This window comes from Netta rufina, assembly GCF_964035555.1.
Source record: "Netta rufina genome assembly, chromosome: 1".
Lineage (NCBI taxonomy): Eukaryota > Metazoa > Chordata > Aves > Anseriformes > Anatidae > Netta > Netta rufina.
Window position 1 is genome coordinate 174556698 of NC_140123.1, and position 136829 is coordinate 174693526.

The following is a 136829-nucleotide window of genomic DNA, read 5'->3' on the forward strand; positions in this document are numbered from 1 at the left end:
GCCCTGGCCCTCTGATTTACCAGTCTGGAGAAAACAAAGTGACTGCCTAGAGTAAAGGTTTAGACTTTTTTTTTTTTTTTTTTCTCCATTTGTCAGCCTGTGTTCATGGAACACATGCTGTGAGAGAGGGTTGCTTTGAGAAGTTGTATCAAAGAGGAATTTTTACCGTTTGTCATTGGATTCAATTTCAGTGCTAAATCACATCAGCTGCAGAAAGATGTCAGGAAAAAAATGGAAAATGTGTCACTGCTGTCATCCCAAGTTTTGTTTACATTTCTTTACATTAAAGCTCTCATTTCTGTAGGAGTTCTGAGGCTGATCTTGTTCTTGTCTCTTCTAGGTTTCAGGGATATATTGTTAGGTACTAAATCAAGTCTTGGTGTTGCCAATATTACATTTACATACTGCAAAATCATATGGTCTGAGTGATGCTCCCAGGAAAGAATATCAGCATTTAAAGCCATAAGTTTATAATTTTCAGTTTAGCTGTCCTGCATTTTGTTATTTATTTATATATATATTTTTGTTATTATTATTTGCATGTGTTAACATCATGTATTAAAAGAAACATTAAGAAGATGCAAAGCTTTGGAATTCAAGCAGGAAACCATAATTCTGGTGTTTTTTGGCTTTAATCTGTGCGATTTTAACTTGCTTCCTTTGGGTTTGTGCTTTATAATCAGTCTTTAATTAAGAGAATACATACTATGTTTTTATCCTTGCTGATGGGCCTCTTCTGCTGAAACTCTTTTAAGTTAGACACCTGGCATGGAAACATGCTTCATGTAGATGGCCCATTAATGAGCTCAGTATTTGATTTTATCCTTGTGTTCATTGAGTGTCCAATGCCTTATTAATTTCACATTGTGCAAACTTGCTCTAATACTGCATTATTTGTTTCCTGATGACCGTTTCTTTTATGGTCATCATTAGAGTATCCAGCTGTTTCACAAGCAGTAATGAACTTACTGTCAAACTACTTTGCTTCAATGAAGAGTATTATTAGAATGATTTTGCAGATAATAAGCTGAAGTAGAGGACTATGAATAATGACTTTAACTACAAAATTTGGACACTGAGTAAGAAAACAATAGATAACTATTCACCAGACTCTGGGGCACTTTGTTTTTGTGTGCAGTGCAACCCTCACTCATGTCAGGTGTGAGGATGAAGTGCTACTGCAGGACAAATGCAGGGTCTTGATTCAAGAACCTAGAAAATGAAGAAAGTGTAAGTGATGCAAATCCGTGAAGCTTTAAGTGCCTTGCCCCACGCAGCCTCACGCAACAGCTCTGTGAGTCAGTGGCAGATTTCAGGTCTCCAGGGCAGCGTTTGGCTGTCTTAACTATGAAATCAATTTTTATTTCCCTGCAGTTCATTTTCTTGAGCATTATGTGCATTCCACTTAGAGTTAGGTAGGAAATTGCTTTCCAGTTCCTTGAACATTTTCAGGATTTTGGTACCAGCCCAGCCCCACAATGGGACACTTGCTGAAACCTTTAAAGGATGTTCTGGGAGAACCAGAGCTGCTCAGCAGAACTTGGGGAGGAAGCACAGGGTTGTTGGGCTTCTGGAGCTCAACTTCTCATCTACCGCTGCCTTTGACAACCTACTTTTACTTCATCTGGCCTACTGGAGCATCTCTGTTTTGTGTGAATAAGACATTAAGGCATTCTTTGTGCTCAGGTTTGTCTTGTGCCCCTGCCATGGGGCAATGAGAAATGCTCATCAAAGCAGTGCTGCCATGCGTGTGCCTCTAGTAAAGGAGACTGACGCCTCCCTCCCCACTTTTCTGCCACGGGGAGGGGTCAAACCCACGCAGCTTCAGCCTCGGTTTTATGTCCAGCTCCAGAGTCAGAGCATCTGGGACCAGCAGTTGTAGGGAAAGTCTCCTTTTATCCTCCTTTATCCCGGGGTCAGGAAGAAAATCAGCTTAGCGCGGACAGAATCCTTGGAAATGCTGTTTATCAGCTGCTATTAAGCATATGCAATCAGATTTTTTTTTTCAATTATTTGTAACTTGGCTACATCTGAGCATTATACCCCTCCACAGACATAGATGCACAACAAAAGGCTTATCCATCACACACAGATTATTCAGTGCCAAATTTCACTTCCTTGCCTCAAGTCAACATACTGCCAGAAATTATTGACAAAACTGCTGTAGTAATCACTGGTAAATAGTATGATTGGCAAATAATATATTTTCTGCTGACTTTATTATTGGAAACAAGTGGACAATTTATGCTGACACTCTTTTGGAAACCAGACATGAAAAATGTTAGGCCCAGTAGTTAAATTTTGGAAGAGTTATGAACGATTGAAATGAAGGGTTTGTAAAGGGAAGAGTTTGGCAGCATTCACGGAAAAGAGCCTTGGCCATTTGATTAATAATTGCTTTTCTCAAATTGTGAGCTGCAAATCACCTCTTCCCCTCACTCTCTTGCAAGAGTCACTATCCCTGGTGTGACACCCATTTTTTGAAAAGAAACATGGGAGTAAAAATTTTGAGTAGCTCTTGTTTATGGTAGTGGTATGAAGACAACACTGCTAAAAACACATATTAAAGTATGTAATGAAAAAAAATATATATTTTGTAAACTTGTTATTCTGATAGAATTTGCTAAAAAAGCCAACGAGCCCAGTGTTTGGAAGTGTTTCTTTATCTTCAGGAAAAGACAATACTTGGTAGAATCAGTGCAGGAACTCTTTTACCAGCCTGGGGTTAAAATGTGCGTATTTTTACATCTTTGGGGATTGTCAGTCATTTTGTACCTGTTTATTTCACAGTCAGATTCCAATTACAACCTGCTGCTAGGAAACCTGGCAATAGAAGTTGGAAAATACAGCATGGAAGGCGTTATTACATACCGGGGTATCATCAGAAGAGTTGACATGCCTTTGGGAGGGGGCAGGGGAGAGCAGCACAAACAGGACATTTTTCATTTCACTTTCTAGGCATGACCCAGTGAACTTCTCATGACTGCAAAGATTACGCCTGTGCATTGCAGAAAGCAGATTTGCACTCTGAGCACATTCATGCCCGGACTGTGGGTGTCATGGTGAAAAGAAAAAAAAGAAAAAAAGAAAAAAAAAAAAAAAAAAGGCCAGATTGTTATGATAATACAAAATTGATTGGATGTGACCGAACTAGAAGGGCCAGCACCCTGAGGCGCATTTTACCAACTTGCCCAAATTAGATCGTAACAAGGTTCTTGCGATAGGATAACAAGGACGTAACTTGCATATTAAAATAAAATCTCAGTTTTCCCTTTTCTTTTTCTTTGTGTTTTAAGCCTTTTAGAGACGTTTTTGCACTGTATTTCAGTCATCTTGAGGAATTCAAACAGGTTTTTTAGCCCAAAGGAACAACTTTTAAGATATCTATTTTTCATAGCAAGACCACAGCCACACTGAAGAGAAATGTATTACCTGGAATTTATAATATGATATTGTTTCTCTGAGTCATCATAACGAATCCACATTAGTTTAGTATCACTTATGCCCCAACACATTATCTAAATGACGTTTGGTATCTTGTCTGTCTGAATGCTGAAATCTTATAAACGCTAGCCTCTGCTCCGATTTAGAACGGTCATGTCCTTTATTGCTTAAGATAATAATAGTGGCTGTTAGAGGACTGTTGCTATTGTGGCTATATCTGTAAGTACATTATTGGGGTCTGCTGTGTAATGTCATATACTCAGGGCAATATATATATTGGATATACTACAGATTTGTGGATATTATCACACATGATTAAAAGACTTTTCCATACTTGAGGTACAACACATAAACATCAGATTTAGTGTTTATGCTTACCAACATAAAAAGAGCCATTCTTTTTGCTTTAAATTTGAAGTTTTAATTTAAAATTAATACATTTGCCTTTAAAAATACTATTTAAATTCATGGCAGTAACAGCCTGTTCTAAGGCCTAAATTTTCTCTGATTATGTAAGTAAATAAAAATGTGCCACAGAAATGAACTTTCCTCAGATGTTAACAAATTCAGAAGTGCTTTTTTATTCAATATGAAAAGTATCTCCTGCATCACTATGATCAACCTGAGTTAAATCATTTTGCTCTAATATTATATATTACATTGTATACATCTTTACATTGGAGAACGATTCTTTTATTATTATTATTATTACATAGATTTTTCAGTTCCTGCTATATGAAAGAAGTTTTCCTGAATTCCTTTTAGTTGAGTTTTTAGCTGTGGGATGCAAACAGAATATTTTCTTCATTTGTGTTATTTTATCTGAAAAAAAAATAAAAAGTAGAAAAAGTTTCTGTCTTCTGGCTTACAAACACACCCCCAAACGGACAAGAAAAACTTCATCTGAATCTGAAAAATTAAGGAATATCTGGATGTGTTTACAAATACATTTTCACACACATTGCTGCAGATAAGTGCTTTTCAGAAGTGCCTCAGCATCCTGCTCACACTGATTTCAGTGGAGGTAAAACAGCCTTTCTGAAATCCCAGAAGGTAATGAACTGCTTTGTTAGGCACCAAACACCTTTGGAAATCAAGCCCGTGAAGACCAGAAACAATCTGTCAGTTCACTAACTAGAATTGATATCTCTTTCACATAATAAATTAATTTTAAATTCAAAGCATAGTTTAAAAACTCGTGAGTTTGTGCATGTGTAAACAGCAGATAAAAGGTCACTGATGTTACCTGCAGAAACTATTTTAACAAGCTCTTTTTGTGCATTCCTAAAATTTTAGTCCTAACTTTCACCTGAGCATTGCTCGTAAAAAATTCACGACAACAATTATCACAAAAAATGTGCCTGTCACTATTATATGCCACAAATACACACAGGAATAAACAGCAGCCCAGAGGAGGCTGCAGTGGGGAAGGGTTTCTCTAGACCTGCACACATCCACGTTTGTCTGAGTGAGGTTTGGGAAGGGGTAACGGGGGTAACACTGGGATCTGCTGGCAGTGGAAGCACCACCAACATGCTGATGGTGATCTGCAGTGATACTTGTTGCTTATCTGACCTGCAAAGTGCCTAAAAGGCTGGAGAAGGGTAGCAGGCCTTGAGAGAAGGGCAGAGCCTATGGCACACGCTGGGACATGGTATTTAGGACCACTAGGTATTTTCTAACCGAGTCTGCTCTTTTAGCACGTCCCATAAACACCTGAGAAACCTGGCTGGTGTGGGACTGGAGGGGCTGGGATGTGCTGGTGGGGCCAGGCCCAAGTCCTGCAGAGGGGGAGGAAAACCAGCAGTGGGGGCAGTGAGAGGCTTGTGGGGTCCTTGTGGGACCTGGGAAGGGAGGGAACTGATTGCACAACACGGGAACTGCCCTTACTGCTGCAGGACTGACAAACACCAGAGATACGGACTTCAAGAGCCTTTTGGTTCCCCAAATGTATCTCTAATTTCATCTTTTATCCTGCACCATTTTTTTAAACAACCACAGTGGAAGGGACTCTGCATTTTGCATGAAAACCCAAAATACTGTGAAGAACTGACCTCTTCACCAGGCCATGCCCTGCTTTCACTCAGTGACTTTTAACCAGCCTTTCCCACACTTCTATATCAACTCTGCTTGGAGAAAAAAAAAAAGATGACTTGCTTCCCTGGCATAGCAGAGGCTGTTTTCCCCATACACAAAAATATTTCCATGAGTGTATCATGATTTGTACACACACAGTCTGTAGTATATACAAGCATGTTGAACATCAGGCCAATTTTCAATTTTTAGCTTCAAGAGGGACGTTTTGGGTGTGTGGGGGAGAATCACATGAGATTTTTTTTAGTAATTTATTCCTAATGACATATTTTGGGGGGCACAGAAAGACAAGTCAGTTTGGTAAAAATCAAGAGACATTTACTATTTATACAAACACTCCCCGCTTATTGCTCATAAGGAGCAATTTCAGAAGACAAATCACCATTCTATAAGTCAGTTACAGACAGACAACTCACTGGACTCCTTCCAAGATACACTGAGACATGCACCAAAATATCAGAGTGTAATTACTTTCATTATGTATTCCAATTAATCTGAAAACAACTGAGAGAGTAAAGATCTCATTCTGCTAATTTTTACTGACATAAAACCCAATATTATTTTTAGAATTGGTTGTCCTCTGTTTACCTGATTAAACTATAGGCTAATCAGACACTGCTTTTCTGGAAATAGATCTGGAATATGTTAATTTGCCATCTTCCATAATTTGCTTTATTTACTCCAAATACAAGTGCATATTTTAATTCATGGCAATATTTTAAGCTTATGTCTGTTTTAGAATGAATGTCTTAACTAATAAAAAATCCTAAACCAGAAGACCATTTTTTTATTGTCTATCTAAAAGGCACAGTCTCTTGTGTGAACCCCAGCTCTACTTCTGAAATGCCCCAGGTGTCTTGTTGTTTGGCCACAGCCCTTTTCCAATAAACATAAACAATTATTTTAAATTGAGGAATATTTTAAAAATTGATTTGTTTTACCTTTGGTACTGCTTCAGTGGGGGAAAAGATGTATGGCACTTGTGGGCGTGTGACAAGTTCTGACTGTGTTGTCAACTGAGTTAGACACCTGTCTTTGTCTCAGAATACCCTGACTTATCCGCCTTTATTATTTCTTTCAAAAAGTGCTTCTTCCTTCCTTTAAGAAGGAGATTAGGTTTTGCATATCCGGAGGTGCCCATACAGGGGAAAGAAACAGAATGAATTTGAAAGTATAGTGAGACATTAAAAACAGAGCAGGACCAGCCCTACTGTAGTTAACTAAATACTATCATGTAGGATGTTTTAAAAATCCTTTATCTCACAAAAGATGAGGAAGTTAAAAGTCTTGATCACTACTTCCTGGAAGGGCAGCCCATTTTGTGAGTGGCTGGGGGAGAAATCTGTTGCAAATATGAGCCGTGGGATAGGGACCCTCTGGGGCAGGGGGTGGCCTTTCCTCCCTGGGGCAATGAGAAGTATTTGTGGATTAATGACAAAGACAGCAAGCTGTCCATGAAGGGGATGAGCATATCGTGAATCTACAGCTCAGGCTTTCCTCCCAGCTCCTGCTGCCTTATTGGTCTGAATGTTCCCCAGCTGAGAGGGCAAGTTAGAGAAAGAATCAAGATTCCTGCCCTGAGGCCTGCCTGGGGCAAATGAGATGTCCTGTGGGACCAGGACTCTTTGCCCTCCAGGCAGCTCCATGGATGCAGGCTTGCATGGAAGTTGGGCACAGGGCACAGGCTCCTGGCAGCCCTGAGCTTGTTGCTTGGTTCCTCCTGGACAAGAAATGCCTGCACAGAAAAGACCTCTGGAGACAAGGAGGGTTTGCTGTGGTGGGCAGCTTGCAGCAGACCCCAGGCCTCATGTGAAAAGAGAAAGGATATTGCTTGTGCCTACTCCTAATCCCACAGCTTCCCAAACAATTAATTAATTATGTTTGTAATCCTCTCTTCTCTATCAGTCTAAGTTTTCTCTTCTCACCTCTTTCCTCCCTCCTGCCCCTCTCTCATTGGCACCATGCTCTGTTCAGGGTGTAATTACTCAGCTGCACTCTGTGTTCCCTAGTTTGAAGCCACTAGTTTTTGTTTTGTCATTTTCTGGTAATGCAAATAATCCTCTTCTCTTGGAGGTATTTATGTTCTGTGATCTTGTCTCCCCTGAGCCTTCTCTTTGGCAGACGGTAGGAACTGAGTTTGTTCTGTCTAACCTAACTCACTGGATACCTTTTAGCATTGTTTTCTCTGTGTGTGTTTTCTGTTCCTTCACCGCTCTTTCAAGCTTCGGGGAGCAGAGTGGATTCAGACGGACGTCCCGGTGTGCTTACCCATATAGCACACCCTATAGCCCATCTCACCATTACAAAATAACAGCACACAATCAGTCCTTCCTCCTGAACTTTTCCTCCAACTCTTAACGTGAAGAAAAGTATCAGGAAAATAGGATATCCATTAACCTATCAGCAATCTGACAATCTAAAATCTGTGCTCCATCTAAAGCCAATAAGGCTATGATTCATCATGCAATGCCACACTGAGACCTGATTACAGAGTCGTTTGGGCTCAGCCTTATCTAAACTGCGCTGGCTGAAGACATTGATTCTAATCGAATTATTCATGGCTTACATTGACTGATTTAAAGCCTTTGTCTTTCATACGTAAATGTATTGTTGCGGATGTAAGGTAGATGGGAAGTCTTGTGATTAGTTGCTGGTTACAGAAGGAAACACCCAGAAGCTTTTCAGCTCCCTGATGGGCTGGATCCTTCCCATTAAGGGACTGCGTAATACTTTGCAGGATGACTTAATTGAAGAAGGGGAGTGGTGATCAGAAAATTTACAGCAGTTTCTGATGTACTGTCAAGCAGCACTAATGCCTCAGCTGTTCTTTCCTCTAGCATTTTGTCTGTGCTATTTATTTTTAGACCCTGATGGTTCAATCAGTGCTGGGTGGGCTGAGGGCTCCATGTACCTGTAGGGCTACACCTGCAGGCTGCTAGAGCCCAGTGGCACTGAATGCCACTCATCTCTGCACATTACTGAGCATTAGCTGCTTTTACTGCAAGTTATCCATTAAAGGCAGATATCTTGAATCATTCGACATTTTAAATCCATCCCTCTTGGTCTGACACAACTAATATTTGCAGATCATATCTCCAAAATAAATACATAAATAAATACCATGCAGAATAAAAACCTCACATTGTTTAGTGAGTATCTGTTTCTGGAAAAATAAAAGAAAATTTAAAGCAATCCATTTCTCTAGAATCATTGTTTGTCTCAGGATATTTTCAGTGCAACACCTTCTCGTTTTGCTTTAATACAGCAAGTCATAATTGCACCCCTTGGGTACATCTTGGCTGTTACCTAAAATGCATCTAAAGCTGTTTTCATATTATTATGAAAAACTGTTTGAAATGAGAGGATACAAGCACTCTAATACCAGAAGCACACAATAAGCCATCAGCAAACCTCCTCTATCATTTAAAAAAAGCTACATGGTGCTGAGATTATTAAATACTGAATACAATTGGATTGGTGTCCAAAATACCATAGCTCCATTTTACTGCTTTGAAAACAAAGGAGAAAATAGCAAGTTTCATGCATGCAGAAATCTCATGCAGCACAGATCATAACTCTGGTCTTGACTTGGCAGTACACAGAAGGCCTACCCTGTGCCACAGAAAAGAAATCTTTAAGGAGTTTCCCAGAAAGTTGCTGGCACTAATAATGCTTTATGGCTTCAGTGGAAGTAGAAGTTCTCCCTAAGAAAGTTACTTTCTCCTGACATCAAGGAAGACCAGAGCTAATGATAAAATTAAAATTGCGTTGTTTTCTAGCACAAATGACTCTATGTTTGGTTAACTTCTCCGCACAAGGCAAGTAGTGTGGATGAGAGACGTGCCAGGAATCCCACAGGGCAGAGTAGGCGTAGTACAAGAGGTCGTGGCTACACTTGACAAGCAGGAAGCCACAGGATACAAATAAACTGGAAAACACCATTTGGCTGTAACATGGGACCTCGGGCGACAGGTGGGGAAAATGTGAAGGGAGAACACCAGGTAAATTCCTGTTCCTAGAGCGAATATCCTCCAAGTCTGGATCCCATTTCAGAAACCCACACTGCAGTTCAGGCTGTCCACCAGCACCCCATGGGCTCTGCACAGTCACAGTTCTGCACTGGGGTGTGTTCAGCATGAGGAAGGTGTAGTCAGCAATAATCCTTCTCAGTCTCTCTCTTCTGAAATTATAGATATTTCTAACTGAACGGAGTTGCAATATTCTTTATATGCTAGCCTAAATAAATTCAGACTTACTATGGAGAAATGTACGGTAGCTTTTCCTTACTTACAAGACCCCCATGGATTCCAAGACAATGGCATTAATTTCCACAGCACTGATCTTTTAATTTCAAGACAACATTAATTTATTTAAACATCTTGCAATAATCTTCCTTCCCATCCTCCTTCTGGCCCAAGTTTGCAGTTTAATGTCATGTGTCGACATGACATTTGTTAATGATTTTTCCATCATCCATAACTTTGAAGAGAGCTTACTGTTAAGATGTCTGCACTGCCTGGCTGTACTTCCTAATCTGTGGCTTTCTGGTGTCCAGGAGACCCACTTCCCACCTGGCACCTTGGAAAAATGCAGAACCATGAGGTTCGTGGGGTTGTTGGGCTGCAGTGGAGGATGGTGCTTGTAGCTCTGCAGACCACATCTCCATGCAGTCTGGAGACAAAACATGTTTGTGCTGTGCATGGAGGAGGGGGACAGGGATCCTTGTGCTTTGTCTCTGCCTGGGCAGAATTCCTTGCAGAAGATGGCAGGGCCGAGATGCTGCTTGAGATGTGGAAGCCATAGGCTGCATTTTCCCTGTAGGACTGAGCCTGGGGCTTGCACACTGCCAGGCAGCTGGGCACAGGGCCTGCAGGGAGAAAGCAGCTCAGCTTCTTGAAGCCAGCTTGTACTCCTCCTATGCAAGAAAATGGAAACTTACATGTAGCTGAAGTCAGCCATCAACAGGTTGCTTAGTGCAACAGGAAAACATCATTGGCAGTGTCCCCAGTCACAAATCTCAAGAATTTGGAAACAAAGCTAGCATCCCGCATCCATGATGCAACAACCCATTGTCTTCCTGCCAAGCAATTGCATGTTTTAGAAGCTAATCCCATGCACACAGCTCTAAGAGTGTGAAAGGAAAGAAACGAACCAGGTACAGTATGAAATGTGTGCTACACAGCCTTCTGAGATACGGAGAAATGCAAAGGGACAATACATTTTTGTGTTCTTTGAATTCCAGTTCTTCAAAGCTGTCTGAGCAAAATATCTACTGTTAGCTGCCCTATAAAGAAGAATGGGAAATGGGCAGCTGAAACAAATGAAAGGAACAATAGTCAGAAAGCTAATTGCTCTTATTTCTATAGAATTCACAGAGATAAAATTGCCTGAGCAATATGACAGAAGTAATTAACTCTGTGAATAACACAAGGCTTACATGTTTCCCTACTTGAGAAAAACTTGCGTAGGGAAGTCGAAACAGTAAGCTCATGTGCGTGTTTCTTTCCAGGCTGAGGTCTGAAAGATGGTATGCAGCTCTTGAGCCTGAGCACCCAGACAAGCATCCTTTCCCTGCTGTCCCTAAAAGCCTCCTGGAAAGGGTCTTTGAGGTGCACAGTGCCTGACTGTATGTTGTAGCTCTCCCCATGGGACTGGAGAAGTCAAGGGGGAATGGGGTGTCTGAGTGGCAGAAGGTGGTGCTGAGTGCTGGCCCTGCAGCCTGAATTGCTGTATCTCTGCCCTGTCTTACTAAAGCAGAGGTCAGTGCCTCCTTCTGCCTCAGCAGCAGCCTCCAGTGATAGGGGACACTGCTGTAACTGGAGGGAGCAGGGGAACTTGATATTAGCAGTACTGCTTAGTAAGGCCTCAAGTTTTATGGCTCAAAAGTTAGGACAGTTAGAGTAATCGTCATTCAGACAAAAGTATGCAGCAAGATGTATTGCCTTGAGAAACTAAGGTAATTAATCCAAAATCACCAGGATAGAAAAAGTAATGAAATCTGAAGGAAGGGAAGTTGTGGCACCATTATCACAGCATCGTAGGCTCATAATGATTTAATTGTTATGAGTTAAATCATAGTAGTTTATGATTTGGGATGGAAGGGACCTCAGGGTTTGAGTACAAGGAAGAAGACCACTTAAAGATGCTCTTGTCTGGAACACCATCTGGTACCTTAGGACACAGCTTCAGCAATCATTGATTTGGGGCTGGTAGGGCTGCAAACTGCACCTACACCATAGTGCTGAATGGTCCTGGTAATGCTATCTTTTCCAAACCCACCTATTTTCCTTTAGACTTAATTTATAACTTTGGTAATGATAAAGTACACAAATAGAATGGGTTATGTGGGAAAAAACCCTCCTTTTGTTTGTTTTAAAAGTAGTCTAGACTGTCCCCTCGCTCCTGTGCAACTGGACACGAAAGAGAAAACAGACAGTGATTCCCCATTCACCCTCTTTCCACCATTTGCAGTTCTCATAGGCCTCCATCAAAGCAGCTCTTGAGCATTTTCTTTCCTGGTGAACTTCCCTTGCAATACATTTCATATGTCCATCTGTCTCTTATCCCCTCCCCATGTGTCTCTCCCACAAACACCAGTTTGGAAGTGTTTACAAAACAGTCCACAGATCTCCTGGCAGACTCTTAAGCAAAACACAGTCCCTAGCCAAAGTCTGTGTTTTGGAAACTGTGTTTCTTTGGTAAGTATAGCTTCATTTTTATTTGATTATCTCCATTTGCTAAATGTGGTTAGCCAGCATTTTACAACAGCTATATTTCATCAGATGGAAAGAAAGGAGGGACTCTGATGCTGCCTTTGGAAATGGGAGTGGGAGAAATGTCAGGAATGGCCTTCACCACAAACTTTTAAACTCATAAAACTTTTAAGTTTTAAGTTTTTTAAGTTTTATGAGTTTATGTATGCAAAGGGCTCCCTGCATCTCATGTCAAGGCGAAAACCCTGTGGAGAACTCAGGCAGGATGCTTGGGAGGAGGAATTGGAGATTGAGAGTGAGAGGCAGGATGAGGATGCTGGAGCGAAGCATGCCAAACACCCACTGCCCTCACAACACTCTGCTCTGATACGTGAGGCTAAGACACTACACTAAATATAGCTGGGATGGAACAACGTTTTTATTTCCTTTGTATTGGCCAACAATGGTGATCAAGATTAAAAGAGAAAACAAAACAAGGCTATTGATTCTTTTCTTGGTCAAGCTTGGTTTTAATTTAGGCTTTGGAAGATCTAGAGAAGTTTTGGCATGTTTATCGTATAGATCTCTAATTACCTTTCTTCTCAGTTTTGAACTTCATCAGAAGTTTTGGCTGCCAGACATGCATTTGTGCTTTGTAGGTAGAAGGAACTAATGGAGAACTTACAGCCTCTGAATTTCCAGTTAAAAAAATAATAATCATGCATTGTTTAACCTTTCTTTTAAGGAATTTAGTAAAGTAAAACAACACTCATGCCTCATGCTTTTGCTTCCATGAGTAAAGTATTTTGTTTTCTACCAGCTTATCTGCTATAGCACACCACGCAGATGGACAGTTCTTTTTCTAACTATATTCACTTCACAGTAAAATGAGTAGCCCGGAGGTAATTGTTGAAGTTGATGGGCATTTCCTCTGGCAGTAGTGTTCATATTCTGAAGACTGTTCACTTTCTTTGGTTTAAGTATTTACCACACTTATTTTAGTTTTGTTTAGTACCATTATGCACTACTAGGCCTTTTCTTCTTATCTGCCCAGAGTTCTTTGCTAATAGCTGCAAACCTTAATCGTATAAAGTTAAAAGGAGAAAAACATAAAGCATTAGTTTTGCCAGAGCAGATAACGTACAGGAGATAATAACAGCATTTACCTATGACTTTCTTCAGCATAATCTCTTACAGAGCATACTGAAAATATGCAGACATGCAATCTGTGCAAGGTTTGTGTGGGTGCTCTGGACAATATTTCTGACTCCATCCTCAACTGATTTAAGTTGGCATTAGTGCATAGGCTACACTTTTAAATGGTCTCAGTTCTGTGCACTGGACTTGTGTTTATCTCAAATTTAAACAAAGATGGCCAAAGATCACAAGCTCTCCTAACCAAGAGTCCATTTATTCCTACGTGAGTGATATAAATGTGAAAGCTGGTTAAAACAGTTACGCAGCCAGATGCTTTTCACTGGGCAAGCTGAAAATCTTGGCTCAGAAAGGCTTCCAGAATATGTTAGGTCTTTTTGATACTCTATAGAAAGAGTACCAAAGATAGTATAGAAAAGATACAGAATTTTCCAGGACAAAAATATTTTTCCCTATTTATTCCAGGGAGCTCTATGGAAAAAAAAAAAAGATATAAAACATTTTATTTTTGAAACACTGAATTACAAACTTAGCAGTGAAATACATTTTAGAGAAGTATTTAAAATGTGCTTTCTATAGACAACATTTCAGATGATGATACTTTATTTGCTGTAGCGAGGTGGGGGTTGGCCTGTTCTCCCACGTGCCTGGTGACAGGACGAGGGGGGAATGGGCTTAAGTTGAGCCAGGGGAGTTTTAGGTTAGATGTTAGGAAGAACTTCTTCACTGAAAGGGTTGTGAGGCACTGGAACAGGCTGCCCAGGGAAGTGGTGGAGTCACCATCCCTGGAAGTCTTCAAAAGACGTTTAGATGTAGAGCTTAGGGAAATGGTTTAATGAAGGACTGGTTAGTGTTAGGTCAGAGGTTGGACTCGATGATCTTGAGGTCTCTTCCAACCTAGAAAATTCTGTGATTCTGTGAAATTCTGTGATATTTCAGAACTTATCAGTATGGAGTTACAACTCCTATGTATCATCAGCAAGATGTAATGTTATTCCTTAACACAATTCTGTTTTAATATAATTTTAATATTAAAATATTCTATTTTAATATAATGAACGCTTGTAGGAATACCATGTGTATTTTTTTAAAAAAAGTCTTTTCAGTGTCCTTTCCCCATATTTTATAAAATTAGGTCTTCAGTTAAATTCTGTTTCAGAACACTACAGATACTCTTTTTTTTTTTTTTTTCATTTATGATTTAAAAAATTTATTGTTTCTGTTTTCAAAATTTTTATTTTAGAGATAAATTGAATTTGCATACCTCAGCTTGTAGTACATCTTCATCTCTAACTTTATAAATCATTAATTAGAAGTAAATAATGTACACATCTCTTTTATATATTATTTAATTCCACTTCCTTTCTACTATCCAAATCCATTGGATACCATTGGATACCATTTTTTTCCCACCATACCATTTTTTTCCCACTTTGTTTAGTCTCCGTTAGCAAGTAACTATTACAGATCTTATTGCTTTACCTCTGTGCTTTTTTGTGAGGGTATTTTCCTGTCAGATACCCACTCAGACATTTTTCCACGTGCAGCTGGCAATGGACCTCAACCTCTGGAGAAATCGGAAATGTCGTGATGTTCTCCTTCATCACCTATCTTGGTGGGCATACTTTATTTTTATAGGACTGGCAGGAAATGTGGGCATAATTAATAGGAAACATTCAGTTTAGGACTTAGACTTTCAGTTGGACCTTGGAAAGAGTTTAAGAAAACTACAGTACTTCATCAAAGTGCTTGAAGATCTTATTTCCTAAAGCATGAGAAAAAAAAAAATCAATGTTTTATTAAATAAGCTGTTAGCCACAAAGGTTTAGATCATCCAGCATGAGTTTTTTAACAAGGGAGAGACCAAATGAGAAGGTGTAGAGGCCTTGTACTGTACCTCCTGAGGAGGGGCTGGGCAGGCTCCCACTGACATGCTGCATGTTTTGGTAGCAGCACTGGCACGGTGGGATCTGGGGGGGGCGTGGAGTTGTCCCACCACTGCTGTCCCTGCCCTGAGCACAAGCACTGCCACATGAGAGGGGGCTATAAGGAAAATTGAGTTTGTGCCTCTTTCCAACAAAAAGTTGACCTCTGCTTTTCTCCAAACTCTGTAAAGCTTATGGTTTAAATGCTCTGTTTAACTCCAAATTAGTGCAAGTCTGTTGATTATTGAATTGGTTCTCTTATTTATTTATTTATTTATTTATTCAGGCAGGACAGAGGATAATTTCATACATTTCTAAGGGGTTGCTACTCCTGGAAACAAATCTACTCTCCTTCCTGCGTAGCGCTGTTGTATACCCACTGTGAAAGACATGGATGAAGATTTCTATTTTTTTTTTTCATTTGTCTTCTGTCATTTTTCATAGTCTTATCTCTGGGTTTGGAAGTTCTCCAAGACTGAAACTGCTAATTCACAATTTTTGTTGCACGTTATTGGATTTGCAGTTTTGGCAGTTCTTAAGAATCAATCTTCAATCAGCAGCTTAGATGTTTTTCCAAGTGCCTATATGCAGACTTTTAAAAATATTATATATTTATATAACGTGTGTTATGTATCAAATATAAAGACATACAGATCAGTTTTTGCAGGATTTTTCCGAGGTACCTTGCTGAAGTCCCTGACCAATCTAACAGATCCACCTGGTCTTCAGTGTGTCCTACCCTCTGCCACTGTTCCCTGGTTCATTGTGCCTTGTTAGAACCCTTTTAAACTTTGTCCATGAAATGGAAACTTGGCAGATCACCCACCAGCCTTGTGCTAGACAGAAGCAGCTCTGAATAATCTACCTAAAGCAAGGGAACATCTTCCCTGCGATTCACAGATGACAGAATAGCAAATATGCCATCTTGTTACTTAGACAATATGCTGCTAGAGGATTAAGAAAGGTTTAAGGAAACACACATTTATTTGACTTATCTTCCATTATTCAGAGGGGTTCTCCTAGCTTTATGTGTCTCTGGATCCTTTACTCTCTGCAGCCTCTCTCTGCAGTCCCCTGCCTCTCCAGCTGCTTGTAGCACGGCATGTGCCGACCTTTCTTTTTGCTGTTTATTTGTTCTTTCATCCACACCTTCCCCTAAAGGGCTGCCCTTGCAGATCTTCCTTCTGCTGTTCCCACCCCACATGGCCCCTGGGAGCGGATGGTAGCACGGTATGGCATGGCGTCTCATTGCTTTCTCTGCCTTAAGTTCAGACTGATGCGCTTGTCAATGTGCCTGTTACAACAAGCCAGTTCTGAGACTGTTTTTCTTCCTTCCATTTATGTCAGTAGAATTGCAACAAAGAGTGAATAAGCACTCCCTGTTCCTTGTCTCCACACCGCCCATGATTTTATTGACCCTGGATGTCTCTTTTCCACACAACGAGCCCTGCTGGTTTAACTTTTCCCCATTCAGAAGGTGTTCCAACCTTTGGACCATCCCTCCTGCCTTTCTCCTATACCTGGACCATTTCCACCACAGTTTTTGAAATGATGGGACCCAAACTGTCCTCAGTGAGACATGGTAAATACACACCATCTTCACAGTGCCACTACTTAATTTCTGGTTTGTTTTTACTCCTTTCCTAGTAACTTGGCAAAGCCATGTGTCTTTCTGACCATTGTTAACAGTGAATGGAGAGCTTTCCATGTAGACCGATCAACAGTGACTCCTAGCTCTCTTTTCTAAATGGTAATAGCCAATTTAAAATCCATTAAATTATATATGTCTAGTTAAGGTTGTTTCCCTCCATGTTCATTGCTTTATATTTATTGACATTGAATTTTGCCTGCTATTTTACTGCCTGCATACTCAGAGTGGGTTCATCAGGCTAAATGTAGATGAATAGCATCTGAGCCAGTAACTGCGTGCTCTCTTTATAGTCAGTGAGAGACAGAGACATTTCTAGGGTTGTGATTCCTCAAATTCTTATATATATATATACAACAGATCAGAGGAGTCAAGCCTTAAAAGTGCCCGTTTCTCTCCACTGAGTATGAAAGGAGCCTCAGGTGATTCTCAGTTTCTCTAACAGCTGTGTTGTAGATGTCCATGGTTAGATAAGATCAATCCTGTGTGTTATATTGCAAGCTGTTTCTGTGACACTCGGCAGTCAGCTTTAGTTTATATTGCCCTAAACTATTTTGTATCATCAGCAAACTCTGCTATGCTGCTATTCACTTTTCTCAGGTGATTTATTGGTAAATGGAGCACACAGCTTCGTAGATGCTGGTGGGACTCCCCTGGAAATCTCCCTTTATTTTCTCTTTTTATGACTCTTTATTCCTACCCTTTCTTTTTGACTCACTATGAGATCTTTATTTATTCATCCTCTCGGGATGGACCTTGTCAAAACCTTTTTGGAAGCACAAGTATTCTGTATCACCCGCACCACCACAACCTGTGCTCTCATTGACTCCTTCAGAGGAGCTCAATGGATTTATGAGGTAAGATTTTCTCCCCACAGAAGCCATAGTATTTTTTTCTTTGGTTCTCTATTATTATTATTATTATTATTATTATTATTATTATTATTATTATTATTATTATTATTATTTATTTATTTATCTATTTATTTATTTATTTATTTATTTATTTTACTATCTTTTAGTTCATCATACATTTCCCAGGCTAGTGTTCCCAAGTCGCAGTTACAGGTCTGTAGATTTCTGGACCTTTTCTGATTTTCCTCTGCAAAGCAGGGATCACTTTTGCCTCCTTTTATTCCCTGTTAAGTGGTAGGTTGTGCACTGCAGTTAGCAGGTCTTTTACAACCCTGGGGAAATACAGTATGCTCCTGCTGATTCATTATTACTTATTTTATTGGTTTGTCCTAAATCTTCCTCTACTAAATTTGAGTCACTCCTATTTTTATTTTATTTTTTTCTCACCAGGAAAGCCCACGCTATGGGAATCTCCCCGAGATGCTCTTTAGTGGTTAGAGTCCACTTAGCTTTTCTCTTTCTGAAAGCCCCATGGGCCTTATCGATCAGCCGGCAGGCGGCTGGCTTCCAGCGGCTTTGGGAAAGGTTTGACGACTTCTTTTGATTCCTTCAGCCAGCTGCCTCTCAAAACGTTTTTCTGACCCGTCTCCTCATGGTTTTACTTTTTTCTTACCAGAACTTACTCTCTGCAGGTCTCCCAGTGATTTATCCTGTATGTTTTTTATATCGATCAAATATTTATCTTTCTTTTTGTGTCATAAAAGAACAATATTCTGTTCACAGTGGATTAGAGTAAGTGAACCGATGACCCAGGTTCAGCACACAGAAAGAGAATAATTTCCATGAGTCTGAAATGGTTGAATATAGGCAGAAGTACAGGTATTTGTGCTCTGGCAGCCTTGCTTTCTATGTCATTTTTAGACTGTTCTCTGCTCTGTTGAAGAAAAAAAAGAAAAAAGAAAACCACCTTCCATTTTTAAATTAATTGAGTTAATACTGTTCTCTCAAGAGAGGAACTTCCTCAGAGGAAGGTCAATAACATAATTAGCAAAACATAATTAAGAAAGTGCTGCTGAAGAATCAAGTTACTGTCCAGATGCTTCCCTCAGTACCACTGGTGGGACTTGGGGGGTATGGGTGAGGTGGGTGCACTGCTAACCCCAAAAGCCAAAATCTGCCCCTAGTGGGCAGAGTGCTGTGGGGTGAGAGACAGGGTTTGTCCATCCATTTGGTATGTGAAAAAGACAGAATTTGGCTAAAAAAAGCTCTCAGGGTTGAATTACTCACATTTGAAATTCAACACATCCTACATCTGTTTTTTTAAGCATTTGATCTTTGCAACTTTGCGTGACAAGTGTGCACAAAAGGCATAATTTATGTTCTTTGCTTCAAAAGTTAGTTTTTCATTATATATTCATTTGTTATATTCAATGTTTTCAATTTGTACTTTGATATTTATTGGCAGATATGAGCCTGTCTGAAGCCTGAAATAACATATAGCCTACTAATTCAGTGTACACTCTCAATTATTATTATTATTATTTTTCAATCTTCATGAATGCTCTTATCTCTGGGAGGTTTTTATAGAGGCAATCACAGCTAATTTGGAATAATAGCCATTTTTGAAAGTTTAGATCTCTGCCTATGACAGTTCATAAAGAGAAAAATCAACAGTTATCAAGTGAATTATTGGTGATGACTTGTTATCCTTGCTCTATTAAGTACCACAGGAACAAAAGAATTGTGATATTTTAACAGACCACTAGACTAATAAGTCCATTACCATTTCATGCACAGTGGCTGGTACACCATATGTTTCAAAGAAAGGTTCAACAAAACCTGTGAAAAATATTATGTAGTAACCCACCCACAGGAGCGGTTCTTAACTTCAGGCAGCGGATGCCTGATTTATGCCCTCAATCACAGCACTGAAAACCCCAAGTGGTTTCACGTCTTCTCCCAGAATGACCTTTGAGTACCTGACAGACTGCAGACCAGCATCTGGGTTCCACCTGCACATTGTGCTTTTAGTTTTGGTCTTGTTTTTTAAAGAAGAGCTAATGGTATTTCACGTATTTACTTGGTAGCTTCAGAAAAAGGACATTTGTATTTATCTCTGTAACAGGTACTGGAAAGGCAGTGAAAAGGGAATTTCCCCACTCTGTTCTGTAGGTACAGTTTAGCTGTGGCATTAACAGAGGGAATGAAGTCCATTTTACCTCTTCATTTTGGTTTCTCAGATTTCAATCCTTATTCCATGAGCACAATGGTGTTTAATAATACAACTACCTCCTTGCTATTACTAACCAGATTAAGACCAACAAGTAATTTTACGTACAGGAATGTCATCTGCTATTGCTAAGCGCTATTATCTTTCAGCCACTACCATCAAAATTGCTTCCATTAACAAGTTAAAATCTTAAGGGATTTTTAATTGCCTGTGACTCTTTTCCCTCACATGATTTGGTTTGCACTTGGGTATTTAATACCAGTATGTCTATAAACTCTAATACTTTGGTCTTGCAGAACACATCTTTAAGTGCTTGAAAGCTGTAAGCAAGGTTTTCCTGATGTTCACTAACATGTGGTACCAGATTTTATTTAGTGGCCCATGGTTATTTCTGTAAATACATTTTTGGGCATGGATTAAATTTATTTGGCAACACTACTTAAGCATGGATGACTGATGGACCATTACAAGTCATTGCCTATGGAGAAGGTTAATCAGACAAATGTTCTCATTAACCTGAATCTGATTCTCTTCTGCATTATTGAAAGCCAGATCATTTTCACTATGAAGTTAAGGAATAAGTTATCCTATTATGAAAAATGTTTATATATGTGTTAAATGTGTGTGTGGAGTTTCTATGAGAGCTTTACAAAATAAATAATCCATTGCGCAAGAGCATTTTATATTGCTCTGCAAACAGAAAAAAAACACACTACATGTAAATGAACAGAATACTATTCATTTCCAGCACACAAATACATGAAAATGCTTTTCAGAAGCTTCTTTTGTTAGTTGATGGCCTCGATGGTTCTCCTTTTCTACAGTTTTTCTGTTTTCTGAGTTCTTGTATCGTTTTTCTTTTCCCCTTTTTATTTTTTTTTTCCCTGACCGTTTTTAAAAATTCAATGTTTTATGTTGATGTTTCATTTTCCTTGGGCTGTTTCCTTGTTTAAAATATGTCATTTTCCATTCCCTTGGATGCTGGTCCTCATATTATTTTGTCTAGCTTCTACCCAGTCTTTCACAAAACCTTAGTTTTTTAAACGAATCCACGCTATTCTCTTTATTTGCAGTCACTGGACTTTCCCATAGGATTCATATGGTAGAGAGCTGAAAGTAGTAACAAATTATCTGGAGAAATGTTGAGAGCATCACCCAGTTTTAGTCTGTTGGCCACAACAAGATTGAAGTTAAAATTGCCTTGAGAGGGGAAGAGAGTGGAGGCAAGGCTCTCACAGATCCAGATGGGTGTCCTCGTGGCTCCTGGGAAGGAAGGAAAGCAAGAAGGTACCATCAGCAGCCTCCTGGGGCTGGGAAGAGGCTTTCATCCCCAGCCCCTCAGTGCCGGCTAGGTGAGAGGGTTCCTCATTCCTTCTGATGGCTTTCCTATATCCCATCCAGAGGCATGTGGGTGTCTCCAGGTATTCAATGGGGAGCCCAGATACATACCCAGGGCTGGGTATTTCAGCAGGCGCCAAGATCTTGGGTTCATCCTGTGTAACAGTCAGCCAGAAACTGTTCTCGGGAGTTCTCCACTGACTGCAGAGGAGCATAGCAAGATTACATTCCTGGCTCAGGTTCTCAAAGTTAGTGGGATGGAGCTGGCTACAAGTGCTAAAAGTTCAGAATTGCAACACTCAGTGTTGCAACATCTAAAGCCTTTTGTGGCCTGATCTGCTGGGGAAATTCTGGTTAGGTAAACGCAGTGGTGTTTTACAATTGACTCTAATGGCCCTGGAAGTCATTTAAAGAATTCTGTACAAAAGCAAATGCTGCTACTCTAGAAGCAGGTATTAACTGGCTTTGCTCGGATAATATTGAGAGATCAAAGCCATTCCTCCTAGGTCTTGCTGTAATGAAAGATAGGTTTTAACCATTCTTTAAAAGCAGTGAATCTTTTCAATTCTTTTTCTCCTAAAAGCTCTTTCTATCAGATGTATTTCGATAGAGTTAAAACCATGTCCCTGTTTTCTTACTAAATGCTCCTATTTGTACGTTAAAAAACCTGGCAGGTTTGCAGGTACTGAAAAAAAAATCTCAAGGGGACAGCATTATTGAAATGGAATGGGATTTAAAGCGAGAATTCATGAATATCCTTTTCACTGGACATGACTGCAAACCTTGTAGAGATCTGTGGCATGCTCTTATTCAGCCCAGTCCAGCTGGGGACAGGCAGGTTGTGTCTGCACAGCCTTTTGCTCTCTGCCTCACTGGAGAAGGAAGGCAGAACTCAAAGCAGTGGCCCTGAGCCCAGCCCAGCCCAGCTCGGTGGTGGGGAAGATGAGGCTGCTCCAGCAGGAACAATGCAGGTAGAGGGGGCCAGGGAAGTCTTGGACTGTGGCTGGGGAGCAGGATGTCTGCAGGAGTTCCTAAAATCTGGACCCGTTCCATGAAACTGGACAACTCTCAGCCTTTTGGCTTGGCTTTTGATGAAGAAACTCAAGACATCGGAAACCTCTCTGAGCTCAGCACTAACACACATATCACCAGCCATCTGCTTTGCCTTTTGCTGGTTACTTCGCTATTAATGTTGACTCTGCAGGTGTCTTCAGAATGCAAATCACTGCGTTGCACCATGTAACCCTAACACAAATGCAATTACAGTCACTGCCGAGTTGAAAACATCTGCCTGAGGGAAGACCTTGCAGGCCCAGGGTATGAAAGTATAGCTGTGAGATAGACCAGTGATGAGTTATTCCAACATGCCCTGCTACGTAGCCTGTCTCAGTTCACTTCACCTGATTGTGGCTCCATCCTACTCTTTTTGCACAGTGCCCTTAGACTGATGCATGAAAGGGGTCACTGGAGCTGAGAAGAAGTGGGAACAGCCACTGTCAGCTGCTCTGGGTTCAGATCGAGCACAGCAAGGACTATGGGGTGGTAGGAAGGATGACACCACCAAAGATACTGCTCTACATTTGTCTCTCTGGTTGAAAGTCACTAAGGCCCAAGAACTTACACAAAGATAACTCATTGTTATACTTAATGGGAGGTTGGCTGTATTGCACTGGGGTTCCTTTATGTTACTCAGTAGCTGGACAAAGCAGAGTCTTGCCACACCAAGGTACGTCAGCTAAAAGCCTGGAAATACTTCTGTTAGAGATGGAGGGACCACAGCTGCTTGATTCAGAAAGCATATGAAAAAGTAAATGTATGAATAGAGTCTATATGGAGTGGAAGAGGCACAAAATAATAAATGTTACAGAAAATCAAGGTCTCTTATTTATTCTTCCACATAATGCCAAAGCAAGACAATATTAAATGGAAGTGAAAAGCAGCACATCCTGAGTAGTGCATTATTAATTTATGGTATTGATTAATGCATCAAAATGAAGGATTTAGTAAAAGTAAAAGCAAGGAAATGTCTTTGTATGGAGAATGAGAAGATCTAAACTGTTTTAGACAACACTGTGTGACACAAACCATGGGAATAAAAGGCATGTCCCTAATTAATTTGTAGTAGATTACTTGTCCCTTCTTTTTTGATCTGAGCAGGAGTCTGAGATGGCCATATCATTCCTCTGGTCAGGCATTGCAATTCTGTATGGAGAGGTTTAGACATGATTTTGCTAAAATGCTCAGTCCAGCTCATGCGTATCCACGTTTCCAGATAAAATGTATTTGACAAAACTTCAGCGGCATGCAGTATGGACAACCTGTTGTCAGTAACTCTTGTTTTTCACAGCCTGAGCAATACTAAGGAAACTGAACTTGGCTAGAAACTGAACTGAAGAGGAGTACATTCATTCCTGAGGTGACTCTGCTGACCTCGCTAGAGCTGCTCCAGAGTTCAGCCTAGCCTTGACCTGTTTTTCTGCAGTTCGTAAGTTGTGCGGCTGGAGAACTGCTTCTGCTGTTCCATCCATCTTTGTTCAAAGTAATAACAAGAGAATTAAAAAGGGTTCAGGGAAGGGTGACAAACATGACTGGAGCAGAGGAAAGCTCTCATATCAAGGGAGATTGATAAGGTTGGAGTTGTTTCCCTTAGGAATGAGACAAATAAAAATGAGACATAGAGAAGGAGACAAAATAATAAATAGTCTAGAAGGACTCATCCACACACCCCTCGTGATCTGCTAAAGGACCTTTGGAGGTCCATGGCAATCTAATCAAATTAAGGCCCTACTACCTACCTGCCTCTCTTCTCTGTCTGGCTGCACAGTTGGGCTCTCTGCCTTGCGTCTCTTTACTTGTTGGGGTACAAAAACTGGAAAGCAGGATTAACAGGAAGGTAGGGCAGGAGCAGCTATTGCCGACATTTCCTACCTGTGAAGACAGGGATAGTCACAGCAAGTAGAGAGTCACATATTCCAAGCTAGAGGAAAGGGAGATGTTAAAGCAGGGGATCTTACTACGTCTAATAGTTTGGGATGGACAGGATGGGATGCAGTGGTACTTTCCCTGGGCTCTGTTGAACTGATGTGCAGTCAAAACCCTAACATGATGATATTGAAGGTCTTTTCCAACCTAGATGATTCTATGATATAGACAAAAACAAAAAAAAAAACAAACCAAACCAAACCAAAACAAACCAAAACAAACAAACAAACAAAAAAAACCCACACAGGAATAGCCATCTGCTAGGATGGTGACCTGAATTGTCTGACTGCAGCTGGAACAAGTGATGACTGTGTGCTACTTTTAGATGCAACACACACAGCTTTTTCCTTTCCTTTCCTTTCCTTTCCTTTCCTTTCCTTTCCTTTCCTTTCCTTTCCTTTCCTTTCCTTTCCTTTCCTTTCCTTTCCTTTCCTTTCCTTTCCTTTCCTTTCCTTTCCTTTCCTTTCCTTTCCTTTCCTTTCCTTTCCTTTCCTTTCCTTTCCTTTCCTTTCCTTTCCTTTCCTTTCCTTTCCTTTCCTTTCCTTTCCTTTCCTTTCCTTTCCTTTCCTTTCCTTTCCTTTCCTCTCCTCTCCTCTCCTCTCCTCTCTTCTCCTCTCCTCTCCTCTCCTCTCCTCTCCTCTCCTCTCCTCTCCTCTCCTCTCCTCTCCTCTCCTCTCCTCTCCTCTCCTCTCCTCTCCTCTCCTCTCCTCTCCTCTCCTCTCCTCTCCTCTCCTCTCCTCTCCTCTCCTCTCCTCTCCTCTCCTCTCCTCTCCTCTCCTCTCCTCTCCTCTCCTCTCCTCTCCTCTCCTCTCCTCTCCTCTCCTCTCCTCTCCTCTCCATTTCTGAAGTGTTCACTTCCCTTCATTGCTTCTCATTTACCAGGAATGTGTGCAGCAATATGCTGGAGGCTGCGCGCCACATGGGAACTGCCTTGTTGCTCCTGTGGGACAGGCAGTACCGTGGGCAGGAAAGGAAAAGCACAAGGAGAAAGGGCTAATGTGTCCCCCTGGGAAAGGCCAGGGTTGGGTATCCAGGCTTCAGCCACATCAGGAAGTCAGCTGCATGAGTTGAGCCCTTACTGTGTATCATCTGAGCCAAGACAATCAGCCCAGAGTGTGTTCAACCCAGTGGTCAGTGTGAAAAACAATATCTTGCGAGGTGGTGAAAGTGGGTCAGAGCGAACACGTGTTATCACAAATTTGCAGAGACTAGAGACACACCTGTATAATCTATGGCCATGGTTCAGTCAGTATTTGATAACTCTGTGGGTGGAGATGAGATACCATGAGACTGCATCCTAAAAGCAAGTCACCTCCTGCCCCTGTGTTTCATAGGAAACAACCATCCGAGCAGTCTCTGAGGACTCACTCAAACAAGTTACCTGACTGGTAGATTGCAGTGCCGTACTTTTTCAATAAATTCAATTTCATGTCAGTGTACTCCATTCTATGAATTTTTCATTTTTTGCTGCACAGCTTCAGCAGCAGGAGGGAAGGAGAGTGCCATGTCCTCGCCTTCCGCTTAGCAGTTTGCTCACAGTGCTTGGGGATCTGTAGCCTGGAAAAGCTCATAAAGTGGCAAAAATGCTGCTCTCGGTGCCCAGAAATCCCCCACAGGGATGCAGGGAGATACAGGGGCATTTGGGACATGAGAAGGGCCCGAGGCAGGTGCTGGGCATCAGGACCCACTGGCAGAGGCTGAGCCCTGGAGATGAGCAATTGTGCTGGGGGGTCTGCATCTGTGGGGCTTTTCTTTTTAACTCCTCTTTCTTCCTTGGAGTCTTTGAATTTCAGAAGTTTGTTCTTGCCTTAATATGAAGGGATTTGCCCTGATAATTCCTGCTAACAGCTGCTAATGGGAACTTTATTCTTAAATCTCCTGTGTTTTGAAGTACCATTTAGTTTTCAAAGCAAACTCAAACTTGTAAGCACTGACAGGAAGAAAAAACTACCGGACTAGCTTCCGCACTGCCTAGCTGGTGTTATACAGCCTTCCCTGATTAGCTTTTTAAAATTATTTTTAGTTTAAGTGTGTAGCTGTGGAGCCCTAGCCACAGAGCTTTACGATGCTTATCACTTCAAACAAGACATCAACAACCTTCCCCAAAATAGAACAGACTGTAGGTGTGTGAGGGACTCCCTTTTTTCCTCCTGCAGAGAGTCGTTACTTTTCATATCAAAAGGCTCAGCTGCAGCCATTCCCTGGCTGCTTCCTCCTGAATCCAGCGGTGGCAGAGGCCCCGCAAAAACTGGGGCACCCCCAAGTTCAAAGGGAAGCAGCTGGAGCTGGATGGGACGCGCTCCGCAAACACGATTCCTTTCATTTGTTCTTAAATTCCCTTTGCTATACTTGTTGCTGTGTTATTTTAATTCTACTTTTCTTCCCATTTTTCTCACCCAATTAACGTCGTCGTTTCACTTGAAAGGGTTTGTACAGCTGTTAGAGGAGATCTGGGGTGAGAGATACCCGCCGCAAAGTAGGTGTTGGGATGGTTTTATCTGATAGCCCTCTGTGACTGCTCCTCTTTGTCTTCTCAGAGGCCTTTGCATGTGCTAACCTGACTCAGTTGAGTTCATCTAAGGAATTTAGACAGTCATATATATCTCAGCTGATGGGGGGTTGGGTGCGTTTCGGGATGCTTGTGTGAAAATCGAGTACATAAGCGGGCAAAAATAATAGTAGAATAGCAGACTGTGTAAAGGAATCAGCTTTCTAACTTCCAGACAAAAATAGCAGGTCTGTGTAACCTAAAGCACATAGAGTGATCTCTGTGGTGAATGAGTGTAGGAATGCTTATTTAGACCCCAAATATCAGGTTGCCAGCTTTTTCAATTTCAGTGTACATGTGGAAGTGAAAGATCATTTGCAGTCAAATGCAAAAGTAATAGTGTCGTGTAAGAGCTGTAAGATTTTTCCAAGTGAACTACTGAAATTTAGTGTTTGCATATTTATATATAATACTAAAAATATTAAAAATATGTATTATATTTAGAAATTTATTTACTTTATGTTCCCTTTATGATTTCGATCCTAACGTCCAGCTTACATCTATTGAGCTGATGACTTCCATGCTTTTATTTTCCAGAAAAAAAATGTAACCTGCTTTCAGACTGAGCAAAATTGTCTTGAGTGGGCTTCAATAAGAAAAAGACAGAACCCACAGCATTATCCTTTTTGTATCTTGTGAGATTTCCCCAGTTGAAATACTCCTAAACTGCTCTTCAGCATATGGATTCAATGGTTAATCTATAAAGGTATCTGGCAAATTAGGTTTATAATGCCATTAGAAAATGGCCCTGCATTGCTGAAACTGCAGAGGGACAGCTATGCTACCCTCCTGTGATACCAGCCAATCTCTAGAAATGTGTTTGGCCCAAACAAAAGAAAGAAAGACTAGTGTAACCGTATGCATTTTTATTTTATTAACATTCAGAGTGGTTTGCTTTTTCATGTTAATAGGGCATTAATGATTTTGCATGGGAGAATGTCCTGTTTAAAGGCAGAGGGAAGAGCTGATAAATTAAAATATAGGCAAAATAATTAAATGTAACTTGTGTAGCCTGGTATTGAAATTTATAACGTAACTTGTGCTGTCTCAGCTGTGAAACGTTCTCCTCCTTATTGCCTTCTGTACAGTTTAGCACTCAGCTGAAAGGCGCTGCTAATAACTGTTTCCCTTCAACATGCTTGCTAACAGCATTATTTTGCAGCCCGTTTTCAGCACAATTCAGAAATGGACCTTGCATTAGATTACATCACAGCTGCGAGCATCCCAGGGGGCAGGACCGTGTTGCTTCAATAACTTTGCTATTGCCTCGGTGAGCACCTGTCCGTGCAGCTCCAGCACTGCCTTCTCCCAGGTTTGGGGTCTCTGTTGCCCGCAGCTTTCCTCGCTGCCCCGTGCAGGTGCCAGCAGGATCCGTGCCGCTGCTGCCAGCGCTGTGTCGTTCGGGCAGGCGCCGGTGGCTGCCAGCTGGTTTGCCTCTGACGTACAGGCAGTCCTGAACTTTATTAAGGCTGGCTTTCACCGAAGCTGCAGGGACAAGGAAATGGGAGAAGTGTGCGTGTGTGCGTGCATGCTAACTTCCCCATAGCACCAGCAAAAACAAAACACCAAAAAGCAGGAGTGCAACACGTAAATAAATGAATACAGAAAAGCAAAACATAGCAAGGCAATTCTGTTGTTGCCTTATTCCCATTCACCCCACCCTTTGAAAATGCAGCAAAACTCTGTATTGCACCTTTAAGGGAAGAGCAGAGGTATGGGACTTATGGGCTTCACTTCATGCCCGGAGCAATTGCTCTCCTGATCCATCAGACAGGTAAATTGTATTGCATTTAACCAGCACAAGCTGGATATTGGAGGAAACAGCCCATTAAATTACCATTTGCTAGTCTAAGAGAGACATTCCCAAAGAAACAGATCAGAAAAGTGTGAGGAAAAAGGCAAGCCTTTTATCAACTCCCAATTTTCAGTTTGTAAGGAAGACAAAAGCGCCCGACTCTGGGTGAGTCATGAAGCTTAGAAAAGTCTCTTTAAAATCTTCTCATTCATTGCTACACAGGTGTGATGCACATGTGCCATGTGCTGCGTACCAGTGGCATTGTGGATGCCGTAGGAGACTTTTTCTCAGCTGAACCTCAAAAATGTATCCTGGTAGGTGGGGTTAGTCCCAGGGACATAGAATTAGACAGTCATCCACCCTTTTTTACCGGCCTTGGACATAAAGCAGTGTTGTCCATCCTTTATCCTACTTTTTTTTTTTTTTTTGAAAGTGTTTGAAATCCTAGCAGAGGCTTGGTGGCCACTTCAAAGCTCACTGAAGACCTTGGGGCCACTTCAAAGCTCACTGAAGACCTTAGGCCAGTTGTGGTGGTGGGGCTGGAGATGGGCTGGCAGCTCCGGGCTGTCTTTGCAGGGAGAGGCAACCCCAGCCCTGCTGCCGCTCTGCAAGGGTCCCTCGTGGTGGTTGCAACCTCCTCGTATTCCCAAATGGCCTTTGCAGAGAGAGTTTGCAGGCTGGTGGCATCAGTTTTACAAGAACAGCTGCGATGGTATGATTTTGTAGCTCCAAAATGTCTTCAAAACCTCTTACTGAAAATGAGCTCTTGGAAACAGCTAGTTTTCCCCAGGATAGTTACTTCCAATATATAAATACAAGAGAAACTGTGGAACAAGGACAAATCTCGCAGCATTGCAGGGCTCTTTCACCAGCAGAATCCATGCATATCTGGGGAAACAGCAGCCCTGAGACTAGTGGTGCGGCAGGCCATTGTAGCAGCATTGCCTTCTTCTCTGGCTGTAGGAAAAAAAGACCTCATTTGGATTCTGTGAGGTAGGGGAGCGCTACCCCAGGCTGAGTCTGTTAGATGAGCTGCACAGCTGTGGAGGTGAAGGTTATTGCAGGTGAGGGTGCTGCTCCCAGGGTCCAGGGCTCTCAGTCTCCTTGGACTTTGGCAGAAATTCCATCTTCTCGAGAGAAAAGAAGGTGGTGTTTTTGCCGTTGTTGTTTTTATTTGTTTTTCCATTTTTCCCATTCTGCTTTCAACAGAGTTCTTCTCAAAGTTCCCCTTTTGACGAACCGGCATTTTTTCCAAAGAAAAATACGCATTGTTGAAAAATTCCCAGTCAGCTGGAGATTCTCAGTACCCAGGATGATTTAAAAACTTCCCAAAGAGACGGTTGTGGTAGCAGCACAGCATGGGGTTAGAAAATCAGCCTGCAATGGTGTCCCTCCAGGACTGGAAGATGCCTTCAGAGGCAGTGCAGTGTGGGTGCTGCAGCGCTGGAGGGTTCCCACTGTGCTGGGAGTGGGCAGCTCAGAGCTTTTCCCTGCAGCAGGAGCACACTTCTCCCTGGGGCTTGTGAAGGCACTGCGAGCACTTGTGCTAGAGCAATTAAAACCGGTCTGGTTTTACAATGAGGAAAGGAGCGTTGAGAATAAATCCAAAACAATGCGAGATAGTGCTTCACCTCATATTGCATACCTTGTAAGCAAAGTAAGTATCTGAGCTGTTTGCTTGTTTGTTTGCTTTTTAAGACAAGATTATTTTTGCATTGTGATTTTATCTATTTATTTATTTATTTTAAATTTACAATCTTGAAAATTTGTTCAATCACTTTTTTTTTTTTTTTTTTTTTTGATCCAGAGCCAAACATACTCAGTTGTTTTAACTACAAGTCCTTCTAAACAGTTATGTTTAAAAGCATGAATCTCAAAAAACACCTAGTATCTATGTAGCTTTTTTACTGCTTGGTACAAAAGTGATGTATCTTTTTCCACCCTTTTATAAGTTACAAAAAAAAGTATAAAGCATAGATCAGGTTTTCCTCAAACCTCCCAGAAAAAAAAAAAAAAAAAAAAAGACACATCCCTGACAGATACAGAGCACCAAAAAACAGCCTAAAAGGATAATGTCACTAATGGGAAAGGCTTACATAACATCTGTATTTTTACTATTTTACTATTTTCTTTCAGTCAAATTACATGACAAAGCTATTAAAAGTCAGGATTTTGGTGTTACCTGCTGTGTGTGACTTAGACATACTTTAGCAGCAGTATTTCAGTATTAGGGTTTTCTAGAATTATGTTAATGTGAAAATCCATTGAGCAATATGAACATATGCATGTATTTGTTCATACATTTCCATGGAAGAGATTATCTTACCTATTTGGATTCTTTTCATTCTTATTTGTCATAAACTGAGTAATTTAAATTGAATCTGTTCATGCAAATATATATACATATACATATATATATATAGGTATTTCCTCACACAAATCCTTTCAGAAAGATTCTACACTAGAGTACAGAATTTCTGGTCCAAGCTGGAAGGAAAGATGAAGAGGAGTGAGGAAAAGAGGAGCAGGGAGGAACATCCCTCCTTGTCCTCCTGTAGCGGGTGAAAATCCGCTACCCATCTTGAGATGATGAAGATCTTGACTCAAACCAGACATTCCTGTCATCAAACTTGTCAGGAGTGCACCCAAATACTGGATGTTAGCTGGGAAGGACTCTGAATTTCTTCTAATGAAATCATTCTATACTGTCATTTGAAATAGTTGTGCATTGGCATTGGGACCTCACTCTGCTTTCCCTGAGTCCCAGGTGAAAACGCTTTCCTTCAGCTTTTTCCAGGCTTTTAAATCTGTTCATGGGAACATTCCCATGGTCTTGTGTGTGCCTGATTGTAGAATATTAAACATTTGGACTCTTAAAAACTCTCTGGGGAGGCAAAATATTTCTCATCCAGCCCTAATATTTATTTATTTATTTACTCTTACTTTCATTTTAAAGGTAGCTAAGAGATTGATTGTTAATTCCTGAAAGTTGTATTTTCATGGAGGAATTGATGTGCAAATGTTAGCAGATTAAACAAAGTGGTCTTGCTGTATTGGAAAGTGCTGCAGATAACAGGCCTGTACATAGACTGGAAAGGAAAAAAAAGACTATGGGAAATACCTGCCATAAAATTAAATGTGTTTAAGTGCTTAAATAGGAGGAACTGATTTCTGTAAAACCAAGAATGTTTTTTAGTCTTCCAGAGTAGTTTGGAGTCCTCAAATGGAAGAAGTCCTAGAGGGCAGCTCTAATGTGTCAGTAAGCAAAGCACAAGGATTAAGAAGGTAATATCTGTTTTACAAATATATAGAGACAGATTTATGTCTGTAATGTATTCATCATGCAGCAGTACAGCACTCATACAGAAGCACTTTGGCCCCCTGTCATGAAGAATATTCAAGTTTTTACTGTTATTGCTGTATGTTGTGTGTCCTGCTTTGTGTTACTGCACACTCAAAATATCTTCTGGACTTGTAATTGGTATGTACTGGGGTGTTTCTTTGCACTTCAATAAGCATGGGGCAGATTTTCAAGGGGTGTCAATGTGTGGTTGGCTGCATACAAGTCGATGGGACCAAACTACTTTATACAAGCTAAGGATCTTTTCTTGCGTGTTTAAAAATAGATTAATGAGGAAAGGACCAATCTACGTATTGAGAGGTTTCGTGACCTACTTCTGCAGATCTCCTCCTTGTTCAGGAAGGCTCTGCTGGGCTTTTGCTTTTTAATCTCCTTGGTCTCCCCCAAGTTGCTCACAAAAGCAAAATCCACCAGAGAGAGAGACAGCTGTTTCTGCATATATTAATAATATGCAGCTCTATAAATGATTAATAAAATACACCACCGCCTTTGAGTTATGGTATAGTAATTCACACTTAGCTGTTTAGTTGGCTCTCAGCCTTCATCCTGGCATTGCATTATGCACCCAGGATGAATGATTACACTGGAATTCAGATTGTTGTTTCTAGTTCCTTAAATTTAGCACCGCACATATTGGACTGGATCACAGAGCTGATTATGGCATGCCAGAGACTTTGCACACTGCATGGATGGACAAAATCAAAATGATTGATTTTTCAAATTGGTCAATGTGACACTGCTATGGAAATGCTGTTGGCCATGCACTGAAAGAGCTTAGTATTTTGGCAGGCTAGCCATCTAGAGCTGGTCCAAAGAGGTGTTTAAAATATATTAAAAAACACATGTGGACATTTTGGAGGACCCTATGAAGTGCCTAGTGCAGAGTGAGATCCTGATGCTTCTCTTGGGACAGATGTGGCCACATTATCTTTTTCCAGCTGTTGGCTCCATCGGGAAGTCACGTCACTTTCTACTGTACCTCTCAGCTGTTTTGGTGACATTGTGTTTGTGTGAGCTCCAGCCATGAGAAGGATAGAGTTTAAGAATAATCTAATTCCAATCCTCCTGCCATGGGCAGGGACACTTCCCACCAGACCAGGTTGCCCAAGGCCCCATCCAATTTGGCCTTCAACACTTCCAGGGATGGGGCATCCACAGCTTCTGGGCAACCCGTGCCAGTGCCTCACCACCTTCATAGTAAATAATTTCTTCCAAATATCTAATCTAAATCTACCCTCTTTTAATTTGAAGCCATTATTGCTTGTCTTATCCCTACACTCCCTGAGAGAGTCCCTCTCCACCTTTTCTGTAGGCTCCCTTTAGGTATTGGAAGGCTGCTATAAGGTCTCCCTAAAGCTTTCTCTTCTCCAGGCTGAACAAATCCAACTCCCTCAGCTTGTCTTTGCAGGAGAGGTGCTCCATCTCCTTGATAATCTTTGTGGCCCTCCTCTAGAATTGTTCTAATACTTACACATCCTTTTTGTGCTGGGGGCCCCAAAACTGAACACAGTACTTCAGGTGCTATCCAGTACTATCATGTATGATGAGACTTTGTTAAAAAAGAAAGAAGAAGAAGAAGAAGAAGAAGAAGAAGAAGAAGAAGAAGAAGAAAGAAAAAGAAATAGAAAAAAGAAGGAAAGAAGGAAAGAAAAAGAAAGAATGAAAGAAAGAAAAAGAAGGAAAGAAAAGGAAGGAAAGAAAAAGAAAGAATGAAAGAAGGAAGGAAGGAAGGAAGAAGGAAGGAAGGAAGGAAGAAGGAAAGAAGGAAAGAAGGAAAGAAGGAAAGAAGGAAAGAAGGAAAGAAAGAAAGAAAGAAAGAAAGAAAGAAAGAAAGAAAGAAAGAAAGAAAGAAAGAAAGAAAGAAAGAAAGAAAGAAAGAATCTGGCCGCTCAGTAAATTAAATTGTTTGTGTGATTGACAGAACTGAAACAGAAATACAACCTTGCATGGTCACCTACAGACAACTGAGCCTGTGCCTGTTTACCTTCAGGTGATTCACCACATACTGATGTCAATCAAAACGGATCAGATGGATCACACCTGAAAGGTGCCCATTCGTCTCTGTTAATTACACAGGAATCCCAGGGTAACTTTTTCAGATACTGATGTCTATGCTCCAGACCTCTAAAACACGGGGAGGCGAGGCATAGGTTTTCAGTCCGTGATATTCCTGGTCTCTAACACATGGTGTTGGGGGGACGTTTTACATGCTCTGTCTTCAGGTAAGTGAAAGGCCGGAGTCATCACTAACTTCCCGTTCATCAGCAAATATGCAGTGTTAAACGCTGTCGTTAAAAAGTGACTCTGTCGTGTTGATGTGCCACTCATAGGTGAGCAAAACTCCACAGAAACCTTGTCCTAGATGCAAATGCGAGGTGGAGAGCCTGGTTGCGCTGGCTCAGATGGAAGGGTACACTCCCTATTATTCAGGTCTGTGATTGCTGCGAGAACCAAGCCTTGCTCTTCTTCGGAGGAGAAAACGGGGCCTCAGGAAAGGGTTTGGTGACTTTGTGCTGGTTTCTGAAAGCCGGAGTGAAACAAACCTTTCAGGGGAAACAATGCTAATAGAGTCATCTCTTTGGCACATGAGCCCTGCTGGAAAGAAAGTCTGCTAATCCCCTCTATAGTCTCTCTATTTATACCCTTAGGCAGCACACAAACTGGCCAAGTACAAGAACAAAAGCTGACTAGAAATATCTCCTGTGACTGTTGTTCTCATGAGCTATTATCCCCTTTATTAAGGATCTGGCTAAGAACAACCTCTGTTAAGGACAATGTTCTGCAAAGCAATGTGATTATCATGCTGATTTAGGTGAAACTTGGCCCTGTGGCTTGCCTCTCCTGCCCTCGCTAAGCCCTGGGACCCAGCCGTCTGGGCTTGCTCAGGGGCCAGTGTGGCTCCTGCTTACACGGTGATGAGCTTCAGGCTGGAAGTCATCTTAGCCATTATTTTAAGACATTCAGAAGCATATAGGTTACAATAAAAAGGAAAAAAAAGTATCTTAGACTACTCATTTAAGTGTCACCTTAGAGACAAGGCCATGTAGAGAAGGGCAAGGCCCAGGACTATATTCCAGATCACTGCTGTCCTGAGGTATTTCTTTATTTATGAGCATTTTGAAAATTAAATATAATTGATATTTCATTTTTATATTATATATATATATGCAAATCATTAATAGTTGTGGTGATCTTCCTTATTTAGAAGGGTTGAGTGCAGTTTTTATGTCATGAAAATAAAAATCCACTCCAATGTCCTTTTTCACCATGGCTGAATAAAGGTGTGCCTTCCTGACCTGGAACAGCCCTGGTTCCTTTGTGTCAATAAAATCCAAAAAGGAAAAGAAACCAAAGTTGGATTTTCTGATCTTTCAGAACGAAACAAAACCAACCAACCAACCAAAATATTTCCAGAGACTTTGGAAATACAGAGTGCAAACAAGTCTGGTGGTTTAATTGAAGCAAAAGGGACGTGGGGGGTGGTTCATCATGCTTGGTTGTGCAGAGCATGAAACATTTCCTCTTTGGAATAGAGAATAGATGGGATGTACTTTAGGATTCTGAAGTTAGAATTGTTGAAAAGATTTGATTAAATTTATATTACCTGGAACCGTTTTACAAACTGACCAAATGTAATGTTTTCATTTACATATTAAAAGTGTGACTGGGGATAAGTAATGAAGTAACCTGGATGTAAGGTGTCTGTCAGCTGAATGATGGAGAATCTTGCAAAATGCTTTTTCAGACTATGTGGTTGCAACTTTCAAATCCTTCCAATAATGGACGATCAAAAAGTTTATCTGTATGATACCATCACCTTTCAAGTTACAATCCCACTGATGGGGTGGTGCGGTATTCTTATAAGTTTGCTGCTGCTGTAGGATGTCAGGCTTGAGAGATGCCACCAGAGTGGGGCAGTGAAGAACTGCCATGATGCTATTGTGACCATTAACTACAAAGTACAAGTTCAGTCAGTCTCTTTGCAAGACCAAGTGAAAACCAGAAGCAATAGAGAAAGCAGAGGTTTGGTTATTTTTTCCAAACTGTCTCACTGAGGGATTTAGAAGTGGGTGAAGCAGGTGGTTCATGAGGTGTGCTCATGTGCACAAATCATGCAATCCTGAGGCTGGAGGAGGAAAAAGCAATCCACCTCAAAGCTGAGGCACACTTGTATCCCCTTTCTGAATGAAGATATTGGAAGTTGGAAAGCCTGTTGTACCTCATGTTGAATTTTGTCTCTTTGGGTCTATCTGTCTGATCCAACTTGTCTGTTGATCATTAGAAGAATGATCTCCTAGGAGTACATTGTGCAGAGCCTCTAACACCTCTGTAGGAGCTACAGCAGCAAACAGGGGAAGAGAAACACTATTTAGCAATTTTTTCTTACCCTAAGAATTCAGCATTCATCAAAGTGGGATATTGGATAATGGAAGTGGTCTTCCCAAGTCAGCTGTTTGCCGGTGTTGTTAACATTTCTGTGTAAAGCCATTTCTGAAAATGAGCCTCGCTCCTTAGCAAGCCCTCCAGTGTCTTCCTGGAGCTTCCTCAGGAGGTTTGAATTCGGCCCCCTTCCACTTTGCTTCTGACTCTGGCTCTGCATTTTGAAGATGCATACTCACAAGTTAAGACATCACATATTGCTCACTCCTTCTCTCCTGCAAAGGCAGGATTTAATATTAATCTTTGTTTGCTCAACAGTAAGAGTTGTATTTAATCTAAGATCTTTTAAATTTAACACTGATAAATTGAGCGCTTCCTTAATGTATGTTCACATTCTTTCTCAGTCTGTTATATACGCGTTGTACAAATGTGATGCATTGGCTTTGTAAACACACAAATAAACAAAAGGAATTAACTTCCCACTAGAGAGAAAAAAAAAAAAAAAGCATTTGCAAAATGGGTTACTTCTCTGTGAAGTAATGTAGCTGTGAGAGCTGCAGTTCATCCTGTGCCAGGCTCAGGGAGGCTGAGCTGATCTGACTCTGCTTTACCCCTGAACAGGAAGGTCCGACCCCAACTTTCTGGCTGCATGTTCCCTTGCACCGGCACTGATGCTGTTGCTGGCTGGTTCTGTAATAAGCCAGTTTGATTCACTATTCAAGCTGAATAGGTGAAAAATTAGGTAATTTTCTGCTGGGTTCATCTTCACTTTGCAACATCTTCAAAACAGGCTTGATAAAGTCACATGTGTACAATGGATGTAATTTGGATACTTGGTTTGCAAAATTCTCCTGTTACCCACAGGATGCTGATGCTGAAAGGAGCTTGCAAGAAAGAGACACTACCTAAAGAACAAAGGTACATTAATAATTTTAATAAGATCTTACACAGTCATGAAAAACAAAAACCCAAATCACCATCTTAGTTCAGTCCTCAAAAATGTCTGTAGCTGCCCCAATTAATTTGTTGAGGTACAAAAATTATCAAATAACTTACAAACTTGTTTAAGACTAAAACAAGTTGTAGGAAACCATACATCATGTGCAGTTGTGAGGAAAAGTTTCATCGCTGCTCCCATGTGTGCTGTAGCTTATCCTTTAACTGCCTGCTACTCTGGGCATCCTTCTCGCAGCAAGGTCTCTGTACTTGATTGAATTTGTAGTGTGGGTGATACCCCGGTGAGCTATACACACCTCCTGTGTGTCTGGGAGCGCTAAAGGCCACTGGAGAACTAGAGCAGTCATTGTCTTTGATTTAGTAGCAAAACCTGTTTTCATTACTTTGTCTCAAGTCCTGAGGACAGCCCAAATCCTCCAGCACTGAAGCTTTCAATAAGACATTGTTTGCTCTGCTGTGCTGTCAATAAGATGTCATTACTTTGGCTGCAAGATAAGAAAAGATTTGTTAATGGCGCCTCTTGGGGATGGCAACATGTTTCCCCCCCCTTATAGATCATTGGGGAAAAAATATGGGAGCAGAGTGACAAGGAAAGAAAATAGATTAATTTTTTTTACATGTATGCCTTCCAGTTAAAGTCTGAAGCTATGAAAAGCACAAATGCAGACTTTTTTCTCTTTATTATTAATTTGCAGTAGGGTGTGAAAACAGTGATATAATACACAATGTGCTTTAGCATGTGTACTTCTTAAAGAGAAGAAAATGGAGTCTCTCTGCAGGTAAGCACTGAGTTGCAACAGGTCTCTCTGTTGCTAATCTGGAGGCACCACACTGCAGGAGAGGCAGGCCAGTGTTTGCCTTTCCCAGATTTAAATGAGCAGTTACTAATTAACAGCAGATATGGAAAGAATTTCTCAGCTGTTGCTCCGGAGCCTCTGTCAGCACCAAACAGGGCTCCCTGTCCCTCACCCTGCAGCCTCAGCCTCACCCAAACCTCCTGCACGTCTCCCGTCTGATGTTCGTGCCCCCAGCTGCACGGCAGGCTTCTGCCGTCCCCACACGTCCCGGTCTCCCTGCTGTTTTCAGATGCAAGGTCACAGTTTGTGTTGGCAAGCCAAGAAACAACAGTGACGTATTCTGTTCAAGACCATACTTAGGACAATAGTGAAGGGCCTGATTCTGCCAATTTTTAGCTGCCGGTATAACGTCCTATGCAGTCAAAGTTAAGAACAACCAGAGGGCATGTCTGAACTTGAAAACTCCTTTGGATTAAGGTGAAACACAAATTCAAGGCACAATGGCTCTCCCTGAATAGCGATATTCAGAAGACTAAGCCCAGGTGCCAAGACCAGCCCTGTGTGTTTGCAGTCGTGCAGAGGACTCTTAAAGGCACAGCATGGCCCAATCTCTCCACCCCCCCCCCCTTCCTCCCTTATTATTATATATATATATATATATTTTAAAGAAAAAGTCATTACAATAATTGTGGGATAAGGAGCAGATTTATCACAGGACAAATAACCTTAACCCCAGCTCGCCTCTTGGTGAGCTTTCAGCTCAGTAAAACCCAAGAACCTGACAAACCCCCCAAAGTCAGGGACCCGTGGTGGAGTGGATGGACTTTGGGGCCTGAGCACCGCGTCCCACTCCAGCAGGGAGCAGACCAAAGCAAAGATCCTGCAGTGCCCTGGTCACAGAGGCTTAAATGTAATTGTGCTCGACCAGAGCAGCCAGACTGGTTTAGAAAATGACTGCATGAATGAGCACAATGCGGTTGTAAGAGGAGACTCCGTACTCGGGTCCAAAGAGGATCTCAGAAGAATGGGGAGGTAAGACAATAGCTGGCAGGTGCCTGTGGCTGGGAGCGCAACTTATTTATCCACTCACTGTGTGACCTCCACTCAGGAGCAGAGAAATGATGCGAGAGGACATGGACACTAAATGAGTATCTAAAAAAATAAAATCCCTGATAGTGTGTTAATGCTATCAGAGGTGACTGTAATTTCCTGAGTCTTGTAAAATTTAAGAATTTCATTTATTTATTTATTTATTTATTTTTATTTTATTTTATTTTTCCTTTGTAAGCTCTCTCTTCATATGCTAGAAGTGGATTTGTGGTGTACTGGCTTGTACTTGCTGAAAGAAGGAACTCAGTGAGATTTTCTGCATTGTCTGTGTTGCATGCCTTTTATTCCTCTTCAGCACTTAGGGGTTACTTTATCTTACGTATTTAAAGAGAATGGTATATCTTGATACAACTGGATGGAAGACGTTTTTCATTACTGGAAAAGAGCATCTTGCATCATGTGGCAGGTCATGAGTTGTAGTCTTCATAGCTGGCAGAACAGCCATCAGTGTATGCACGTATGTGTGTTCTGCAAAGAGGACAGAGGGTATGTGTTCACACATGCACTTCTGTAACCCTGTAGTGCTGGGGCTGCTGGAAATAATTAGAGAATTGATTACTATGTTCTAAAAGCAAGAGAAGTGATTTAATTTCTTTGCATCATTGCTAACTGACAAAATAGCTTTAATCCCAGTGATTAGCATTGCTTTTACAGGATAACTGTATCAGAGAATGTAATAGGCATGGCAGAGAAAAAAGAAACCCTCAACTTTTAAAGGCTCTTCTTTTGATGCACATCCAGGTTGTAAATAAAAACCACTTTTGTCAACTTTCCTGGAAAGTTTGTTACTGTTATAAGGCTATTAAGATACATTATTTTCTTATGACGAAAATACTGCTCCAAGCCATGTGGAGGTTATTTAGGACTAACTACATACACATCTTTTCAAACAGGGAGACCGAGTGAGAAAAGGAGAGCGATCTGAAGCTTGCACTCTGCTGCTCTCCTGTATCTGAGTCAAAATGAAGCTGCTGCCTCTCTTGTACCCACTGCCTGCTGCTTGGGCTGCATGAGCCCTAAAGAGGAACACAAAAGCTGGACTGCCTGGAGGTGGGAGCACCTTCCAGACTTGATTCAGATTAAGAAATAAACGATGACTCGGAAACAAAACACGGGGCTTATCATGACAGGAGTGAAAAGGTATAAAGACCTAAACTGTTTATTTGTAGGAGAACATAATGGTCCTTGTCATTGATGTGATGTTGAAAGGAATGACTTCCATCTAGAGGATGCAGGAAAAACAGGAGATAAATTTCAGTAGCAGTAACAGCTTAATGGCAAAAGATTGAAAAAGAGGAGGAATATGGAAATTAGACAGTGGTGACGTTCTAAGAATTTAAATGTGGCATTTGGCAGCAGCAGTATATTGTTCATGTAAAAACAAACAAAGCTAATCAACAACAAATGTATTATCCTTTTAAAATAGACTTTATTTAATAACAATAAATATAAAGAAATCTTAATGTTCAGAAACTAATAGCAAACATTCTTAGAAAAATACAAAAAATACATTCTTACATTCTGAATTTTTTCAACATACAAAGAATCTAAAACAGTGGCGGTGGTCTGCAATTTGTGGTGCTCACATCTTTCTTAAGGCAATGAAATGGTCACTGACACGGATTCATCTGTACAAGGTAAGAGTCTGGCCTACTTACAAAGTGTAAAAAGAGTAAAATTGATTAATACGTTAAAAGTAATGTTAATTTTCCCTTCAAATAGATCTTCAAACATTATTAAAGTGACCCAGTCTTGAAAAAAAGTTACAAATACAATTAAGTTGGCAGCTGACCCCACCCCCTGAAGGATTTTTAATTCCTATGTCTCGCTGTGTACTGGCAGTGCACGTTTCAGCAGATGGAGGTAGAGGCTATGTACATTGCACAGCTTTAGAGGTTTGGGCACTGTGCTGAGATTAACACTGCACATGGCAAAATAAACTGAATTCCTGATATAATGCTTTCTGAAAGTGAATATTATGGCTATGTTAGCAAGTAGCATGGCACTTGGGAAGCAAAACACAGAGCAAAAAGCTGACACTGACATCAGCTGAAGCTGATGCCCACAAAGTACTCACAGTTCTCTTCAGACTAGCTCTGGTTTCAGAGCTGTGGACTAAAATGCTTACCAGAGACCATGATGGGCATATCTAAGACCTGTCTTCTGGTTTGGTCTAAGACAAAAGGAATCCGGTTCATGAGCTCCAAGACCAGATGTGAATCACCACCCAGAAAGTGGGGACAAGTGGAAGACGAGTTTCAAAGCACACTCCTGAGCTGAACAAAATGGTAATGTAGAAACCCACCCAAGGATACCCATGTCATGGCACAGAGCCTGCTGGAGTTAAAGAAGTGTTTGGACAATGCTGTCAGAAATATGGTCTGATTTTTGGTTGTGGCCAGGGGTTGGATTTGATGATCCTCGAGGGTCCCTTCCAACTCAGGATATTCTCTCATTCTGTAATTCTAGGTGGTTAGGAATTTATTACAAGAGGAGCACATACTTTGCTGGGGTAGCATGCTATTTGTTTATTTATTTTTCAATAATGATTTTAAAGGCTGGAATATAAACTCTCAGTGATGTTGAGGACCAACTCCCCCTTCAGAAAATGTGTGATGAAAAGTGACAATTGAGAGAGGCCTCAAGGACAAGAAAAGGACCAGAAAACCAGTCTTAAACTCTGCCACTGTTCAGTGTGACCCCAGGCAAGGCACTTAATTCTTTTGTCTCCCTGTCCCTTCAGCTGTCAAAGCAGGCAATCAAAGTTTCCTTAAGATCAAACAATTATCTGAAATGGCCCATTTCATGACATTTTATTTTTATTTTTTTTCCTTTATCATGGGATACCTCCTTGCTTGCCCTTGTCCTCCAACACTGCACCTGAGAGGGTGTTTAAGGCACTTTGAAACTGTGATCCCCGATGGGGAGATGAAAATGGCATCTCTCAGCTGAACACTACTGTTGACAGGGAGATGCCAGCCCAAAGCCAAAATCAGAAGCTCCAAGCTTGCACAGAGCTCACTGGCCTTTCTAAAAAAAACTCATATAGCACAAGAAAACCCTGAGTATTTCATTATACTGCCCAGCGACAGGACAAGAGGCAAGAGGCACATGCTGAAACACAAGAAATGCAATTTGAACATAAGAAAAAACTGTTTTACTGTGCCGGTGCCTGAGCCCTGGCACAGGCTGCCCAGAGAGGCTGTGGGGTCTCCTGCTGGGGGATCTCCAAAAGCCACCTGGACATGGCCCTGGGCAGCCTGCTCTGGGTGTCTCTGCTTGGGCAGGGGCTGGGGCAGGTGGGCTCCTGAGGGCCTGCCAGCCTCAGCTGTTCTGGGGTTCTGGGAAAAGGTCAAATCAGTATTGGGGTGATACATTTTGATAAAATATTTTGTCTTGTTTAGAAGCTTCTGAGTGCATGCCTATCCATTTGCCAAATTTCTGTTTGATTCCTTGTAAGTTTAAAGATGTTTTATGATTCTGACTGGAAACAAAAAGAGATGGCAAGAGTAGAATTTCCTGTTGAAAGAAGCACTAGTTCTATCACTGCTCTGGTACACAGTCACTTATAGTTATGGTCTATCTTATTGTTGTGTCCTGAGTCTTTTTCATCTTCAGGTGTCTTCAGGTGATGTCTACAACAAGTTTTCTGGGCATTATAATAAGCAAGCTCCAGTTCTTCAATGCCAGAAATGTGTTCTCTGGAACCTCCAAGCTTTTGTCTTCCATCTTCCAACCTTATCGCAATTTTTGAACCAAGCTTTCCTCTCATGTTCCTCTCTCCTATGCAATCATTCTGCATAGTCATACTAAGTGAAAGCTTGTGTATCACAACTGCTGAAAGAACTCCCCTATGTACTGCCTCTTCTGGTTTAAATGTTGCCATTCCAAAGGATAGGCTTGAGGTACACAGAGTAGTATTTTGAAGTTTTTCTACAAAATTCAAATGATTCCTTCTGATTATTATGAGGATAAAATATATCTTATCAATGCTACTTAGTTTCTGCAAACAAACTTCTTTATATTGAAAAAGCCATACAAATAATCTTCCTAAGAATTGCACATATGAATTACATTTAAGAGTATAAAATTACAAACCCAACAGTAATCATGTGGTTTAGGGAGTGCAGGCATACTTTTGCCTTTTTAACAAGATTTTGGTTTTCAGATTTCATAGGAATTGGTCCACTAGAACCATTAAAAGAGAAAGCAATTTAATAAACTGGAACATCGCTGCTGCAGACACAAAGTGGAGCCCTACATACATGCTTACCCTGTAGTTTCGTAACTCCCAGGTTACAACTGGAGCCAAAATTGCCAAGCAGATCTGCAGCCTAATTTCAAGATGACTGATAGCTCCAACAAATTCGTCCACACTTGTAACATCTTCCTAGTTGTTTATAGTTTCATAACGTGGTTAAGGCATATTAAATTGTTTATTCCGATCTTCAGTTTCAATAGATTCATGGTCTAGTCCAAATTCAATTTATCATGCAGTGTTGTACCACAACAGGTCCAGCTGTGCATTCTTCCTATATCAAAATCTATCAGGGAAAAGAATGGTGCCTCTGGTGTGGAAGAAATGCAAAATACAGCCCTCAGCAAATATTGATTTAGTATGTGAAAAGAATTTTAACGCTCATTACTGTTACAGGTGGGAGACCTTCAAGGCTGTGTTCATTCAGAACAGAATGGCCAAGTGAGCTAATGAAAGTACATTGACCAGGGAAAGATAAAATGTCTGAGTTTTCCTCTCGCTCCGAGTGCTGTAAAGTCAGTTTGTATGCATTGATTGCAAAGGCAGTTCTCCTGTTTACACAGAGATTGATGAACAAGATGGGCTTACAGTCCTGCTGCTCCTTGTGATCCAAGCCCATGATTAATTGAAATATCTTGTTATCCATTTAAGTCTCAGTATGTACATCTAATTCAGTGTAGCACACAACAGTGCTTAGTACGTCAATTGCAACAGCTTAACAACATGATTTTGTGTTATCTTTTCCTTCTCTTGCCTTCATGTTTTGGCTTTTCCATTTCATTTTATAGCTGGGGTCTGCATTATCAAGTCATCAAAACTCCTTCAGAGGAAGTGGTGGTGTTCTTACAACAAATTATTCTTGTTCATAAGGTTTTATTCAAGTTGAACAACAGATTTAATAGCCTACGCCTAAATAAAGTGGAAAGCATTCTATGTATTTGAGAATTAATCTGCATTGTTTTAAGATTATAAATATTTTTTACCTTCATGTGTTAAAAAATATATCTTACTAAAGCTGTTTTAAAAAATTGGTAACTGTAAACCAAGTCTCAGTGGTTGCTTTTGCCAAAGGGAAACAGATAAGGAGCATGTGACAGTTGCAAGAAACAACGTTTAGTAAAGGGAATTAATCCAAAGTGTTTGGTTAACTATTGGTAACATCTGGACAGGTGTTAGCTGGCTAAATACTGTTACTCCATATAAAAAAAAAAATTATTCAGACTTAGGCCGGAAAGTGCTGTCTACTCCTTTGATAATTTTGTCAGCAATTTTCCCCATGGTTTTTTTCACAACTTTAAGATCGTTCTCATGCAAGAGTTTCTGTGTTAGATATTTCTCTCGCTTGACCTTGCTCTTGGTCTTCTGTGATACATCCGGGATTATGTATGAAATAATAAACTTCACAAAGTATATGACATGCTAGGGAAGGTGAAAATGGAAAAAAAAAAGTCAGTTGGGTTGAACAGGATATTATTATTATTATAATTATTATTATTATTATTGAAATGTCCCACTCTCTCTTACAGATTTAAACAGGCTTTGCACCAGTATCTATCACAGTGGAACAGTATCTTAAAAACAGAGATTAATAGATTGACTGATAAAGAAGAATTTCTGATTTTCTAATTCTGATGTTACTAATGACTCCTCTGCTCGCTTTCAGGGAACCCCAGTGCCCAATCCCTCCCCTTGCCTCCCCTGACTGTGGAAATATTGGTTACAGATTCTTCTGAAATTGTTTCAGGTTTGTCCAAATGCCTCTGGGGCTATCGACATTCCTCTGCTATGGGATCTCTGCTCTAGCCAGTTGAATGTTTCTGGTGACTTCAGTAGTCCCTGGATCAGGCCTTAAGTACATTTTATAATGAAAGAATACCTAGTATTCCTCTCCCTTGATCTTGGACGGACTTCTATATTTTCTAAGCCCAGAGAGTTTCTGCACATGAGGGAGTGATTGTTTTTTTACCAAAGGGGCTGATCTAAAAACTCACCTCTTATGTGAATGTCTTTACTCAGGTTAGTGTGTGTTAGTGCACATGTAGTATGGACATGTATATATGAGGCTTTGTACAAACCTCATCTAAGATCATTTATAAGTATTTTTGGTGCAACTGTCCCTTCTATTTCTGATACTAGAAATCACTTTAAAAATTCTAGAGAAAAGAAACTGCGAACACATGGGACGATCCTTAGCAGATGTCATGACTTCAGAAACTTCTTTTTCTAATGGTGCTACACCTAATTACATCTCCCAAGCTCTTGCCCATGCCAGCACATGCTGCACACCAAAACCTCTGGTGCCTGGACAGAATGGCTTTGAAGGATTTTCTGCATGGAGAGAAGAGGATGCTCACAATAACTGCTGCTTGAAACCCCACACGCTTACCTCCATGACAATGATGAAAGCCAGCTTGGCTGCGATGACGTGCCAGTAGTATATATTATGCTCATACTGATGCTGGTGACCAGGAGGGTAGCGGAAATCACGGTATCTGAAGGCAATGCAGGAAAGTCAGGGACTAGTCTCGGGAATCTCTGCAGTAAGGCGCTGTGGCCAGAGGATGGAGCAAGACATGTCCCTGCATAGTGCATCCCGGAACAGTCTGCTGAATGGAGCTACAGCAATGGGTAAACTTCATGTCTGCAGAATAAGCTGTATTTGGCTTAAATGTCCCTTTTTTTTGCCACTGTGTTGATAATTTCTTAATTTATTTTAAAATCTTTTTTCTCCTTTTTTGAGACTCTATCAGTTATGAGAAAAATGAAAATGAAGGAAGTATTTTTTGAGTTTCTGAGTAGGACAGACATATAGGTGAATAATTTCACTCAGTTCTGCCATTCAAAGTACGCTGACTTTAATGGTGTTTTAACATTTCTTCCTGGATATTTTAAATTGAGTTATATTAGTTAGATGTTAAAAAAAAAAAAAAAAATTGTCATTTGAAAAGAAAAAAAAGGTTATTTGACACTTGCCTGCATGTCGTTTGGTTCCCAAACCAAGGGGAAGATGGCTTGCTTGCATTCCTGAAGTCTGATATATTGAAGACAGAGAGTGTGTTGTTTATATATCCTTTCATAGTGTGACTGCTGTGACTCCCATAAGGAGGGACTGAGAAGGACCAGTAATAAACCAGGCGAGGAATCATGTCAGATGTAAAAGCAATTATCATGGCCTGCATTTCAGAAAGAGAAGACAAAAAAAGCAGAGTGACATGTAACTAATAAGCCATAATATATGGTGAAGCCTAAATAAGCTTTTCCATATACTGAGTATCTAAAAATTTACATTACAAGATAAAAAAAATTAAAAAAAAAAAAAAAAATAAACATGTGCATTTCCAGTCAGTGGTTCCCTCTGTTAGGGAGCATGTAGACATTCACAGGCATAAAACAATCTCCTTCTGCAGTGTGCACTCTGTATAGTTTTTAAATTACGCTGGCTCTGCTGGATGCCTCAGAAAAGTTGTACTATGATACATGTTTATCCTCATCAGCATGCGAGGGAGTTCAGCAACCAAACTCACCTTACACTGCTCTAAGGTAACCTCCAGCAAACATGCTTGCTGCAGAGCTGCTTGTGATATGCTTCAAGAAATTGTGTCTGGTGAAACTTATGTAAACCACAGCAGAGTCCTTCAGCACTACAAAATTAAATTTCCCCAGAAAGCCTGAGGACCGAGTAAAAGAATGAACTAAATTGCATATATAGCTGATCCATCTCTGACCCTAGAAACATCCCGCTCTTTTCGAGGTGACAGCCAGTCCAAATTTGTCTTGGCAGTTGCCTCATAAGTTTCAGTGTCATGTCAGTACATGTGGAAACTGCTCTTGGTGCCAAGATCATTTTTTTAGTAGCAGCTGCACAGTGCTGTTTTACATATGACGTGACCATTTGTTTTTATCTTGCTCCCAAGAGAGTCCCTGTCCTACTCAGTCTGCTAGGTACAAACCGGGTAGGAAATGGGATCTGTGGGTTTGTTGTGGGAAGTCTTTTCTAAACTCACGAAGTTCCCAAAACATCCTATTCTGGAGGGCAGGTTAACTATCTTTAATCCAACATCCTCCTCCGCTATTGCAGGTTGAAAAGGCTTCCCTGTGAGGAAGACTTTCCACTGGCAAGGCCGGCAGCTGAGCATGAGGCTGCCCAGCCAAGCCAGCATGAGAGGCGCCTGTCGTGCCCAGTGCCTAGAGCTAGTGATGTTTGCATGCCGTGGCTGGGGGAGCAGTCTTCAATCCTATGGCAGGGGCAAAAATACCTCACAATGTGAACAGCAAGAATCAGTGCGGGGTGGGGAGAGGATGAAGGGTGAAAATACCTGCAAACACAGTTCCTTAGACAGCGCTCTGGTGGCAGTGCTAGCTAGAGCCACTGCCACCCCTCCTGCCTCTGCCCCTAGCAGGTTGCTCATGCCCCGTGTTTGGGCAGCTGTGAAGTGTGGCACAGGCTGGCCGGGGAACCCAGATGGATCCACCCCTTTATCTGCTTCACCATGCGTTTGTGGCAGCACCAGGAGACAGCAACAAGGGGAAAAGAAGAGGTAGGGCAAGGAGTTGGACCTGCCTCACCTCCTGCAGCCCCACAACCAAATGCTTAGGGCTGTCCTAGTGCCTTACCTTTCCAGCTGGCTCACTGTGAGGCACCTGCCAAGCAAAACTGCAGTTAAGGCAAAAGTTGCAGAAACAAGACTTAAGCATGAGACTGTGGTCCAAAATCTCCCTTTTCATCTCCAGAATATTGTTGCAATTTAGTTCAGTTGAGAGAAAGTTAATTTGGCTGATGAGGAAGAAAAGAGAGGCATCCTAAGAGTGTTTAAGTTCTCAAGGATCAGTACTTAAAAAAGATTTTTTGTACCGTGTTCTAGCTTGAATCAAATGTAGGTGGCATACACTTTTAAAAACTGTTTTTAAGCAATACATGCCAGTGTGCAATGAAGTGAAAATTATGTGTTGTTTATATTTACATGCAGTGTAGGTGGTTTTGGCTGACAAGGAATATATATTACTGTGTCTTGCAGTTTCAGGAAGAAGACCTCACACCTAAATTACATTGTTTTTAACTGAAGTATAAGCACAGAAAGTTTTAGTTAAATACAATTTCTTATTGTTCATTATCCTGTAAGATTTACATCCATTCATATCATAAAAGAACTAAAAGCAACTGAACAATACGACAAAACCCATCCTTTTCTGTTTGTACTGAATGGGTTCAATGCAGCTTCTATGTATCATTCAACAAGATTCTGGAACACAGTATTTATACAACTTAATGTTTGCTCTTACTGATTTTTTTTTCAAGGCCCCAGGTCTCTCATCACCATAAATCTGAGCCCTGTCTCATTCTCCTCCCTCTCTCAGAATGGTCTCCAGATGTGTTGCAGAGTGCTACATGGACAGAAATACGAAAGCTAATCCTACGGCATCCTCTCAAAGGAAAAGCTTTTTTCCTCCTGAATTATGGGCTGCATTGTAGTGTATTGTACTGGAGAACTACAAACAAATAGCACATTCTCTACTTCCCAAGCTATATCATGCACAGTTTTCCATTTATACCATAGCTAATTAAAATCAGTCTACAAATCAAGAACAGATGCTTTGATACCATGCAATAGCAAGTCCAGTGCCTGAGTGGCAAGTCTCAAAACAGACAGTTTTGTGCAAAAGTTTCCTGCAAGCTACTCACAGGTGTTAAAAAGGCAATGCATGAAGGAGAGGATGATACAATACCCAAGTCTAATAATCTGTAACAGTCACGTAGAAAAGAAACAGTACTAAGAGAAAATGGGGATGGCAATGAGATGGCACAGGCAAGACTGATGGCCTGTACTACATCCCAGGTGTCAAACAAGAAAAAAACATACTTAAAGGCAGAAAACTGCTTCTAGTATTTGGCTTTATAGCCCACACTTTTCTCAGAAGAAATACTGATCTGTTTGAGCTCCTTACAGCACCTGTAACAGGCACTTCTGAGCATGCCACCTCTGGTGCTGTGCCCTTGCACGCTACCAACCTGCCTGATGTCAGTGGCGGGGGCACTACGCTCCTACTAAGATTAACTTCATCTGACCATGAGATCTCCAAACAGGGTTACGAAAAGAGGCATGCATACTGTTAGCAGCCACATACGCAGTGGGACTGAGTGCCGGGCAAGGAGCACAGAGGGCAAAACTGAGCTGTGAATGCACTTCTGTACTTCGAGAACTTTGAGTTTTCAGTTATGTCTCTTGAGTGGCATAGCACATCAGGAGGAATTTGGAGTGAAAATGTTGTAAAGCTCCAATTAGCCTCAGACAGGCCATGAATGGGTAATGACAGACACATAGGAGTATTGTTGGGCCACTTTTCTGCAGAAGGTACAGCAGGGGCATGTGTACATTCCTAGCAGATGTCTACACACCTGAGTCACCATAAGGCCACCAAGGCAACTTTAACTCTACCCTGAATATCATAGGGACTGTGACTAAGGTACACATTACAATATTTTAGAATAATTTTAAGATGTATACCCAACTTTTTAATTCATAGTGGTATTACAAGCCCCAGGTGGATTGATGAGGAAAGACAGTTGGCTTATCCAATAGCATAACATACTTGTTTTTCTTCTAGGGCACCAGAGACATCTTTCATCTTTTATTTTACAAGTTTTGTAGCAGCATAGTTCAAAAGAGGACATTAATGCACCACTAATTTTGCCTCTATATTGCTACAGCTATGCTTCATCTGGGAATTTACACAGTCTCCCTGATTTGCCAGGAAAGCTGTCATTTACAATTTTTTTACACAAGCACTAAAACAAAAGAGCCCCAAAGTATCTCTGGTATAACCTGACATTTCTATCAATCTGAACATGTGTTACCAAAGATGCACCATTTTTATTTTAAATTTTAACGTCACATTTACTGATACACCTTGGATGTTTCACATGCCTACACAACATCTGGATTTATGTTTGATTTGCCTCAGTAGATCTGTGTGAAACCGCTGGAGCATATACTCTGGTTTGTTCTCTGTCTCCTGGATTCTCTTGTAAATTTTCCATCCTCATGGAAATCCTCCATTTTCCCTTCCTTTCTTTTTTACTTCCAATACTTCTCCATGTTCATTTCTCTGCTTCTATGTTGTCTTGAGCCTCCACTCTATATCCTATCTATGTTTATCATACCTGCTAAATTTCTGTAGTGTGAGATAAAATTCTAGAAAGGAATTATAGCCATTTTGAGAAGCCTTCAAATAACCGAATACCTGCTCTTTTATGTGAAATGAATCCCCTAACTATCTATGGTAGAGTGTTCATTTCCATCTCCTTCCTCTTACCCAAATTCCACCTTCCTCAAAACAGGCAGAGACTCCTGTGGCAGCTTAGGCGGAGGTGAACTCCATCTTCAGACTTTACTGGTTTCTCCAGAAACTCCTAGTGAGTGCAATAAGGTGCAAGGAGAAGGTTCTGGGGGAAGTGGCCATGTCTGGGTGTGTCAGAATGAATCCCTAATCTCAGTGGCAAGATTAGAAAATGTTGGTCTTTCTGAAAAAGTCTGCTAACTACAGACAATTACTGGCAGAGGAAAAGAGTGGTCACTGCTCTTTTGAGGGTAACAGTGGAAATTTAGGGCAACAGTGGAAATTTAGAAACATAATACATATTAGCTAATTAGCTACTGTTTAATAATAAATAATTAAACAACTCAACGTGGTAAAATCCAATGGATTATTGGATCACAATAATCAGGCTGCTCACAATGCAGCCTCCTGTACAAGATCTTGGTGAATTAGCAATATAGGAACTTTGAAATGTCTGAATTTCATTCTTAATAGCATATTCATGAGGAAAAAAATCTAAATATTTTAAAGAAATCCTTATCAAAATTAATTTGAACTGCAAATGAAAAATGGATTCATTTGCCAATTCTTGGAAAATGCATCCCCATCTCAAAAAGTAAGTGCTGCAATTTTGAACATACATCATATTTTTAAATACATCAAGAAGAAACTGAATTGCTGCTTTACGTGCAAAATTTCTCAAAGCCAAACTCAACTATGATGGCATGACCATAAGAATTGTAACAGATGGAAACAACAATCAGTCATAACTTAGCTAAACTCCAACATTTTGTTGTAGATTCTCCAAAAGTACTTTTATGTGGTATAATTTTAGGAAAGATGTGCATCTTCAAATGTAATAGTTTTTTTTTTTTTTTTTTTTTTTTTTAAATGGATCTTCTAGAAACTCTAAATATTTCTTTTATTGAGGCCTAATACTTTATACAGTAGCTATTTTTCCAAAACATCTGAAAAATAACTAAAAGGCTAATTCACAGGAGCTAAAGTCTGAAGCTTGTAATTCATTTGGGATCATTGATGTACTTCACCTGTGGTCACTTTGGCATGACACACAGCATTCCCACATCTGGGTGTAACACTTGCAGTGAAGGCGTTTTACCTTTGGTAACTGCTGGCCCAGTACTTACATTGGTCACCACGGCCAGGATGGCTATGCCTTGCATGATGGGCTGCCACGCGCCGATGTCTTGTGCCTTCTGTGGCACCATGCGTCTGAACTGGGTCGTCAGCTTCCATGCATCCAGCCGGATTTCCAACATGTTGTTAAAAAGAGCCAGAAGGGGAGCCAAGGGGAATGATGCCACAAACAGGGTGACAAAGCCAAACTGTATGACTGCCAAAGGGAGAGGTCACAAACACAGATGCTTTCATTTACAGGAGATAAACATATACGAGTATATACAGTTCATTTACTCAAACTGTGAGAAAGAGTAGTAGAGTTCCTAACAAATCTTATGTTCAGCCAGTGTGTGCATGAGAATATATGAGCACAACAGTACTGGAAAACCTGCTAGGTAGAGGGGACAGGAAAATGTTAAATCTCACAACACATCAGGAGGAACTGTTAGGGGAATTTAAACAGCCATTACTTTCCCATGTCTTCACCGTGTAGACTTGGAAATCTAATGATCAGGTGTCTCAGTGCAATGTTGCACAGCCTGTGCTAACAAATGATGTTATGGGTGTCTGGGTGCTGTGACAAACGTGCTGCAATTCTGTTGCAGGACGGATGGTGGCAAACAAACCAGAGTACTGCCAGCAACCAAGAAACCAGCAACGTGTAAGTGACTGCAGACCCAGCATGCCGATACAGGAATCTGCTGCTACGATGTTAGAAGGTGGCAGTGTTCTGGCTTCTGGAAATGTTTCTTGGACAATGGGGCAAAGAAGCAGCAGTGCACCTCCTCATGCAATCACTTGCTCTGTTTCTTAGCTATAAGTCAAATTGAGCCATAGCTGTTTAATAAAAACTTGCAAAGTTATAATGACAAATCAAAACTTGTCTTTGCTCTCTAAAAACTTCATACCTCCTCTGTCTTTAAATGTATTAAGCGTTGCTTGTATGAAAATTTTCTTCAGAGCATATTTGGGTCCAGAACAGATAAGAAATTGGAACTGAATACTTACCCATTTCAAGATACTCATAAAATAATCCAAGTTTTCCAATGGGCTGCAGGTGGTAGTCGTGTTCCCAGCGTGGAACAATCTTTTCTGATCTAGCATCTGCACAGTATCTTCCAATTAAATTCTTAACCCAACTGCCAGTCAGAGGGAAAAAGACAACTAAAATTGGTAAAATAGCCTACAAAGTTCAGTAAATGAAAAAAAAAAATAAAAAAAGAGAGAGAGAGAGAAAAAAAGGCTTTTGTGCTGTTATAGCTTTGAACAGTGATTTTCATTTATTCTTGCATTACTGAAAACTTCCTTCAAACATGAGTATAATTTTCTGTTCTCTTATCCTGGATGTAGTTATATGTAACCACAATGTATGAGGGTGACAAATTAGAATTGTAGTGGTTTATACTTATGTTGTACAAGTGAATGACCACGTAAAATTCAGGGTAGCAGAAAGTGAAGTTAAATGTAGACCTCTGGTTAGACTTCCCCTACCTCACTGTCTGCTCATCCCATACATCAACAGTTTGTCTGTGTGGATTTTATGGATGACAGTGTTAAAGGCTACACACAATGACTTTCTTGTGCCTGGATTATCTGCTGTTACTTTTCCTGGGACTGAAATTTGTGTCTAAAAGGCTTACATGCAAATTTAAGAAAGCTGGTGAACTGCATGTAAGCATTTTCAATAATCAATAGACTACATTCAAAAAAATATAAGCATATATGGAGCATTTGGGTATGGAGAAACTGTAACTCAGCAAAGCACCCTAGTCTCAACCCTACACAGTATTTATGATATGCTTTGAAGTCCCTTTGCCGTGCAGCAAAAGGGCTTGGAAGAACTGCAACCAGAGGGTATACGATGTTGTGGTCTGGTGTTTATGGCATTCAGGAGGGCATAAACAAACTGGGAGTTCCCTACTCCAAGTGATATAAATAGTCACTGATCAGCATAAAATAAACAAGTCCTGGGACCTGGATAGTATTTTCATCTAGAGAAGATCTTTGTATCTTTGCTTCTTGTTTACATTAAACATGACCTTCCAAAGATCTGCGACTCTAGGAGAGAATATATATGGACTATGAAATTCAAACCTAACTACAAAACTAAATGAGTTAAATTAGTTAAGTATGCATAATTTTTAAATGTATAACAAGTCATTCCATTCAATATTAAGCAACTGTACTTAGTTCAATATTTTCATCACTTCTGTTGCCTCAGTTTTGAGTATCCAGCCTGAAACACATTAAGTCTGATCTGCAGAGGAGGGAAGCACTTCTGATTAGAACTAAAATCAGTCAAAATGACAGAGACAGGAGCTCAAAACTACCAGAGCGAAAATATCCAAACTGTCTAAAAAGGCCCCAAAAGACTAGTCTTGTTCTTTCAGAATACAATATGCTCCCTTCAAATTTGGTGGCCAAATGCCTGAACACATCAAGTAAAAGCAGCATCTTTCAAATATGAAAGAGCAGTTTCCTTAATAGTTTGAACTTACGGAAGAAGCACTTCTTGAATGTTGTTCCAGATTGCTTTACCTCCTACTATGATGGCAAGCTGAGTTGTGAGTTCAAGGAGACATCCACCTGGATCACACTAAAGTTTTGGAGAGACATGAAAAAAAAATGCAGTTGGGAAACTTTTCAGGCATGAATGAAGCATTTAAAATGATGAATTCCTGTTTTATTGTAATAACATTTCTTTAAGCTATACAGAAAGACTATTTAGGCAAACCTTTCCAGTAATTAAGATAAAAGCCAATTCCAAATATGTTCACATGTGATGGGTTGACAGGACACTACTGAAAGCAGGAAATACCATATGAAGCCATTCAGCTTTGTACTGCACTGTCATCAGGTGAGAATCAGAACAGGAGTGCATCTATTGTTGTTTCTGCATGTACTCCTGTTCCCCTATGTGCTGACTTACAGATAGTTTGACAGGAGGAAAATGAACTTCTCTGGGTAAAAATAATATGTTTCTAAGCCCAGCAGGTCTTGTATCATTATTATTTATACTAAGGAGGCAAGTGACTTGGGAAGCAGTCACTTTTTGAACCCTCATGTTAAATACATACATGTGCTACCACATTATACAATTCAAAGTGTAGAAGAATACGAGGACTAAAAACTCGTGTTTTTAAAAGCAAGCACAATGATATATTCTTACCTCTTCATTGCGATACTTTCCTAGCCAATAGACAGGATTTCCAGGGTGACCTACAAATTTACCCTTAAAGAAGGCTATGTAGAAGCATGAAGAATAGTAGTTGACAAACTGGAACAAGAACATCTTTGTGGTCAGACTGTTTTCATAATCGGTCTGTGTCCTTGGAAGCTCTGTAATTATAAATAAATAAATAAATAAATAAATAAATAATAATAATGAAAAGTTACCTACAAGCTGCTTTGGAGCCTCAGCTGGAAATGTATGTGCGTACCCTGTATTCCTTAATAAAACTGAGAGCATTACGAATTAGATTGTATATAATCCCTATGTATACTGTACCTATTATGTTAATTCTAAAACTATATGGGTTGTAAAAAGGAAAGAATTTGTTCCTGGATGATAAAGAAAAAGAGCAAGTAAAAATTCTAATAACTCAGGAAAAGACTCTTCCAAATCCAGCACACTTGGGAAAGATGCAAATGTAACACTTTGAACCGATGAAACAGTATTAAATGAAACTATATTAAAACACCACACTACTTCACACATCTGAAGTAAATAGCTACTTTAATGCTGATGGCCTGGATATAAAGAATAATAATATTTGTTACTGTTTATCTATTTAATAACAAGGGAATAGTATCTAGCTTTGGAACAGTGACCCTATTTCATTTATTTACAAGAAAATAGCTATTCTCCTCATAAACAAAAGCTAATGTAATCGAATGTGTTATGCGTTACTGATCTGTTTTCATAATGCTCGGTTATTATAGTAATTTTCTTTGCTTTGTCTGTTTTACAAGCATCTTTCATCTTTCATGCTGGCTATACAAGGAGTTTTCAGGCAAAGAGCAGAATATCATATTCCTTTGATACTGAGAAAATCTGTATTTGAAAAATTCTATATGGCATTGTGTGATTTGGTGGGAAAATTCTGAAATACGTGGGAGAGGTATTCATTCACTGGTGTTCTTCCTTTACATATAAATGTTTTTTTTTGCCTGTTATTTTAGCCAAAGTTTCAATCCAAGTAATAGAAGAGACATACCAAAGTCAGTAATCAGGATTGCTACTTTTTCATAGATGATGTTGAGAACCATAATGACTACGAAGCTGATGAGTGAAGCAGTTACTGAGGTGGCTGTCTGTGGAGTCAGGTACTTGTGGATTGCTTGTGTGCCATTAATGTGCCTTGACAAAGTGGCAGAAAACACCAGGAAAAGAGAGAGCCTGTAGACAATGATTCCAATAACCGAAGCAATAATCAGAAGAATCTGCCAAGAGAATGTAAGAAATATGTTAATGTTGAACCACTGGCTTTGGGGAAAAGTTAGTTTGAAACACATTTTACAATAGGCAAAAGAAAGTGATTGTGTGCCTTTTATTCCATCACACAAGATGAGTGCAAGAGGAGTCTCAAATAAAATAGAAGGCATTAAATCTAGAATCCATAAAAGAAGCATTTTTCATGTAGCACAGTCAATCTGCAGGAACAAAAAGAGATGGTCTGTTTTATGACTAATAACAAGCCTTGTTGCCATGCGAGATAAGATAATGAGATGCGTAATCAAATCTAATGCCTCAAGGCATGCAATAGCTCCAGGAGTTAGGAAGAAATCTTCCTCTCTTGACACTGGGCAATTGTCAGGATGGTAAATGTGTTAGCAGGTCTGTCCTGACCATGGAGGGAGCTGTAGCTGCACTTACACCTGAAAATATTTTAGACTACAAACCTATCAAAGAAACAGACACATTTTAAGCCAAGTGATGTGATCTGCAAGAGTTGTAATCTTGTTCCAGGCACCCCACATTACTTGCTATCTCTTCCCTTCCTACTTCTCTTTCTTGCTAGTTCTCTAGCTATTATTCAAATTAAGATCCTAGGAGCTGGGAGTCTTTTACTTACTATCCTTGCTGCAAAATGCCATCAATTTGCCTACTTCCACACTCCCAGCACATAATAAGAGAGTACAGTAACACAATGACAAAACTAGATCAAATCTCTTCCTTTCAGCCTGAAGTCCTGAAGTTTATTTAAACCCAACAGCAAGCCAGTCTTCTCTTTGTGTTTCAGCTGTGTTAAAAGAGGCTCCCCCAGGCTGCCAGCCACCACTGTCTTGGTGCTGCCATGTCTCGTGTTATCTAGGACGAGTTCTTTCCCAGCTGCTGCTTGTGCTACAGGCGAGGAGAACATGCAGCTTGCTAAAACAATGAGCTTTTCAAGGCAACAACCTCTCTGGACATGCTCACCATGTTATCTATTTTTTCATGGGTGATTGGATTTCTTTCAAGTTTTAGTTTTAATTAAAGCAGCAGCTCTGGAAGATTAAAGATCTTCCAGTTTTGCTCTTCTAAGTGAAACAAAAAACCTGAAAGGTTCCGTGCTGTGAGGCACAATACCAAACCAAATGGCTGGAGCAAGTAGGACAGACACTGGTAGGGAGGACAGCATATAAAAAAAACCCTTGCCACTACTCCCCACACAAAAGTGAAGACATTTATCTTAAAGTAATGAGGGAAAAAACAATGGACAGCGTTCACAAGCTACAGCCGTGGGATATTTTGATACATATTTTCTGTTGACTGTATGCTAATGGTAACTACAACCACCTTGTCCATGTGGGTCCACAATTTATGGTCTTGTTTTATGCAACAGATGGAAATCCAACTGATCCTATTCTTTTGATACCTTTTTTTCAGGCTAAGAGGATTTTTTTTTTTTTAAAGACATTTAGACATTTACTGAAGAAGTGAATTCATGAGGTAAAAGAATAAAAGGAGAACTTTACCCAGAAGAAGACTGCACTTGCACAGAAAGTCATACGTATGCACTTCCCACAGGCAGTGTACGGCACATGTTCTTCTTGCTGTAAAAGATTCAGAAACAGATCAAGGATGCACCCGATCTTTTCTTCGTATCTTCTTCTTTACTCTAATTAGCCCTTTGTGATACTGAGGGTAGAAAAAAAGAAAAGAAATCCCAGGCTTTTTTTTTCCTTTCCTGCTTTGTTATCCTGGGAACTCACATTTATTCATGATTTCAAAAGTCTTACCTGATTACAGGTATCTCTTTTTACTGTCCATTCTAAGACAAAAATGACTTCTATAGAGGCTGTGTGTGCTCAGCTCGTACTGACTTCAGCTATGCCTGGCTGCATAGTCCTTTTGAATGGACCCATCCTTCTTGGCTAGCCATGGTATCCACACCAGTGGCTTTCAAACTTCATGGGCTGAAATTAGCATGCACTAAAATTTTGGTTCTCGATCTTTATATTTCTCAAAGGAAAATGTCTACTTCAATGTGGTGGTGTGAAAAATCACTGAGTCTCTATAGGATCTCTGAAGAGCAAAACCATTATCTTTTAGCATATTCATCACTTTTTGTTCAGTTCAGTTCATGTCTGAAAGGAACTTTCTAGCTAAGACTTTATATATTAAAAGTGGCATAGGTTTATAAGCTTTTAAATAGAATCATATTTTTTTTTTGTAGTACAAGATATAAAAAGAAGAACTATATTGGGTAGTTTCAACCATGCCAGTTAATTTTGAAACTTTTCAAGTGCCCTCTAATAAACATTAGTGTAATGTGGATGGAATGTGAAAGCAATGAAAATGATCTGATAAATACCAGAGTAATATATTGACAGGGAACAATAAAAAGTGAAGCTGAGCTGGAGTGAGCTACAGAAGCTGAAGCTACTCAAAATGTATAATAAATAGAAATCTAAACTAAGATCCTCATAGATATGAATCCTACTGCATGGAATTGAGGATTACCCTTGTTCTCATGAGTTTGCTGTTATTAATTGTAATTGCATCCACCTGCACTTGGCAACAATACCTATTTATATATGCTTCAAACAGAAATATATTTGGTTAAAAAAAAAGAAAGTCTTGTCTTTATACATAATGTAACATCCTTTGCTCCATTTCACCCTTTTTTCCTGATATATTCTTAGTTAAAGATAGCAAGTGCTCTGTGATCTTGGCCTCTTGCAGCAGCACAGAATCTTTGATTTGGGCATTTAATAAGGTAGAGTTAGTCTCCTAAGCTAGGTACAATGCCTACTTCTGTTCATTAATGACACAGGAGCCTCACTAGCTTCTCCAACAAGCACCTACAAGGTGCCTAGAGCCAGGCACTAATAATTCCTTTCCACACATCTGGAATTTATAAGCTCACTATTCTCAGGCCAGCTTATCAGCTCTCCATAAATCACCTTATACAGCTCCAGTCCAGATTCATCATTTTCATAGCACACTCTCAAAACATGCCTATTGCAGTAGCTGTGACTGGTTACCAAAATATTCCTTACCTGTGTGATTTCATTCATTACCACATGAGTGCATTGAGCTTCATATTCGGGGCGAACTTGTTCTTCTTGCTCTAAATACTCAACCGTGTCCCATTCATACTCCAGTTCAGCTTGCCTTCGTTTCCAAAACTCCAAAAACAAAGTAACTGTCCAGAAGACAAACAAAGAGAGCAATATCATGTTGGTGATTGCTGGACACTGAACCTCTGGGCTATAACATGTGGCTCAGATTTCCATAAATTTTCCGCAGACATGGAGCAAAACCCTTATTGACTAGTGTGATGGTGCCAAGTACCTGTGGGGAAGAAAATAACTGGACCTGCCTCCTTATGGAATTACTGCTTTGGATATTTAGGTACTCTAATAGGAGAAACCTGGAATAAGTGCTATTGCAAGCACATGCTAAAGAACTCACATACATTTATTTGCTTTCTGCCTAAAGCCAGAAAAAAAACACTTTGGATTTCATATTACTGAAGGTTTTTGAAAAAGTTGATCATGGGATACATAAGAAAGCAAACTGTTTGGATAGGTGAAGAGAAAATGCTGGAGAGTGCTGGATTTCTCAAAAAGAAAACCTCAGTATGCCAGAAACTGCCACAGGTAAAAGCTTGTGTTTGTTCAATCTGCAATTCTTGTGTGCACAAATGATCCGCTCACAGACTATATCAACCAATGATGCTAGTTCAGGCAAAACTGCTTAAACACAACTTTCTTCCTCTGCTAACATGAATCTGAGGCATCTCTTTTCACTTGGCATGGAGCTTTGAAGCTGGGTTAGGGCAGGTGCTTCCCTGGACTGTGCTCCTGGGGCTGGAAGCACTAAGGGGATCAGGTACACAGATGCCTAAGTGGTGTTCAGAAGAAATCAGTCCAGCCAAACTCATTATCTCAGCCTGAGATGTGATGCAGACAGGTCTGGCAGCAGTGGCAATGACAGACCCAGCTGAGAAAGCTGGAGGCTCAGGACATGGGTGTCAGGGCAATGCTCCCCAGAGCAAGGGGATGCTTTACTACTGACAACAGCACATCCTCAGATTTAATGGCTCTGCAGCACTGCCTCTAGGAGGAGTGAGCAACCCTTCACCACTTCTCTCATTCCTCCCATTATCTGGAAGTAATTAACCCCTAATTTTTTTATTGTTGTTTCTTTTTCTAGGTTTGGCACCTCATCCTGAATGATGAAACATCGATGGCATGCAGTTACAAGTCCGAATATTAAAGGTCAATTCGAAAATCAGGTGTGGTCAATAAATCCCAGACTGAAGCATTTAAAAATCAGTAAACTCTATGGGCTGAGTTGCAAGATGACCTTGCCATCTGCATACAGGCCAAATCTCAGGAAATCCTCCTACCCTGATTACTCAGGAGCCTCTTTCACAAGGATTTCTTTGCTACCTCATGCTTACAAACACAAAGACTGCTCCAAGCAGTCAGCCAGAGGGTCACATCTGCCTCTGCCTGCAGAGCAAGCAGATCTTCTTATAGGAACTTCTGAGTGCTGGCTGGGGCCCCAGCCCACTCACAGGAAACTTTGTGCTGCCCTGATTTGCTCCAGCTGTAAATCCAGCTGCTGCTGGGGAGGGCAGGGGTGCAGGGACCCCACCTGTGGTAATGGCAAAAGGAGGGCTCATAACACAGGGGCAGCTCCCACAGCCCCAGTACAAAAACACCTTCTATTAGCCAAAGTACCCCAGCAGCCAAGTTGCATCTTTCTGAACAGGAAAGGAGCTGCTGCTGTATTTGATGCTTTTTCTTTTATTTTGAACCAGTATTTTGGAGAACGTCTGTTTGTGCAGCTGATCTCACTCAGGAAGGGTCTCCGGTGATGGCAGCAAGTGAAGTGGAAGCTGCTCCTTGTTCAGGAGCTTTGCCAATCTGCTTGTGCTGTCATGGGAGAGGTGGCAGAAGTACTCATCCAGAGCTTTAATGTACAGGGAGTTAATTCCTGACGCCAAATTCCCTGATGTTTTATGGTGCTTTAAGATCTTTGAAGGGATTATTAAAAACAAAAATCAACTTCAAAAGTGTATTGGTGTTAATGATGTAATAATATATCTCAAAATCTAATAGTCTTTTAATTATTTTGGACCAGGAGGTCTACAAATGTTTTAGAGCAATGGAAATTATAGCTGGAATTGCACCAGGACCCTGGGTCATTTGGATTCAGTACAATTTTGACCAAATTACTGTAATACAATTCACCTCTTTATACAGTGGACTTAGGATGAGAATACTAATAGACCTTGCAACCATCACTATAGCCAAGCAGCTTAGCTTTGCAATTATTACTCTTGTAGCCATTCTTCCAAACAGGAAACACAATTTTTAATTAAAAAACAAATTACAAATAAATTAACTACTCAGATGACAGAAAATTACAATAGACAGAAGATTACATTCTAGGTTTTTATTTTATTTTAAATTTAGGTGAAAGTTGATTTTCACATGTATTTTGAAAGAAATCTTGAAATGATACCTTTTATTTTAAAATTATTTAAAGATATAACTATTTTAAAGAATGTTAAGTCATCGCAGAAAAATAAAGATGTAATGTGGTTCACAAAGAAAACATACACCTAACATACACAGACCTAACATTAACTTACTTTGGCAATTTCTGGATCAGACAGTGCAATAAAAGGCAGTTAACAAAGTTGCTGATATGAACAAACAAAACCCAGTATGTGAAAATAAACCTTGCCTAATCCCCTGAATGCAGTACCAAGTGGTTTCACTCACAGGAAACATTCAGGTTTCAAATACATTTTTTCAGAAAAAAGGTATCTCTAGTGCTTGCAACTACTACATTTTTACAAAATCAGTTTCTTAAATGAAGACAGGAGGAAAATGTCTGGGAAATACAATAAAAGACTATTTTTCAGTGCAGTGTAATAGGCATAGGCAGCTCCAAGTCTCTTTGGAGAAAAACAGCTCCTTTGCCAGATGTACTTAAGCACATGGCTCCTGCTGGATGAACATGAGGCACCTCTAATCACTTCTCTCAGACTGTTCTCCAAGTCAAACCAAACAAAACAGACTCAGAAGACCAATATTTAAGTTCTACTATTTGTTGTTTTCTTGTGATGCTAAAAAGAGGTATTGTGAACATATATATCTTCTGCTGAACTACCTACTGGTGAGTTGCTGAGTGTTAGAAAATGAAGTAGTTGTAAATTTATCTACATTTTCTTGGCTGATGCTGTAGGTTTGGCCAAAATTAGATGACAAACCACTGTTGTTGAAATTGACTTACCCCATATTCCCATAAATACTGCAAACACCAGGGTTCCAAAGCTATCAAATATACAGAGTTTCTGGAAAAAAAAAAAAAGAAGAAAAAAGAAAAAAAGAAAAAAAGGCTTGACATATAGTTGACTAGTATTTTCTTCTACACTGACCCAGAACTGAAGCTGCTTACTGAACAAGTTGATTTTTAGCTTTTGTGTAGTTTAATAAACAATCTTGGTAGCGTTTCCTCAATTTCTGTCAATGTACTCTCCAGTAAACTAAGGAAATTAAATGCAAAGCCTGGGATTAAAAGTATAAGCCAAATATACAGCAAGAGGATAGTAAAACGGTGTGCTAGCAGACTTCCTTCCATCAGTTGCATAGGAAGAGGAAAACAGTGCTTCTGGTTTGGGAGCTCAGCATATGGCTATGTATTTTTAATACAGACACAAAAAGGCAATGGACACATCTGCTTTTCATGAGTGAGATGACAACAAGTCAAGCTAGTTAGTAAAAACACATTCTAATGAGATACCTCTGTGGTGACAATTTGCCTTTTATTTCCATCATATCTTTTTCCATATTTTCTTTCTTTTGCCCTTTAAGTGTGCTCAAGCAATGCTGTTCATTATGGCTGGGCAAAATATTTTTAATGAACAGCTGAAAAATTGTCACTTTGGAGTGACAGAATCTATGGAAGGAATGACAAAAGGCTAACACTAGCCTTGTGACACAAGTTAACAGGGAAAGAAAGGCAAGTCCCCAGGCAGAAATTTAGAGGAAGATCCTGGCCATGTCATGGCTAACAGGAAACGACTAAGTCACAACTCCCATCATGGCTAACACCAGCCTCTCCAGGTACTCATCTCCTCCTTGACAACTCAGGTCAAATTCAAGGCACAGCTTCAGCTAACTTCTTTGGGGAGGGAGGAAGGAGTATTTAGAAATGTCAAAACATGCTTTAAACATTTCCTAAGAAAAATAAACTCAGTTACTGAATCAAGACTTCAATGATTGAACATTTGTTTTGTTTCATTTTGCTTTGCAAAAAGGAAAGAAGAAACTCAAAATGAAGCCGTGGTATTTCGTTTTCAATTAAAAAATATTTTAGTCCCATATCAAATATTTGGGGGTTATGTGACATAAAAACAAAACAAAACAAAACAAACAAACAAAAATTCTTTTTTCACTTTAGAAGTGGACCTTTTTTTAAATTGTTGTTTTAACTTTTTACAGTTCAGTTGCTGTATCAAAAGACACAAGTATTTGCACAGCTCTAGTAGTATGCAGGGGATTAGTGGAGAACAACATTGTTTTAGATGTAGTACTAGGGAAAGTGCAACTAAAGTTCAGTAGCATGCCTATAAGCTGCAAATGTAGTTACCTTGGATGATTCACAAGTGCTGGTGAGGTTCCAGTAGGTACATACTTTATCACACTGAGGGCACATTATGATATTACCTCCTATGTTGGGATCACATACTTCTTGGCTAAAAACAAAACTAGTCAGTCACTCTAAATTCTTTAGTCCTTATGTGCACATAAGGACAGTGCAATATTGTCAGGGAAGTGAGAAATAAGTAACCAGTGATCTGCTCTCAAGAATTCCCCTCCTTCCCACTCCCACAAATGTATCCCACTTTCCATTTTTAGCCCTCATCTCGAAAGTAGATGACCTGGAGGGAAAATAACTTCCATCCCTTATACACAGTACTATTTCTCAGAATGTTTCACACTAAAAATAAAATGATTCTTCAAAGATCTCATGCTCTTCAGTAGGAAACCCACAGCTGTACACTCAGGTAGGATATCATTGCAAGCCCAAGGGGAGAAGGAAAAGGAAGGTTGCCTACTGGAGCAAGGAGTAGCTGCAGAACCAAAACGGCTACCTAGTCCCTGTGGTCCTCTAAAGAGGCTCAAATTGGAAAATGGGCATGGTAGATCTGTCTCATAAGAGGTGGCAAAAGAGTTTGGTTTCTTTAATGCAGTATGGTGGAAGCTAAAAGGTGATGTAATTGCTTTCTGTAAATACATCAGCAACACAAACACCAGGGAAGATGAACCATTTAACTAAATGATAATAAGGCTAAATTGGTATAAAGTGGCCACTGGAATGGTGCTCTGGAAGAGCTCTTCTGCATGATTTATAAAAGTAAACTCCATTCCTGAGTGGGGCTGTACAGTGTGATGTCCTATACATGATTTGGCACAATGACCCAAGTGTTTTTTCCTTGGTCATTGTGCCGTGATTCAGTCTCACCATATTCTGATGAGGAAATCTGTGTCATTACTATGATTCTGTTCCCAACGTATCCTGGGCAGCTGAAGCTCCCTGTGCTGTTGCTCTTCCTGTTTTCTTCTCTCAGAACAGAGGAAAGAAAGTTCAGGGGTTTTATCATGGTCTTTGGATACATTCTTTAAGGATTCCCACACTGAAAATGATGTTACAGAAATTTGTATTGGCTTCTGATGATCATTCTTTTCTTTTTATTTCTACACTAGGTGTGGTAACCTAGTGCAAAATATAAAGAAAATCCTGAAATAGCAAACTCAGATGTCTAGCACTCTAATGGTTCATGGACATCTAATACTCTTCGATCTCATATTTTATACCTTGACTTTCAAATCCATAACCATTGTTGTTCTCAGGCTCTTTTATTTTGTCTCTTTTATTAAGCCATGTCTTGCAAACTTTGTACAGTAGGGGATGGATCAAAACTGTGTATAATATTAAAAATAGGGCTGATCAAGTACCTCCATGTGCAGTTGTCTTTTGTCAGGCATCCATACAGAAAGCAGCCAACTCCTACAAATGCAGCTACAATCAGCATATTAGTGTAAAAGCCCAGCCAAGCAAAATAGATTCCAATTTTCTCTCCGTAGTATTTCCTGTGGAGGAGAAAGGTTTAAGGTTTTGTTTATTTGTTGGTTTTTAAATGAAAAGCAATAAATTTCAAATGACTCTTCATTTCATACATTTTGTGCCTACTGTTATTGTCACATTCCTCTGGTCAGAACATTGGTATTGCAGAAGTATTACAGCTGGGTCTTTCTACCACCACTTTTATGCTTGTATAAGAGGTTAGGAAGGGAAAGAAAATAAAAGAGAGGAAGATCATACCTTGCAGAGAAAAAAATTAAATGGATGACTTTTCATGAACTGGAAACCAGTTAATGAAACCAAATTCAAAGTATGCTTCCATGCATGAGCTGATACAGGTATATGTACCTGCCTGTGTCTTTTTGACACCCAGAACCCAGACCTGTCATGTAAATTCCTAGCTCCCTCTGCATTAGTCAAGCCCTAGTCACACCACGGAGTCACTGAATCACAGAATATCCTGAGCTGGATGGTACCCACAAGAATCATTGAGTCCAGCTCTTGGCTCTGCACAGGACCACCCAAAAATTAGACCATACATCTGGGACTGTTGTACAAAAGTTTCTTGAACTCCAGCAGGCTCAGTGCCATGATCACTGACCTGGGCAGCCTGTCCCAGTGCCTGACCACCCTCTGGGTGAAGAACCTTTCCCTGACACCCAGCCTCACCCTCCCCTGTCCCAGCTCCATGCCATTCCCTCATGTCCACTAACCTGATAAAATCCAGGGGTTGCAGCTTGAAAATGTTTTTAGGGTGAGCCCATTCTCTGTAGAGGAGGTATCGTTCACTTGGGCAGGCAGGATCTGTTGATGGGTGCCGAAAACTAGACTGCAAAACAGAAAGACCATGGGAAGAAGACACCATTAATCTAAAGAGCATGGATCAGTTCACATCTCTTCAGACCCTGTGCCACAAACCCAAAGCCTGTAATAACCTTTTTGTCACTGCAAGCCAGGAAAAGGTTCAGTAAGCATCTCTAAGAGTGCATGAGGATTCAGGATGGAAGGTTGTCAGAAAGACACTGAATACTAAAGCAAGAGCTTTACACATGTGGGTTGAAAGTAACAGACACTCTCCATGAACTTAAATCTAAGCCCATGTCAGTGTCTTGGCACTCAGTAATAGAAAACAGAAAAGGATCCAGTCTAATTAGAGAACAGAACTTCATTAAAATGGATTTTAAGTAGCTCTAACATGTTAACATAATTTGCTTTAGAACAATATTGTTCTGGAATGAAGGCTGGAGAATCCAAAGGATACATCCAGGGAGTCTAGTCTGTTTTATATTTATATTTAAAAGAGAGTTGACACAGAGGTAATCCTTGTGTTTTTTACCAAGTTATTGGAAAATCTATTTCAATAAAGGTTGTTTTATTTGGTGGAATTTTCTATTCTGTATCTGTGATGTGGCAAGAAAAGTCACTTTTCTAGAAATATATAAGTTACTTTTGATTTTCAGAGCAGCTGTGATATATAATTTTAATTGTATAAAAAGACAGTCATTAATTATAAGGCATATTGAGTCCAAATTCCCCATGCCATGATAGAAATAGCTTGCAAGGAAGGTTTTAAATCTTTAAAAGACAACCTTAAAAATGGATAGTCACGAATACTATTAATTCTATCCTGTAAAGCTTTGGGTTACGTCCAAGAAACATGATTTGTCTTGATTCTGACTTAAAGATTTTCCTGAAATCCTTTAAGGCCTCCTGAATATTTTAAGTAGAGTTGAAACATCTCAAGTAGTTCCCATTCCTGACCTCCCACTTTCTCCATTTCTTCTCAGCAGAACACGCCTCAGACATGGAAGAGTGGTTCCAATGGGGGAGGAGGTGTAGATACAATGCACAAAATCAGATCTGTCTTTCCTTACTGTATCCCATTTGCGGCATCACACCGAGTTTTTGTTGTCAAATACGCTGAAGTCTGATTTATTTTTTTTTCTCCTTCATTTTCTTTTTCTGTGGTATTGCTAGTCTTTATATGCAAAACAATTTTCAGTACAATTTGCTTACATGTGCTTAAATGATATACTTTAAAAATAAAAAAGCTTCAGAAGTGTAGCTACAAAAGTCAGAATTCATATTATTGCAAGGTGAAATCCAATCCAGCTAAACATTTGACTCTGACATCATTTACTGAGGTGTTGTACTGGGACTCTTGCAAAAATGTGGGTTTCGTGGCAGGGATTGTGATATTTGGGAACTGTGGAAATGCTCACAGCGTAAGACTGTCATACACCCTAAAATGAGACTTGTATTCTAAATCTTTATTAAAATGGTATTCTACATTTCTATTAAAATGTTATTTGATAGGGATTTTAATGCTGAAAAACAGAATACCAATAAAATTGCTAAAACTGATTTAGAAGTGATGACACAGTGTATCATGGGAAAGCATCACTTGAGTGCTCCCAGGTTCCTCTTTTGGCCAGACACTTTACTGACCTACATCTTCAAGAGAATACAAGATTAACGTCTTCTAAATAAAATATATCATGTTTCAGTTATGGAGCTACATTTTTAACCAACAGTGTTTTGGAGAAAAACCTCTTAAACCAAACTATGTCATATTCTATTATGTGGACAGAAAAAACAGTCGAGCAGTAAGACAGGCAATTGTGCTTGTATTTTTTGCTGTGAAGAACACACATAAACTCTCGAGCTGCAGACTTCTATTTCTAAATACATCATTGTGACAAAAGTGGACTTACATCATGAAGGGGAAATGCTGCTTTGTAGATTCCAGAGTCCAGTAATTTGTTAATGCCAAACTTCTTCACATTGTTTTTGGTTGCATATTCCACACGGGACAGGATGAAATGAACCTGAAATTTACAAAATATTTTTTGTCTCTTGCAATGTGAAAATAATCATGCACAACAATACCTGTTTCAAGATGTAAGCGAGTTATGAAAAGGTAAGCAGTGTAGACACATTTGATTGCACTGGCTAGACGAATCATTCAAATTTCCCCATTTAAATTCTGGTGGAACAGAAAAGTGACAAATGTACAGGCTGTTTCATAAATAACACAGGACTGTAATGTCCCAAATATTTCCAAATTTTCAGGAAGATTTCATGAAGGTAATTGCACCGATTTGATTAAAATATGTTTTTGCCTTTAAAAGATTAAAAGCTAGAAATATTTGTAGACTTACAATTCGGCTTCTAGTTGCAGGATTGAAAAATGTGTCTTTGTCTTGAATATAAAAGTTGGACAAATGTTCCTTTTCAAAGGGGGCAGTGAAAAACTCTTGCTCAGGCTTGATGATATTTTCATCCACTCTGAAGAGACTAGTAAACCAGTTGAATGCTGACTCTCGGGTTTTCAGGTCATCGGGCTGCAGAGGCAATTTGATGTGCATAACCTCTGCATATGTGCATAGCACTTCCCAAGGTGCATGCACTTTCACAAAAACAAGTTTTTCATCCAAAACCTAAATGCAAGAATATTAAAAATATGTGTATAAGAAAATGAAATCATTTTTCATAACATTTATTAAACTATCCAGACCTTTCTTTCCCTTGACCTAATAGCTAGCTCATAGCTAGCTAGCAATGGCTCACAGATGATCTATTTGAAGTTGCATTTACTGTCCATCTTAGTGAATATACCATTAGCTTAGGTGGAAGCATGCCAGAGAGAATGGCCATGCAGCTATGGATGCTGATGGGCAATATGAACCCCCAGTTTTTTAGGGAGAATGGGTAGAGAGAGAAGGGAGTCAGACCAGACTGCTGAATTATGGAAGACGGCCAAAAGTTAGTACAGCTACAGAGCCACGTCAGGCTGCCAGGAAATGGTTTACTTCCTCATGAATGTGAACAGCCAGACTGGTTCCTTGTACATGCAGCAAGAGCTCTCATGGCATAAATCAAACAAACACTGTGAGGTCATGGACTCTTGGGTGCACCTTGGGAGGAAGGGGTGAAAAGACCTTTTCAGGTGCCCACTTTATTACCAAGCAACAGCAAATGAACTCTGTAAGTGACTGTCTTGCCTGTCCCCTGACAGACCCAGGCCTAAAGCTGTGGCCCTGAAGGAGAGAAAGGAAAGATGGCTTCGTGACATTTTTATTCTGCCTGGATTCTCCACTGCCCTGGGTGCTGAGCAGCCCTCACAGTGCAGACAGCAGCTCTGGCAGCTGTTGTACATTGCAGGAGGCTCCTGAGCTGCCCACAGACAGGTGTAGCCCAAAATACACAGACTGTGCCAGTTACAACTATTCCCCCTGTGCCATGGCTCACAGGGGTCTGGGGGCTGGGTCACCTACAGGAGCCCTGTACTGCCCTTCTGGAATTGGAGCCTTTCCTTGGAGCATGGCTGTCCCTATTTATATTCTCAGTCAGAAGCGAACACCAACGAACATCCCCACTTCCCAGCTTTTATTTTGTAGAGGGAGAAACAGATGCAAAGTTTACGTGACTTTGCATCAGGTCAGAGAAACACTACTGACGGGAAAAAAAAAAAAAAAAAGCTTGCTTTTTATTTTATTTTATTTTATTTTATTTTATTTTATTTTATTATGATTATGATTATTTTTTTTATTCCTGAGAGGAGAACACTGTTAAGTTCAATTTATCTATCCAATTCCTTATCCACATAGAGGAAGATTCGTCTCTCAGGCACAAAGGAGTGCAGACAAGGAAAAGAGCACTCACCGATCTTGTTGCTTCGAGCTGCAAGCCGTTGTTTATCAGGTTTGATTCATATACTTGTCTCTTCCTCTGTTAAAAGGTATTGAAAATTGTAAAGCATCTGTTCCGAATACATATGCACAGAAGAATGGAATTGCCAGAAGGAGATAACATTAACAAATTGGGACTCATTGCTTTATTCCTGAATAAAGGCTAGGCATGCAGTGCAGTTCTCAAAGTGACTTGGTGACACTACTTTTTTACTCCCTGACTGTTTTTCTGCCATTTGGACATTGTTTTTTGTGTTTGTATACTCTGCACTTAAGAGATTCTGTGCCTCTTGTACAGCAACTTTGAGTTTTCAAGAGGGAACAGTCCAATGGTTTCTGTAGCCTTGTTCTCTTCCACCAGCATAGCTGCCTTAAGAGCAGTGCTTAAGATCCAGTCTTCTTGTTACTGTGGAGGATCACAGTCAATAAATTATTTATTAGATGAAGTCTTAGAAACTTTGATAGGTACATGGAAACTGGTCTTTAGGACCAAATTCAAGACCCACCCACTCTAGGAGGCAAAAAGAGCTGAAGTTTTAAGGGGTTCTCCATAGAATCATTAGGATTGATCATTCAGGATCATCTGGTCCAACCAATGAACATGTCAACTGTATCACCATATAAACTTCATCCCATTCTTTAATGTTCAAAGACTTTTGAAAATCCCTGAAGGAGAAAAAATATTTTTCCAAAGCTCTAGCAATTCTTGGAATTAATATCTTGTTAGTTCTCAACTGCAGCATCTACATTTAGCAATGGTTATGATGGATTCACTTCATATTTTGTAAAAAGATATTTCTTTGATATCTTTTGGATTTCTCTGCCTTTTTATTCCAATTACTATCATCTTCTTCTTGGGTTAGGGACAGGGAGATCCAAATATTTCAATCTGTTTTCTTCTTTCATCAATACCTACCACATTTCTGCTTATTTGTCTCCTTTCTCAGGATAAAAACACAATCCCAAACTTTCAAAGCACTCTTCACAGAGATATCTCTCTATGTCCTCCTAATTTATGTGTTTATTGGTGACCTCATAATGTTCTTCATGATTTTTTTCTGTGTACATACAAAATAGCACCTATACAATACATATTTATAATATAATATATATAATATGTTGTTACCTAGTGTCAAGGTAACTGTACCTTGATGAGGACACTTAGCATAGCTGTTTCCCATGAAATCTAAGTCTACTCCTTTTACTGAGAGTATCGACTTAGAATCCCAAATGAGAACGAGGTTTTTTCTCACAGCAATATATTTCCTTGCATTTGCCAACATTTCATGTGTAATAGTGTTCTCCATTCTCCTTCAAAGCTAAAGGTTCTTGTTGGCTTGGCTTCTGAGTAAACTACATAACTATTTCCTCTGTGATTTTTGCTATATCATAACTCAATCCCCTTACCAGGTCATTAAAAAATGTAGTGCACAGGAGTTGTTTGTTATTCCACTATTCATTCTTTCGCCATGATGAAAATTATTCATTTCATCCTACTTCTTTACATCTTCCCTATACATGTGTTTTTTTGTAAGGTGAATAATAATGAATTATGTAAACATTTCAACATAAGTTCTGCTTTGTTTCAATTAATAAAAAAGGCACAGGTCTAAATACCTGTTTCATTTCTTACAAAATAGCACAAAAACAGAGGTTGAGCAATTCTCATTTGTATGAGTCTAATGCTATTTTTTTTTAATCTTACTTTTCAGATTGCTTTAATAATTTATTGTGGCAAGGAGTTCCCCAAATTAATTATGCCCTCAGAATCTTGGAGGAATGTTGACAATATTAAGGTTTCTAATAATGCATTAATGCAAGTAGTGAGAAACAAAGCCCCTGGGAACCTTTGCTAATTAGGGGCTTTGCTATTTTATATAAATGATTGAATTATGTGTATGATAGTCTAAGGAGAAGCTAGTCTTTTACCCAAAGGAGTCTATAGTGGTTTTGCATTGAGTGGGGAATACAGTGTAAAGATGTGATGGCTTATTTGGCTGGATTGTGGGACTGTTCCAAGTTTATTTTAGTACACAGTATTTTGCTCAGCCACCTGCAAGGTTAAGTTGTAATAATAACGTAACCATGGTAATGTTGCTGATCTAAAACTGACATTGATTTTGATAATTGAATACCTAGCCAATTGACTGAGACACTATGACATATAATCATATGCAGTCTTAAGAAAGGGAAAGCTTAATGTAAATAAATACCAAGTGTTACAGGCATACAGAAGGGTTAGCTCTTGGGAGCTCCTTTTTCACCAAAGTGCTTTCAATGTCTCACCATTGTCTTGTCAGAGTCTAGAAACTGGTAGTAGATTACTAGCAGATTTTTCTCTGTGTTTCATAAATGGTAGGGAGCACTTGCTTTGATTACAGCAATAGAAGAATGCCAACTCATATTTTTGTTTAGTTTCTTTTGAGCAGAGAAAAGTTCCCTGTAACGGTATCAGTGTGGCTTCAGGGGAACAATCCTAACAAGAAAGTAATGTTTGAATAGCCACCTGTGCCTTACCTGGCAGGCAACAGATAAATCACAGTTAGCAAGAGAAAGAACACTGGGCCCACAGACTCCCTCATGGAAATCAGCTAAAGGAAGTAGAAAGGATCACTGTATCAATATTAGATGATAACTCTCAGAGTTTATTTAATGATATTTGGAGGCTTTTCTGCCAGTCCCCACTGCCAGCATCAGGAAATTAATTGATTGAGAAGCTCTACTTGTGTTTTTAAAGTCAGCTTCTTTCCCTTGTGTTTGAGGGTAATCACAAAAATGTGAAGCAGAATATGCTATAAAGGCTCTGATGCAGAAGAGTAAACCCAAAGAACTCCAACTGCATATTTTCTGAGGTACCCTATGATTTGAAGCCAGCCTCACAATTGTTTGACACCTGACTCACAGCCACACAGAACTGTCAATATTCTGGCCTAGCCCTACTCTCAACAGTGTGTCCTAGCCACCCTGTTTGGAAAGACTCATTTCTGGTCCCATGAATGTATGCAGTAACTTCAGAGTAATTCCCTCCTTCCATTTGTCCTTCCATTCACCAAGCAGTTTTGGTCTGGAGTTAACTCAGGAACAGAGATCTCGTTTTGGTGAGTTCCTGCTTCAAAACCTATCCAACCAGCAGAGATCAGAGCAGGTGTGGTTGCCGTCCTTCAGTTTCAAAGGTCTCTTTCATCTTTGTTATCAAACTTCCTGGGTAGGTTTGCTGGGAACACCACGGGCATATAGAGCCTGCCATCCTCTACTGTGTCAGATTACAGCATGAAATGGCGCTGAGCTATTGCTCATTCTGTAACCCCAAATATTGTTCTTTCTCCATGGGTGTGTAACATGTGAGACAACAGGAGATGTGCAATTGATTCATTGAAAACTATTCAAGCTTTTTGTTTTTGGCTATCTAATTTAAACAAGTCTAGAGGCAGGAACTGTTTGCTTATGAAGGCAAACTTCTCCAGCTTTGCTGAAGTTCCCTGTACAACTGTACATTAAATAAAAATAAAAAGGAAAAGTATGTAGTACTGTCTGTGAATCATAGGTTTTCATTTAATTTGCAAAGAAAATTTGGATATTTCTACAAAGCACAGATTACTTCACGGCTAGAAATGAAGGTTTTGCCCACATTCTTTCTTAAGAATCTGTTTATTTCTGCTGGGGAGAAGCAGATGGACTAAAATTATATTCTGCACTGATTTATTTTGAATATGTCTGTTTGGCATTGACCCTTTAACTTTCAACAGTGAGCTACTTGAGTATCCTGAAAGATAAAACTGGCATTTTGGAGCATTCTGAGAAAGGATGGTGATATTTAATTTCTATTCTGATGACATCCTATCCAGACAAAAAGTGTACATAAATTATGAAGTTTAAAAAACATGCTTTGGGCAGTGATTTCAATTACTTACAAGGCAAAGTTTCTGAAATCTGCTCCTGACAGTCTGATTTTTGTTTGTGCTTGCAAAAATAATTGTATACCAACTTAGAAAGGTTTGGAATTCAAATCGAGTTACTTATACAAACCTAATCTGGTAATTTTTGTATCTGTAAATAATGTTAGAAACTTCCTTAAACATTGATTTCATTAGTTTGGTTTTTGTCTCTAAACCAGATTTCAGAAGCACATGAGAATGAGGGAAGCACAACACTACTGAATATCTCTGAGTGCTTCAGAACACCACATTTTTGTTCCTTCTATTCAAACTACCTTAATGTTTTTAGATAATTTTTCCTTTGTCTCCTCTGAGCCATTTTCCCAAGAATGTTATTAATTAATATAAATTAACACTGGGTCATTTTCTCAATTACACTTATGCACTTCTTTTTAAGAAGGACAGAAAACGATTTAATATAAAGATGGTCTTAGGATCTGATTCTCCTCTTGCTACTGAGGAATACATGGATCTGTATCCCATTTCTGTGAACCCAGTAAGCTGGATACCTAGGTTGGGGTCACATTTTCAAATCTTTCCCCTAACTTCAGTAAGCATTTGGGGACTCCTCTACTCTTACCATTAACAAAGCGGCCAAGGGCAACTCCCAAAATTTTTCATTTCAGAAAAGGGAATCAAAAGATATCCTCTGGCAATTTCAATTCTGCCCTGACATCTACATCATGCAGTCAGGTAGGGTGTAGTGTGAGTCAGACAGAATTCATCCCAGTGACTACATTTCCTGGTCCCTACCTTGCACAGACCTGTAATGGTGTGCTTGGCAATGAAGACTGATGGTAGCCTCAGTGAAGTGAGGATTTCATCCTGTGACAACAGACTTCACTGGATCTGCTCTTCCTTAATAAGTTGGAATTTTAAAAGTCTGTGAACAGTAAACCCCATATAAATCCATCAGGGGAGTCAAAGAAAGAGTAGTATGAGCAAGGGACCTATTCAGACCTAAAGCACATTGAATTACCGGAGATACTGTTTATAAAATTTGGAATTTTTAGTTTGTCATTGATCAGAGACAGTGACATATGCAGTAGTTAAAGCTGATTGTAAATGACAATATTCCTCAATTTGGTACCTTGTATTTCATCACAGGGGCAGAACTTATTTGCCCCCCCCAGTATACATGTATATAACCAAATAAACAACATTGTCATTGAAGACAAATTATCAATTAGGTTTTATGCCTACAGGAATGATATCTGTATATATCTTGGGCAGAAGCATCTCCAAAACTTTCTGGGAACTGTGGTAGACCAAAATATTAATTCTGTCATAGGAATACAGCTTCCTCTGCTTGCATAGCAAGTGACCTCAAGTGAGAGTATGCACCTCTCTATTTCTGAGGTGACTGAAGTGCTTTCATGCTTGGAGCTGACCTGCACCAATCCCATGCTAAAAGTTAGAAAATCTGAATCTATTTAAGTTTTAAAAGATTTTTCCCTCAACAATAGATAAGGGAAATATATTTCTAAGCTAATGATGCCTGTATGTGAAGCACTGGGGGGAGGGAGTCAGTACTTCTGAGCTGTATCACAGGAGCTTGGTTATGACCAGGTGACTCATTTCAGCTTACATTATAGACTCATTGAACATAATCCTTCCTTCATTCCCTCTTCTCCTTCCTTTACCTTTCAGTGTCCTCTTGTACCTTACCCTTTGTTTGTGTAATATTTTGTCTGTTTCATGATCAGCTTTGGATTTTGTCGTTAGTTCTCCAGCTCAGTGTCATCATACTTGTATCCATTGTTCTTGTCTTTGAAAATCCTCTTCATCCTAGTCTCTTACTGTTGCTTTCTTCTGCCCTTTCAGCACTGTTTATGTTCCCAATAGCAAAATTCTTGCCCATGCCTTCCTCTGTACTACTACAGCTTCAGATTCTCCCTGTCCATGGAAATCCCAGCAGTGACAATTGCTGTCACCTCTGTAATCATCTTCCTGCTGACACATCTTCGCCATCACTTGCAATCTCACAGAGTGGTAATGGCAGAGTTGTTATGTAATTGAAAACAGGGCCACCTCTGAGGTCAGACCACGTTGGTTAGGGAGCATTTGGTCAGGTCTTGAAAAGTTGAAGGACAGAGACTGCACAGCTTTGCTGTGGCAACCTGTTTCACCGCCTTTGAAGTTTATCCTTATCCAGTCTGAACCTCTCTTGTTTCAGTTTGTGCCTGTTGTTTTTTGTCATTCCTCCATGCCCTACTGTGAAGAATCTGACACTGTCTTCCTGGTTACCTCCTTGTAGCTACTCAGGAACTACTGTTAGATCAACCCAAAACCTCCTCTTCTCCAGGCTGAACAAGGACAATTCTCTCAGCCTTTCCTCGCAGGGCACGTGCTTCAGCTCCTGATCATCATGGTTTCCCACCATTGAACTTGCCCCAGACCTTTGAAAGCAAACTCTAAGTGCATTACCCACAATTTTCTGGTCTAATTATTCATGGTTTAGTTCTGACTAATGTCCTAAAATTAATGTTGCACTAAAAATACTATTCCGTGGCTTATGTTTAATTTTCACCACTATTTGAAAAAGATACTTATTGTATTTTTACATACATCTGGGCAATGGCCAAATATTCCAAACATAAAAATAAAATGCTAATTTGTATATATATACATATATATATATATACATATATACATATGTATATAAATTTTCTAAAGGGGCAGTTTCTTGTTTCTAATGACCCCTTTCAATTTATTTTTATTGCTGATCCTGTGGTCATGTGTAATGCAACATCCACCCACTGCAGGCCTCTCTTAAACCCTACTAACCACATTCCTTATAGCTGCCCTGATAATGCCAATGACAACACTAAAATGAATATCAACCAGCTAGCTACAGGCCTTTTTACTCCTACTCTCCTCTTTCCAAACGGCAAATCATTGTTTGTATATGAGCTGCTTTCAGTAGTGTCTTTGTCCTTGCCTGTCTCTACCAGAGGCTGCTGGAACATAGGGAACTGCTAAATCAGAGGAGGAAGTGGTGGGTGGGAGAGCGCAGATTCCAAGGGGACTGCAGTCCAGTGGATGCACATTTCTCAGGCAGTTCACAATTTAAAAAGTTCAGTGGCATGACTGAGCTTGTTGAAGCATCAAGCAGTCCTGGCCTGAGTAAATTTTTTTTTTCAAGGTCCTTAGGGAGGGCCAAGTGTCAAGGGAAAAGTGATACCCGGAGAAAGCATGGTAGCAAAGTAACATACAAGTATTTCCCATGAAAGACTTACTTAGGTACTTTACTGGGCAGAATGTCAGCAGCTATGTACATGACTCTCATCTGGTCAGCTGCCTCCTTCCAAGGTTTCCCCTGAATACCCTGATTTTAATACCAAGGTTCCCTATGGGCCTAATTCAAGCACTGTAAGTACAGAAAATTGTCCTAGTCTGAAGATCTTGTTGTCTAATTCTAACTGGGATCCTGACACCAGAATTTTTCTGCTCACATCTCCTGAAGGGTTCCTTCCCAGGAGCATGCCCTGAGGTCACCCAGCACACACTGGCAGACACAGTATGCACTACTCTGCCTAGACACAGGTCTAGTGGCTTGATCTCCCATCTCTTCACTGCTCAGTTTGATGGGCTTCAGCCTCACAGCCCTCAGAAGCACTCCTAAGGCAGGGCAATGCCATTGCCACTCTGGGTGAGGGCACTATCTTTTCTGCTCTAACACCCAACAAATGACTCAGATTTGTACTAAAAATAACTTACCTTTTGCTTTTTACGATCAATCCTCTTATGAGTCATTTTTTTGGTTTCATCTTCGTACACCAAAACAAAGTCAATTCTTCGCTGCCCATCGCTGAAGAACAAGGAGTCAGGTTTATTGTCAAAATCAGCCTGTAAGACAGGTAGGATAGGTTAACATGAAGGATTTTATTCAGCGCTTCCTTCCTTGCTTCATGTAACACAGAACATCAGTGAAAAGAGAAATTCAGCGCATATTAGACATATAACAAGGAGTCAAAAATGACATGAAAATTAGCATGAAGTAGGCTGGAGAAAAATCTGTCCAGAGGAGTTTGGCAGGTCTCTGCATGACATAAGGACAGCAGTACTTTGACCTAATTTTCTTCTTTAAAAATAGTGTATTAGCTTTTGTCAATGGGAGAAGCATTGGGATGTAGCACCATTTCTAAATAATGCGTCTGTCAAGTAATTTACATCCTGTCATGATACAATATTCTGTCTACAAGATATGCTGTCTCCTGATGGGAATCTCAGAATTAGAGCATACCCATCTGTCTTCTTACCTGCCAGAAGTTTCAGCATCTCTGCAATTAAAAAAAAAAAAAAAAAAAAAAAGCAGCAGTTTTATGCATGTTGATTCAAAACAATCATTGCCCAGAGAATAAAGAACATGGCCAGGCTGCAGATGAGTTCTCAGAATGGACACATTCTACATGGATTTATTTATTTCTCTTTTTATTAGCAAAATCTCAGCAAGTAGAAAACCTTGTTGTATGCTGCACATCCATCATGTTAAAATATATGCCAAAATAAAAAGGATTAATATATCCATAAGCTATTATCTAGTCCCCAGAGGAAAGTAGAAAAGATTGTCGTACCCACTAATAACATCTTAATGTGTTATTTCATGTGTATAACAACACAGACACATTGATGATGGGGTAGCCTGAATTTTCAAGTAACGTTTTCATAGATTATTAGAATACTCTGTGGGCACTATTACAAGTAACAACACCCCTCTCAGTTGATACATAATTGTAATGCTACCAGAAATGTCATGTTACATAATGAGTACCAAACTCTAAGTTATTTGGCTGGATCATTACATGGGATTAATAAGGGTAGTGCCACTGAATTTACAGAATATCAAAAGGACTCAGTGTTGTGTTACAGATGGTAAGATCTCAAAAACTAGCAAGATTCCCATACAGAACTGCAGAGGAGCATTGCCTTCCAGACATCTGGGCATGCAGGGTGGCTTAGGACAGACTCAGGCCAGGCAAAATGACCCAGAGTAATCTCTAGAACATGCTGTGCAGGGTTCATGGAAAAGATTCTCAGATGTCATCTCCCTGAAATCTCTCTCTCAGTGCAGACCAAGCCTCATGAGGGATGCCAGGCATTCCAGCCACATGGGGTAGAGTTTTGGGAATGCCTTGTCCACAGCAGAGTTCAGAGAAATGTGGATTTGGTGTCAGAGACTCCCTACCTGCAGCCTGCAGAGGTTATTCTTCAACTGTAATAAAACTGATGAGAATGGCAGTCGTCAGTCAGGAGCATCCTGGTTCCAAGGGACAGGCAACATTTTAGGAATAACACTTCAGTGTTTCCAAAACAAAATTTCCCTGTGAGTTTTATTCCAAACCTCTCCCTGTAGACTATTTTGTTACTGCTTCTTTGGCTGGGTCAAAACAAGAGTTGACCAAGTGTCTCCCCATAACTAAGACAAAAATTCCTTATTTTAAATAAACTGAGGGGAGTTTAAACTCAATACTTCTTATGTTGTATGTACAAAGGCTAGAAACTGTTGCAAAGGAGGTTCTGTTAACTTACTTATTTCAACAGTTTAATCAGATTCTTGGTTAGAACAGTTCTCTTTGAATCCCACATGTGCTGAGACATTTGTGACAACCCTGACAGCAAGCAGCTGCTGACATACTTACATATATATATATCTATATATGCTGACATACGGCTGCTATACAGATATATCATATGTTAGTTCACAGCCTGGCCTAGGACTCGGGAAACACCTAAGCAGTCACCAAATCAACAGACAGCTGCACACAGTAATGGTTTAGGAAGAATGGTTTAAGCTTTCAGATGGCATCACCAGACTACAATTGCAGTGAGCATGTCTATCACCCAAACGAAGTCACAGACGAAAATTTCTAAATTCATGAGAACTAGAGCTGGAGAAGTCCCATCAAGCAACCAGACTTGAGGTGCTGGCACAGCAGCACAAGGGTGCAAGGAGAGCTGAGGGCAGCCAGACCCTGAGCATGAGCACGGCCCCTGCAGCCTCTGTGCTCCTCTGGGGCCCCAGCAATCTCTGTTCCTGGCTAAAATTGCCCTGTGTTGCAATGCTGGAAACACAGAACCCAGCCTTGTGATAATGAGTAACAAGGGGAAGTGTTACCAGTGCCTAAAATGGAAGGATTTTTAATTGTGCCTCTTCTTCTTTTGAATCTTAGAAACAGCAGCCTAGTGATTTTGTCTAAAGAGAAAGAGTCTTGGTGTGAAACTTATGCACTTGAAAACGTAAAAGTAGTAATAGCTTTCAAGTGTTTTTTCTTACAGCTTTTAGTTATTTTCCCTATATGACCTATGCACAGGATAGAAAGGAAATAACAAACAGCAAATAAAAGATCAAGTTTTTCCTAATTTGTGATTGCATAACTTCACTAAGTATTTTTTCCTTTGAACCTTGTCTCCTTTAAGCATATAAAACCTATGCGTAACTTACTGATAACTGGCTTAAATGGATTGACAATAACCAGATACTGCCCATTAATCAGCATCCTGACTCATGAATTTATGTACGTATGTGTTTTTGTACACATTAGTATATGCATGTTACCATACACATACATCTTTTTATACATAACAAACTCTGGTATATATAGTTGAATACAGCCAAAAGATTAATCAGAATTGGACTGCATGAACCCAGATACACAGAATTTCATACTCCTGGAGTTGACTTCTTAGATGTAATCTCCATTGTTTTTAATTACTAGGGCAATGTCCTATTGACCTGTCAATAGACATTTTATATATCAATAAAGTAATAAAGAGTTGGCTCATTAAGCCTGAATACTTAAGAGATCAAGATTAAGACCCACACAAATCAATTGTAACATAAAATTTAATGTTGCTTAATTAAAAGTAAGAAGTAAAATGTGAAAGGGAATGTAATGGTTAAAGTTCTGACAGTCATATTAGCTTAGATGTGTGATATGTCTTATAATCCCCACTGGATAGTTTGTAATGAAAAATCATATATTATTCAACATAATTACCAGAGGAAAAACAGAACTGGAAACAAAAAATATATGCTGTACACTGAAGTTAGTAATTCCTTGGAGACAATGTTTGCTTTGTTAATATGCAATATTATTTGACAATATTACAAATGTTATTATCAGGCAAATGAATACAAGTTTGTGTGCATACACACACACACACACACATACGTTAATGGGGCTGAAATTCCAATACATAATTTTGCTTAAGTATCAGTGGCACTTTACAACCAAAAATAATGAACAGGCCCATTGATACCTCTTTGTTATGGAAGAAACAAACATGGGGTCTATTTATGGCACTTTCTAATTTTCTTAGCCTCAGCATAATCACATTTTAAGTACTAAGGGAGACAATCATTTGTGCACTTTAATGCTGTAATAATACCTGAGTGGATAGCAGGTTAATATTGATTAACATCATTAATGAATAAAAAAATACATTTAGCTGTAAAATACTAATGATGTTTAGCACATACTCTGCAGTGCTGTACAATCTCAAAGTGCTGTACATCAATTTCTTGCCTTCCACAGTGAGACAGGGAGCCATTAGCTGCATTATTAGCAGGAGGAACCTGCAATTCTTTGGATCACTTTGGGTACCTCTACATGAGCTAGCCCAGAGTCAGGGTGTCCACCTTCATGTGGGTGCACCCCTGTGTTTCAGGCCACATCAGGGAGCAGATCAGCGGATATTAGCTCCAAGGGATGAGACCGGTGGTGGTCTTTATTAACAAAAACCCCAGAAATGTGTATAATGCAGATGTTACATCCTCAGCTTTAAAAGTACTGTTTTATAGACGTGGAGCTCTGGTCCTTGCAAGCAGCTGGGGTGCATGTAGTGGGAAGTGAGGATGGGAAACCCTGCACCGCTGCTGATGCACGCATCCACGGGAGGTGCCTGCAATGAGCACATACCCTGGTCCCCAGAGGTATGGCATCCAAAACTAAGTGACCAAAAACCAGTGGTGGAGCCCACCCTCAGCCTCTCAGAGCTTCTCAGGAAGGGGGATGCTGCCTGCCCTTCTCCATGTGTAACCAGGCTTGCCGGTATCGAAGGGGAGTTGCCGTGTCTGACTCTGGAGACTGCGCCCGTAGCCATGGCTACACGCGATCGCTGCGGCAGAAGATGAAAGCAGACCTGAAGCCACCCTCAGCAGCGGTGATGCTGCATTCCAGGGGAGGAGAAGCGGTGGCGTTACACAGCCTTCACTGCTCCAGGTTCCTCGGGGCATTACATTATTAAACAAATGGTGGGAATAATGGTGGGAAGGGCAGCACAGAGGCAAGAATGAAAAAAATTACGTGAATGGGATTTGCAGTTATTTATTACTTACTACACCCTGAACAAGCATGGTATTTTAAATTGATTTTTTTTTTTTTTTTTTTTTTTTTTTTTTATAAATAGCAAGAGATTCTGCAGGAATCTCTTCTGCAGGGAGGATAAAAGACGTACTTTATTTTGTCTGCATGAGCCTTCGGTGTGACTGTCAATAGCAGCAAATGTAATCATTACTGGAGGGATAAACTACTCGTCTACAGGCTCACATAGTTTTCAGATAGCTTCAAAACAGGTTCCTGCAGCACGGCAGGAGGTAAATCAGTGCTGGGAAAGGAGAGCTGAGCACAGCCTGTGTAACTTGCCTCTGCTGATGGTACCTGCAGAGAGTCCTCGTGCTCGAGCATGGAGCCTGCCCTTTGGGACACCCACGGGTTACCTGTCAGCTGCGGGTTTTACCTCCATGAAAATGTCACCGTGCCTGTTTAGGGACACATTTATTTCTTTCTACAGGCCTCAGGAACCTTCTTCTCCAACCAAGTAATTAAAAAAGAAACACGTGATATTGCCAGGATATCAAAAAACATCATTATTCGTAAAGTGCGCTGAGCTCATCTGGTGGGAATGTTACAGAAACGTAAAGTTCTTCTTATTACAGCAGCTATTTCATAAGATCTGTAATTACTTTACATTCTGAGTGACCAACAGAGACAACTGCTCTGACACCAAGACAAACACAAGTATGTGCTACCTCAGGATATAAATTTATTTGCATACCTCAAGAAACTAACGTTGATGTGTCTCCATAGGGCAATAAAACTATCTTGCATTTAACATTTTTCCTCATGACTCACATTTGCTAATAAAAACAGAGGGCTGTGTCAGTTCTGTTTTTAGCAACAATGAGATTATTAGCAAGATCACTATCAGAAGTGTTTTTTCTGTACCCCAACATGCAAAGACATTTTTGGCATGTAGTAAATTGAAGCAAACAGAGACTGAAGATTTTGTACAAAGTGGAAATATACGGAGTGTCATTACGGTCATACATTTCTGTCAGCAGAAAGCAGTTGGGAACCGGCCAGGCATTGGGAAGCCTTGTCCCCGGAGCTAACTTTAGATGAGACACCCACTGGACTTCCTGCCTGAGCTTGTGTGCAACTTCTGGCTGCAAGAGGGATTCCAGCTACTCTTGATTACAGACAGACCAAATGTCCTAAATTATGAACAAAGGTGAAGACAGTACTCCCCTGAAAACCCACTTTTCAGCACCTCTCACACTTTTCTGGATGCAGAAGCTGGGAAATTCACTCTTTCAGAATCCTCTGAAGCCTTCCCACTACAGAAATTGCACTTGACGGGCAGCACTAACTCAGTGACTGCATGAGGCACCTAGGGATTTATGCCAGAAATTGCTGCCTGTTTCCCAGATCTGGAGTTCCAGCTTGAGAAACCGGGACATTGAGTTTTTCTAAAGGGCTTGAAAAGTCTCTCTCTTCAGGGAACAATATCTTCAGGCCCATATGTGACTACTTTGTGCTGATGCAAACAGGTTACAGAAGCCCCCCTTTGACACTGGGCAAATAAACAAAAGTTGGATGTATGTAAACTTGTGAGCCTTGCACAGAAGCCCTATACTACAGTCAGGGTAAAATCCAATTATCTAGGACCACATTCAGTTTCTCTAATCATAAGATCTCTAATTCTTTTCCTGCATTTTCCTGCCACATTTACGCCTTGCTGAAGTATTACAGACAGCATCCTTCCTCACAGAATCTGGACTTTGAGGTGATTAACATCCTACTTGTGCTGAATAGGGCAGGGATCCTGTGACAAACTTAGCATGCGATCCTGTAATTTGAGACAGCATCATAATAAAAACAAGATAATTGTTATTAGTCAACAGCTTATTCAGTTTTGCCTTTTCTCCAAGATTAACTGCAAAATCAAATTCACAAAATACTTTCAGCCAGAAAACATAATCTAAGTTTAAAGAACTGGCACAGGTCTTCCTTCAAATCTTCAAATTATTCAATAGTTTTAGGTTAGGCTTCCTATTCAGTTTCTATTTCTAGCTACACCTGAGTGAATTAGCACACATCTATTTCATGGGCAGGCTTGGTGGAACTGAATTTTATTCAATCTTTCTGGCCACTGAAAGTGACCAGTGGCAGACAAGGAGGCTGTGACGTGGAAGGAGCAGAGTGGAAAAGATGCTGCTAAAACTGAGCAGAAATTACAACTGCTGGTAAACATGAGTAACCAAAAATAAAAATTGATTTTGACAGTTGATTTTTAGTAGAAATAAAAATAAATTCTACCATGACTGCTTACAGGAGACTGCTCTAACCACAAGGTATACGACACTCTGTTTGTTCTGATGCTACCTCATTTCATATAAATACATAAAAAATAAAATTCATCGAACCACAAAAAGAGTTTAAGGAGGATTTTTATAACATGCTAGTCAGGGCCCTCAGTTGGGAAATGGAAGGTCTTGGTTCCACTGCATGCTCCAGAAAATGATTAAATATTTTTCCAGAGACCAAAGCAGCATCAAATGAAGAAAACTGTCACAATTCTCTGAGGCAGGGTCAGGTGGGTATTCAGATCCCAGAAGGAAACTCCATTTCTGGTAGATTTAGCATTTGTTTCCTACAGCAGAGGGAGGAACAAAACCACCACAACCCTTCACTATGACAGCTAACCCTTCACTTTTCCAGCTAAAGTTTGAAGCAGCTCCCCTACAGCTCTGGTGCACCTTGGTGTACTTTGGGCTAAATCTATCCCTTCATTTTCACTGCTTTCCAAACTCTATCACTATGGAAACTCTTTGTTTCTTTCTTCTATGATTCTGTTTCCAATTTCAGTTTGATATGAAGCAAAAGACCTTTCCCTTTGGTGGCCAGGATGAAAAACAAATGATCTAAACAGCTCCAATCATAGTATCTACATATAAGACAAGGCAGGCTTAATCTAAATGCCTGAATATGGATGTTTGATTTCTTGTACGGTATGTTTTTATGGATGTATGAAGAAAACAGCATACTTCATCATACACAAATAAATCAGTAGGACCTATATCTCCACATGCATAATACAGTTCTCCTCTGTGCAAACTGAAGGGGTAGCTAATATCATCATCAAAAGGTTGTCATTCCTTGAATAGTATTTAGTATTCATCAGTGAGAGAAATGCACAGGCCATCTCAGTTACTTGTAAATAGTCAGTTTACAGGTCAAAGTTTTGGACAGTGCTGTCTGGGAACCAGCTCCAGCTCTTGTTACTTGGTGGCAGCACTGCAGCAGTTTCTTGAATGGATTCCTGTATGCAAAAACCATCACCAGCTCAGGCGCTCAAAATTAATTGGCCCAGCAAGCAACTCTTGACACTGTTTAACCTATTTCTTTAAGCTTTATCCTCCCACAACACTGACCCACTTGTAGAGGTAGACTGAATAGGCAATACATACCTAAAGCAAATGACACTGATTTCTGTCATTGGAGGAATGAAACACAGAGTTGTCTTTTTTGATTTCTACAGGGCTTCTCTAATAGCTTTAGGATAAGTATATGATTTTATACCTTTTTGAATCCAGGCTTATACATTCCTGTGCAATTGCAGGCTACACTTGTATGGCACTAGGGGAAAGAATGAAATTGAACTCATCAGCATGCTATTTGAGCATCAGACTGCCAAAGCATGTGCCATGAGGCACCCAGTGGTAAGTTTTGCTGGAGTCAACTAGCTAGTCTTTAGAGATAAATGAGATCTGAGGCAGGAGATCTTCAGCTAGAGCCAGAAGCCTGTTAGCTGCAGAAAACATTAGGTGAGCTGGGAAACTTTGAATTTGGCTAAGGGAATAGAGACCTCCAGGTCTTCTTCCTGTTTTGCTACCTAAGTCTCTGACTGGAGCAAGGCGTTTCTTGTTGTCTTCAAGCTTTCTTTGAAAAAAAGTCCTAAACTCACTTGCTGGCCAACAAATACCTGAGTGTGTCTGAATTTATAAGGTATATGTGTTTATATGTAGAGTGTGTGATCCTGTATTTATAGATAAAGGATCACATACAGAAATCCTATACATGCATACACAAAACTTTGTGTGTATCGGTTTATGGCAAATATGTATTTGTAACTAATCTAGTGATCTGTCACTTTTAATTGAGTTCGGTGACTTTGTCAACCTGTACTTTCACACCTGAGCCAATGACTTCAGGTATGTTTAGGGAAGTAGAGATATAGCAACTCAGATTCAGTCTTGCAGATGAACTGCATATGCTGCAAATGCAGTGGAATGATATTCTGTTAGAACAGCTCTACCTGTTGTATATGAGAAAAAATTATCGCTACTCATAGTTGAAACAAAGAAGTACCCACCCATTCTGGAGTATGAAGGTTTTGTTGCTCTGGCACTGTTCCATAAGCGGGAATAATCGCCTGGTTCAATTCCAAGACTAAAAATAAACAAACAAACAAAAAAGTCAAGCATTTTAGGATTTTGTGCACTATTGTCTCTTCTTCCCTCAACTTTTTTTTTTTTTTCTTAATTAATGATTTGTGGAGAAGCCACTTTATTGCATTTTGTGTCTCAGAATAATATTTGTCCCTCAGACTTCAGTAGTAACCAACAGGTGACAAGAGAGCACAACAGATTTCACCAGGATGACAAGTTAATGCTTGGTGATCCTACCAACCAAGTTAGTGATGCAATGCATTTCTTTGTTAGCATGTATTATTTAGTGTTTCAGAAAACTCTGTCTATAGACTAGCTGTAGTTCGTAGTATCTTTCCGTGAATAAGAGGACCAGAACTGGCTCCACCTGAACAAATAACCCTATGTCATGCTGACTGTACTTAGGCAATATCAATTAACAGTACAAGGGAATTTTTCAGAAATCCTGCATTGAGTGTGACACAGGTGGTGATGCTTAAAAAAGCCACTACATAACAGGAATGCCTTTCACATAACATAACTACAGGTTCAATGTGTATTGGTGCCCCAGTGACTTCTAACTCATTTCCCTAGTAATACCTGTTAGGAAACAAAACAAAACAAAGAAAAAAAAATAAAAAACACCTGTAAACACTTGTTTTCCTGAAAATAAAACACAGATAAAAATTGATCTTGTGAAGTATGCTACTCTGTGATACCATTATCAGTTATGCTGGGAAAACTGGCCACCAGATGAAGCACTGGATGGATACCATACAAATTCAGCCTAATAAACCTCCCAGAAATAAATTACTAGAAGATCTATAATTGCTGCAACATTTTGGTTTTAGTTTCTTAGCAGTTTGGGGGCAGGGGTGTGTGTGTCTTAAGAAGTCAGGTAACATCCTGAAGCTGAAGATAACATCAAGTGGCTGAGGGGAAGCTTGCTTTTTGCCTGTGCTTGGTGGGTAAATGGACCTCATGCTATTTTTAGATGCGTAAAATACAGCATCTGAAGTGTTTTAGCCATGTCTGTCCTGCACTGAGGAAAAGGTCATAGATGTAAATGATACCTAGTGTTGTCTGGAAAGGATAGCCTCCAATTAAAAAACAACAACAACAACAACAACAAAACTCCAATACTTTAAAACATAAATAAATCAAAGTACTTGAAAACAATCAAATCTATAGTACACTTAAGAAGGATAATTAAATGCACATTAGTTACAATGCTAGAACCAACAACAGTTATATGCCTGAACTTTTTTTTGGCTTAAAAACTTCATTGATATGTAGCCAAATACATATAGAATATGCAATACTCAAGAGTTTAAAAAATATATATATTTTTCACTGATGATGCTCACTTATACCAGCTGAAGATATGTCAAAACACTTAGAAATAGAGCACAGCATGATTGTGTTTGTTCAGCTCTACAAGTCAACAGAACTCCCTCATGGTTTCTAAGTGGCTAAATTCTCTGGTTTAAGTACAGTTTCTTACAATTTGGTAGGGACTTTGTTCCAGATGTTGAACTGTCAGTTTCCAGATCTCTACTGTTGTGATAGTGTATACTACGGGGAGGACAAAAAAGGAGCTCCGTGATTTTTTCCATCAACATAGCTTCAGAAACATCTGAGTCACAACCTCAAGGGTGGCCCAGTTGAATAACCAAAGTCTGTGACCTCCCAAAAGCATTAGCATCTTTAGAAACATTTGCCAGCATTTAAAAAGAAAGCAGTAAAATGTGGACTAGAGCAGCGCACAAACATCACATGCTGAGACCATAACGTGAAAACTAAGAAAACATGGGCACATCTCAGCTGTAAGATTGCTGTATTTGCACACCATTACATTTTAATGTGTTCAACTCAATCTAATGTGAGAAGGGAAAATACATACCCCCAATGTCAGTGTAATGGGCATCACCCTACTTTCCTTTGGCATTCTTCTCTATCTAGACACAAAGACAGAAATATACAAAGTGCTTCTTAAAACCCACAGAAGAGGGAATATTTCTGCTCACACATAATGGGTAGGGTGAAGGAGAAATATAAGCATGTTGCTTTGAAACCTAAGCAACTGTTCTGAAACTCTGCATGTCATTGCACAAGGCAAACAGATGTGGACAGCATCATCTCCAGTCATGAAGACTTATGTCAGCCCCTGAACTGCAGTGAAAAGAATCATGCTTTGAAATGGCCTGTTCATGACGTCCCTGTGGTGTGCAAACACACCCTCCCCAGTGCTGTCTAGAAATTCCTTCAGCCAGAACTGAAAAGAAGGGGCAAATGTGGCATTCACAGCAGGAAAGATAAATCCAGATCTCCCAAATCTTGATGTATCTGGGACTGGCCAGGAATATCCTCTGGAGAAATTATATGTGAGTACAATTTGCTTCTGCCTCAGTGTCTATGGCCAGCATTTCTTCCCCATAATATGGTAAATATCAAGCTTACTTCATCATTTTATCAATATTTATAATTTTAACACATTTTCACATGAAATACAGCCCAGTACAATCCCCGGTCCATTGGTATAATGGAAGGACTCAAGCAAAAGGGATTTGCTGTTCTCAGTTCTTCTAAGATATTAGCCCAGGACTTCTATCAAATTCAGTGCAGCACTCCTTTGCCCTTCAGGACTGCCTCCCAAGGGACTCTGTCAACCAGCCTCCTAAACAGCCCAAAGTCTGCCCTCTGGAAATCCAGGGTGGCAATTCTGCTAAACGCCCTCCTTACTTTTCCAAGAAACAAAACCTTTATTAATTCATGATCACTATGCCCAAGACAGCCTCCAGTCTTCACATCACCCACAAGTCCTTCTCTACTTACAAGCAAAAATGTCAATGTGGAGCCAAAAATATAGTACCTTGACACTACCTGAATGTGTGCTTAGGTCAGATGTGTTCTGACAGTGGTTTGCTAGGACAGCTATGCCAATCTGGGCAGTTGTGGTTTTGGCTGGAAGAGGTGATTCCAGTCTCTCAAAGAAATAGAAATGGTACCTGCAAAAACTCAGCTTTTCCAGAAAAGGCTGCATCCACACAAAGTGCTTTTTCCTGCCTCCAAAATCACTTCATTTATTTCTCTCACTTCCCTTCCAGCATTATAATAAGATCAGTTTGAAGAAGAGAGGGCATGAAAGAAAACTACACCAAGAAAGTCTGGGGATGGACATTAGGCAATATTTTCTAACCGTGAAAACAGCAGGACAGACTGCCTAAAGAGGCAGGTGGGGTCATTTGAGGTCTTCAACATCAGTTTCTTCAGATTCTTCAGCACAGATTAATTAAATGTGCTGGAAAATTCTGAGCCAAGTTGAACCTGGCATGCACCTTAGGTAGATGGCCTGCATTAGCATTTGTGCTCCTTTACAGACCTCATTGTGTTCCCATAGTTGTGGCCAAAAAGATATTTTATATTAAAAAGTATTTCTGCTGATATATTTCATCTTCAGAAGCATTATCACTCCTGTTAATATTTGGGTCAGAGCTCGTCAAGTGCAGATGTTTATAACATTCTACCACTTAGCCAGGAAATCAAAGGAAGTGTAAGGGAGTGAAGAAATCTACCAGATTTGTGCTGGCATTTTCTGATTTTAACTGACTAATACATCATTTTCTACCTTCAAGCAATCATAGGAACATATGCTTTTGTCAGAAAATTTTATCTAATTTCTTTCAATTGTAATAATAGATTTTGACTTCCTGCTCAGTGACAATAGTTGGTCTTTGTTCTTACAAAGGATGCTGATTGTTGTAAAAATTTGAAGTACTAGATCTGCGCATGCTACTTTACAAGAACATCAGTAAGGACAAGGGGTAATGATTTTAAAAGAAAGAGGGGTAGATTTAGATTAGACAGTATGAAGAAGTTATTTACTATAAGGGTGGTGAGACACTGAAAAAGATTGCCCAGAGAAGCTGTGGATGCCCCATCCCTGGAGGTGCTGGATGGGGCTTTGGGCAATCTGGTCTAGTGGAAGGTGTCCCTGCCTGTGGCAGGAGGGTGGAATCAGATTATCCTCAAGGTTCTTTCCTATCCAAACCATCCTGTGATTCTATGATCTCAGTAGTACCTGAAACCCACTAGAAGCTGGAAATACAGTCTGGAAAATTGAAACTAAGCCCAGATTTTTTACTCCATCTTCTGAAAGATAAAACTGGGAGTGCATCATACAGAGCAGTTGGGGCCACTATTAATTTTATGGAGTTTCTGCATTTTGCAGATTCTCAGGTGTTGAAAAACAAACAAACAAACAACAACAACAACAAAAACAAACAACCACAAACAACAAACTACACAGCCCTAGGAATTGATTTCATTTAGGGCCTGCTCTATAACAATTCATGTGAAGATAAGGAACAAATTGAAGAGATAGCAGCCAAACACTGTGACCTCACATACAACAGACTGTCCGATAAGGCAAAACCTTTTCCGAGCTGCCCACAGATTGATCTGCAATCCAGGATACTGAATGGCACTGCCAACATTTCACACCTCACCTCAAATTTGCCCATACACAAGTTCTAACAAGTCTGTGTCAATCTCATGTTTCTCCTTTACAGCCTGTGTCCATTCCACACTTTGGGACATGCCAAGAAAGATGAATCCTTCTGTTGAGTCTACCAGTGGTTTGATTTATGAGCTTTATGGGCTTTGCTTTCTCACAGGTTGGCCAACATTTCTGACTAGATTGACTAAAGGCCCTAAAATATCTTAAGAGGCAGAGTAAAATGTCTAGTCTTTGCCTTAGTTAATTGATTTGACTGTGAATTGTTCTGGAAGTTCAGTGATCTTCCATTGAATAATTCAATTTCAAAGGTTTTCACAAATATTACTACTAGCAATTTCTACCTATTGCTATGGCACAGGTGAGAGACAATCACACACTGATAGGCATGGAAGCTGCTTTCCCTTTTGAATAAATGTAAAAAAGAATTAAACCTTTCCTTAGAGTCTGAATAGGAAAATAATAAGAGCCACTCAAAACACAAGTGATGGGGATAAAAGTTTTTTGAGAGTGCAAACTAAGAGGCCTGAGAACAGGGAAAAAGCAATACACAGAAGGGAAAAGAAAGATGTTGTCCAAAAAGTATTAATGACAAGAAAACCACAAAGGTATCAAATAGGCTGATGTTTGAAAAGACGGCTGGGCTTGGCTCTATAAGCAAAGACATTGCCAAACATGCCTGAGGCTGCCAAACTTTTTGTGCCAAAGAAATTATTGGCTATCATTGATTTCTTCTCTAATGGAAATAATCAAAGGTGAAAAGGGGCAGCAGCAGTCTAAGCTTGAAAATCACCTACATAAGCCAATCTAACAGACAGAGAATTGTTCTGAGAAGCAAGAATGGTTTTATAACACCAAACTCATAGCACTTGTTGCTTCACTTCCCTCAACAAACCTATGAGACATTGCAAAGGAGAAGATCTTAGCACTGGCACTGAATATGATACCTCTTGAGTAACCATGCCTGCAAAGCCAGCAAGCGATGTCTAGAGTCCTGCCAGAGCTACACCATAGTTTCTTAAGAACTGGACAAATGCTAGTAGGGTCTCCCCACCTCAGCACTCTGCAGCTGTGTTTGCTGAAGACCGGTTTTATGATACCATCACTCATAAGAACCTGAGAGGCAAGCAAGCAAGAAATCCCACCACACAGGTCCTGCATCAGAAGCCGCAGGATAGCATGAAGGAAAATCCTGGATATGAACTGAGTCCTGCAGTGAATAAAAATTACTTGAATCCCACTTTCTAATCAAGTCAATTTACTTTCACCTTATTTCTCAGAAAAGAACAAACTCCTGCTGTCTTGCATAAAACTAATGTTTCAGAATCATCTTCTCAAAAGGACGGCTATTGACATATCTGTCATAAGAAAGAGTACCACATGAGGAAATGGCAGCCACTGTCTGTATAAAAACTGTGGAAATAATAATGAGCAGAGAGCATCATTAGCAGGTAAATGAGACTAAAGAGCTGGAGTAGTCTCTGACTCCCAAAAGGGGACTGAAGTGAAGCCACTATCCCAAAAGGGACTTGATGTAGATGTCAGCTTTCTGAAGAACATTCAGCCCTCTGTCTCTTGGTCCAAATGTAGTAAAATCATGGTATTTAAGTAGAAGATTTTGTCCTGGCTTTTGAGGAGAGAAGGGGGAAGAAAGGGTGCAGAAAAAATTATGCCATGCTGTTTTAAATGCTCTGGAAGATCAAAGAGGAGGAGAACAGACACTAAAAAGGAGTTGCCTGTCTGAATAAAGATTTTGCTTTTCTGATTCTTAACACTTACACAGAAAATGAAGACACTCTAAACTTGAATATGAGCTCCCAGGCTATGAGCAAAGAAAGGTTTGATTATGTGGTATTTAAACTAGACAAAAAACTGCCTTCCCTCCTGTTAATTTATATCAGATTTTATATCCTTCCCCATATAAATTAATCTAATAGCTATTATTAAAAAAGCCTCTCAGAACTGATCACAATTTGTTTTCAGGGCAGATCTTGGCATACATTATTTTTGCAGTTGAAGTAAAACCATTGCAAAAGTGTATTTTTTCTGGAAACTGAAACTGTTGGACTGATATGCTGTTTTTTGACAGCCAAAATCTCTTTTCCTAGTGCAGAGTACTTCTTTATTGTATTTCATTTTTTATGTTCAGTTCAATCTATAGGAGTTCTTTCAGATCTAAGAAACTGTAGGTGTTGAAAAAGCAAGAATATGTATTTTCCTTTTAAAATGTCATGAATCAAAGAAAGAAAGAGACGAGATCCAGCATTTTAAAATAGAATTAATCAAGGCACACAACTTCTATGAACTACTCCTTGTTTAAAAATTGGTTTTAAACATAAACTGTTCTTTATGGTCTTAATTCTTATATATCAACCCATATAAAAATAGATTAATCACCTAGACAATTTAAAAAACCAAAACTTCCCAACCATCAAGTCTTCCTTAGTTAGGATAATATGTTAATCTAATTTCTTTAATCTCATAGAGTAAATAAATGAACACAAATAATAAGGAAAATAATTTCCTATGTTATTCTTCCAAAATTGAACCTGATCATTTCACCTTGTTATCAGGATCTTCTTCAATGATCAGAGCTCTGTCTGTGTTGAAGTGACTGTTGCAGACTATGTGTTCTCTGGGATAAAGGCTATCCACCACTCACATGTGAGGGCAGCCATTAGGGTCATAGGTTATGAATGGTTTCACTTCATTTCACCAAAAGACTAAAAGTCTTGCACTTAATTGCATCCATTCTTTTAAATTCAGTTATTTCACTGGAATATTTTTTAGTTTTATTTCTTATTTGTGGACCTTATTTGAAGAATATAAGCTACTAAAATTTTTTCATTTTTCTAAAAAAAAAAAAAAAGTATATATTTAAAGTAAAATTGAATTATTTTCATAACAAACTATACATTATAACCTGTTGTTTAGAGTTAATAAGAGATCTATACAGCTGCTGTTGGTGTAGAATTCCTATGGTTGCTTATGGACTTACAGTACATGAGAAAACTGATGACAATTAGTAATGCCAAAATGACTTTTCAAGCTGTGAAAAAATTGTGTTATTTGTACAGTCACACAGAGCAGATATACAGGTATTGTTAAACTGAAACCTAAGCTATGCCACATAATAGGAAAAACATCGATTTTAATTTCTGATGTACAAGTACATCCAATACAAATCTATACAGATGCTGTTGTACTACAAAGAAAGTGAAATGGCTGTCTTGGAAGATGATTCTTTCTTGTTTGAAAGCCTATTCTTTCCATTCAGTTATCTTTTCTTACAGCTGTGCAAACAAAGTTTTGGGAACATGTGGTATGATTTTCAAAAATAAATACCATTCCATGACTAACCCTAAACAGAAAGCATGTTCACTTGGTAATATAATAGAAAGAGCACTGCTAATCTAACCCTCTGCTTCCTGAGGCAGCCAGACCAGAGTTGAGGTAGCTCATCGAAAACCTATGTAATTAGCAGACACTTACAGAACAACAAATTAGACTTTGTGGAAATTCTTTTGTTGATAGCAGTCCCTAAACATTTAAGAGGAATTGAGTTAGAAGATTTACGGGCTCAGTAACCAAATTTTCAATCAGTTCTTATGTATCCAGAGCTCAAATGGACAAAAAGATCACTTTCCACTGAAAGTGGGACTCTTGCCCAAAACCTGTGGCAGAAATCCCACATTTCCGTGAGACCTGGATTAGCCCCAGCCTCACTTTAGAAAACAAACACTGGGCTAATGTCTTTTTAGTTACAATTCTGTGAATCCAGAGTAATCCACTGAAATGCAAATGCTGGCTCCTGGTTCTCATTGCTGCAGAGCACAGCAGAGCCCAACAATACATGTACATTCCTCTGTTGCAAGTACAACGAACAACAGTTGACTGTAAATTAGTGCAAAAAATGTTGCTAATTAGACTATTCTATTTTTTTTTTTAATGAAGCTAAACAATTTCAGTTTATCCACCACCATCTGAAATGGCTGTTGATAAGAATTATTTTATCTTTCATCTATCAATATGTAGTATATAGATAAAGAAATAATTTTTCATTTTAGAATGTTTTTAGAATTACAGCTAGCTATAATTTTAAATGAGATTTGGTATACTTTTTCTCCATGTACTGGTTGTAGACATGTCAAATAGCAAGCTAGCTTTGTCAGAATATAAAGTAATGGAATAAACTGCCAGAATGCTTCAGAGTGATAATCATTCCATGCATTATTTTCAGGTTGGAATATGGGCTTGAATCCATCTCTTCCACTTACCACCTTCCACCTTTTAATAATCTGTTAAATGACTTAACTGCAATAAAACTATGCAACATGTCCTATTTTTTTTTTTCCAGTTAGGAGCTTTTTGTTTTAATTGTGTAGGGAGTCGGGTAGGAAACTGCAGTAATGTTGGCTGTTAAATGAGTCTATTTTATGCTGTACTCCAACTATGTCACATTGTCATATACTGAAACACCCATATGCACATACTTTATTTCCTTCATTTTTAACAATAGTGCAAATATTATTATTCTTGCTGCCCAAACTGCAAATTCTTCCAGTCTCTAGGGTTAAGAAAAATAACAACCTCAATCCCATTAAGTACATAACACATAAAGGATCACCTGGGTCACTGAGTGAAGTGGCACCACCTTACAGAGAACTATAATTTTTAGTTGTATTTGAAAATTCTGAGAGAAATTCTACTGAATTCTACTGAGAATTATTCTACTTGGAATAATCTGTCGAAGTCTAAAAATGTGATCAAGAAGAATGGGATTTTTTTCTCTCTCTCTTTCTCTTTCTTTCTCTTTCTTTCTTTCTTTCTTTCTTTCTTTCTTTCTTTCTTTCTTTCTTTCTTTCTTTCTTTCTTTCTTTCTTTCTTTCTTTCTTTCTTTCTTTCTTTCTTTCTTTCTTTCTTTCTTTCTTTCTTTCTCTCTCTCTCTCTCTCTCTCTCTCTCTCTCTCTCTCTCTCTTTCTCTCTTTCTCCAGGTAGCAGAGAATGAGATCCACTAATTCTAAACATGCAAAAGGCATATGGACAGATTTGCAGAAGGTGTTGGGCATGTAAAGTTACAGATAAATTCCTGCTGAGGTATTTACTCAAGAGTGTCCAAGCACACTGACAGTTTTATGCCTAATTATATCAAACACATACAAGACACAGCATGTGGCCCTCAGTGACCAGAATCAATACATCAATTTCATTAACTAATCCTTCAATTTCATTAACTACAGTTATTATTTCCCTTGCTTAATTAATTTGAATGCAAATGTTTTACGAATTTACTTTCTTCTTATGTACACGGCTTATCTAATATAACTAATAAACATGTTTAAATGTTGTTTTGCTCCATGGTTTATTAACTCTACTTACCAACAAAATGCATCTTAATACAAATTCTGAGTATACAGTAATTATCTATTAGATAAGAAATAAGTCATATAACAGCAAATTAAAAATCAAAATGAGCATTGAGCTATATACCTGCTGAAATGAGCATGCATCTTTGGAATTAAATAAAGGACATAGGGACCTCAAACAGGATTTGGGAGTAACCAAAACAGTCAGGTCCAGAACAACGAACCACAGCTGCAGGCTAACAGGAGACTTCCTATGTGACTGTAATGCACTGCAGACATTTCCCCACTGGGTCACCAGGGACCGGGCTGGGTGTAGCCCCGGTTATGCCCTCTCAGTTCACAACATTGTTATTAAGCAGAATAAAACTGTTTTTACTGCCTGAGCTATTCTACCAATCTACAAAATAATAATAATAAAAAACAGCCAACCAAAAAAAAACAAACACCTTTCTCTTGGGATGCCTTTTAAATATAATTTGAAAACATGATTAAAAACTTTACACGGCTTACCTATTTATTACAACCTAAAAGTCTAAACTGCAGTAAATTAAGTCACTTAGTTTAATCATTCATTTTTGGCTGATACTGTGCTACATGGTAGAATCCGGTTTTCAGTTTTTTTTAAAAAAAAAAAATAAATTAAAAAAATAAATTTATATCTTAATGTGTCAAGTTAGAAGATCAATGGCTCCAAACTCAAACTCACAAACACTGCAATAGTGCTGGTTCAAGACTGTGATCGGTGATGCCTATATTAAAGAAGACACAGGAAGGAACTGGATCCTGGCCTTCCCAGTTCAGACATGTTTCTTACTATGTAAACAGTAAAAGGTGCACCATACCACCTGATCTATGACAGAATATGGATTTTAAAATTTAAATTTTAAAGCACAGGAAATATATTTTTGTTATAAAACCCAAGTTGCTATTCTTTCTTCTTCATGACCACATCTCACTTTTTATGCCAGATGGGGCTGCAGTGAGGGTGAGTCCAGGTTTAGTCAAGGATGAGGAATTGTCTGTTTAGAGACTTGTTTTTGCAAAACTTGGATGGGTTATAGAGACTGTAGGAAGACCGAAAGGCAGAAGGATTATCAGACTGTCGGAGCTCACAGCCTTGGAGAAATGGCCTATGTCCCAGCTTCAGCATCTGGTATATGTGATGCTGAGCAAGCTGCTTGAGCAATATTTTGCCTCACTTTCCCCAGCAGAATTATTGAGCTAACTGGCCAGGATGCTACAACCAGCAAGCTCAGCACTGTTGCAGCAGACCTGAGCATTTGTCACTAAGTCAGTTGCAGAAGTACGGAGCAAGAATACTTGGAATAGAAAGACTGGGAAATGCAATTTCATAAAAGTCACCACAAAACACTTGTGATTGGATAGCATTTTGGCAACTTTGTATAAACATTTGTCAGAAATAAAAACAGAATGGTGATGCTACTAGGTTGTATCAAAGGATGTGTCAAAGGGAGGCTTGCTGGTGGCATGTGTGTCTTAGTCTAGTGCTCCATTGCAGATCTCATTCATGTGAATGCTTCACATTCCTCACTTCTTATCGCTTAAGTACTCTGCATTCCTATCACCAATATGGATTGCTTAAACTCCAGCCCTCCCTAAATGGGAAGTTAAGCAAGCTGACACTCACATTTCTTTTGGATACAATGCTCAGATACACCAAAAGCATCCTAGAAACACAGAGGAATAGATGAATAAAAATATGTTTGCTGTGCAAGGCTTGGATAATCTGAGTTAAACAAGGCTTGGAGCCATGCTCTTAATGAGAAAGATAAAAAGAAATCTTCACTTACTACCAGTTTACTGAATGAGGCAGGGGACTTAAGAAGAATAAAAGAACAGCATGATTGTGTAATTAAAAAGTGTAACATGCATGCAAACAAATGGCAGGAAAATTGAAGTTTCCTCGGCAACGTTAATTCTGACATTGCCTAACTTGTAAGTGCTTGACTTTGCAACCTTAATGCTAACATTTTTTAGACATAATATATAATTAGCCACAGCCAATTAGGGATGCTATGGCTCCTGTTGGTAACCCATAATATTTACATTTAAATTTGGAGAAAGATTACTGCTGGCTATACTGCATTATTTAATTATACAGTCAGTTTAGAAATGAAATTATATCTGAAGCATTTGAGAGATTCCCTTGAGCAGAAGTGATGGAACAATTATTACTGCAATTTGGCATGAAGAAACTGCTGTAAGTCTAGAATTTCACCTAATCAGACAATTTGATTAGTGGTCCTTGTGTAGGAGCACTCTGCACTGCTGATGAGTAATTTCAAAAGTGTACTGTAAGAAAAGTAATCATAATAACTATGGACACTTTTCCTTAGCAACTAGTGTATCAAATTTATTGAGTTTTAAAAATCAGTTCAGAATAATGTAATTAGTGTAAATTCAGTACCATGGTGGAAAAACAAAGCAGTATATTTTACCTTATTGCAATCACTATCAATACGAAGCTTTGGATTCTGCTGACAATTCAGTTCATGATGCTCAACAACTACAACTAGGCAAAGTCTGACAGCTACGTGACAGCTGTGACTTTGAAGACACAGAGGTTTCTAAATTAATTTCTGAGAAAAGAGGCGTTAACGGGAAGGATGCCTGATGGTGGCATTATCTTGAAAAGCTTGTAACATTATCAGCCCTTGTTGGGACTAGTGATCTGTGACCTGTCTTGTGAGCCTGATTTGTGATTTGTCCTGTCTATCCACCATAAGAAGAAAAATCACTGCTTGCCTGTGGTAATTCAGCTACAGATCTTAACACTAGCTCCTGTTTTTATTTTTATTTATTTTTTTTTTTAATTTTGTGTGTGTGTTTGTCTTTGACAGAGCCCATGCTCCCATTTCTCAACTTTATTTTACAATGGAGTTAAATTCCAGCAGCTTGCCGTCTGTTCATGTTCTTGCCTTTTGACTATAAGGCTGTCCACCAGTTTTTGTACAAGATAAGTGTTTTTTAAGAAACACGATGTTTGTGAAGTCAAAGAATAACAAGAACTCAAAAGAACACTAGACTGTACTTATAGATCATCTTAAATGTCTACTTAGGCCAGTCTCCAGTCCCTAAGAGTGGCCAGTGATACTCTGGGTCAAAACAGCCATTCCATGTCCCAAAGTGTAAGATGAGGGCATTGACTTAGTCAAACTCCCAAAGTACATGATCAGAGAGAAGCAATAGCTTTTCGTTTTAAATGATCTCATGGTTTTTTAATTCATGTATTTCTCTCTATGTCTGTTGAACCTGCAACTGTTTCTTATACTTCTTGGCAGTTCGAAGAGTGAGGACCCAAAAGTTTTGATTCCCCTCCACTCTATGAGGTGCCTCAGTAGAAATCTGAGATGTATTACCAAATTATCAAATTGCCAAATTACCAGAGTGCTACACACTCTGAGGTAGACGCCATAGATACCTGAGAAAAAGGATCAACAGTGCTTCCTAGGGGATAGCAAGCACTTTCTGAGTGAGTGCTTTATGTGCGATGATGTTAATCATATATTAGTTATCTACTTGTTAAGTTACCTTGAGATTTATGCTTATTTATAAGCAACATGTATAGTAGGATAACTCACTAAGTAATGTCATACTTCAGATTTCAATGTGGGCACCTAAAATCGTTATGAATATTTCAGAGCTAGTGGTGGAGGCAGCTTTAGGCCCACCAAAGTAGTGTAAAGTGCTCTTTGTGTAGTTTTTTCTTTAATACTTGTTGCACCTTCCCAGAATATTGGCCATTATAGAGTGATTAAATTCAATCTTAGAACATGTCAGGAAAGAAGGCAAGTGAATTTAAATGTGCAAGCCTCCTTTTGATTTGCAGGTAGGATAAAAACATAGAAAATATGGATTTTGGTAGCTTATCTCAGAAGGAAGCAAAAAGAAGTAAGAATTACACACTAAATATGCTGATGAAAGATGAGTGGCTTTGAATCTTGGATACTATTCAGTTATAATAAAACCAAAGCAGCAAGAATAAAAAGAAGTAAAAAGCCAAACAGAAATGCTTTTGTTTTCCTACTCTTTCATCTACACTGCAGTGTAATCCCACAAAATCTTAAGAAAGGAAAGGAAAGGAAAGGAAAGGAAAGGAAAGGAAAGGAAAGGAAAGGAAAGGAAAAGGAAAGGAAAGGAAAGGAAAGGAAAGGAAAGGAAAGGAAAGGAAAGGAAAGGAAAAGGAAAGGAAAGGAAAGGAAAGGAAAGGAAAGGAAAGGAAAGGAAAGGAAAGGAAAGAAGGAAAGGAAAGGAAAGGAAAGGAAAGAGAGAAGAGAAGAGAAGAGAAGAGAAGAGAAGAAGAGAAGAGAAGAGAAGAGAAGAGAAGAGAAGAGAAGAGAAGAGAAGAGAAGAGAAGAGAAAAGAGAAGAGAAGAGAAGAGAAGAGAAGAGAAGAGAAGAGAAGAGAAGAGAAGAGAAGAGAAGAGAAGAGAAGAGAAGAAGAGAGAGAAGAGAAGAGAAGAGAAGAGAAGAGAAAAGTGAAAAAGAATAAAAAGAGGTTTGTGGGAGAACACAGGGAGAACGCTTTGGAATGCATGGAAAGACAATTTACTTTGGTGCCTAAAGAGTCCTGCTAAACTGTTTTATTATGGTATGAACATATCAGGTGGCAGTAACCTAAGAAAAGCCATAGGGCTTGCTCTTTTTGTATAGCATTAAAGATTTTTATGAACTTACAACCAGTACTGAGCGATCCAGCCATACTTTTCTTAGCAAACTAATTTCTACTGAGACTTTAATCTAATTATTTAGAACCATGAAAGAGGATGAAAGAAAAAAATCATTTTTCAGGTGAGGGAAATAAAGCAGCCTCTATGGTTACCTTTCATTTAAGCTTAGGTAAGACTGCTTACACACCTTATTGTAACAGTAGGCCAAAAGTGTGCATGCTGGCCTGTTAAGAGGCTAGTCATAATCCCTTGATAGTAACCATGTTAATTTTGTTTTATTTTTAAGAAGAGATCACAGTGACTTTACTGCATGGTCTACTTTTTGTGTGGAAAGGGAATAAACATGACCTTTTGAAATGTGTGAATCCAGCTCATAGGCTGTAAGGCAAGAAGGTAGCATCCAGTCTGATCCCTGTAACACAAACCAGAACAGTTCGCCTCCCATATTTTGAGTCAACTCCTACTTCTGGATGAAGAAGAATAAACTTCTCCATTCCAAAGATTTTTAGTGAATTGCAAACTGGTAGAAAGATATCAAGAAGAAGATCTCTAGAAAGTGACAGCAAATTAGGATTCAGTAAATTAACACAAAAAATCGTCTATTTACACTTTATCTTAAGAATGTAATTCCCCCCTCCCCCCCCCCCCCCCAAAAAAAAAAAAAAAAAAAAAAAAGATCTAGAACATAAAATCACAGGATGACTCTCCTCTCTCTCTATTCTGCAGGCTGGCACTTTGCCTGTGCAGGCTGGACACCAAGAGCACCTCATGTCACTTCTGACTTATGTCTGAGGGACATTTCTCTTTTGTGTTCATATGGAGTCAAGCTTGGCACTCCAAAGGCCAAGAGAATCAATGGCACTATGATGCCAGAACAGAAAGGTGAGAAGAATAGTGAAGGAGACAAAAAGGAACTGAAGGTCTCCTCCAGAAAGGAAAGAGAATTTCTCTGGAGTTTACTTCTGTAGGCAAGATGTTCTTTGGGAAAATCCTGATGAGTAGAAGGGTCACTGGGTTTGTTCTGTGAACTGTACCCGGTGACAGACATGGAAATGCCTTGATGGACACCTTCACTTCTGTCTTAGAGTACAGGGTAAATGTCTATCCCCAAAACATTTAATTAAACTCTCCTCCATTCAGAGAAATGAACAAAAAGAAAGAATAGGATACACCAACCACAACTATAATACAGAGTACTGTTGTTTAGACAGATATTTATACTTCCATCATGAATAGCTTTGGAAAAACTGGAAGAAAAAAAAAAAAAAACACAACAAAAACCCACTGAAATAAAAACCAACACTCTGAATAGTAATATATGGTCTCTAGGGGTTGAGACTGCAGCATTTACACACTTAAATAACTTTATGGATGTTGACAGTTCCACTTAACTCAAAAGTGTTGTTCTCATGTTTGTGCAACAGACTTGTCATATGTCCCTACACAGGCTGGTGCACAGGGATGAACAGCAGCCTGCTGCTCCAGAAGCTTATGCTGTTGTGTGAGCAAACTGCACGGAAATCTGTAAAAAATCAGGATTCCTACCATGGGCTGAGTAAAGGAAATTTTGGCAATGTAACACCTACCAGTAGTGCTGCACGACTTGGGTCCAAACATCATCAAATATTACTGATTATGGGTGTTTTCTTTACCCAAAACATTTCAGATGAGCAGTTAATGAAATCTAGTTTAACTCAGCTCTGTTAAACCAAAATACTGGATTATATGTCAGACATCTGTACAGGTTTAAACAGGTATATTTAAAATATACATATTGTAAGAGGTACAAAGGATAAAAACAAGAAGTGGTGTAAGCTGTTGTAAGCAGGTAAGACTTCTCTGTCTAGACCACATGTGCCCAGACCTGGCCTAACAAACGTATTTCTGAACACCGATTTTCTGAAGGACTGTGACTAGCAGTGGTAGTATAACTAACCCTCTGATCAACAGTATGATAAGTTGTTTTTCACCTGCTCCAGAGCTGAAGTACATTATTCCACAACTACACCTGCATATCTGTCAGTCTCAGACTGCCTTCTACAGCCTGAACGTCTTTTCTTCATTTCTTAAAATAATGTTAAGTGGTGTATTTTTAAAATTTAATTACTTTTATTTTATTTTTAATTCCAGAGCAACTAAACCAAACCAGCTGTCCTTAGGCAGGAAGTATATAAAAATAAATAAGCTGCTTTTGCCATGCAACAGACTTGCCAAGATCAACCCCAAGAATGCTGTCAAATGACTGTCCAGCTACATGGAAAACTAGTGTACCTTGCTTTCAGTGTGTTTTACAGGAGGGTGGCCCATGCACAGGAGTTGTCCCAAGCTACAAACACATCTTTTTTAGCAGCAGAGAAGATCCCATGGTGTTTGTCACCAATGCCAAGCCCCCAGGCAGCTGTGGGACTTTCTCATTGGGAAGTGAAATGATTAACCAAATTGTAATTGCAAATAGTTGTTTGGTTAGACTTAAGTGTCTGTGGATCAATGAATTACCTAACATGGAATTTGAAGTTTGAAGTATATTTATAAAATCATATCCCTTGCTCTCAAATTTACATGTCTCAGAAGAAATATATTTGAATTTCTGTAACGAGTTTCTCAGTGTTTGCTTTGAAGTATTTCTTGTACTCAGCTGTTATACACTGTATATCCAGGAGGGTCCCAAAAAGTTACTTTTATTTAATTTGATTATGAAAATATTATGTTCAAGGGCTGAACCTATGAGAATTTTTGAGCATTGTGTGTGCAGGTGTGCAGGTTCATGTCTGTAAGTGCTCCCAGTGATGCACATGGAGACTAGAAAGACACTGCCTACTTTGGTTTTCCTAATCAGAAAATATTTTGTAGATTTACCAGTTGAGGGACTCCTCATATATATATATATATATATATATATATATATATATATATTATCTAACCAACTGCATCATGCTTAATAACCAACTTCCACTTAAAAACCTTCTTCTGTGAAGGAGAGGTCTAAAGGAGAGTTTTGCTTTTGTTGCAAACATCAATAACCTTACAAAAATATCCGGAGCTCCATTTGGCTGAACAGTGTTGCCACTGAAGCTTTCTCTCTTGTCATTTTATTAGCAGTAATGAATATATTAAAACAAACAAATAAAAAACAAATAAATAAATAAAAAAAAAACAACAACCAAAATGTAAAATTAAGCATTGAGTCATGTATTCTTCAGGTCATATTGATTTCTTCACTTTTTATTTTATTTTATTTATTTATTTATTTTTAAATATATCAGTTGTTTAAGTCTTAACAAATATTATAGAAGTTTTTGCTGGGCTCTTTGTCTTAAGCACAGCCATCAGTTTATAGATTAAGCTGTCCTTTTGTGCAAATTCCTACTTGTCTTTTATAGGCAGTAGAATAATTAAATGAATTTAATTATTTTCCCTAGAATGGGTCAGTAGGTACTGAAATGATGAAAGATTTAATAAAGATATTTCCTTCATTAGGGACTACTTCAGCATTCCCTGATAAGAACAGCATTTACAAAAATAATGCTATTCCCACTGTAGTCAATGGGACAGCTCACAAGGGTAAAATGTGCATTGTTTGACCTGATCCTTGCTCATTAATGTCTATAAAAACTCCATTAAGCAACATAAGAAAAATAACATATAGAGAGATCAAATAATTTTAGTAATATTACATGCAAACTAATAAAACTCTCTGGCAACACTAGAACCCTCTAGATCATCATCTCAGTCTTGTTTTCTTAAATGTTATTATCTCTAACTGCAGTGCTAAACCTACAGCAATGTTTTGTTTGTTTGTTTGTTTGTTTGTTTTTGTAAATAATTAATGGTATAAACATAGGATTTTCTTTGCTGGATGAATTGCCTACAGACACATTGTGATTTTTGCTATATATTAAAAATATGTTTGAAAATGCCACAGATGAATTATTTCAATTCACTACCACACAATGGTATATTGCCTTAGCCCCATGCTGCAGTTTATTTTCTGATGAACTGACTTTGAAGAATCTTTATGCCATTGCTCATGAGTTCCTTACATAGGAACATACATATACATAGGTGAAGTTGCGTTGGTGGGTTTTACTCTTAGGAATACCCAGTTCTTCTTCTTTCCCTTTTACTGTTTTCTCACTCCCTCTCTCTCTTTTTTTTTTTTTTTTTTTTTGTTGTTGTTGTTTCCCTTCAGTCTATACTTCAGTCTCAGTGGATGGCCTTTATTTCCATCTCCTTACTCAGAACTACCTCCTCCCATCTCTTCAACACTCCTTATTTTAGTGCACTCTTCAGCCAAGACCCTTGTCTGTGTTCCAGGATTTCTTCCATTGATATAAATTCTGGTATTTGGTGTTTATCTGAGGCTCCCTCTATTGACAGCAACCCACTCCGCTTCTCTAGTCAGGACATGGCTCTTTTACTCCTCCACTGTGCCAGACCACAGAAGTGTGTCCTTTGACTCCTAGAACCAGTTCCTAGCATCCTTAGCTGCTACACTGACATTTTATAATTGTCTCTTGTACCTTCCACTGTGATTTATAATTCATATGAAATGTTCTCAGTTAAACATCCTGCCCACAGAGGAAGGAAAGAACCCTCCGCATTGCACCCACTGAAGTCATTAATCTCATCCACTTCCCCTGATCAAAATTCATACACTCCAACCCCCCTACAACATAGGAGACAGAGTGTGTTATAATACAAGTGCTTCTTATTCCCCCCTCTTTCTATTTCTCCTATTCCCCACCCAGAGAAGATTAATCTGCCTGCAGTTTCCCAAGTAGTAGCACCTGCAGTCATATGTGTCTGCTGTAGCAGAGGGACAAAACCCAAGATGTCCCTGAGACACTGAATGTCTTTTGCCTTTGCAAAAGATCCACCCAAGCTACAAGCCCACAGGACGGGAACACTCTGAACACTTCAGGTATGAGACCATAAACCTGCTGTAGCAGCTGGCCCCAAACAGCAGTTGAATATAAAAGAAGTGGTGGCTGCTTTCTGCAGAAGTGCACTGGCACAGTGCTTCCTTCTGGCGGCTTTACTATAAGCAGTCTCCTATGCAAATATTTAATGTCCCGTGATAAATCACATCTAAAAATGCTGAAGAACCTGACTAACTAGATTAATGGGGTCAGGGGAAATACATAAGAAAAAAAAAAAAAAAAAAAAAAAGCAAAGATTGTTGGCTGTTACTAAAAAACTTTGATTTTCAGCCATGTCTAACGAATATTGATGATTAGTGTTTTAGCTGGAAGTTATTTAATGTAAACACCAAAGTAAAAGGTTCAGTCTTATTTAGTCTTTACACAATACTTTGGAACTAAGCTGCAGTTTCTACCACATGAGGCATAAAATCAATTAAAGAAGAATGTTTATGCTCCAGCAGACTTGTAACTGCACTGCTTAAAGTTCAGTTGGTTTGTGTTTTAAAATATTTTTGTTAAATTTCCAGTCTGAATCTGGTATTAATTAAAGATGTTAAATGTGGTCTCCTTCCAAAACCATTTGATTTTCTTGTTTCTTCCTACTAACAGCGTCCATACTGGTCTGAATCTTACCCTTTTACAAATATAACATACATATTTTATTAATATGGCTATTTTCATCGACAAAAATAACAAGGCTCTGCCTATTTTGCATGCAGTAGTATTATGACCTTCATCTGATCAATTACTGCACAGGAAATGGGCCATCTGTATTGATAAAGTTTGAAACTGAAAGGCTTGTGAAAAGGAAGCTGCTCTGACGCATGCAAGCTATCAATGGGAAAAAGGGATCATTCTCACATTTGATTGTATCATGCAATTGAAGAATATGTGCCAGGCTGCCTGATGCTAACAAAAATGTAATTTTTTTTTTACCCTCATCCCCTCATGAAGCCTTCAGATAGATGTGGGATGCCTGAGTAAAATGTTATTTAAAGGTGGAGAAGACAAAGGATTATACATTCAGAGGTTTGCTTTCTTAGATTTATTATCAAACAAAATTCTTTGTTTGATGGCAATTACCATGACTGCCAGTTTTCATTTCTCACAGAAGATCATGGCAATAAGACACTAAAGGGCACTGTGTACTTGTCTCCAGGTTTGTATTGCCACCATGCTGCCAATAATACAGCCAGTGAATTAGAAGGCCAAAGAGCCATGAACACTTAAGGCGGCACTGTCAGGTGGTTTAGAGGGGAATACTTCTTATGGTAGCCAAGCCAATTTATGCTGGCTTGACTTGTTTATGGCTTTACAGCCTAAGGCTTCCATTTCAACTTTCAGATTCATCAAACCTGAATTCTAACACAAAATGTTAACAGTGTCCTTATGGGCTTGCATCTCAGCTGATTCAGCAGATGAACACATGCTCTGTCCAGTGGGAAAACTGTTCTACCTACATTCACAGTGAGGCCTGGATTTGAATCAAAAGTCCAATAAAAAGTTACAAGTGATATTAGGCCCATGATTTTTGTTGTTGTTTGTTTGCTTTTAGATTAAAAATATAAATCAAATTTTAGTTAAATAGCATATCTATTCCATAGGGAAATACTTCACACATTGTTATGTAGGAGAATGCCACAGACAAGCACTAAAAGCAATAATGACAGCCCAGTAGAAGAATACATGATTTTTTCTATTCATTAGGATACAGAGCTCAGCACTTGTGCATGATTCTGTCTCACATTAGTTTTCCGAGTATAAGAACTATAAACAAGCCAAAACTACCGCACCATTCTTCCATGCCTCTCCGCCTTGACATTCATGTCCTATTAATTGTATTATCTTGTTACACACCTGCAAGGGCTCTACAAGCTTCAAGTTTTCAAGCTTTTCTTTTTCAAAGTTCTTCTCATGTTGGAAAAGGGTAGGCATAGGATATTCAGTTGTATTACCTTGTTCCTAACTTAAAAAAATAAGCAATCCTTTTCCCCGACCTTCCCTAGTTAATCCCAAGTTTAATGCTGTTTTTAAAATTTAACTTCTTTAGTTGGGTACAGGACTATGCCATTTCAAACTAAAAATAAACAAACAAACAAATAAAAAAAATCTTTTCAAGGGATGAACTGGAAGGCATTGGAAGGCATTACGAAGACTATTTAATTTACTACATGTAACTTTTATCATACAAAATCATCTTTTTGTTTGTTTGTTTATTTTTTTTTATTTTATTTTTTTTTTCCCTAACATGACAGAGAGCTTTAATATCAGTTCCCCTTGGCATTCACCACACATCTAGTGGCAAAGCAGACCTTAATTCCACAGCATGCAACACAGGTTTCCTAGGAAATGATAGGTACCAAGAAATACTAAGATGAGGGGATTTAAATGATAACAACTGCATTGAAATCTGGGGTGCAAAATTTGATATACTGCGTAAGTTGCAAATCATGTGATATTAGTACATTTTTTTGTGAGTTTTTGAGTACATTACTTCCAATAACTGTAACGCTATGGAATTGCTGGTCAAGAGTTCTGCACCATGTAACAAAAGCCCTACATATTAATTAAACAAGTTTTAATGAGTTTTTACTTTTAAAAGAACTCATGGACTGCTGTGTAAATAAAGGTAAAACTTTGTTTTTGATCCGCTGGTGGCATCCATGCCCATGGCTGGGGGGTTGGAACTGCATGATCTTTAAGGTCTCTTCTAACTCAAACTGTTCTGTGATTCTATGAACACTTTAAGGAGTTGCCTGTGATATGGCAGATAACAAATCTGTCCTACAGACTGCAGACTTATCTGTAAGCTGCACTCACATGTTCAGCTGAAAACTGAGACACAGGATCTTGCAAAAATACTCTCAATGTACAGGAAATTTCTAATGGACAACTGGGAATTCTGTTAAGGTAGAAAAACTTGAAAAGGAGCAATATCTGGTGAGTTTGTGAATTTTATCAGACCCATAATTTCCTGTTTCTTGAAATATTCTGATCTCCTCCAGAGTTTATGAATTATAAATAGCTACAAAACAGTAATTATACTGTGGTTAAATATTTATGTGTTTTTTTCAGTAGTTTTGTAGAAAAATCATTACATCAAAATTTAAGTGAGTGGTTCCCACAGTGTACGGCTCAAATACAGCCATACTCTGTGACCCAGCTGTGATCCAGTGTAGCTGGGATTCAGCAAAGCGCAGTGGGTGGAAAGTCAGAAAATGAGATGACTGAAGTATGAAGAGAGAATGAAATGTATGTAAACCTTTAGGGCAACAGAAATATGAGGTAGGACAGGGAGGCGTGAAAAGTAGTTTAAATTTTGACCATTATCAAGGCTAGAATTTCCTTGATTTCTACGTGGTATAGTGTAATAATGTTTCAGTTCACAATGAAGATCCTACTACTGACTCAATAGCAAGTGACAAAAAATGGTAGACCAAGTGTTGATGTGCCTACAGCTACGGAGATGATGTTCCTACTTATTCATGTTCTTCATCTCCTAGATGCACAAGTACAAGAAGTTCTGCTTTCAGCAGTACAAAACAAAACAAAACAAAACAAAAGACTGAAATCAAACTTGTGCATACAGAGTTGCCTGACATCACATTTCTACCTTCTTCTGTGTTGTAAACAGAGCACTGAATTAGGGAGCAGAAATTCCTGATTTTAAGCTCATGAGACATATCCAACTCACAGTCTTCTTTAGGATGGTGGAAGACTGAAAGTGCCCTGGTAACTTTTAGTTTGATTATAAAACAGAGACAAAAAAGAAAAGAAAAGAAAAGAAAAGAAAAGAAAAGAAAAGAAAAGAAAAGAAAAGAAAAGAAAAGAAAAGAAAAGAAAAGAAAAGAAAAGAAAAGAAAAGAAAAGAAAAGAAAAGAAAAGAAAAGAAAAGAAAAGAAAAGAAAAGAAAAGAAAAGAAAAGAAAAGAAAAGAAAAGGTATGAAAGAGTGGACTGGGGCAGTCCTTCTTGATAAGTTAGGTAGTTTAAAAGGAAAGGTACTGTCCCTTCAGAAACAGAAATATCATTTCAAAAAATCCTCTTACAATCCTTGCATGCTACAAAATTATCAGATCTACCCCTTGCACCAATTTTTAATTTCCCACTGTGTGAGTATTGCGATTAATAAATTGGAGGACAATGCCACATTTTTCAATTGAGTAATCCAACTATTCAGACTTTCTGTTGCCTTTTGGACACTTTTATAAATAATTGACCACTTTTCAGAATCATGACGGAAAATATTGGAGTTATTTGTAGAACACTGTCAGTGCATTCATTTTGGAGTGTATATCAGTAATATTTGCAGGGTGGAAATGAGATGCAGGTCAAGTTAATGAAGCTATTGAATAGGAAAAATTAGAAGCTCTAACAGACAGAATAATAAAATATATATGCCATGAGGAGCAGAGAACAGAAGAGTGAGCAAAAGTAATGAGGTGAATAATAGCTGTGCCTGCTTTTCACCATCTGTGTTACAACATCAGCCCCTAGGACAGGGTTCCCATTGTATAGCAGGCTGCACGAAACTGGAAGAAGCTGGAGAAGAATGCCTCCTCACAGATGATCTGATGCTGTAATTCCACATATGCTGCTGCTTGGATAAGCCACTACTGTTGTACATTTTCACTGGAGTTGGTAAAAAAGTTTGTGCTGGAAAACAGCATGAAATACTTTACAGAAAAAAGAGCTGGAATCCCCATCAACACATCATCTAGACTGCATGATGAGGAAAAGGTTAACATGAACATCCATTTCTTGGCCACCTCTACAATGTATCTTGGTTACTGCAGCAGTTTCAAAAGGCAGGAAAAGATACTGTATATGCGAGATTAAAGAACAGCTACAAGTTATATATGAGAAAAAAATAAAAAAGACAAAAAACTGTGAGTAAGATGCTAATGTATCCCAATAAACAGAAAAGCATTTTGTGTACCATGGTTAGTCAGAGCAAATGCCCCTGGATATTGTCCTCAGAAGTCAGTTTTTCTGGAAAGCACACTCAGATACTCTGTAAATCCCCAAATACAAGCAAACTAATTTAGATGTAGTATGAGGTTTGGCACCAGGGAAAGAAAAACTTTACAGTTTATGGAACTGTCTGACAGTTTCTAGGCAGAAAATAATGGGTTTGGAGAATTTTAATTCTGTGGCAACCACAGCTCAATGTGCTTCCCACCATCCCTGCCCGGTAACAAGATATCTCAGAAACAAATTGGTGTCACTAATGTAACACTCCCCTTGAAAACAGTCTGACTCCAGAACAAAAAGTTTAAGCACCATAAAAAAATAATAAAAAAAAGGTTTTCAACTTGTCAAAAAAGCCTAATTTGGGGACAAGATTTCCTTCCTTAAATAAAAGTCTGCCTGGACAATTGGTTTCAAAGCAATGAGTGGCAGGCAGCCTGGTTATGGTGCTCTGCGGTAGATTTGGACTCTTGAGTCCAGTTCTTCATCTGGACTCCTGCCTAAGTCTGCTTCTGGCACAAATGGTTTGCTGGAGAACCAAACCCGGCTGTGTGCCAGCACAAGCTGGAGCACTCCCTTTGTGTGCCGTGACTACAAACCTGGATATGTCATGGTAATGTTTTCTTGATGAGGTGTGCACACTTTGGGCTGATCTTGAGTAGAAATGGAAAGAGCTCAGAAGTCCTGCTTACTTAGTAAAGCAGGGATGACTTTCTTGGTAAAAATGCAGATGCAAGTGGTACCATAAAACTGGAGGAAATGGGCAATTGACGAGCTTCTGAGGCTAATAAACTATCTCTCCTCTAATTATACCTGATGTAAAAACCTCGAGACAGTTACTCATACATTTTACAAGGCAAAATAGCAAATGAGCTGTGCACTGAAATTCCTTTGCATAGCAACTTAGGAAATCACCAGTGCTCAATTTTTATTTAATTTTACCACATTTTATGTTCTTCCAAAGTGCTGCATCCTGCAAGCAGAATATGCAGCTCATGACTTGCTGGCTTTGGGAGCTGAACTAACCCCAAATTTGAGTCATGAGTAGGAAACAATTCAGTTGTTCTCTGGGGTGAAGAATGGAAAGGAAAAGGCATGTGTTGATTAATGCATTGCAGCACCGATCCACCCTTTCTTTAATTAGGGGAGTGGAGTCAAACAACTCCTCTGCCTCACTTCATATGGAAAACTGAATTTGTCTTTGGACTGTTACTATAAAGCCATGGATACTCCCACAGCATCTGAAACAAAGGCTATTGATGCTGGACAAAAGCCATTCCCTGGTTTCCACAGGCACTGGGTGAGGCTCAAACTTTGTACACTTTAGACTAAATTAACTGAATAACTGAGGTAAGCTGTGCTGGCCATCGCCAAGGATCAATATTTGAAGGCAGCACGAGTACCAGAGAGTTCATGTCACTAGGACTTTTGACAAATGCAGAAATTCAGCCTCCGTATTCAAAACTTACCAAAATTCTGCACATTTTGAACCATAATGAGTAGGACTTCTTTCCATCTGATAACATTTGTGTATACAAACCTGTGTTCTACACACTTGTCTAACAGACATTTGCCCGCATTCCTTGTTTGTTAGACCTATTCTAACAAGAGGAAATAAAAGACTTCTTGGGTCTTGCAGCTGAAAACAGCTTTTGAACTGAAGTGAATCAGGGTGCCTTTACTGGAATGAATAGACCTTTCAGCTTGAACCAGCCAAGCACCAGCCACTTTGGGGCTGTTTTTCTGGAAATACTTTACCAGAATTCATCCCCCCAACAAATACAACAGTAATTGTCCCGGGCTGCTTCTGTCCGGACAAGACCAACAGACACTGTCTTTGAAAGGAAAACCCTCTGGTCTTTTTATGGTCTGCATCTCTGGCAGACCCAACACGCACTTTTTTCCAGTGAAATTACCGTCTTTCTGTGCTCTGCCAGTTTTCTCCCTTCATTATCTTTTATTTCCCGTCATTTCCCCCTCCTCCCTCGCTTGGCTCTCCAACCAAGTCTAGTGGTGCGGGGCCGGCGAGCTACTGGCCCTTGAGGCTGACGCCAACAACGGGATCGGGCTAGGAGGATGCTCGGAGCACGGGGAGAGCAGCACAGGAGCATTCCTCCCATTTTCCAAGGATGCCATGCACCCGGGCTACGGGGGAGGCTGCTCTCAGCTCTCGGGGCCAGTCCTCGGGTGCCCAATTCCAGCAGCCTTCCCCCTGCCCCCCGGTGCCCTTCCCTCCCCAGGCAGGGAAAGAGTCGGGCTGCCGGGTGCCGATGCTCCCAGAGGGGGTGACCGGAGCGCCTCGGCCACCCGCCCGCTGGGACAAACGCCACCCGCCCGGACAGACAGCTCGGATCTTCGCTCCGGGAACAGCAGAAGGTGAGCTCTGGGACAAGGCCACCCCCGCAGACCCTCGCAGCAGCACTGAACACCCCTCCGTGCCGGTGTCTCCCCGCTACTCACCGGTCTCCCCATCCTCCTCTTCTTCCTCCTCCTCCTCCTCCGCCTCCTCCTCTTCCAGATCCAGCAGCACGTCCGCGTTCGCCGCCTGCATCTCGCCCCTGGTGCCCTCTCCCCCCGGCCCCGAGCTCCCCCGGCCCCTGCCCGTGCCCCGTGTCCCGGGCGCCGAGCGCGGAGCCCAGGCGGAGCCCGACCGGCGGCGGCGGCCCCGGGCTGCGGGGCGGGGAGGGGCCGGGGGGGGGGGGGACAGGGGGCGGCCCCGGCACCTTCCTGGCAGCCGCCCCGGGGCCGGCGGCGTCCCGGGGCTGCCCCCCCTCGGTCCCCTCAGCCCCCTCCCCGAGCGTCCTTTACAGAACAGGGGGCGACCCTCGGGGGGTGGAGGCGGAGGGAGCTGGAAACCTCTCCTACCTCGTCAGCAGCATCCCGAGCCAGTGAAAGGGGAACGTGGGAAGAGCATCGTGGTAGTCGATGTGATTTTTGACCCCCTCCTCCTTTTTTTTTTTGCATTTGGCCATATCAGACAATTGGAGATGTCATAAGTGGGTCAAATGTCATCTTAAAACTAATTAGGAAACAGTTTTATATTATTATTGTCATTATTTTTTCCTAACAGGACCCAGAGCAAAGATTTGCCCCAAATGCCTCTGCTTCCACCCTTATGTTTACTCTTTGAAGATTGTCTCAGGACTTTAACCCCCTGGGTCTTAAAGGATGTCAGAGCATGCACTCGGTCATTGAAGAGCTCAGCGTTGCTCGATTCTTCATAAAACCTGAAGCATGGAACAAATAAATAAATAAATCCACATGTTGGCAGGGTTATTCGGAAAAAGTTGCAGAAGTTGGAGTAGGAAGGCTCGAGGACCAAATTAGACAAAAAGCCAATCTTTCGAGCTTTACAGATGTATTCATCTCACTTGGCTGTTTTGCAGGTGAACCATTGTCCTCATCCCCGTCTCAGTCTACAAGTAGGAAATAGGAGAATTTTGCAACACAGGGGGTGAAGAACTGTCACTTTGCAGAAATGCTGCAGGGGCAGAAGTGCTCACAAAGAAAGGATTTGAAGTGCTCAGCAATGTGCAAGCCTCCTCACATGTCCTGGTTCTGGGGGAGAGCAGAGGTTTGCTGAAACTGGAAGGCGTCTGGAGGAGTGCCCAGAGAGGAGCTGGACTGAGCCTGAGCAGTAGGAAGAAATGGAAACAATAAAAGTGAATGAGCAAATGTTAGCTGAAAAAGACTGGGAAAATGGATTGAAGGAACAGGGAAGTCTGGCTCAGAAAAGAAGAAACAAGTAAGATAATCTTCTTAGTCTGCATTAAGTAACCTATAAGCAATCTGTTTGCAATCTCTACTGCTGACACCAAAAAAAAAACAAACAACACAAACAAAACAACCCACAGTACCCAGGATGTTTAAAGTGTTTAAACAAGGAGGTGGACCAAAGCCATTTGTCAGATAAGCTTGTCACTTGTCATCAACTGTTGACAAACGGCTGTGGGTCAGAGTCACAGCAGGGCCTGGCATTGCAATTAATTAAGTGCAAGAATTTCCTGACAAAAATGATTGAGAAATTTAACTTAAGTTTTGGAGCAGCTCTGCTTAGTAAAGACCCTACCACACAGATCCCTGGAAAAGAGAAGTTGTCTGTAAGGACATCTGTGTAGTCTGCAGAACTGTGAGTACCTCTCTCAAGCTCCTTGATGCAAGCACCAGTATCAGCAAACCTGCGCTGTCAGCACCACCTGGCCCTGCCTGTTTTTCTCACTGTTGGACAGATAAAAAAAGCATCATGGACATGGACCGGGGCAGGAGGGCAATACCAGGAGTGGTTGATGCCACATAGTAAGACACAAGTTTTCTCGTGTCCCAGGTTTGAAATATGGCATGGCACAGCCAGTCTGCTTCTGAAAATCTTCAACATGTGCTTCACTCATTGTCACAACCACTTGTCAATGCAATTAAAAGGTTGCAAAGTGCAGCCTTTTTAAAAATATGTGTAGGGAAGAGGAGCATTCCAAAAACAACCTGCACACAAAATGTTTTTTTTTAACTGAATCCTACTAAAAACACAAGTAGAGCATCTACCCCCTCAGTCCTGCTCTCACTGCAAAGTATCCCCCAGCATTTAGAGGACATAAAGGTTTTGCACGTTTCATTCAGCTCTCAAAACCCGAACTCTGTGTTTCAGAGATGACTTTAAGGCAGAGTATTGCAGTTATTTGACAAGACAAAGGGAGTACTGTGTCTAAAATTCCCATAAAGCTTTATGAAAAAGCATAGCTATTTTTTTCCCAATTTTTATAACTGATGCAAATATTTCCATGTATACTTTTGGCAAAGTACCAATGAAGCTTAGTTTTGATACTCCTGAAAAATAGAGATAAAAAAAAAAAAGCAAATGAAGAGAAAAATGCAACAGCACCACCCTGCTGCCATCTCTTTGTCAAATGTATAATAGCAGAAGCTCTGCTCAGAGAGATGCAGTTATGTAATCTCTAGTTTTAAAAAAAATAGTTTTTTTTTCAAAAGTTAGCTAAAGTGAAAAGGTTGGAGTAAAAAAATCCTTTTTTTTTTTTTTTTTTTTTTTTCCCAGTTCAAGCATGGCTGTTTCTAATTTTATTGAAAAAGAAATAGGAAAACAATAAAAACGTTTGAACATTCCTGGTAGTGAGAAACAGAGCAGGAGCCCATGGAGCCAGTGGAAAAATCGCCTCCATGAACAGGGGTTTCGTGGCAACCAGCAAAACAGAGTTCAGGAAGGGACTTCAAGAGATTGTTTAGTCCGGTGGTGACAACATTTTGGCACAGGCACCAGGCCTATAACTGACATAGATTTGGGCTGGCACCGGGACCTCTGAGTCACAGTGACAATAAGTTTGGCGCTAAGCACCAAAAATATCCCGCCAGTCACTGGGCTAGTCCAGCCACTGGCACTGCGCCAGGTTTGGATGTATACAAGCAGTCAGTGACGAATACTTGCTGGTCATGTGAGGATCCCATAATGCCCCAAAGTGAGCTCTTTTCAGGGTATTACTCCTTGCAATACTCACACAAAATCATTTTCCTGCAGTTGAAGCTCTTTTTTCTTGTCCTTTTTCTGAGCATCCATTGAGAACAGCTGGTTGTTGTCCTCTTAATAATAACATATTCCAAATGGAAAACTATCACCTTAATTTACCTGGAGCTGTTCTCATCCAGATTACAAAACCCAATTCTTTCATCCTTTCAACATATATCATTGTAGGTACTTTCCTCTTGGTAAGAAATTAGCGTACAAATCTCATATGAGACTCTATCAAAGCAAAAGGTGATATTATTTTACAAAATCTCTAAATACATCAGCTTTACACTCACAGTCTTCTCCTCAATGATTTCCTTCACTTACACTCCCACTCCTACACACTCACAGGAGCCAAGATGTATGTGTTCAGGTCGTCTGTCCATGGCCACTTATGTGCAACACAGGAAGAGGTGGCTGGAGAGTCTTCAACCTTAGAGCCCTTCAAAAGCCACCTGGACATGGTCCTGGGCAGCTTGCTCTGGGTGTCCCTGCTTGGGCAGGGCCTCAGGCAGGTGGGCTCCAGAAGTCCAGTCTCAACCATTCTATAGAGGGATGCCAGGTGTCAAGCATTCATCACATCTCTTGGGCAATGACAAACTGATTTTGGGCAGGTCTCTCATAATTCTCAAGAGCTAAAGGTTAGTATGACATGATTCTTTTGTATCAGAGTTTTGAGAGTTCTGGTTATTTCCACCTTTAGCCAAATCTGCCTTCAGGCCACAGCCTGTATACAATCAATTTTACTGCTGTGGACTATGTCCTTCTTTATGAACATATATATATAAATATGTTCATAATATATATATATATATACATATATATATATTTTCCCCTACTATCTTAATATTCCTATTACAAGCCTGTATCTCTATATATCTTTCTTCATCATCTGACACTTTCCCAGATAATACACTGCCCAGCAGCAATTGCAGAATTCCAGGTAAGAACTCATCCAAAAAAAAACTGAACACAGTTTTTGTATCATTTGGAATGTGATGCTCCTTCTAATATGTCCCAGAGTGACAATTGCTTTTTTTTTTTTTTGTAGCAGTATCACCTTGTCAACTCATATTTATATTGCCCTCTGCCATAAATCTTAGATTAATTTCTGCAGTTCTGTTGTCAGGCTATTTTCCATTTTGTATTTCTGTATTTGATTTGCTCCTGAGAGGGCACTTGTTGCCCTTACTTTTGTTATATTTCCTCCTTTGATCAACTCCTTCTCATTTGTCAAGGTAATACTGAATTCAGATGTCTTTCACCATGCCTGTGAACTGCTGAGGGACAAAATGCATACAGCTTTAACCACAGTCATTTCAGAATAAAGACCAAGAGTGAGCAGCAAAAAAGCATTCAGTCGGCAGATTTGGAGGACTGGTAGGTCAAGTGTACTTAAAAAAAACTGGAAAGAGTTTTGTGGGAAAGCTCTCAATCATTGTAAGATACTGTATTAAGGCCACTATAGCAACTCATATCAGTGCAGATGAAATTTAGGAAGAACAGCAGTGGACAAGTATTGCATAAGGTATTCTTTAAGGGTATAAAGATCAAGTGGTCCATCACTGTGGGATTCATTGCAGAATATGGTGATCTTCCTATTTTGCATTCTTAGGTAGAATGAAAGAAGTAATTGTCCCAGAGACCAAACCAAAGTTTATTATTTCATAAGACATTACACTTTTTAATAACTGCTGGGATATCGTACCTGATAGTGGGTGAATTTTAAAACATTACAGAAACAGTTTGAAACTCAGTAACAGAAAAGAGGGTATTTGAAATACAATACTAGATAGCCTGCAAAGCTCTGTTCTAATGCAGAAATAAATTCAGAGAGAAAAGATACAGAAATAATTTAAAAAAATGTTCATTCACCACAAGAAATTCCAATAGGTGCACCAAACTTTTCATAAATTTGCTGTATTAGAAGTCAGTAAAAGAAGGTGCAGGAGAATGTACTTTCAGTTCCCCAAAACTTGTGTGTTTCCTGGTCCTGTTATGTTAGTGCTTGCAATCTGTTTGAGGCTAGAGAAAAAAAAAAAAAAAAAAAAAAAAAAAAAAAAGAGCACTGCACTGAAGAGTTTTGAGTTCATTTTGTTTCATCAAGTACTTTTCTTTATTTCAGTATGATTCACAGATAAGGAGAACAATGAAGCATTAGGGGAAATTGAAATTACTCAGACCTTGTACAGCTGCAGTATTTTTCTTTCATTTTGGTCGTGTTTCCAATCGTACATAATCCTGACAGACTTCTTAATTTTCGCTCTTGCATGCAACCTCCAGTCTGAGATGACAACTTCAGTCTCTCTTGCCCTCTATTGAAGTGAATTGGTAATAACAATTGCCAATAAAATGTGAGTTACAATATGTAAAGGAGGATATGAATAATTGATCTCAGACCACTGGCGTGTGTAATTACTTTATGTAGAAGTCTCATAAGTGCTGCCAAATCTGCTGGCTCCTACCTATGTATTCGTTTTACCTTCTTTCACTATCTGCCAATAGTGTAGGATATACACATGACAATTTTATGGCAAACTTTCAGCCTGACATTTTTAACATGTTTAATACAGAGCTTTTAATTTCTAGGGAAGGTCTGTACTTGGCCAGTGTATATCTTAGAATAATAGACTCAACGTTCAAGCAGTTCTATTTCTCTAACGTAAATGCCTCAATTCAAATAGTTTAGAATATGTAAAATTCAGGGAGTTAATAGGGTTATTTCATCAGGTGAATTATGAACAATTACATACAGTCATTTTGTTTGTAACGTACCATAATAGCTTTATGATGTTTTAACTACACTTACAAAAACATTTTAGTCCTCTATCTGTCTGGATATCCTGAATTTACAGGAAATGACTCTAGCAAATCTTACTCATTTCCCAAGAGAGAGCACATTCTCAGTTATCCAGTGCAAGCCTTCACTACACCAGAAAAATTCCTATAGGTAGGTGTTGTGGAGGGCAAAGTGACCTGCTCTGGCTCATTAGTTCATATACTGTATATTATGGACATTACAACTCTTTTTAAAGCCAGTGAGAGTCCCTCTGCATGGTGCTGCCCTTCACATGGGCACACTGCTTAGAATGAGCTGAGGCATCTGGGCATCATGCTCGACTGATGGAGAAGGTATGTATGCCCAACGCTTGTGAGACTGCAAATAGATGTTGTCCTTTGTCCAGATTTTATGGGTGTTAAGGTCAGGAGGAGTTATGACACAGCCAGACTAACTAACACAGACTGCATCCCCTCTGCTCATCATCACAATCTCCCCTTATCACGGTGGCTGGTGCATCCACACTGCAGCTGTTGTTCATCTTTGCTGCACTTCCAGGGAAGCAGCAAGTAAGTGCTCCCTACATGTGCTTTCAAAAAGGCTCTGTGCTTTTTGGTTAAGCAAAGTGTTTTCAGTGACTGCTATTGTGCATCTCCCCTACTACTTGCAGGTACAGATTTTCCATTACAAGTTGAAGAGAGGGGAAGAAAGAAGAATTCTGAAATCAACCCTGCAATTAGATAAGTGAAGAGTTAATTCCAGAAATACTTCATGGTACTTTTAAAGACACTTTGGTTCTACGCTGTGACTGTGAAACGATCTTAAAATAACTTGTCAATAACTATAGCCTGCAGGGATAGAATAGGACCTTCTGGCTTTAATGAAAAAACTAGCAATCAAGCTTTGTAACTCTTCACTTACAGCTGAAAGCACGTATATAAACACACAAGTAAACACTTAGCTACTGTTTGATTCATGTTTGTGGTTTTGATACTCAGCTGTTCCTCACAACAGGTGCAGCAGGTGGTCTTTTGTAGAGAGATGCTTCAAACTCCTTTGGCTCTTTTCCAGAAGAAGACAAATAATTTCTTTCTGCTATTTTCCAGATCTGATTTTTTTTTTTTTTTTGTATCAGTATGGGTAGTTCTCCTGCTGAGGCTGGTCTTTATTTATTTGCAATGGTCTCTAATCTAATCTGCAGCAACATCCCTGTTGCTGGATTGTTCTGCCGTAGTTGTGTACATCAGTAGACTCCACAATTCGTGATGTGAAAGCTTGCTGTGACAGCTGGGCTTTAATGTTTGCACAAGAGCTGGAGGAGCATGTGTCTGTACAAGTATATGAACTCTCCTTCCTCTGTTCTGTGAAAAGAAACGGTCTTGTCACCAGTCCTTCCTCCTTCTCCACTCTCTTGTGACATGTTGCACTTCACTGCATTTCATCTTTATTCCTGAAGGGATTTTGATAGGCAGATAAGGAGACTCCTGATCCTCCTTAAAGAGGTGGAAGGAGGGAGACTTTTTCATGCTGGTTTGGATCCCCAGGAGGGAATACTGATATGCTCTGCAAAGTCTCTGTATTGCACTTGAAAGAGAAATTGATACTTTTTCATGTATCAAAATGTAAGATAGATAAACATTCTTATTTACTAACTATAAAGCATTTCAAATATATATTTATATATATATACACACACAGTGAGAGACTTTCCTAACTTCAAGGTGTGAGTCAGTTTTAAGCAGCTTCTTTCTTTCTTTCCCTGTGTCATTTTGGTCTCTTATTTGCTATAAAAAAGTAGCTTATGTGAACCTTAAGAATTTAGTTGGATAAGACTGGATAAGGCCCATCTGTCCCAGCCCCTGCCCAAGCAGGAACACCCAGCACAGGCTGCCCAGGACCACATCCAGGAGGTTTTTCAAGATCTCCAAGGAGGAGACTCTACAGCCTCTCTGGGCAGCCTGTGCCAGGCTGAGCAGCCCCAGCTCTCCCAAAGTCTCCTCACAGGAGAGGTGCTCCACTCCCTTCATCACCTTGGTGACCCTTCACTGGTGTCTCTCCACTATGTCCACGTCTCTCTCAGACTGGAGGCCCCAGAACTGGAGGTGCAGCCTCACCAGCAGTGGGGAAGGATCATCTACCTTGACCTGCTGGAGAGAGCAGCCCATGGACCTCATGCAGCCCAGGACACCTTCAGCCTTAGCAGCAAGGGCACAGTGCTGTCTCATGTTCATATTATTTACCAGACAGATGTAGGAGAGGAAACACATCAGGCTTACTAGTTTCTCAAGGAAGCTGGGACCATAGACTTACTTAACCTTCCTTTTTGCTTGTGCTTGACACCTACTACGATTTTAAAGCAAGGAGTTTGGTGTATTTCTTTCTACAGCTTGTCACTTCAGGCACCTCGTACAGGCTGCTGCACAGCCAGGAACGTCAATGCTTTTTGGTGCCTGGGATCTGATTTTGTTACAGTTTCCTCCTTTGGCCACTTGCCAGAAAATCACCTAGGAAACCCAAGTACCAGTTACCATGGTCACTTAGAAGAGCATATGTTTCCTCCCATTGCATTGTGTATCAGTAGGAGGAAATCCACAAGCTTTTTACCTGAGTAAGTTCAGTAGGATTTGACTCAAAGAGCTGAATCCTGACCTTATTTCCTCTATGAAATCCCTGGTGAAATTGGTGGAGCTCCAAAGCGTAAACAAGGGCAGGATATGGCTTTACATGAGTATGCCCACAATTGTGAAATAACAGCTTACAAATGTCTTGCCTTTGACACACTAAAGAAACTCAGGAGTGAGCTAAACAAGAATAACATGGAATCTTGTTCTCCCCCAAACTCAGGTGAGTAAAATTGCATGGACAAGAAAGCATTCACCTGATGTTTGAGGAGAAAAGCACACCAGACCACAGAAACAGCAGTAGCTGGTCAAACTGAAGGCGTGACTGTGCTGGTATCCTGTATTTAGAAACAGCTCAGGGATCATTGTGGGAAAAGTATAAGAAATAGCACAAGCATTTTTCCTGGCTGCCAGGTGCCTGAAATCAGCTAGTCAGGTTCAAGCACTGTGGGATCAAAGGCTAATAATCATCCAGACGGGGAACTTAGTGACTTCCTCTGAGAAAAAAATAGAAATGTTTCTTAGTCTGGTGTGTGAAGCCCTGAAGTTCCTCCTCTTTGTCACCACACACACTGCAGCAAAAGCACCCTCACATCAGGTATTGTATTCAGGCCAGGAGAAATATAGCAAATCCATAAAACTTTTCTGTAGCCTGACCTTTTCCCTTCCATCTCAAAGCTAGTTTCCTTCCGAAAGGTGCTATAACCACCTTGCAGAAACAAGGTGCCTAACCATATTGTCCATAATACTGATGAACCAGTGGATCACAGAATCACAGAGTCATCTAGGTTGGAAGAGGCCTCCAAGATCATCTAGTCCAACGATCATAAAATGATCAAGGCCATATTGTGATCCTGCAGAGTACTAGAAAGCCTGTTTCACACTTTTCAGCAGTTTTCCAGATCTGCAATTTGAAGCCATTGAGGTTGCTTGGTGAACAGTAACTATGCTCATTGCAATTGGAAATGAATGCCTCAGAGTAAGAAAACTTCCTCCTCATTTACATTTACATTGACCATCCTCAGAAGTGGATTTAATGCACCAAATCACTACAACTCCTGATTTTTCATTTTTACTTCTCTTAACCTTCCACTCTGAAGCAAAATTATTAAACACTAAATCCAAAGTCAAATATTACAGGAATATTTTCTGTTAAATTTGATGTTTCAGTACTGGGATGTGAGTGGAGATGCATCACTGCCAATGCACAGAAGGCTGTGAACAGATTTAAGCTTATTTTGCCCAAGCTATGAGCTGACTAGATGCCAGTCAGTCAGTCCAGAAACTATATAAACATGGTAGCATGCCTGATGTACTGCTATTACTGTCTAAGCCAATGTGCCCTTGCAACCCAAAATATCCCTGCATATTATCTTCCGCTTTTTACTGTAGTATGCAGAAACTAAATTGTACAATTGCTGCAGCCCTTTCAAAAACTATATAGATCATCGCATTCAGGTGATAGAATTCAGGTTGTTTGGGGCATGCTTCGTCCACACCGGATAGCCCATTAAATCATGCTAACTCTCACAGTAACACATCTGTGGAAACTGCTGTTCAACTATCAGTTGGTTCCCCATTATGTGATATCCCTACAGGACACCTGGGATGCTTTTACTGTGTTTGTACTGCCATCAGCAACTTTCTTTCTCCTAAAAGCAGATGATGGTGTTCAGTAGCTGTAGCTCAAGTGAAGTGCTCACCTCTGCATTGATCAATTTTGTGCATACCCTGCAGAGCCCTGGATAGAGCAACAGCCTTTTATTGTTAACTAGCAAGAAGAAAATTCAACTTTGCTTACATTAACTTGCAATTTCACTTCAGAAACCTCTATCTACACCTTTATGACCTACTTTTTTTTTTTTTTTTTCAATTTTACCAACACACTTTAGTATTGCATAAATCATGAATTTCCTAAACTGATACAGTAAATTTTGTGGAAATGCTGCAGCATTGCCTTTATCATAGTATGAATGTGGTGCCATGAGGATTGGTTGTGCCTCAAGAGTTTGTATTACTTTTAGTGATTTTTTTTTTTTTTTTTTTTTTTTTTGAGTGATATACTCCAATTGTCCTGTACTTGCACTGTTCTTTCACTGTTCCAGCAGAGACTGATATGGGGCCTGGCTGACTAACCTTTACTTACTTCTTTGCTGGGAGATTACCTTCCTTCTAATTATCCATCCCTGAACTGCAAACATCTGTTTCTTTTAACCTCCTTTCCCCTTAACTGGACAAGACTAATATTAATTCTGTTAAAGTAAATTTCTGGCAAATTTCTTTTTAATACTCCATTATTTTCTGGTGCAGTTATTTAACCAGGAGAAACTTGGCTTGGCTGTGGGAATGTGGCATGTTAAACAATTTGTCACTCTTTGTAAAATGACTGAAAATAATTAAACAAAATTAAATGACTGTGATATTAATTAAGAAGAATTTAGGAGATTCCAAAATGCTGGCTGGCTGCACTTCTTTAGTGGGTTTACCCAGTGAGAATGTACTTTAGTTTACACCTCATAAAACAGCATCACATGTTACTTTTCCCCCATAAATCTTATCCGATCCACATAATAACTAGTGCTCAGGATTTGAGCCTCATCTAGCTACAGGATAACATCACAGCCCTGTAATGGGAAGCCATATCAACAAGTGATCCTGGCAGAGTCACTTCAGAGAAGGAGTGTCAGAGCTGAGCCCATAGGAAAAAACCAGTCCCGAACACCAAAATGTACATGCATGACTGTTTGGCTACAGCAAAGTACTAAGCAGTTTATTCTCTGAATGGGTCACCCATTCTGTTGAGTGAATGAAGCAAAGGTCCCTTGGAGAAAATATCATTTTGTAATGTAACTGCAGTTTGGGTCATATTGTAGGTTGCAAAGGACTTTTCCAATTTGTAGATCCCTAATCTTACAAATCCCAAGGTTTTTTTTTTTTTTTTTTTTTTTTCAACACCAGTCTTTTTGTGTGTGTTATACAAACTGGTTTAGGTTATGCATACAGCGTTTGCAACATTTACAACAGAGTGGGAAACTTCTATGAAATAATTTCCCTAATTGTTTCCATGAGTGATAGATCTCAGCCACAGAATATGTTGTAGCCACTTTTATTCTCAGCCACTGAAAATTGATGTCTCGCTCCACACTGGATTCGGTTGCATCTGCATGATGAGTTTTGTGCTTCCAAATGTGACTGTTGGTTCTTGAGGAGCCTTATTCATCAATGCATACGTATTGCAGCTATCTGTGGATTCAGCGCTGTTAACTTCCTTTGCACTTGCCAGTGCACATTTATGCTGTGATTTAGCAGATTCATACGTATTCAAAGCTGGCAATGGTTGGTAATAGTTCTTAACACAAGGTTGAGCACTGGAGAAGAAAAGCACAGCATTTTAGCCAGGCATGAGGACAGAGGGCTGTCTTGGCAGTGATCTGCCCTTTCAGTTTGCAACAAGAATCTTCATCTGAACCTCCACACCTTCTTCAGTTCACCTCAGCACACAAAAAACTGATTTTGATTTGGTTTGTTTGGGCTTGGCTTAGTTTCATTAACTGGGGGAAGATTTAAGTAAATCTGTTTGTTTAGTACCATTTGTGTTGTAGCAGCTTCATTTCACTTGGGAACAGATCTACCTCTGCCCTCCGGCCGAGTATCCCAGATCCAGGCCAAGACAGTCTCCAGCATCTTACTCTTCCAGGTGCAGTGAGGTGCCATCCCCCCTCCAAACATGCCCCTCTGCTTAGGGCCCTTCACACATTTTTGGTGCTTGTGGCCTTTGACATACACTTCTCCCAGTCCCACAAAGGGCCCTTTGGGGATGTTTCTGGGGATGATCCTCCTGGTGTGACCTTCTAGGGATGAAGGAGCAGTGGTGCTCTGTGACATCTGAGTGTGCTGCCACACTAAGGCACATTAGACAGAACCACTCTTTAAAATCACATCCAGGCACATCAGGTTGTGAGCTGAGACTGATGTGCTGATGGGTTGGTCAGTGGTGGAAGGAGCCTAGTGTAAGACAAGAGCCTCCTGTGGTGACAAAGTGAACCAACTGAGGTGCTGAGCCACCTCCAGCTACAAGCCCTGAATTCCCAGGCAGGTTGTAACTTCTGCCTTTCAGTAACATGATGCTGTATTTTGGTCAGGTTTTATATTTCCTTTTGTAGAATAAGAACATTTCTGACTCTATAGAACTTTCAACTTTGACAGTAAGTTCGTACAAGAAGTTTTCTCTAGGAACCTTAGACCTTTGTAAAGATCAAATCTCTAAGTCAAAATTTCATTTTGAAAGATGGGTTCAGCGAGGGTTAGGTTGCATTAGCCTAGAGCTTGGACAAAATATCCTTGCAGCTGTAGTTATAACAGCTGTTTTTCATTTGAGACAAAATGTAAGAAACAGGAAAGCTCCTCCATGGTATTAGATAGCTGAAACAAAATCGGCTATTGCCAAGAACAAAGCAATATACACCACTGCAAGGATCGCAGATAAAAGAGAAGGTTTTCTTTGGGATGATTACAAATGCAGAGGTCTGGGCAGTTTGGTGGAACTAGGCAGGAAGAAAAGCAGCAAAACTATTGCAAATGTGGTGGTTCCACCCTGCTGGGCAGCTGAGCTCCACCACAACCACAACCACTCTCTCACTCCCCCTCCTGAAAGGAATAGGGGAAGAAAATAAGGGGGCTTATAAATAAGCTGCAGCTAAATAAGCTGCTCCCACAGGCAGCAGCTCTTCAAGAACTGCTCCCACATGGCTCTGTACCACAGGGTCCATTCCCCAGGAGCAAACTGCTCCAGCATGGGTCCCCCACGGATGGGCGGCAGCTCCCCCCAGTCCCCCTGCTCCTGCGTGGGCTCCTCTCCATGGGCTGCAGCTCTGGCCTGGGGCCTGCTCCTGCGGGGGCTCTCCATGGGCTGCCGCCTCCTCCAGGCCACATCCACCTGCTCCACCAGGGGCTCCTCCACCCATGGGGGGGCTGCAGCGTGGAGATCTGCTCCGTGTGGGACCCATGGGCTTCAGGGGGACAGCCTGCTCCACCAGAGGCCTCTCCACAGGCCGCAGGGGAACTGCTGCTGCCTGCCTGGAGCACCTCCTGCCCTCCTGCCACACTGACCTGGGGGGCTGCAGGGCTGGTTCTCTCACATTTGCCTGCTCCAATCTCCTGCTCTTGTACAGCATTTTTTTCCTTTTCTTAAATCTTCTCTCCCAATGCTGGCCCAACCAGCATTGCTCACTGACTCGGCTCTGGCCAGCAGTGGGTCCCTTTTGGAGCCGTCTGGAGCTGGCTTTGATCTGCCATGGGGCAGCTGATGGGCTCTGCTCACAGAGGCCACCTATGCAGACCCCCTAGTACCAAAACCTTGCCATGCAAACCTCATACGGCAGCTAGCAGAAGCATCAGAAAAACAATGGGATAACCAGACCAAGTACAAGACACATGGCCTTATGAAAAAGTCTGTAGCTAAAGACATCTTTCTGTGAGATCTCTGGTGAAAGAATTTTGAAATTGAGAAGAATGTGCTTGCCTTTATTTCATGACTTCTTTTTTAGTCTTTGTGTATTAATAGAACAGAAGTCAGGGAAAAAAAATGACTTTAACATCAATTTTTCTTGAAGGAAACTTCCTTTAAGACCCCAAACACTGAATAGCAGTTTGTACCCAAAAAGGACAAGCCACTTCTGCAGTTTACCGCAACTCAAGTGGGTTTGGTGTGGGAGGTAGGCTGAGGCAGTCAGGGTTCTGTCAGGCAGAGGGGAACTCAAATTGTAATCATTTAAATAATTGCGAACATACTGTAGCATGAAGCACGTTGTATGAATAGGAGAGTAACAAGAACAGCAGATAAATGTCATTATAACCTATGCCTGTTTCATACCTCAGCTAGAGGTATGACTTAACCTCTCCTTCCCTTCTTTTGCACTGAGTTAGGATATGTCAAGTGAGCAGTGGCAGCATTTCTCCACAGAACAGAAGGTGCTTAGCCAGCAGGAGCAGAGTGCTTCAAGTGAGTGAGCCTGGAGGAACCTCTCTTAAACCTCTTAAACCCTAACTGGGAAGAGCAATGCTGTTTCCAGACTAGCTTTGTCTTCTTTTTTTTTTTTTTTTTTTTTCTTATTTTTTTTTTTCTTTTTTTTTCTCTGGTCCTAGAAGGAGCTGTGTTGGGACATGGAAGCACAGTGGAAGACCAGTAGGTCTAACTCAGTCTGAGTATTAGACTCTCTTTCTTAGACTGATAGAATTCTTTCCTGAACAGCATCTTGGGCTTCCCTGAAGAAAGCCTCTTCCTGAATAATCTGCAAAGCATCCTCATGGCTTCGCCAGATGAGAAAAATCTTCCTTTCCTGTGAGGTCAAAGGGCCAGCATCTGTGGAGCACCCTTTTGACTGAACTAGTCAAAGTTTAAAGAGACTCCACACACCATGATGTAAAAGAAAGGCAATGGTAGTTGCAGCAGAAGGCCCTCAGGGGCTTGTGCAGACAAAATGAGTCACCAGGGGAAAATTGTATATTAAAGTGAAAGAAGGTAGGAAGCTTACGCCTGGAAGCACAGACTACCAGCTCCTGTGAAGCTTGTTTGTGCATTCGTTAGCCTGATCCTTGTGGGACTAGTTAGTTCTTTAGTGAATTTCCATTTCCTAGAGCTCTTTGAAACATTCTGTAGTTACATTCATGCCTGGAAATTCAGGATAGATTTAGTATTTAAAACACATTTGTAATTTTTGGAGTACAGAATATGGGAGGAAGGTGCCAAGACCAACAGGTACAGATAGAAAACAAAGCAAAATGATAAATTCCTAAACATATACTTTCATCAAGAATGAATTACCAGATGGTTCTTGTTGCTTTAGTTATGGCCAGTGGTACAATGCACTCAGAAATTCAAAGGAGAGCTGCTGTTTCTTGTGAATAGAAAAATAGTAGTAAAGGAAACAATCTCAGAATAAATACCATCTTTACAAAAGAAAAAACCCACATCTTTCCATTAGCTCCTAATGAAACTAGAAGATGGGTGATAGCTGTAAAGAAAACAGAGTGCCCTTTGAAACGCGGCTGTTCTTATTTACATTTTGGAATACTTATGGCCATACAGATGTTACAGGCTTTGAATATCTGGGCATTCAGAAATTGCATTTTCCTGACTCAGGAGAGGTCTCCATCATGCAAGCCAAACTGCTGGGATCTTTTGGGAAGGCTGCAGGAAGGCAGAGCTATGCACACAGACAAACAGTGTCTTTTGGCTGCGTTGGGGAGCTCCGGACCCTTCAACTGTGACAGCCAGCACATATGAACAATATGCAATTTTCTCAATTTCCTGCTGCCACATCAGCCCCCTTCAAAGATGGTCTTGGTGTTCACTCAAGGAGACAATTGCCTGCTCGATATTATGGACATTTGGGTGTTCTAAGGGGTCTGAATGATTCATATCGCTAATCAGAGCTATAAAGGACTCTTTTCCCCAGTCATACCTAGGATGGCTTATCATGGAAACATAGGTAATTTATTAACGAGTATTCATTAAGATCTATAAAATGGTAGGTGTTACAGTGGTATAAAAAATGGTGTATGTGAAAATAGCACTTGGTATGTGTAAGCTGATTCACCCCTGTAATGTCACTCACTATTGTCTGAAGCAAGCTGTTATTTAGAAGTCTAAGCAGATGTTATTTTACTCTCAGGGGAAAGGATGCCATTATGCATTTCAGCTGGAGGGAAAGACCATTATGCTTCAGAACTCTTTTCCAATTCCACGGAGATTAATAATTCCTGATGATTATTTAATTGATCTTGATCTAAGGATTAGAAGGCACTGACAGGCTGAGAAACATTCTCAAGATCAAAGGACAAGTCATTGACAGACCAAGGAACTGCAATGGAAAGAATCCAGACTCTCAGATCGGTAAAGAAGATTATGTTTTATCTGAGGAGCCTATCTGTAAGAATTGATCTTTATGGAGAAAGTGGCTAAATAGTCCAGCACTGAATATTTAGATTCTCTAAAAACAAACAAACAAACAGACAGACAGACCCTAACCACACTTTTTCATTAGCTTTGGATAAGGCTTTTCATATGTGTGCATGTAATAAAGAACATTAAATAAATTATCAGAGACATTATCATGAGGGTAGCATGTTTCTGTAGTACCAGGATTTTTTTCTACAGGGAAATATTTCCTGTTTTCTTAGGGAAATATCTTCAACTGCTTTATATTGAAGTAGCTCCTGTGATTCCAGTTGTGTTAGGAAACTTACACCTGCTCAGTATGTACACACGTATCTGTAATTTAGAAATAAACTTAAATTGCTACTGAAGGTAACTGCAAAGCCCATCCTAATACAAATAGAGTCTATTTTACTAATGAGATTAATAATATCAAATTGTCATAATCACATTGCAAGAAAAGAGCACGTAGTTATTTCATCTGGGCACTTCTGGGTTTCCCAAGTCTCTTTTGAAAGAGCCACGGCTTGTACAGCATGATTTTCCCCGCTGTATTTAGCAATACGTAGCTGTCATGCTAGTTCAATTAAACACACACTCACTCATGCGTGCCCTGTGTAGGCACTAATAGCCACTTAACTAAAGTCACTTTTCGCCATAATTTATAGGCAGCCCTGGGGTAGCTCATTAGCTCGCTCTCACTGCTATTTATATACCCACCAACCTCGCCGGAGACGTGGGGGCTGGCTGCAGCCCCCTTGGCAGCAGGGCTCGGGCCGCTGCAGAGAAGCACGGAGAGAAGCGCTCAGCCTGCTGGTGGCAGCATGGCCTCAGCTACAGAGCACCGCCGGCTCTGCACAGCTGCACTCACCTGCCCCAGCAACCCGCGCAGACCTGCAAAAAAATAGAAAAATAAAACAATAAAAAAATAGAGGTTGCTATACTGACTGGCTGGGGTTTGGAAATGCTAGTGAACACAGCAGGTGAGGTGATGATTCTCCAGGAAAGTAAAAATACGCACGGAATTACTGTTTTAAAACCCTGGGGGGCTTTTGGCAATTAAAAAGCAGCAGAAATTTGTTGGCATTTTGATGGAAATTTGACCACACGCGGTGGAAGGAGGGAAGCATTTAGTATGATTTATAACCTCATGTATGCACTCTGTATTTGAATATACCGATATATTTCCCCTTTATGTAAAGTTTCTTTATTAAACAGGATTTAACTCATAACTTATACTGAACAATGCTCTGATATTTTTCCCCTGTAAAGGACAAACAGACAAGAAAGCACACAAGTGCTGGTCAGATTTTGGCTCCCAATCAATTATTCCAGTGCCCAGTACCTCATTTTTCAAAGGAAAGAAAAGCTTTCAAATTGCATAAATGAGGTTGCAGTACAGAAAATTTAGGTTTGCCAAGCCAGCTAGTGGGGTACAACATCAAGCAATAGTGATATTCAACTCAGCAGTATCTTAGAAACAGATTTCTTGAAAACTGTTCCCTGAAATAGGAGGTGTTGGTCACAGGGAGTCCTTGACATCTCTGTACTGGAAGAGGATTTGCAACAAGGAGAGGCTGTCCATTTGCTGTGTACCATACTACATGGCATGACGTATCATGAGAGTCCATTAATTCCTCCTGCAGATCACATACCATATTGAAGTTAAAAAATAGGAAATATTTAACAAAGAGAAAGTAAAGAGTGCAATCCTGAGCATTTAGGATAACTTCAAACTTCTTTTCTTGAGATTTATCCTCTTTCCTACCTCAGCTCACTAAATTCTCCTCATCAAAGAGGAAATGGTATTGCTTTTTATTATATATATATATAGTAAATATATAAATATATAAAATATATTTATATAAACATAATATATATATATATATATATATATATTTTTTTTTTTTTTCCCCAGCTGCTCTCCTCAGCAAGAAACCTCAGGTGCAGACAGAAAAGTGTCTGCCTCCACCAGCCATGTGTCAGGGTAGGTGGATTTTGCAGAGCCAGAGGGAACCTTGAGCATGGAAGGTCACTACATTAATGTCATGAGATGAACTTTTGCTGGAACTTTTTGTTAGCAACAGCAAAGGATGTAGGACTATGCAAAAACATTTTGGGGTTTTGCTTATTTGTTTGCTTTCAAATGCAAAAACTGAGTTTTGACCATGAATCCAGTGTCCTGGGTAGCATTCTTTCTATTGCCTTTGCCAAAAACCTAAGTAGAAGAAGTTACCTTAATTAACAGAAGAAATGGGGCCCATGTGGGCAAATATGGTGCTTTAGGAATAATCTCCCAAAGCCCTGGGTGCTGAAGTAAAGTAACTGTATTCAAAGTGTTTGCTTTTATATTTCACAGCCTTTCTCCTCTGCTCTCAGCCACACAAAGATCTGTTTTCACTGTGACAGTCTGGTACTGAATCTGACTCACTAGACTGCAAATCCATTTGTAAATAAAAGGAATTCAGACGGCATGCAAGCATTATGCAGGAGTATCTCAGATGTTTGGTTTTAACTACAAGGGAAATTATGTCTCAAGGGCTATATAAAAGAAGGAAGTTAGTGGTGCTCACACGTCCTGATGTTATCTCTCAGAATCCAAGCAAGGCTCCCCTCCAGCATGGTACAAAACAGGTTATACACTGACATGGTTTTGCTTAGAGTGTATGTAGATCATACTGCACTTAACTAGATGGAAAATAATTACTGTTATATATTTTACACTTTTATGGTAGAAATAGAAGATACATCGTGCTTATCATTCTAATGTAAAGTTTTGACAATTTGCATAGGTCTGTGGCTGGAATATTTATTCTTCACTTTCTCATTGAATTTGCTTTAATTCTGTCTAAACAAGTGACTCTTGGTTGCCTCTACTCTTGGCAACTTTTGTAGGCAGAGCTCTCGCTAACACTGTTGTACTGAAAAATGTACCATTTTGGAGAAAACACACTCTTCCTGTAACAAATCCAGCTATTAGAAGAAAGGAATGACATTGGTGACTTCATCAATTACACTGTAACCTTCAGCAGATGCAAGCCTTTAGGGGTCACACTTGTGTCTCTGACTATTTTGAGTTGTGTTTCAAGTGAGCTGAGTCAGCCTCACAGGGCCCACTCTTCTCCAACCAGCAGATGCAGACCAGGATTGCAGTGGCAGTTGGGTGACGAGGCTGGCTGCAACCCCAAATGGTTGTCTGCCAGCTGACTTGTCTGCTGGCATTAGTGCACCGCCTTGTGCAAAGGCTATTACTGGAAATGCATTTGCTGAGCTCTGTCATTGCAAAAGAATGTAACAGGATAATGGGTTATCGCTGTATTTTGCTTCTCTCATCTTTTCAGGTAGAGGATTGTACTGTGTTTGCTGTCAGACTATTGTAAAATGGCATATGTTATTAATCTAAGTGTATTAATGTGAAGACCTGCATTAGACACTACATCATTCCCGAGGAAGGCTTCCAACAAAGCTAGAATTCTGTGTGCTTCTGGCTTTTGTATCCCTTTTCTGTTCCCTACCTCCCCAGGACTGAGATATATCACCTCGAATAAGATCTGTTCTGGCCCCGTGAGCAGTTACAGTGCTTCTTTGACTGCTAGGAGTGAGAAAAAGTTCAGTTAAAAGATGAGTGATACATGAAATAATACATCCTGGAATTAATATTCACAATGTATAGACAAGAGACTTCAAGATCTAAGATACACAGTAATGTATGTTCTCTAAAGCACGCTCCAACTTCTCAGTTTGCAAATGAGCATCTCTCTCATTCATTTGTATCAGTGTAACCCCAGGTAAACTTTGGTTTTTGGATTTACAGGAAAGGAAGATAGAACAGCATCTGGCTAGGAGACTTTTATTAATAACAGTAGCAGTATAAATGTTAAAATATAATTCAGAAGTTATACAGGTCCTGAAAGAGAAAAAGCATTATAAAAGTGTATCGCTTGCCTACAAATGGGATGTTCTGCTTCCATTCCACAAGACACTATGTGTGTGTTTATACTCCTGCTCTTCAGAGCCCAGCACAATACAATAGATTTTCAAAATGACTAGTTCTTATTCAAAATTTGCATAGACAAATATGCCAAGCCCTTATATCTATGTAGAAAGATATAGGCTGAAATGAAACTTAACAATATAAACTTCAGATGTCTGTATTTTGCAAGTTTTTTTTTTTTTTTCCTAAGTATGTTGTATATTTTACACACACACACACACACACACACACACACACACACACACACACAGTTCTTGTTCCTTATGGCAAGTTTTTATTCCTCACAGAGATGTTGGGAGATGGACAAAACAGTCACCAGAGCCACCTCTTTTCAAGTTCGTGATTTCTGTATTTTTAGCACAAGTGTCCTGCATGCTAGAGTGATATACAGTTGAGTATGAGCCTCTGAGTATGGATTGCACTTTCTTACTGAGTTAGAGAACCTCAGACACATGGTTTTCTCTGGAAAGCGTATTTTATTCATGCCTTTTATTCAATGTCTTTTAAATGAACAGCACGAAGTTGCATACCATGCTAGCCTGAGGAGCCTCGTGATTAAACTGCATGATATGAAACATCAATCAGAGATGAAATTGGCTGATCACAGCTCTAACCATCATATTCCAAAGACCACAAAACCTGAAGATGTTATCTCTTCCCATAACTACTACACCATCTGTACTAGACATCATGAGACATGCAGTCTGATCCAGACCGTCAAAAATGAGAGCACGTGTTCCCAATCAATCAGTGCATCTCAAAGCTGTTATCTGAAATCACACCTGAAAAGTGATCTAGAAAACTTCAGTGATGAGCAGGAAGCTCTCTAGGCTTAACTAGTGGGAAAAAAAAAAAAACACACACACAAAAAACAAACAAACAAAACAAAACAAACAAACAAACAAACAAACAAAACAAACAAACAAACAGAAAAGCCTATCCCTTACTTACCTCTTTTTATAGGGCATCCACATTTTGTGCATTATCTCGTATACTACTTGTTCAAGAACTGAGAGAGCAGGTTTCAAGTATTCCTCTTAGTTTTTGTTAAATAAATTAATGATTCAATGCACACAATGTTTCACTGACGATTTCACCCAGTGGTCAAAGTAATTTGTGATTTCATAACATTTTATGTATACGGTAATTATTTTGATTTTCATTAAGCTTGATTCATGGTTGGATTGTTTCATTGTAGCTCATTTTCCTAAAGTTAAAATAGTTTCCTTCAGATTTTAATTAATTTTGAATTGCTGGCTTCATAATTTTCAATAAGAAGATTCAAATCCTGCAGAGTTGTTGCTTTCTTTCATGGCTGCAACATATGTTCACCAACTGTGGATGATAGGGAGTAACCTCAGATGATAAACCTGAAAGTCACTGTTCTTGTGATCTGATGGTTGCTGGGCACTTTGTTCACATTGCAGTGGGAAAAACATGCCTACTATTCTGGCTCTCTGAGCGCTGCCCTTGTTGACAGATGAAGGAGGTTGACTTTTTAATTGCTTGAGTCAGCTAATTAAAATTAAAAAATAGAACAGACTCCTAAGTCAGGGAATCTGTTCTGAAAATGTTACTTTTATTTCACTCAGTAATGATAAAATTTAAGCTCCTAAGTCATGCAGACATGCAAGTTTTATTCCTGCACTAGAACTGCATTTCTGTCCAGCATAGCACTCTAGCAGAGCCTCTGCTTCTTAGCTATAGCTTTTGTGGAAGTGTTTTTGAGGCAATTCACCAGTGGTGTTGGTATTGGAAAGTGCAGCAGCACCAAAGTCTGGAAAATTAAATTAGAATACCTGAGTTCAATGAACTTTTCTCCTCTATTCATGAACACTGAGCTCAAAGATTTAAAACACAAAAGACCAGATTTTAAAAAAAAATTTAAGATTAATGGTTGATATTTAAAATACTATTATGTTTTATGATGTTTTAATGATTAACGATTAAATGAAACATTGAATCACTAACTTTCAAAAATAGAGCATGAGCACAGAGTACTTCTGTCAGAGGCAGCAAACAGTAAGGTCAATAACATTAACCCTCTTTGGGTGCTCTGGCAATTACCTTGGTTCACCCTCTTCCTCTAGCAGTCATGAGATGTCTGTGAAGCAATCTGTCTCTTGGCTTTTCATGGCCTTCTCCTCCATGGCACAGCCAAGTTTGCTGTTGAGGCCTGAGAGACCCAGAAATGAGGACAGTTTCACTACTTGTCCTTAGAAACAGCTGCTGTGGGCTCTGTGCAATGCCAGTTTTTGTGCTAGACAGAAAAGTTTCCACCTCAGTCCCCCTGGGAAATAGCCACTCTTTTGTGCGATTTCTGCTGCCACCTCGGGACATTGGGCCAGCCCAGCTCAGCACCACCTCACCACCACCCTGGTCACCTCAGGGAAAGCTCAGCTGTGTGTGTGTGTGTGTGTGTATTTCTACATGAAATCCCAGTGAGAAGAAAAATGTCCCCAGAAGAGGACCTGTTCTCTGTCAACCTTTAATTATCCTCAGAAAGAAAAAAAATCTGTGTTTTAGACAACCTGTTTGAAATTGCCATGCAGCAGAAACACAGA

At 39.8% G+C, this 136829-nt stretch overlaps 1 protein-coding gene across 2 annotated transcripts; it reads right to left on the reverse strand.

Annotated features, from left to right (window-relative positions):
- Nucleotides 1-40719: 40719 nt before the first annotated feature.
- On the reverse strand, nt 40720-114147 carry ANO6 (anoctamin 6). Of its 2 annotated transcripts, XM_084306450.1 has the most exons (20): nt 113884-114147; nt 86906-86982; nt 77966-78094; nt 70285-70350; nt 68781-69059; nt 68334-68447; nt 66333-66448; nt 65493-65627; nt 64123-64228; nt 62764-62824; nt 59508-59653; nt 57981-58058; nt 56240-56465; nt 55192-55361; nt 54521-54618; nt 53031-53161; nt 52031-52236; nt 46542-46741; nt 45955-46060; nt 40720-44987 (listed from the first exon to the last, which is right to left on the reverse strand). In XM_084306450.1, exons 1-20 carry the CDS (start codon nt 113972-113974, stop codon nt 44781-44783), a joined length of 2742 nt encoding a protein of 913 aa, XP_084162576.1. In that variant the 5' UTR covers nt 113975-114147; the 3' UTR covers nt 40720-44780. The 2 variants fall into 2 exon arrangements, with proteins under 2 accessions (XP_084162576.1, XP_084162577.1); XM_084306451.1 differs by lacking the exon at nt 86906-86982 and having other exon boundaries at nt 113884-113994.
- Nucleotides 114148-136829: the final 22682 nt, after the last annotated feature.

Bases quoted from the DNA above. Each gene is read 5' to 3' on its own strand.
- ANO6 (XM_084306450.1), bottom strand. From the start codon at position 113,974: ATGCAGGCGGCGAACGCGGACGTGCTGCTGGATCTGGAAGAGGAGGAG. The intron at 59,654-62,763 runs GTAAGTCAATTT...TCTTCTGGACAG, and splicing joins AGTATTTATGGGAATATGGG to TTACTTTGTTTTTGGAGTTT. The intron at 44,988-45,954 runs GTAAGCGTGTGG...CACCTTCCCTAG, and splicing joins CTTTCATCATTGTCATGGAG to CATGTCATATACTTTGTGAA.